The sequence below is a fragment of the Gallinula chloropus genome, assembly GCF_964237585.1.
Source record: "Gallinula chloropus genome assembly, chromosome: 5".
NCBI lineage: Eukaryota > Metazoa > Chordata > Aves > Gruiformes > Rallidae > Gallinula > Gallinula chloropus.
Genome location: NC_140090.1, coordinates 47573338 through 47717516, shown reverse-complemented (window position 1 = coordinate 47717516; position 144179 = coordinate 47573338). Strand labels below are relative to the sequence as shown.

The window sequence follows — 144179 nt, the reverse complement described above, 5'->3', positions numbered from 1 at the left end:
GCTTATATTATGGATTCTCCAGGAATCTTCTCCAAAGAAACTCAAAGAGTTAGTAACAAGGTCCCCATCTGTAAAATTGTTTTTCTTTTGAAAAAAAAAAAAAAATCCATGGGACTAAGTACCTGAAAAACATTTGAGTAGGAAAAAGCCAAACAAAACCAGAAGCAAAACCACCTGTTAACATCTAGGTACTAGAATCAACAAGCAGCAGACTCAAATAATTAATTCTATCAGATAACATTTTATTTAATAGCATTATAAAACTAAAGTCTGAGGGGGAAGAAGGACCTATCTCATTTAGTTACACTGGTAATCTCAAGAAGTCATGCTTGAAAATTCTAAGTTGATTGGAGTGAAACACAGGCATTATAGTCTAAAGGCTACATGGGAAACTACAAATAGTGTTACAGTACATGAAAAGTGCAGGAAAAGGGAAATGTTAAAGCTACTTGGGGTTTTTTTTGCTTTTCATATTCCTAATTAGTCACACAAAAGAGAAGAAAAGTAATGGAGTTTGAGGCACAGTTAGTAGGCACTGCAAGATTAGTCAAAGAAAGAAAAAGTGACCAAGCAGTCAGAATCATTGCTTGAAATAAAGTTATCATTAGAAAGATGCAGAAATACTGTTGCTCTGAAATCAACATGAATTTTGCCAGAATGAAGATTATGTCAGTAGAGTGTAGACAATTTGTTGTGACTTTGCAGCCCTTGCTTACTTCAGAGATGAAAATAAACTAATCAAATTCAGTCTGTGTCTGCACAGGCATCAAAGAACACTGAAACGAGATACAGACTGTCACACTTCCCCAGTACAGCCTAACCCAGCCTATCTTGTAATTCTCAGCGCTATTTCCAGGAGCACAACAGCAGCATACAAAGCATTACGACAGAAGCAATACAGCAGGGATTGTCACAGGAAGCATTTCAGAGGACTCACATTGGTTTGACACAGCTCTGCAAGGCAACGATCACACAGCCGAGACTGTAGCATCCACTAACGCTTCAAAGATTTTGTTGCTTCTTTGTGTACTAATAGCATTTTAGGGGCCATCAAATGAAGACAACACGGGAAACGTTTAGGACTCCAAGGAAAGCTTTGTGATTATATCATCTATCAGGCACTAGCAAAGTCTCACGAGAAAGAGTTCTTCAAGTCCCAACACTTACATTTTCTGTCCAAATAGTTTCAAACGCTACAAGAAAGGACAATACATTCTCATTTTTCTTAGAGGCTTATTGGCCTAACTATACTCCAGTGTCCTTCTACATCCTTAATTGGCACTATTCTTCAAGAAGAGGTGGAGTGAGACACAGGGACAAGACAGGGAGACACCACAGGAAGGGCGGGCATCAGGGAGCAAGAATAGCAAAGAATCCACTCTATTTCACGAGAAAAAAATAAAGAAAATTGAAAGACTTGTTTAAAGTCATATCCCCATCTATCCTACATCACTGCACTGCCATTCACAGCACAACTGAATTATGTGTCACTTGGCGCTTAAAATTTACAGTCCTTTTCTGCACGAACAACCATGTTTTTGAAGCATTTTTGAGAGTTGCCTTGAGAATTTATGAGGTTCTTGGCAGTTTGTCTGAATCCATGAGATGAAAGCTAGGGGACAGAAAGGGGACTTAACTAAACTCAATGTCACAAGGCACATCTGCTTTTCTGGGGGATAAATAGAGTTTCTAATTTATAGTGCCACGTTCAGACTTGCAGATAAGACCTTACAGAAGCAAACAAAGGAAATTTAGACTGCCATATTTTTCACAACTGCATTGATGCCAAGAGCAATTACTTTTCTTCCACGTCTCAAGCACCTCGCAATAAACAAGCGTGCATAGAAGCATACAGGCAACTTTCACAGGAATTTATAAAACCTGACAAATTTTCACAGAAAGATATGCTGCCTAAAAGCAGAAGGAAAACTAAGCATTTTTAATCACTGTACAACTGGAAACCAACCCAGCTCATACAGAAGAGTCTGCAGGACTGATCCATCTCACTTGGTGCACTGGAGAATGAGCTAAATGAATGAATGCACCCTATTGCCCATATATATTTCCCCCCAAAGCAAAGTTCTGAGCGCTTATCAAACTTAAAATAAACCTATTGGCTGAGACACCTATCCAGGTGAGCTTCTAAGTCTAATAAATATCTTCAAGTTATGCTGCTGAAAGGAAACAGCATAACCTCTCCATCTGGCAAGCTGCACACTAGATTTCACAGAATTAAATCCTGTTTGCATTAGAATTGTATTTTTTAGAAAGCCAGAGCAATTTGTTTCTAAAACAAGCAGTATCCAAAAATCCTTTACAATGAGGAGTTAGCTGTCCCTAACTTTAATTATTCACCCAATAGGAAAAGAGACAGCTCTTATCTACTGAACTGTCAAATATCTGTTCCCTTAGAGACAGACTATCATCAAGTCACCTTTCAAATTCTTCTTATTAAAGCTGTTCAAGCCTTTTAAGGCAATACATGTCAGCTCTCCAGGCAGCCCTCCTGACTCTGCTCAGAATGCTCTCTGGTTTCCAGCTTGCCCCTGAATCAACAGGGCACTGGGCAGGCTTACAAACACTATGCCGGGAGACGTGCAGGGCAGCAAAGCCTTCCCAGTTGCATTGCACATGGCACACGCTGCAACGGACCACATCAGCCAGTCCTTTTCTCATTTCACACATAGTCTCATTACAAAAGTATGTTATATCCAATTTACCAACCAATCCAGACTGCACTGAACCAATAATCTCACCTTCATATTATCTACCATTCAAACTAGCCTCAGATTGGAAGTTTACAGATAGTAATTATTCGTGCCACCTGAAAATTTCAATTGCTGCTGATCCTACCAGGATTTTTCTTTTCCCTCCTCAAAGCACTGATTAAACCACCACGCAGCATAGACACAAGGCACAAATTGCATGAAACCCTGCCATAAAAAAAAGAAAAAAAATAAGAAATCACTCCAAACCTACAGGTGGATGGTGATTGTATTTAATCACAAACTCTGCAGTCCCACCAGTTACTTTAAGAAATTAACCTTCCAATATGAATGCATTACAAGCTACTAACATGATAGCTGATCTTGTATCCCACAGAAAAGTATCCTGTATCAACATGTTTAGTTTTAACATTGAGTTTTATCATTTGTGAGACAGTCAGTTATAGAGTATGTACTTTCTACACCACTGTTTTGCATAAGATTAATTACTTTCTGACCTTGTATTTGTCATTCAAATAACCCTATCAGTATGTCACAGACATAACCCAGATCAGGGTAAAGTGGAATCTACAGTGACTTAAATAACCTTCTGTCTGTTCAGCTACATTCACAGCACTAGCATTCCACCTTTTGTATTTCCCCCGAATTTCAACATACACTAAACAAGTCATTTCAAACCAAAAATGTCTTCACCCACTCAAACACAACACAAGTCATCAGTTTATGAGCAACTACATGTTGCTTACTGTACTTCTGGCATCTGGCTATACGGTGAATGACACAGGTAAGCTACTGTGTGAAGTTGAAATCACCAGCTAACGTGCATTCAGTGTGCCAACAGCTCGATCTCTCCTGATATGAGGTTATTCACCCCAAAACAAAAGACCACCTAGATGCAGAAAACCTCCAAGCAGCTCACACCAGCCAGGTTCACCCCAGGTCAGCTCACAGTAACTCATCCATGGGCCCATCATCTTGGTACATCAACACTCAATTGACAGGACCACATGGCCTGGCTGTTTCCCAGATACAGTTCAGAATTATTAAGCACATGTTTCTGCATATAACTGCTATCTAATATCTAATCTAACAATATCTAATATCTAACTGCTATCTAATATCTAATCTAACAAGTAGTTTTGGTGGTGGCAGTTTTCTTTGACCTTAAAAAAATCTTGATCATATTCAGTGGTGACAAATACAGTTACATATTATATTGTACAAATACAGTTACATATTGTATCTTGTTTTGTTCTTGACCAGCTTCTGCTCCCACTATCAAAAAAAAGAAAAAAAAAAAAAAACAAACCCAAAAATATCTCTTATTATCTAGTTCCCTTGGCTGTTTTGGATATTTGGGAATTTTATTGTCACAGCATGCTTTATAGCAGATGCAGATGTAGCAATACATTTATTTTACATGTAGATCCTTCTCCTCTTGACTGTGGGCTTCAGGGTATATTATGCAATACTCCTGGCAGTTCCAAAATATCATTTGTTTTTCCATTTAGACTTCATCTTCCTACCTGCTTGGCTGATAATCTTTGTAGCTTTTAGAATGGGCCTTTTAAAGCACTCGACGTGTAATTGATTGGATTTTATTCTATGCACATCGCACATGCAATCACATTATGATCATTGTACCTAACGTGGCATCAGCTTTCGATTTCACGTTTCATTTTTAACCTTCCAGAGCCAGGTGTAATGTAGTTTTTGCCCTTGTAAGGCACACAAAAAAATTCTGCAGCTCAAAAACACAATACAAGGTGGTTTATTTGTAAGAAAGCTTCTGCCTTGCCCCAGTGAAACCACCACCAGGGACTTGGGGAAAAAAAGATGGGTACTGCAGCCCCTGCCCTCCAACCCAGCTCCCCAGAACAGCTCAGCCTTTCTCTCCAGCAACAATCTCCCAGCTTGTTCCAGGGTTCTGACTGCACAGTAGTTATTCAGGCTACTACTTTAATGCTTATCAAACCCTCAGAAGTGGCAATGCCTTTCCTGACAATGACACCCACGTTCCTCTCTCAAACTCTGAAAAACAGGTCAGAGCCAGAGGTTTCAATATCCTAACCATGCAAATTCTGACATCAGGTTTCAGCAATGCAGTGCAGCCACAGCTATGCTCAGAAACACGCTATTCTGGGCACTCCTGCCTCTTTTTCCAGGTTCCTAGCTGTCCTGGTTTTGGTCAGGATGGAGTGAACTTCTTTTGTAGCAGCGGATGGAATGCTGTGTTTGAGAATTAAAATGAAAGCAGTGCTGATAACACCCTGATGTTTCTAGTTGCTGTCAGACAGTCAAGGACTTTCTCAGCTCTTCATACTTCTCTATTCATGAGAAAGGAGGGGTGAAGCCAGGACAGGTGACCCAAACTGGCCAAAGAAAGTATTCCATGCCAATTATGTCATGCTCAGTATAAAGGGGGGGCTGATGGGAGGAGGAGCAGGGGCCGCTCCAGGACGCGCGGTTTTTGGGGGACAGTTGGGTTCTGGGACGGCTCTGGGTGGCACGGCCTGAGTTGTGGGTTCAGTGAGAAACTGCATTGTGTATCAACAATTTCATAGATTTTTTGCTCTAAAGTCCTGTTAGCATTGTTATATTTTATCTTTCTGCTATTTTAGTAAACTATCCTTATCCCAACCCATGGGCTTTTGGTTTCTTGCTTTTGGGGTTGTTATTTGCACCTTCCTTTTCCCTTCCCCTGCCTCACCCTCCCCCCCCCCTCCCCCTTTTCTTCCCCCCTTTCTTCCCCTGCTCTTTTCCTTTAAGGAGCAGGCAGCTGCGTGGATCTTGGCTCTCAGCCGGGGTAAAACCACGACACTAGCACTGACACCAAGGCAACTACTGATTTTCCTCCCTCTATAGTTGTGTCTCAACTGATTTCATTCACCACTTTCACTGTGCACTAACTGAACACTCATTTGTTCTATGTGTCCTCCTTCCTTTCTGCCAAAGTTTAATATTCTTCTGTCTATTTCCTTCTTTAGCTGCAAAAATTCCCTTTCCAAAATGAGCCAGATGTCAGGCAGGCAAACTCACCATCCTCTTCCCATGGCATGCAATTCTCTCTGAAGACTCATATGCTGCTTGTTGTAAGACTTCCAGGTTTGGTTTTTGGTTTTTTGTTTTTTTTTTTTTACTTAAATTGCTGATGATCTCAGACACAGAGATCTTCCACAGCACCCATCAGAGCAGCTCCTCAGTAGCTATCCACAAGAACAAAGAAATCAGAAGCTTCACAAATTCATGTAGGTTTTGAGCTGCATAAAGGACTTTGCACATATACCCACAACAGCCCAGATGCAATTTGTCCAGGATTAGACTCAACATTTTATTTTAATTCAAGGTTAATCAAGAAGAAACAGATCATTCACCAAAAGCCATGTTTTTAGATGGACACTTTCCAGACTTCACAAGAGTAACCCCTACACTGAGCACCCTGATTCATCAGCTATTTGAGACCAGATGATTTTCTATTGAAGTTATGATTGATCTTTTATTAAAGTAAAATTTGTGTGAAATGCCACTCCAAGCTTCGAAAGAGATCTGACCTTTTCCATATATAGAAAGTTTTTAGATCTAGGAAACTCAAAACTGTTCTGTATGTCATTTGTCACAAAGGAATCCAAAATAGTTGAGGAGTCTTGTATGAAGCTGCATTCTCATTAGCATTTATTTTGAGATCTTCACGACTAAGCCACAATACAGCTGGGGAAAGGTCACTGAAGTGTTTCTGCAAAGCCACCTTCAAAGTGGTCTTATGCAGATGAGTCTTATTCTTGACTTAGATCGCTTAGAGAAAGCAAAACTAAATCTGATAATGCATACTGAATTAGAAGACAAATCCAATAAGGACAGCAGCATTTCACCATGGGATCTGCCCCAAGACAAGCCATGGGGCAGCCTAGGGGCCTGGCACTGTTATTCGGGCACTAACTGCACTGAGGGCAAAAAATGAGCTTCACGATTATACCTGGGGACTCCCATTTCACACATCTCACCAGGTGGTTTAAGAACTGAATGAGAAAACACACATAATTGGATCTAAACAAGTGAGGGAAAAGTGTTTCAAGGTGCCCTGGGGTAACCTGGCAGCTTTCACCAATCCCAAAAGAAAAATAAGGACCCCCAGTCACCTCTGTTGCCTCATATCAGACAAGGGCTATAAATCCCCCGTAGTGCTAGAAGCTTTCCAGCTCTGCTTCGAGATTTATTGCCCACCAGGGCCCTGTGCGAACTGAAAAAATGGGAAATGCTGACCTCTTCCTTGAAGTTTGATTTAATTCACTTCCAGGAGATCTGTCCAAGGCATTCACATCTTAACACAGAAATAAAAGGTAGCCCCAGCATCACAGTGACAGCAAAAAAATAATAAATTAAAATACATCTTGCATCCTGGTTAAGTATATACTGTAAACACTGACACTGAGGCTTCAACATCCACACCTGTCTGCATTCACATCCTGCATTTAAATACAAACTAAGAGTTTACCAGCCTCTTCTAGTGACCTTGTTTCTCTTCAACACACATTTGGGAGCATAAAAATCTAATGAAGCCTAGAAAGAGAGAAAAACCATTAGCAGCAACAGTGTGGAAACACATCAGCAATCTTGTCTCAGACCTGAGCATATATAGACTGAAACCAAGTTAAAGGGCTCTGGCAAAAGCAACAATCTATAGCTGAAAAAGGAAAACAGGGGTTGGAATAAAGGGAAACAGGATTTATAGCATATGAAGAACTATACTGGTATACTGTTGGGTTTTTACTGCAATATACCAGGGGACCAAAAGGAGAAAAATGAACTACATATGAAGAGACACATGCACATTTCCGAGGTCACCAAGGCTACAAGAAAAGAGAAATAGTTTCAGCAAAGATGTCAACATTAGTACATGCACAGGGGTTGTGTAGGGTCTTTTTATTTTTAAAAGCTGACTTTAGGCACTGATAACAGATGTCACTGCAGAAAACTTTGTCATCTGCATAGCTCTTCAACCAACTACACAAATTTAGTTCCTCTCCTTCCATGCTTCAATCTGCTCCAAGCCACCAGAGACCTGCAGACTCCCCTGTCTTGGGGAATTAAAGGTAGATTTGATGAAAAGCCTGACAGCATTGTTAGTAACTACCACCAAGACTGACAGATTACTTCTTGGGTTGCTGAACCTAACACAGGAGCAGCTGGAAATGCTGGGGTTGCTGAGCTGCCTCTATCAAACTGCTGGTGTATGCAGAGCAAGAGGAGAAAGCCAGTCTTGCTCACTGAGGTATCCCACTATGAAAATTAGAAAGCACAATAAAAACTAAACTGCTTGTACATTATAGCAGTTGCGTCTGGGGAGGAAGAGGTCTTTCATTTAAGAGAAGGAAGAAGGAAGAGGGAAAGTTATTTTTTCTTTACCTTATTTTTGTTAAAACATTCTCCCAGTATGAATTAATAATGTATATGTAAATCAGGCTTCATGAGGTCTTATTGCATTAAGCTGTCAGTGTGTTGCTAGTAATAGATGATTCAGAGCATTCATTTATTTTGCTCTGAACTTCATTATTGGCATTGTAAGGGAATATCCATTTTTATCAGGAAGAAATCTAACATATTGTTCAGCAGAAGAATAACATTTATTTTAGTCTCCATGCATGAGTCATATTGGAATAGACTGAATGTTTCCTCAGAGCATATCAAAGCCCCATGTGTATTTCCCATCCTACTTACGGTGGTACAGGCTTAGAGCCCAATCCTTGCAAAACTTTCCTCCACATGTACCAGCCCTCTCCTAAATTTCAGCTGCACAACACTAACACCCAAAGACTTTTGACACAACAAAATACTTCTGAAAAGAGGGAAAAAAAGAGTGCCTTTAAAGTAATGTTTCATGAGACTGTAAACCCCTACTACTTAGACCGAAATTTTGCAAACTTTAAGCCTACAAGTCACCTAACGTTTTTTGGGGGAAGGCAATTGTGGTGTTACCACAATGATTCCTTATCTGCAGGAACTTCAAGCTTTAGGTGAAACTTGGCATCTACTACCTTTATTTTTCTCCTATATTGTTTACATACTTTCTTACATATGTGAGAAATAAAGAGGGACAAGGATCTCAAAATACTTCTCTACAGCTTGATGGTTTGCCCTCTGCTGTTGATGGTGCATGATTCATCAGGCTGAAGAGCAATTTAGATCACTGCATTAAGCTGGATATCCCTTCATAACTTGAATTAATTAGGATTTATGGAGATAAACCCTCAGTCTGAGTGCAGCTTTCACACACCTTACCCTGAAGATGACAAACTTCAAACCTTTCCCCAGTCTAAACTTGAAGGTTTACCTTCTTTTAAAAAAACAAAAAAATTTAAAACTCCATGAGGTAGAAAAAAACATATGGTAGACAAAACTTTTAAGACACTCTTGATCCCAGGGAATGACAAGCACGCAGAGGTCAAATACCAGAACGTGCCCAAACCCTGTGAAGGGACTACCTGGCCCAATTCCCTACTCACGGCACCTGAATGAAATGCAGCTCATGTTATCGTTTATACAGTTTCTGGACAGATTAGCAGTTCAAACAAGACCCTGAGTGCCACAAGGCTACAGACGTGCTCAACTGTATTGCCACAGGTATAATAGAAATTAATGGAACAACTTTCAGATATAAAAGTTCTCACTTCAAGATGAAGGGTCTTAACTGAAGTCAGCCCAATACTAGGGTATGGGTACCACCTTCTCCCAGCTGATGAGTGCCAATTTTCTTCAGCTTTCTTGATACACAAGTGGGCACACTACCCCCCTTTCCTTTGGCCTGCTTCAGACACTCCATTTGCTACCACTACACGCAGCACTAACTTCGCCACATTTCTTTAAGTGGCCCATTTCAGACATTTCAAGTAAAGGAAAAAAATGGTATTACACTAAATGAATAATTTCTGAAGTCCTTTTTGTTTTCATAAACTAGCTATTGGCTAGTCAGTCCTGCTGGGTACCAGCATCTTTCACAGCTGGTGGGGAAAACACTCCCACGCTCTTCTCCCCCCCACACATATCATTTGTCTGACTGTGCCCCTGCACACTAAGAAAGGGTATGGTCTGATACCAGCAGAACCATCTCTGAGGAACAGGAGACATCCATCACTATCTGCCTCACTTAGCAGAACAAGTCGATCAGATTAAGTATAAAAAGTTAACTGTGTGTTGGGAGAAGGCTAAGACTGTTCGTGTGCTTTGTTAGGAGAGTCTCTACATGCTGTGTTGCAAAGCTTCAAAAGACAAAGTAGCGACACAAAGCTGAGAAGCAGTCCCATTCAAAAGCACTATCAGAAGAGCTGCTGAGAGGCATGGGACAGATGAAGACAGTTTGTGGTACACACGCGCCAGAAACAACCAAGGCAACAAATGTGATCACCCAGCCTGGTTATTTCCAGAGAAAGACTAGAGTGTTTAAGGAAAATGAGGAAATTCTCTGAAGGTCCATAATCCATCTTGAAATCTACCACTTCAAAACAAAGCTGACAATTTGGCACTTCAGAGGAATACTCAAAGTCTATCACATGAAATATTTACCCATAAAGGCATCCACTGAACAAGCTCCATGCAAATATTTTGTTTCTCTTGCTTGGTAACACAGGTACATCTGAACAACAGAATGCAAAGCCATACATATTGATGCACCAGTTTCAAACCTGCACTGCCAAGATATCTTTCAACAGTAAGATAGATGTGTGGTGAATTTTGCATTAACACACGCAAACATTTTCTGAATGAAACAGAAGGACCTTGTCCCTATTATGCATCCTTTGTAAACATTAAGCCAGTCTTCTGATGACACAATAGAAAAATCAGGTTTTTCAAGTTTGCATGTGGGAAAGAAAACCTAACTCCTACACTCTTCAGATATCTCAAGGCACCTGCCAAGCAATTTGGATACAGGCAAGTTGCCTATCACTTCTCTCATCTCAAGCCATCAATTACAGGGTTTGCATTTTTTTTTAGACTAGCGAAGAGTTCTATCCCACAGTTCCACTCTCTAAGCATGCATATTTTGTTTGCTACAACAAATCTTTCTCATAGCAAGATCAATGACTAATAATATACAGGTGACAGTTCTGACATCACTTCAAATGCCAGCCAGAACCTGTGTTTTAGTGTTTGACACCATATACAATACTTGGAGAAAATTAATACTTCCAAGCAATGGTTAGCTACCATAAGGCAAAGCTGCAATGCAAAATACAGTCAGTCAAAATGCTACAATCATTTAAAAATGATACAATAAATACACTGTTCAAAGACAGCAAGTACTGTTTTTTTCAGAAGACTGCTTGCTATTTGGGAACTTTTTCTTAGGGTTTTGGTTGTAGTTTCTTTTTAAGAGGTGGTACATAGTTTCATGTGTCACAGGTCAAATTACTGCCTGCAACTTCATTGCAGCTTAGACACCATAATTAAAGCAGAATAAAAAGGGAAAATACTTCCATTTAATTTAATTTCACGTTAAAACTTCCAGCCAGTGCAGACATGAGGAGTCTGAGTCTCTGCCATGCAACACTTGGGCACATGTCCAGGCCACTTCACTTTGGACATACAGAGCTGGGAAGTGATCTCAATTACCTGCTGGGAAAGCTTCATAAACAGAATGATGCCAGATTTTCCCAAGGATAATACAGATTACAAGGATAGCCACACTGCTATAGACAGCGAGTATTTACATACCTGGATCTTCATTCAAAACATGCATGCCCTCAACAACCTGTCTCTTGGAACATCCTTCTGAGTAAGGAATACTGTTGTTATTTTTTCCCCAAGCAAGCAGCAATGAGCATATCCTACCATCAGGTGACGCTGCATTTGTCAGCACCAGCATTACATTTTTTTCTAGCATCAGACCACAATAGAGCTCTAAATCAAGGGGCTTAAAGAAAAAACAAACCCCAGCTCACTACTGCGCTTCATTTCTCTCCAACCCCACTTAATTTGTGAAGACAAGTGTTATTATGGCACAACTATTTGGTGTAATTATTTTCTAAACAGGACCATGGTAAGGCATTATTAGAAAGGATATTTGATTTATCCTCCGCAAGATATTTGAGGGCTTACAGAAAGGCTGAATTAATACAGAAAGTCACAGCAGCACTCACGTCGGACAAGAACTTGTAGGCTTATCAGGAAAAAATATTTTGAAGAGCGACTTTTATTGTCCTTTATAACTTTTTCCACTTTTCAGGAGCTGTACACAAGTGATTGGGGTTTTTGTGGGGGTTTCTTTTGCCAGCTTAGCAGCTTTTGTTTAAGCTTTCCTTTGCTATGCAATTAACCTGTTTTTGTTATAAATTAGCACTTAAAGGCCAGATAACATACAGAAATATTTCCCCTCCCAGTACGTACAGCCATAAGTATAAGAAATTCTGAGCTCTGAGAAACACTGAAGATGTAAAAGCATCTGCTGTAGCTCCTTAAAACCATGACCCCTGGATAAGGGTTAATCGCTAGCATGTAGCAAGCCACAGCCACAGGTAGAGAAGGCCAGAGAAATCCTGTTATTAATCTTTTTACCGTGTACAGAAACACACAGTAGAGTAAGGCTTCTTCCCCACAGTGTAACTGGAAAAAAAAAAACAAACCAAAACAAAACAAAAAAAAACCCAGAAGACTATTCTGGACCTATTTTTGTGCTACACTGTAAACACTTGTTGCTTGTCTGGTGATAAACTTGTCAAGGAAGAAATTCTGGGACCTTGCTCAAATAATTGACCTAAGCCAGGAAATCTGCCTGTATAATTTCAGTGGATTTAGAAGAAACTCCATTGCCTACTTGTATTTCTTTCATATATACACTCTGCTGCAGATGTTTTAAGACAGTAACACAGTGCAGATTTCTTTTACAGCAGATGTTAAAAGCCACTTGAATGTGGGAAATTTCATAGACGAGTAGCCAAAGATGCACTGCACCTCTTAATATTTGCAGAGGCAACCAAGTTTCTGGCTGACACCTTCCAGATAGTTTCCAATACAAGGTTTTCCTTCATTTGCCTTTGCTACAATAATTCGAGACACAAAGAAAGGACTAATATTCTGAAATTTCTTTCTAGTCTCCTATAGCCATCACAGAAACACTGTCAAAAATACAGAAGTAAAATCCTTGTCAAAACAGAGCTGGCATTTTAACAAGTAGCCAAAAAAACTAGCACAAACTGCAAGAACCTCTTCTGAATTCTATTTAAAAAAACACTACCAAGTCTAGTTTGACTTATCTTAGTATCTTTAACCTTGAATCACAAAGGCCCTCAAAACATTCTTTAGAATGTTTTATTGCAGCAGGAGACATTATTACTACGCAATATCCTGGTCACCATTATAAGTGAATAAAGTATCATTATTTTTGAACATTAACCTTTCTAAATACATTTATAAGCAACATTGGAGTAGACCGAAAATGAAGACATTGATAATAAAGGGTTTAAAAAATGAGGTCGGAGAACACCAACTTCTGTGCTTCCACTTATTGCAAGCCATTTGAATAAAGCCGTATCATGAAACTGCAAGAGCCAATTCCATTCAGGAAGGTGGAATGAAATATTTTATTAGCAAAAAATATCAAAACCAGCACATTCCTAATCATTAGTTACTTATGGAAGCAGCACTAGGAAAGAGCAGGCACAGAAGTCAGGAGAGTTGGAAGCCTCTCTGGACACAGCGATGGAGGACCAGAGGCAGTGGGGATTAAGAGCTGTAAGAAAGAGCATCTGAAATACTTTCCCTGCACGCGTTTGGGATGTTTCTCAGAACAATTCTAGTCATCGTCCCCCTCATGTCATGTCTTCCCCCAACCCCTTAATCCAAGCCACTCCAAACTTCATGGCAAATTCCCACTCCGGCAATGCAAGGCACAAAAATACTTTTGAGAAGATCGTTACCTCTGTAACACCGTGGTGGTTCAGCCCCAACTAGCGGCTGAGCACCACACGCCACTCACTCCTGAGGAGAAAGAGTCAGAGCCTCCCCGGGTTGGGATAAAGACAGTTGGCTGACAGAAAGTACCATTAAAGTAGAACAATAATGGACGACTACACCCACACCCGGTGATTACACAGAGTACCTTACTGCCTCCACTATTGCTGCGCACTGCCCGACACCCGGCTGCATTTGGACTGCCCTGGAGGCACCCAGGAGCGTCCTTCCCAACAAGCCCCTTTTATGGGGGAGTGATGGCAGGTGGTGTGGGAACAGCCTGGGCTAACTCAGCTCACCTGGGCTGGCTGCTTGGGGAAGTTAATTCCGGCCTGGCCAGAGCCAGGACAAATACTTAGGAGTTTGTGGGGTTGTTTTAATAAGCTAGCTTTTAAGAAAAGCTATTTGAAATGCAGGCTAAAGCAAGCACTGCACAAGTGACTGATGATTGTCCCTGTTCTTTGGGCTACCTGGTAGATAAGTGGACCTAATAACACCACCTGAGTTATAAGTTTCTATAATGGATTTTCAAAGTGTATCCTGCCCATGAAGTTTCAAATCACATTCAAATTTGATGCCAAATAAAAATACACACAAATACTGTAGATAAATCTTCACTGCAGGTGTAATTGACAAAATGCCACTATGCAGAGATAAGTTTATATAGGACATTTTAAATAAGCTATACATGAAATATTATTCAAATTATTTCAACTGAAGAGTACTTTTTCCCTTTGGAGGTGCTTAACAGATCACACAGGAGTAGAGATTGAATAATTTGGCATTGCCTAGCCCCAAGAAAAAAAGATGAAAGAAGAACAAAAGGACAGACTACAAAAAAGGCTGTTGCACAAAGACAAGGAATAATCTTTTCTGGGTCTTTTCGGATAGGGAGAGAGAGAATCACTTCAACTGGGGCAAAGAATATCTAAGTCAGGTAAGAAGTGAAACTTTTTGTATGGAAGGACAGGGCAGTACTGGCTTATGCTTCCTGAGCACGCCTTGAGATCATATTTATTATCACGGAAGCACATGGGTCCTGGAAAGGAGACAACAGCTGGCATCTGGTTTTGCTGGTCTGGATTTATATAGGGTCTTCATAGCTCATCATACCAGCACTATGAAGTAGCAGCTCCTCAGCATCTCCTATCACATCCTCTCCCCCCAGAAAATCGCCACATGCAATTCTAATGACACAATGGCTTGGAGGAAATCATCAGTTTACACCTCTCTTCACAGGCAGGTGACAAAGGTTTTTACACCTCGTCCAGCCTCCAAAAATATTGCAGAAGAGGTCTGACACAGCATCAGCAGATCTAGCCAGTTTCACATGAGATAGTAGTAGTGAAACATTAAGTTTCCACACATGCACAGGCTGAACACAGAAGCATTTCCCAAACTGACAGCAAAATCCCCAACTAACAGCATTTCCCAGGCTCGACAAGCAAGCATCAGCACAGAATCATGCTTTTCAGCAGCTGTAGCCACCCCCAAAACTTGTATGTGTGACAAGCCAGAAATTTCCCTGCGTATATGCATTGGGGGTGTCCAGGCATGTGATCTTACCCAAAAGGAGAGCAACACATCGGAACTGTTTTAGTGGGGTCTACAATATCAAGTCACAAGACTTTTTGTTATCACCCAAGTTATTATATTAACCACCATCAGGCTGTGTGGATCTCTCCTGACCACTTGGTAATCATGGCAACCAAGTTTTCCAATTTCCCTGTCATTTTTTTCACCAGAATAACAAAGCCTGTATCTACTGTCTACATGTTCTGGATCATAATTAAGCTATTTCCCCTTTGACTCTCCTACAAATAGAAGTATGAAGCTATATGCTAAAGATATTCTAAGGTGTAGATGCTTTCGTGCACTATTAAAACACAAGTACTTGCCTGCTATCTCCAAATACCTCTTGCTGCCAGAGGACATGGTGACTTGACACCTTCACAGCACAAGATGCTCCAGTTAGGACTGCCAGCTGCCATCACCCTATTCACAAACAACTTTAAAATGCTTGTGTTCAGTTTAGGAAATTAAATCCCTGCTCTGCACTGCATCTTAGTAGAGTAGCAAAAAGTAGCTCTTTTAGCAAGGACAGAAAAGTCTAGGCCAATTCACAGGAGGAATGGTGCTGTAATTTTTTTAGTTCCAATAAAGCTTTTACAGGTAAAACCAGATCTCCAGGAGCTAAATATAGTAGAGGTAGCTAGACCCCTTCCATTTTATTTTTTTTTCTCCCAAAGTACACAAGAAAATCAGTAACAGCAATCCCACATTTCAAAAATCTTACAGTACATTAAAAGTACCTATTAGAAATGTAAAAATCAAATCCAAATTGCACATCTCAGATACTCTTTTCTCCAAGAAGGTGATGAAAAAATGGAAGGAAAATAATGGAAGCAGGCAATACAGAAGAGCATCCAAATTGCCACTGACAAGGGATTTAAAGCTTGGCTAACAGTGGAAGTCCTTCCAACCAGAAGCTGCTAATCCAAGATGTACAGCACCACAGTACTGGAGACATGGCCGAGATTCTCAGCAGGAAGACTTGCACAGCTCAAAACCAGTTAAGCAAGAAAAACATCTGAAGCCTGACCCAGTACGTCTGTCCATCCCCTCAGTACACTGCCTGGAATTAGCAGTTACAAAGAAATGCAATGGACCACATATCAAAAAGGGGTGTTCAGGCAGAGCAAAGCATCCCCCATCCCCAGCGTGCACAATCACAGCATGGTGAGGCTTATCCATCAGAGCAAACTAAACACTAATTACCTTGAAGTTGGATGCAAGAGGCGGGGGTGCTGATGGGCACCATGCCTGGCATTAGAAGCCAAGGCACTAAGCAGTGGAATTTAAGTAGGCAACATTTCTGCTCACCACAGAAATGTGATTTGGTTATGTAGGTAGACACTCCCTTAATCTCATATGCTTTCTGGAGAAGGGAGAAACTATAGAGGAGCTGAGGGAGCACTTACAAACACCTTCCAGGGCACAAGAGATAAAACAGAAGAGATCCCAGCCTCTCCGAGACTCATACCCATGGAAAAGCTCTATTCTTCCTCTGGCAGCAGCCAGAAGAGGGGCTGGAAGAGGCTGATTGCAGTGGGAATCACAAAGTGGTAAGTGAAAAACAAGGCAGCAGACAGACCCACTGGTAAAAGCAGAAGAAGAATCATCCTCAACACAATGACTGCTAGATGAGGGGGCAAAGACACGTATTTCATTGCAAAGTATACTGCAAAAACCTGAGAGCATACCTGTATGCATTCAACTCCCCCTTTGGGATGGACTCAGTCCACCATCTGCCACTCACATTCAGCTACTACAGCACTTTTCCCTCAAACAAATAATTTATATTACCAGAAGGGGCAAATCTCCAGCAATTGCATCCTACACACAATGTGTCTGGAGACACATAACTAAAGGGACAGCCCAAATTCTGCACAGTGCAGTTGCCTTTCACTATGCACTTTTCCCATTTGGCAGGTGAATAAACTTTGGTGATACTCTACATTTCCCAGAGGAAACTTCAGATTTCATTTCTTCTTATCATATCTATCATGAGTCCCTTGTTAGTGATAAATTCATATTTGTATTCTAGACTTTAAAGGGAGAGGTGGGGCAGAGCCAACAAGAGCCAATCCAGTATTTTTTCAGTTTACAGACTTAGAGAAAATGTTTTGCCTGAACTGAAAGTCTACTTTTCACATTCATGCGTTAGGACTTCCTTTGAGAAAAGACTTCTAGAGTCAGATTAATCCTTAGACAAATTTAAAAGCTTGAAACTTTAAGTCACTACAATATAAGTTTAATGGTCTGAGAAGCAAAATTTCTACTTTTTCCCCTATCTTCTGTTTACACTGACTTCAATAACCCACAACACATAACTTAAATAGATGGACTTCTCACTGCAAGTAAAATGCTTCAACTGGATCATGACTTACAAGATTACACTACAAATATTCTTGATTTACAAAATTTGACCCAGGTGCTGTGCAGAAAATTCCAGTCTATTGAATATACCCAGCAACTTGCAATTTTTGTTCTTGAATGCAGGGCTTGTGCTCCTTCCAATGCCTCAAAAATATGGCAATGTTAAAATCACTGTAATAAAAGTGTAAAATGGGCTGTCTAAAATATACTGTCCCTGTAAGTTCATGTTACAACTTACATTTGTTATCCTTGTTAATGTAAAGTAATGGCAAAAAATAATAACATCTTGTCTTTCTAGTGCAGACTAGAGACTGATTCTGGCTACAACCTTGTTGCATTTCTGACGGAAAACTCACTCATGTATATTTGATTTAAAGGAGAAAGCTTAAGTCTAAAGAAATAAAGGACATTTTTCAAAGGAGGAGGCAAGACAGAAGAGAATGTCATCTTCCATCAATGTGTGCTATTAAACACATTTCTGACATTGAACTTGAAGACAGTCACAATGGATAAAAATCAGACATTTCTGTTGCATCTGTAATTTCAAGACTCATATTTAGCAGTACCAAGGCAGATGATGTAATTTAACTTGAATAACTTTGTTATACAACAACAGAATCTGACCGGCATAAGCAGGAGGTTGTGTCCCTGCTGTCGCCTCCCAACTCAGAAGCTCAGTAGCTCCATCTAAGACTGGCATGTAAGACAGGAAGGTTGAAGAACATCCCAAAGGAGACACTTGGCTAAAGTCAGCAGGGCTAAAACTAACCATAAAGCAGCTGCAGGCCCAAACTTGGCAACAGTGGGCAACAATTTCAACATAGCTATTAAAAGCACCTTTAGCTTCAACTCTCCACAGGAGGCTACAACCTGAGGGCCTCCCCAGGTTCACATCTACCTCCATATTCTGCTTTCCAAAAGCCAATATTCTTGCACCTAATTACACAGGGGGTAAATTTACCATTAGATGAAAGGCCAAAGTCCAGTGCCTCAGCCAAGACTATTCCAGGTGAGTTTACTGCCATTGCTTAGTAATGCATCAAAATTGCTTAGTCTATCATCATTATTTTAGTCAAAATCTATGCACCAAATGCCCAAGTTTGCACACATGCTCATTTCTGCCAGATCCATTCACAGTACAGGCCACCTAAGTAAGAACTCAAACCCATGCAACTCATCATCTTGTTACAACAACATTTTTTCTTCCACAACTCAGTGTCCTCTATTTTTCTGCAGAGCCCCCCTCTCCAACACCTCTCTGCAAATTTAGTTTCCAAGCTTTTTAATATTACCTTCATACTTAACAGCATGAAGTAATTCCACCTGAACTAAAACTACCAGCCCAACTAGAGTTATAAAATGATGCCAGAGTCACAGTGCACATACCGAGGAACAGCATTGTCCTCTGGTACCATGCCATCACTTTCTCTTTCAGTGAACTATAACAGGCCTTGGAAAACCTAATGCATTCAAATTGCTAGTGTTGCTGTTTCTGCACTAATGCCTCTTAATATATTTATCACCACCAGCTAATGATTCTCTAGTGCCATTTCCACGTTTATTTCTTTTTCAACAGGCTTTCATTGAAGCCATTGAGATTTCTCTTTTGTCTGGTAATAGTAATAATCATTTCCTTCCCTGTTACTCTCAAAAATTCATGGAATTTATTGCCAGTAATTCACTATCACTTGTAAACAAATATAGTTTTGTTGTTTTATTTCCTGACAGACATTTTTTGCCAGCTACAGATTACACATTAGTAGACTATTTATGCTGTGTTAAAATCAGCAGATTCCCATATCTTTTTCCTTTATTCACAAAAACATGGGTACATCTAAGTATGTGAAGCTTTGCTTATCTGAGGTCTATACTACCCCAGAGTCATTTCACTAATCAACTTCTTGCCTTCCTATTAGAAATAATTCCTTTTGAGAAACTTTTTTGCATCATCCCTTGAAGCTCAGTGGGCTCCAGAGATTAACCTGGACCTGCACTTACTCCTTACCTATCCATCTAGAAATGCCTTCCCCAGCCCAGGTGACCTTTCTGCCAAGGGATGCAGAAGAACAGGGGTGCTTCTGTGAAGTGTTTTGGCAGTGATTAAGAGATCCCTTATGGAGATCAGTCTTGACAAACATCATAGCACAAGCAGACCAAAACACCATACTCCCAGGAAACAATAAAACCCCAAACAGAGCAGGTGCTGCCAGCACCTCACAATTCAAGTGGCCTGTAGAGACAGCAAATTGGCTTAGTGCCATTAGGAGAAGCCCAAATACACACATACTTACTTTCCCCTTTTTATTTTTAAAAAGCATATATGAAAGAAGAGCAAGACAAAGACACTGCTTGCTGTCAACTTGCAAGGCACCATATGCTCTTCAGGAGACACACTATGCACACGAAAAATTGAAATCTTAGGTTTCCGACACCATTAAAAGCAAACAAGGCCAGCATGTGCCTCTTCAGAGCACCCCAGCACCAGCCTTCTTAACACTCAATTTCTGGCACCCAAAGAGAAGTTTCAAAGCTGTCATAATCTTATATCAAAAAAAGTTCCAAAAACACTCCCCCTAGCCTTCTATTTACTATACTTCCACAAGAAGATAACATCAACAAAATCATCCCCTGCAATACAATTCATCTTCCCCCTTCTGCTGAGTAATATGTTTGGGCACCAAGCCACCAAGGGCCTCAGCAGTCTGTTAAGATGCACTTTTAATATTGAGTCAACTGCAGCAATGTGGGGCACATGCTGGTCACACTTTGGGAGTGACAGATGACATTGGAACTACCTCTGTTGGGGAAGACCTACACGGAGACACAGCTGCCAGCTCCCTTTCCCCAGTTGCCTTTGGAAGGCATTACAGACAGCACTCAATACCAGCAATGATGAGATGACAGCCAATAACAGCCACTGCAGTAAGTCATAACCATCAAAGAAACCCACATTATGTGCAATTAACATCAGAAATGGCTGGTTGGTCTTACTTCCTGACAGTCATCTCATGGCTACATAGTTTTACATCATTAGCAATACAGAAGATGTTGCACAGACATACATAGATTTTTTTTTTTTGGCTTTTATTTAATGATTCAGAACTATATTAACTATACAAGGAGAACTTTTCAAGGTCTTAAATCCCTAATAAAGGTAGAACGCTCCATTCCTAGCCTGCCTCCTTCCCTTCTGCTATAGGGAAGAACTTCCCTGCCTAGCCTGACCCTGCTACCTTGGATGTAGGCTGAGAGGAACATTGATTCCTTGTTTCCAGATTTAGCAGCACATCGGGTGCAGAATGCCTTCTTGATGCTGAACTTGCTTGCAAGTCACCTTAATTGTTTTAGGGTTACACAAAAACAGAAAGCCTTTACTCACAGCATCTAAATCAGACTGTGCCACTGTAACTTTGCAGAAGATAAATCTGTTAAATAAAAGAAATAAGCCTAATTCACAGCTTAATCAGACACTTCTACATTTCCTGCAAGCTTCTCCTTAGGGCACATTCATATCTTAAGTCTCCTTTGATACTTTAGGATGCAAGTTCTAAATGCTTTTAATTTTGGCCATACACACTAAGTTTTGAAGCCAAACTCCCCCATATCTAGGGAGGCTGAACAGATTATATCCCTTCTACTGACATGCATTTGGTTCCCAGCTTTTCTTTAAGACATAAAGCCTCATCATTACACCAAGTATCCAGTGCTGGGCTGGCCAACAGACAGAAAGGGCAATACTCAGTCCCTATTTCAAGCCCAAGCCTCTTTGCAAAAACCTTATGTTGAATAGGATTGATGTGTTTGGGACATTGCTGGCTAGAAGGTTGGACAGTGGTATTTAACCACTCTGTGGTGGTAATACGGTGGTAAAGATCCTCTCTTTAAATGTAGGGTAATAAAATCCTGACCATAAGCCACTGAAATGCCTCAGTCTCAGTGTTTACTGTGTATATATCCTCATCCATCTCCTATCAAGAGCCAAGCTCAAACTTATTTCACTCCTATTTTGTTACTTTTAGTTTCACATTAGGATTTGAAAAGCAGGTCAAGTTTAGTAGATGCAATGAAGATCATATTAGACCAGATTTGATAGCACTGCCTAAAGACACTATTACTATCCTTAAAATACAAGGAGAGTAGATGATATTTTTATTCTACTTCAACACATCATGCAAGACAAAGAAGCAGCACCTGAAACATCGGCACAAGTTAGACACCTTTATCTTACAGATTGATATTGCTCTGTGCTATGATGCTGCGGTTTCATATGTAAGATATCAACATGCCTGGCACGAGAGGCAGAACTTACCCCAAATGCAGCCATCCTCCTGCTAACCATAATACCACTGGCTGGTGACACACTCAAAGTCATTTTATCAACTGCTCTCCCCATGCATACGGCACACAGAGGTTACATAGCTTATTGAACTGAAATTCCAGGGATAGTTTAGCTTATTCACCCATTAATGAGAAATTAAACACTTAGTCCACACATTTTTCCCCAATTACATGCAAGGCTCTGGAGACAGAAAGGATTAATATCAAGTCAGTCTCCTTCAGAACAGCTGCTGTAGTACTGTGCATGCCACACCATGTATCTCTCACCTAAAAATTTGGTGTTATGGATCTACACCATTAGGCTGAATGTTATAGATTAATAATACTAGCAGTAAGAAGCTTTAGAGTAAGTAGTTCCTATGCTTGCTCAGCAGTTTCTTTATAAAGTGTATCTGTACTACTTAATTTCAAGACCACAGCAAGCACCTAAAAAGGATGGGCATATCTATTGTAACATTCATCTAATTTAAACACTTTTTGCTTCTTGGATTCCCAGCAAGTGAACCACACTTCTATAATGCATAGAGCTGAGATGCAGCATCCAAAACCCAGAGTGAACTGCTTGCTGTGCAAAGTTTTACTGGACCTAAAAACCCCAACAAGAATCTGACATGCAAATACACAGTGACCATTTCACCAGAGGTTATAATCACAATTCAGATAACCTGAAGTGACAGTGTGTTTTTATAGGAAGGGAATTGTCATCTAATACCTGTTGATAACAATTTAAAATGTTAGTTTGAAGGTAAAAGCTAAAGGCCACAGCTTTGCATAACACAGTCTTAAGGGCTGTATTCAGTCAGCTGTTGGCTTTGGACTACACTTGGTAAAATAACTGTTTTCTAGTAAGTTTGTTCTAGCCATTAAAACATCATTACAGAAGTAGTTTAACACCATTAATTCTTCTCTTAAATGTAGAATTAATTGTACTACTCACCCATTGAAACAAGTATCCATGACACTGCTATTTGAGCTGTTAATAATTCATTACCATGCTCATTTCAGAAGTGATTTTCCAGTCATTTCTTCTGTAGGTTTTTTTTTTTCCTTAATGTGAAAAATAACAAAAATATGGTACCATCCAGAGGTGGTAGAAATCATCATCACTGATGCACTGATTAATTCACTCAAAATAGTCAGGAGCTCTCCTTCCCTGGGGGTGGGAGAAGCTGGGTTGCACAATATCAAGATGAAAAATACTTAAAGAGTTTAATCAATACCTGTACCATCCTAAGTCCATTTAGGCACAGTAAGGTATTTGACTTGATCTGATTCACTGAGACAGATGAGCAAAACATTTTGATCAAATCCTTACTGAAGGAATCAGGTCAAGTGAAAGGATTCACAGAATAACTGTATTCTTTTACATTTAATTGAATTGTTTGAAAATAGAAGTGCTCGCATGGCAGGGTTTTAAAACTTGAGAACTAAAGATAAAGTGTTCTTTCATCTCTAAAAATGTTCACTATCTATGTTTGCCTAAACAAAACATGTTTTCTATCCAAGCTGCACCTCACCTCATAATTTGAAGTGCCAACACTTTTAAAGTAGAAATCATTTTTATTCCCTTGCACTTAATTCTTACCTCAGCCCGTGATTGGTTCTCTCTCCTCTTTCGCCAAACTCAGTATCCCTGTTTGCTTGCAGCATCCTACTGACACATTGCCCTTGCAACCCTACCTGGAGGGATTTTCCCTCCTCGACCTACAGCCATTTCCACCCTTCCCACTTCCCTGATGGAGGCATGAGCCTCCATCAACAACCTTCAGAGGGCTTGATCTTATCCCAGCTCATTTCAACAACCAAAACATCCACTGCAGCTTTCTCCAAGACATTTGATATTCTGTCTACCCTCTCACAGTCCTGATTTTATCCATTACCCATGTCAGCAGTCCCCTGACCTTCTCCTTGGCATTTCCTAATTTTCCTCAACTACCAATAGACTTCTTGCTTTTGCCACAAGAGAGGCCTCACAGGCAGCTACCACATGAAACTGTACTGAAAGAAAGTCTGAAGTTTCAAACAGGAAACTAGTTACTCATTATGCATTAAATTAGAAATTTCCTATCTGCTCTGAAGATATCACATCAAAGTCTTCAATGAGAACGGTTTCTTATTAGCCTCTAAGTAAAATTTTTATCCTGTATTATCACAGCAAGTGGCTGAAACCAAAGAAATTTAATAAGCACCTCCGAACTGCAGGTCAGGTTCCTCACTGAGCCCTTAATTGGAATATAGTAGATCCTGCAGATGTACAGACTCTATCCCAAGGACGTGCATTTTGCCACTTCTGGCTTATTAGGGGTAAAGCATCAAACTGTTTTCACCAAGTTTCAAAATTTATTTGTTCCTGAATATCTGTAAGACTTTTTTAGAAAAAATCACTCTTTCATCTCCACCCCAACTCAATTAAGCCATCTCTCCACCTATAAGGTAAGTCTAGTGTATCCTACACAACCAATAGCAAATATACAGCTGTGTGGTAAACACAGCTTTATGAATTTCTACTCCAAGTTCTCACCTATAGCCATCTGCAATTTACTACATAATTTTCTTTCTGAAGTACAAACTTGAAACCAGACCATGTTCAAAACCAGCTGGCTGAGGATCAGCAATACACTGGGCAATACCCAGCTTAGTTCCATCAGTCTCTTCCCTTTCAGCATAGGAAAGAGCTTCGCTTGCTGATGCAACCCAGGAAAAGGCTCCAGGGACATCTTTTCCTGACACAGCACGGCAAAGAAATAAGTTCTGACACTGCAGAGGTTTCTGGGTTTTTTTACATGCCCAAGTCATCCCTTTGAGCATAAAGCTATTTTTTAGTAATTTCAGATACACTAAAAATGGAGCATTTCTGTTATCCCACATGAAACAAACACCATTGTTTATTAAAACAATCATAAGGGTAAAGAGTACAACTCAGTCGCAGCAACCCAAATGCAATTGTCACCTCTATCAACACAAAAAAATCCAAGTAAACCAGAAAATACTGCAGAGAGAAAAAGCTCACAAGGAAAATGCAAGCAATCCTACTTTCAGAATTAGATTCTCCTTCAGAGGATTTTTACAGGAACACCAGGAGGCAGGGCAGAGACAGAGAAGCTCAGAGGATGCACTGACACAGGACTTGTGTTTGGAACTTGACAGCACAGTTGTAGAAAAACAGGTTACATCTGCAGGGACAGGAGGAGCAAAATCACCCAGCTCCGACCTGGGGCAGCCTGTATCAGCGGCAGTTACACCCATAGGTCCATCTTCGGCCTCTCACATCCCACATGACACCTGAATACCCTGTAAGCAAGCACACAGTGGGTTCCCCCCTCCACTGTGTGGAAAATAAACTTGTGTACCAACAGCATACACAGCATATTTTGAGGACTAAAGTTAAAGCATCCTTTATCTGAAATACACCCCTAAGGAGACCATATGGCATCCTCTTCACTAGTGTTCCCTCAAGTACTTCTCTGGAAGAAGTGCTTATTGCTCAGGATTGAAAAGAAAATATTGCATAGAATTAATAGCTAGGGAAAAAAAACCAAACCAGATTCAAAGTGTTAACTTCTACAGGTTTTAAGCCTAGGTTTGGATAACAGCAAATCTTCTTCTATCAAGTCTGTGCATCATGAAGGAATAGACATGCCACTGCCCTCATGTCACACCCTACACAAACTCCAAATTGTACAACAGAGGTAGCTTTGGGCATGCTGCAGTAGGGGAGCCTGAAACCTCCCCCAATGCCATTACCAAAGCCCTGCTTCCAGCACAAGCCCACATTTGGGGATGCTTTTTTTCTACTCTGGCACCTCTCCACAGTAACCTGCATAAAACAGCCACCTTGGCTTTAAGCCATATCCATCTTTAATTTGTCCTTTCAAGATCCTTAGTACCAAGTTTACCAGTATAACACAGTCTCTCTAGGTCATCTTGCCAAGGAGGCACTAGATTCAGTACTTATTTCTATTGCCTCATTTCTGCATTATCTGGACTTACACAGCTGACATAATTTAGCTCAACAGGAACCCATGCAGACATTCATTATTCTGGGATCTGGCTTCCTGAATTACTTCTAGTGCACACAGCCTGAGTTTATTTACCCACCCAAGTCTGACAGCATCCCATGTTTGTTATTTGTTCACGTGATTGACTCTGCAGATGACAGTACACGAAAGACAATGTTTTACTCTTCATTTTTAAGGTCACCACAGGTAGGGACTAAGTAACACGGACGTTTGCATGAAGCCCACAGAAACACCAGTGTACAAACTAGCACTGCTATATGCTGAGCCAAACTCTTTCAGTGCTTAGCACCCCCTTCCTATTTATATCAGGCAGCAGCTTCAAGGCTTTACTTTTTGGACATGGATCAGCTATTCATTAACAAGGCAAAGTCCGAATCTTTCAGTACAAAGAAGTTCTTTTTATTTCATGTGTCAAACTGGGAAGAAATCACTCCCCACATTGCAGAGGTTCTTTTAAAACAGCAGCATTGAATAAGCGTTAAGTCACAACTAATAGAGGCTTTACAGGGAACACTTTTGTACATTAATACAACACTGAAGGGTAATGGACCTCCACTGAGCTAGAAAATCCTGCATAGGTAAGAGATGTTTTATCAAGACAGACAGGAGTTGCCAAGACATAATTTTGAAAGGGAAAACAACAAAAATGGCCTCAATAATATAGCCCAAAGACTATAGCATCGCAGGGATCCTTGATGCAGCAGAGAATGAAGAGGCAGTTCAGCTTCACAGTGCACCATCACACAACTCCATGTCACTGTGACACACCACAGGGAACACTGAAGGCCCTGATGTACTCCTGCTGCAGAGACACATTGCCAAATGCCAACCTGACCCCACTGATTGCCACCTCCTCATGAAAGACTAAAATCCACCCGAAGTGAGCACTCAACACAGCCAAAGCTAACTTCTTTTAATCAGTGAAGGAAAACAATCCCCTCAAACCCCCATACTTTTAGCAAAGCTAATCTCTGCTGGCCCTAATACTACAAGAAGGGACAACTCTTCCTAGTAAAGAGACAGGCAGAAGAAGAAACTCCCACACTCAAGCTGTTGTTCATGTCTGATGTTAAATATAGAGACAATTTTAATAACAGCGTTTAGCTGGAAGAAACAAAAGCCAATGCAAAATGGCTTCAAGTACTGAGGACTCCAAAAAATATTCCTTCTCTGTCTTTATCCTGAAAGAATGGCTTACTGAATTGTAAACTCTTGGTTTTGATTTTTACTCATCTGCATTTAATTATGTTAGGTAATAATCACAATCTAATCATTCGTATTTAGATAGGAAAGAAAGCAAGATGAAAGCTACACATCAACTGAAGTTCCACTTCGTGACCCAGTGTTCTGGACTGACCAATAGTAAGTTTTTCCCCTAAAACTCCATTGGTGACAACCTTGTTTTTCTTCTGCTGTGATTCCTCAGAAAAGTGACATTTTACTTCTGAGGATCATAATTCAGCATTTCCTCAAAAAAACACCCAAAGTTTAATGCAGTAAGTCTTCCTTCCTATGCCTGCCTTACCCTATTAAGTCATTTCCATTTTCTTTCAGTGAGGAGATGACTTACCTTGCCACTTTCCTCCAACTACTCTTACCATCTCCTGATGCTTTAACTTCCTACAGACCATACTTTCCATAAAACATAATTTAATTGCACTATTTTTGTACATTTGCAACTTGGCTACATTTTGCTTTTTATTATGCATTTGTCTCCTCAACACCTGTCTAAACTCCAAAAAAAGATCTGAAGCCAGAGGAAAAGTAGTATTTTGCAAAGGGCCAGAGTGACTGAGGCTGCCTCAGAGGAAATTAAATTAGTGTCTCTGTGGCAATCAAAAATACCACAGTAGTTATAGGTGCCCAGTGCAAAGCAATTGGATTTTCCCTGCTGAGCAGCTGCTATTGCATTTATTCCACCACAGCCTTTGGTGACTAGAACTGCCATGTGAGGTCACACAAGAATACATTACCGGCAGCATAAGGAGGGAGCACACGCTAAGGGAGAACTGCTAGCTTTTGTTTGGCCTCAGCAATACTGCACAGAGCATTAGCTACATCAGGCCTGTGCAATATGATTAAGATGAGTCCAGAAACTGGAACGTGGCAGCAAGTTGTCAAAATTCCCCGCAAAACACCAAGATGTTCACTATAGGAGTGCCAGTCAGCCCTGAAAGCAGTAAAGATTGGTCCCCAGGCATCAAAAACACAAGCAATTTTCTCCATTATAATAAGGTTGTTCTGTCAGTTTGCTTTCCCAAATCTCCCATGAAGACTGGGTCATGCTGTGCTAGCTGCTGTACAGAAACCTCAGCATAGAAACACAGTCCTTCCTCCAAGCAAGTCAAAAATCCTGACTGACTCTGTACCGTAAGCAAATGTTAGCAGTGGCAGCAGGAAGATTAACATGTAGTGAGACCCAGTGGTTACCCACAGTACCTGCTCATGGGGTTGTTCCTCAATATCATTTGGAAAGTGTTAACACTAATGCATATAAAGTATTGCCTTAGTTTTAAGAAAAAGGTCTTAAAAAGTCAGAAATTTTATCACAACCCTGACATTTTAGAGCTTTAAGTTTCTACTTAATGTCTGAGTTAAAGGATAAAAGTGTCCTGACTGCTATGTTCTGCTGTAAGTACAGACCCTGGAAAAAGCCTTTAAAGATGGGGGGAAAAACAGGAAGAATGAAATAGTTTTCCATGCAGACATTCTTTTTCCTTTAGCAGTAAGTGATGTTGTTTTGCAGATACCTTTTTTACAGGACAGATAGCAGATCCACTCAATCTTTCAAACAGTAAGAGACAGCAGCAGCTGTCTTGGGTTTTTTTCAAAGCAAAAATGGTAGTTGAGATGGAATTAATCCACTGTTGTGATAGTTCCATGTCTGCTTTTTGAAATACAAAAAAAAAAAATCAAAAAGGTAAAGGAGATAGACTTTCTGCTTGAGGCAAGCTACTTTCTAACATGCAGCCTCCTTTGCAGAGGACAGCAGGTACAGTGCTCAGGCTTAAACCCTCTCTGAAACCTGGACAAATTGTACCACAGTATTTGGGGCACCATCTTTACACAGTTTGTGTTCATGAGCTCATTGCAGCATTAAAAGACACTGCCTGAAGGTCTGCAAGAAGTTGAAAAAGAAATGAAGTGGGGAAAGATGAGGAAGTAGGCAGGAGTCAGAGGATGAAGGGCAGCAGGTCTCAAGCAAGTTCTCTGCTGATTAACCTTACATAAACACATAACCTTACACATAGCCTTCCCAGCTGCATGGAGGGAGAAAATAGGCAGATTACAAAAGGTTTAGAGGAACAGGATTAAGAAACAGCTTGTGTTCATCCCTCCTGTCATCCTTAAATACACAAGTGACCCATGCTTTGTCAACTTGATGACAAGAAATCAGTGATATCACCTGTGCTGGAGAGGAAGGAGGTTTGGGTGGTCAGCCTTATTTGTGTTAATCTAACAGAGAAATACCCAAGGAGAAGTGTCAGCAACAGAAATGGATGAACTAGAATAAGAAAGCAAGCAAGCAATGGAGAGAAGTACCAATAAGCCTTCTTCCCTGAAGGTCAGCTGAAGCCACACCATCTCCCTTGCACTTTCCTCACCCTCAAGAAACTGAACAACTACCCTTAGCAGCTCTGCCTGCAGTTCAAACCCATCACTTCTCTCAAAGCCAGTTCCCATAGAATCATAGGAGTTGGAAGGGACCTTGAAAGACCATCGGGTCCAACCCCCCTGCCAAGGCAGGCTCCTGAGCTCATATTCCACAGATAGGCATCCAGACAGGTCTTGAATATCTCTAGAGATGGAGACTCCACCACCTCCCTGGGCAGCCTATTCCAGTGCTCTGTCACCCTCACCGTGAAAAAGTTCTTCCACATGTTGGTGTGGAACTTCCTGTGCTCCAACTTGCAGCCATTGCCCCTTGTCCTGTCTCCACAGACCACTGAAAAGGGGCTGGCCATTTCCCCCTGCATCCCATACTGAAGATATTTATAAACATTAATAAGGTCCCCCCTTAGTCTTCTTTTCTCTAGGCTGAACAGTCCCAGCTCACTCGGTCTTTCCTCACAGGGGAGATGCTCCAGGCCCTTAATCATCTTCGTAGCCCTCCTCTGGACTCTCTCCAGGAGATCCCTCTCCTTTTTATACCAGGGAGCCCAGAACTGGACACAATACTCCAGGTGGGGTCTGACCAGGGAAGAGTAGAGGGGGAGGATCATCTCCTTTGACCTGCTGGCCACACTCCTCCTGACGCACCTCAGGATCCCATTGGCTCTCTTAGCCACCAGGGCACACTGCTGGCTCATGGCCAACCTGTCATCAACCAGGACCCCCAGGTCCTTCTCCACAGAGCTCTTCCCCAGCAGGTCATCCCCCAGCCTGTACTGATACAAGTGGTTATTCCTTCCCAGGTGCAAGACTCTACATTTGCTTTTGTTGAACCTCATCTGGTTTCTCCCTGCCCAGCTCTCCAGCCTGTCCAGGTCTCGCTGGATGGCAGCGCAGTGTTCCTGCGTGTCAGCCACTCCTCCCAGCTCTGTATCATCGGCGTACTTGCTGAGGGTGGATGCTATTCCCTCATCAAGGTTGTCAATGAAGATATTAAACAGGACTGGACCCAACACTGAGCCCTGGGGAACACCGCTAGTCACAGGTATCCAGCAAGACTCTGCTCTACTGATCACCACCCTCTGAGCTCGGTCCGACAGCCAATTCTCAACCCACCTCACTGTCCACTCATCTATCCCATGCTCTCTCAGCTTTGCTGTCAGGATGTCATGGGAGACAGTATCAAAAGCCTTGCTGAAGTCAAGGTAGATGACATCCACTGCTCTCTCTCCATCTACCCAGCCAGTGATGAGATCGTAGCAGGCTATGAGATTGGTCAAGCATGATCTCCCCTTGGTGAATCCATGCTGACTACTCATCATGACCTTCTTCTCTTCAAATTGCTTGGAGATGGCATCCAGAACAAGCTGTTCCATGCCTCACTCCCATGCTCCTGCCTTCTCACACTGAGGGGTGGGGCAGCCAGCTCTGCCAATGAGCACAGCACCCTGGCTATCTCGCAATGCCTCTGAGGCACACTACTGAGTAAAAATCCTGCATTCTAAATGCAGCTTTGCTAATTTAGGAAGTTTTGGTTCAGGGCTCTGTGAGGGTTTTACAGCTGCTACATACACAAGGCTGATGCAGTCCTCCAAACATCACAGCACCTCACAGCTTTCAACTCCCTTATCACTGTACAAATTTGTGTCCTAACCCCAACATTATATTAAGATAATTACTCAACAAGATTTTTTTATTTTAAGCTATGGCATATCCTCTCTAGTGATATGAAATCACAGTTAATCTCCAGATTTGCACTGAAACCATTCTCTTACAATAGTGATTTTGCATCGTAATAACTTCATTAGCATAGCCTCAAAAGAATCACTCAAATACTTCAGTGTAATTTCAAATTGTAACAGAATCATAATGATATTGGAATAGGCTGTCCATATATTTGAATTGAAATTTAACTCATATAATAATCACCATCCATCAAAGCCATTTACACTAAGTCTCTACAGACAGAAAATTTTGCCATTGAACTCCAGCATCATACAGATTTATAGTGCTATTGTCTATTTTGGATTCCTTCTTAAATCTGTGTCTACTCCCCCACCATAATCCAGACGGAAATTTGGCTAACTTCTGTTTCAAATTCCAGTGGTGAAGAAATATATATAATCATCATAAAGCCACAATGGTTCTCAGCTGCTTATTATAATTGCAGCTTTTATATGTCATTCAGCACCACTGAGTTCCTTTTCCACCCTAACATCTTGAAGACACCTTCTACATTTAGTTAAATTTTTATCAAGAAGCTAGAGAAAGACAGGATCTATGGAAATATTACAACACGGTTAGTTCAGAAACATGCACTAGTCACTTAAAAATAGTACACAAGCAAAGAAATGCTAAGCCACAGCAGCTGCAAATGCCTGACCACTGCATTGCAAATATCCCACCTATAGCATTTTGTAATGATGTACTAAGAGCAAGTGTATTAGCCTCTAAAATGTCACTAGCAGATGAAGAGTCTTAAGGTCAGCAATTTAAGCAAGCACAGCCAAGCAAACCTTTACTCCAAACCATCAAAGAACAGGAAAGTTACTCAGAACGAACATACTCATTTCCTTGAGGAAATTCCAGTTATGCAGCTACAACTAGGGCTTAGTGGGTCCCAGACCAAGTCACAGGACTTATAGGGCTATAAGGCAGCAGGCCTGGGCATAGCCACATTTCAGAGAGGCTGGTAAAAATAAACCAGCCTGAGACACTGCAGCAGAATGGCAGCAAGGTTTGCACCACCTTCTTTCACTTCCGTCAACTGCACTGACTTAGCCCCAAACCACAGGATGTTATTTGGTTAGCATCAGATTCAGATTTAAAATTCAAGTTCAAATTCTGTAGCTTATGCCAGATAGAGTCTAATTCAATTTTCACTTGGGGAATAATACACAAGTTATTTCCTGTTCCCAGTGCGATCACTGACAGATACCAAGAGCAAAGGTCCCATTGCCACCACAGAGGCAGATGCCACTGCACAGAAGCCTCCTTCCCACAGTTTGACTCGTGATAGTATTTGCTAATTCCTGCATTTTATCTCAAACAGCAAGCTATAAGTACCTGGGAAGATCAATGCCATCAAAACCAGCCACCCCCACAGATTCTAAACTACTTACCACTTTTCCAGTGGGATTAATTTGTTACCTACCACCAGCTGTTTCTTCAGAGATTCAGCATCCTTATTCTTCTGACAAATGAGATGTGGAAATGCTTTTGCAGCACAAGAACAAGCTCTGGTACCTTTTGAAACCACAGGTGGCACAGCAACCACACACACTGAGGGAGCCAAGGAACACCTAAAAATCCTCCATTACCTCTCACCTTTTACTCCAGTTAACACAAAATGAGTAGTAACCCCCAATATTTAACTTAGCTGCCTGGTAACACCATTATTTCCCAGTGACCATGTAGTCGCTGGGACAAGCGGACTCAATAGGGCTCTCTGGCAGACCACAATGGCTAAATTAAGGACTATCCAGTTATAGTCAAATAATGTCTTCTATACTAAGAAAAGTGTGACATTTGCATATTCACACCTAGATTAACACCTTTATTATTTATAATAAAACAATAATGTTCCTTAAATAAGTTCTTAGCTACTCAGTTCCAATTTTATTTATTAAAACCACAAATTAATCATTATTTAACAGACAGAAGAAGGAATTGCATGACAGTCCTGTCATTGCCTTACTACATGATTTCCAACAGTCAATAAATCTGTGTTTTAATTTAATAATCTATAAAGTGGATGCATTGCTCACGTAGCTTCACTGTCAGCTAGAGAAATCATTTAATATTCAAAAAAAGTACTTTAAGATTCGCAGACAATAGGATTTCCTTAGAGTGGTCTCATTTGAGTATTTAAACTCAAATTCCACCAATGATATTTTCCAGAGTAACCAACTGTCCTACCTGATCATGACTGAATCTGATAGACTAAAATGCTTTAAACACTGCCAGAGGAATTAGCCAGAGTGACAAAAGGACTCGGTGACACCCACATAGACACGGAGCACCATCTAGTGTCACACAGAATCCCTCTGTCTCCCATATCACACTATTACTGTTGTCTTTTATTTGCATGATGGTAAGTGAGCAAGCCAGTTAACAACCTGATAATTTTGGTTACTCAGACAACATTTATCACATGTCTTCCTTGAATCTATCTCAGGAAATGAAAATAATTTCCAAGCAAAGCTGCTACGTTACTCAGCTTGTTTTGAAGAACACTGCACTGGAATCTGGTTTTGATCAACTCAAATCAGAAAGTAGTTCCAGATATCAAAGTTTTCTGCGTCTTCCCTACACATACATGCACAAATACACCCACCACAAAGAAAGGGAACATGTTAAATGGCGGGGGGAGGGGGGATGAGGGGGGGTGGTAGGGGTGCGAGGAACCAACATTAGAGCCCTTCCAGTAGAACCTTCTCCTACAAGAACATTACCACGGTAGCACATTAGAAGCAAGGCACAAATGCACCTCCACAGCAGCTGCTGAACGGCTAACACGCAACATCCTGAAGCAGCAGCTCCACTCCAAAGGGACAGGGACAACTACAGCTTCTTCCCACCACAGGAAAGGGAAGTGCTCAGCCTGGCTGGACCAGGCACAAAGCTTGTCACACACTGCTTCTGTGACGATGTAACCCATCCTTCCCAGAGCAAGGACAGACGTCCATCTCAACCTGAACCTTGCAAGCTAACAGCAACCAGGGAAGGTTCCTCTAAGCCCCCAAAAGAGATAACCTAGCAACAACAAAAAAAGAGCAGGCAAGGAGGTGAAAGGCAGCTCAAAGAAGTGACTCAAAGAAGAGATCACTAAAGGGCTGAAAAGCTTCAGCTGTCAAAAAAAGGTTACAAGTTACCAAGAAATAAACAACATGGTTACACAACACACATACTTTAAGATATTAGTGATTAAATGAAACTAACTGGAGGTTAAGAACCAACATGTAGAAGTTGAAGCCAGACTCAAAGTAAGGTAAAAGACTTTAAACAACTTGACCAATTAGCCAGCAAGGGGTGGAAAAAACCTCTACTGTCCATGGAACTAAAGTGTGACTTTAACATGCTAGTTCTTTGTTATATGCTTTCATGAAACACCCATCCCTGAGGCTCAGTGCAGAAAGTACTGTTCATTACAGTGACTTTTGTCCATACAACAAAGAATGGGGTTAACTACGAGCTCCTCAGTGGAAACAGTGCTCAGTACCTGAAAACATTGCAATGAGGTGCCATTTTGCTCATCTCCTGGAGACATGCTTCACAACTCTGCAAACCAGAAACACTCTGAAAGCACCCTGGCCACTCAGCAGTCTCTTCCTTTGTGGGTTTCATCTGGGACACTTCAACTCATCTGACACTTCTGCTGAGCTAACCACTAAACTTTGAAGAAAACAAGCTGAAATAGACAAGCTTCATGTCTTGAGATTAAAAAAACCTTATATAACTCAGCTGGAGCACAGTGCTAGGCTCAGCAAGCTGAATTTTACAAGGATTTTCATTTGACATTCTGCATTGTTTTAATATTGAGTCTTTTTCCTACAGATCACAAAAATTTTTAGTGTTCAGCAGTAACCCATACTTCCATGGAGATCCTCCTGCCTCCCCCCTATTGTTTTAGTAAGCTTTCACAAAAGCTAGCCAACTAGAGACCAGGCATTACCAAGCGTCTGCCAACATGACATTGCTATGCAGTCTTCATGCACTAAGACAGATACACAGAGCCCATTTGATGTAAGTCACATCTTTTGGAAAACAGCCTCTTGATTCATCACATTTGCTATGTCAAAGCTGCTGTCCCTATCACTGCTACCCCTTTATGGGCTATTTAATTTTTGTGCCAGTCATCATCTTTGTTTGGAGAAATGGACGCTTGATCCTCAGTACACACACTCCCCAGTGTACTGAGCAGAGCCTACAAGAGACAAATCACAGCAAGCCAGAGCAACAACATGCCTCACTTGAACATGGGCAATAAAATTAAGTAGCCCAGGAAAACTAAGCACTGTTTTTCAGACATTTGGGTCCACGAGCATTTTTCCTTCAGCAGCGTCTCACAGGCCTGCACACATCCATATGTAACAGCATGAATGCTCCCCATGCTAAAGGCATCTAGACAAGGATGGATTTCTAGAGCTTGTCCACTAAAGGACTGTCACAGAAATAAGAAGTCTGCAAAAGGAGGGTCTCACTGAAGAGGCACCTTCATCTAATGAAACTAAGGTTACTTAGTCCCATCACAACAGCCATTTCACACTCTTAAATTGTTTGGTCAGTTAGGCCAGAACATGCAACTACCTGAATAATAAGCAACAGTGTGGATAGGAATATTAAATTGTCTACACATCTAAGTAGCATTTTGGATTGCCTGCACGCCTGTGAAGAGCAGTGCAAGTGGAAACATGGGGAATCAGGGAAAAGAGGCTGAGAATCCTTGTGCGTAGTATGTGTGGAACCAGAAAGCCCAGATGGCAGGAAACCCAACACATTTGGCACCCAGGATCCCTCCTCCTACACTTACCACAGGAAGGAGATGGAAGGGACTCCCTGCTGTGCCCACCTGCAAGCCACAGTCACACAGCTATCCTTTTAAATAACCTTTATGAAAATACAGTCACTGAAGATAAAAATCCAGCTAGATGTGCTGCATAACAGTACTCCCACTCCAAGGTTTTTTAGCACTCCAGCAAGAGAAGTAGTTCCTAAGACCAAGTCTGCTCTGAAAGCAGGGTCCTGAATTTGAGATGATCAGGTGTTAGCAAGTCCTACAAGACATTATCTACAAATGAAAGCTCTCAGTCTTAATACCTCAGCATCACATAAATATTTAGTCCTCAGTGTTAGATTATACATCAAGAAGCAAGAGAAAATCGTCAGTGATTCCCATTACAGCTTCCATAACACATTTTCTTTGAATCCCTTTGCTGTTCTTCAACCTATAAAACGACTTCTTGAATTTGAGGGCCAGGCAAAGCAAAAGCTAGTGATCAGTGATAAACAAGTGCAACTGGGTATAGGCATTGCACCGTAACAAAGGCAGCAAAAGGCAGCATTGCTCACAGCCTACACAAATTTGCTATGATAACACTGTCAAATGACATACACTCAGATTCATGAAGTGCAAGGAAGAAGGGTGAGATTTCTAGGATATAGACACAAAACCCACAATAGGTTCATCGGACAGTTTAGGGCCTTTTTAAAGGTCCCACTGTAGAACCATCGCTCCTTTAAAGATCTCTTCTCAGACACTTGATGCTGTTTTATTTTATCACAATAAACCTTGCCAAGTCTTGCCTGCTGTTTTAATATTCTTACAGTTTCACATTGTTTACCTACAGCACTGCAGGAATACAAAGTCTCAATCTGGCTATCCCAATACTGATTGGCATTTATATATTCACTTTTAATTTGAGATGTTCCTTCTTAACCTGCTCCATTTGGTAGGATGGATTGTTTTGTTTGCTTGCTTTGAGACAGAAAAGCAGCAGACAGTATTTCAAGCCATTCATAACTAGGCTGTGTATGCTTCAGGTAAGATATAATAAGGACATAGACGTGCACAGCACATACATCTGTGCCTACTGAGCAGCATGAAGCCAGCAAAAATCATGCAGCTCTATAATAGCCCTTCCAGAGCCATATATTCCAAACATACACACATCCAGCACCCCATTAGCTGTCAGCACCAAACCACTGCACTGGAGAAAGGGCACATGAGCAATCCTAGCAAAGACAACAGCTCACATCAGGGAGGAGGGCATCTCTCAAAATGCACTTCGAAGTGCCAGAGCCACAAACATCAGACTGCAGGTGTGCTGAAGTCCCACTGCAGTGAGCAGAAGTACCCAGCTCTCTTGTAACAGTTATACAATGCAATGTGACCCTTACACCTCCTTAAAACAGAATTTTCTAAGGTACACAGGAGCTTCACTCCCAGGGCCGTAACTGTCTGACAGCAAGCCTGGGTTACCTCACAGAACAGCCAACTCAGCACTCTCCCAGACAACTCCCCCAATTACATGAGCTCTAATAATCCTTCTAAACCAATTTCAGCTTTGGCCAATTTTTAAGCAGGTCTGTGTCTTCAGAGGCAAAGCAACTGTATAGGACTCAGGTCCTACTTTCAGAAGAGGAAGCAAGCCAACACAGCTACTCCAAGTGAACAACAAACCACAGACTTCACAAAGCAAGAAGCAGCCCACAGTTACTAGCCTCACAACCTTAGGAAATCAGATGCTTTTTGTTGGGGCCTGGGATAGATGAGAAGCATTGAAGGACTTTCAGTGGCTGGGTGTTAGTAGAACTGTAACACAACAAGGACATTCTGGCCCCCAAAGTGCCTGTAGCAATATGGCTAAGTTCTTAATGCATGCACAGAAGGTACCTACATCAATTTTCCACTTATACTTCCTATGTGGAGTACTCTCATCACATTAAAAACAGATTACAGAGCATAGCAGTACCACAGATGTAGTCTAACACCACCATGACAAAGGGTAAAATCAGGGTAAAAACCTCTCAGGACAAAATTCTTTCATAATTCAGACTTTGGTTCAAACATCAAGCACCAGCCACAATCCCACCAGAATATCTGAAAACGTGATTTTACCCAAAATGGCACACATCTGCACTTACAAGAGGCTCACACTGGGTCCCCCTCGCAGCATTCACATGCAGTTCACACTAATGCTTCAGAACACACTCCACCGTCACAATTTGTTGCTCTGTAACAACAGTCATTATTTGGATTATAAAGTTTCCCATGATTTTTTTTTTAGGGTAGACACTTAAAAGTATAAATTGCCAATCTTCTATCCTGAAAGCATCTGTAAGCAAAGAGCAAGCAAAAATCCCCACAAGTGTGCATGAGGACACCCCGGAATCCACATAGTCTGAGCAAGTGTAATACTGAGCCTCCTGCCAGGAAGTACTTTTCTGTCATTCCTGGCTCAGAGATGAGAGATCTTTCCTGAAATATGATGTGAAAAACATTTTCTTTGAGGTCTTTTCCATAGGCAGATGCTTCACAGAAGATTCTTGCCAACTTCAGGCTCTAAGCTGCTCCTTCAGGGCCACTACAGTGGCTAGCACAGCTGCAAAGCACAGCTGTGAATATAAGCCACCCCATCATAGCAAAGCTGCTGCAGTTCTCTTTTGGGATGTGGCAGGAGCACACTGGCTACCAATTCATTTGGCCTTAGTCCTCAGATGAAAGACACAAAGCTGGTAACATGGCTCTGAGCACCTACTGTGCTATAGCACTCTCCAAGGTGAGGTTAATTAAGATTATTTAATTTGCCTTGGGATTTCCACAGTCTCACAAGACAGTTATCTCTTGAAATGGTATCAGCATGAATACCAGCATCTCCAAGTAGCTAACTTAGACTTGCACCTTTCAAAGTGGTTTAGATTTGTCTGGTTGTTTCATTGGGTTGTTTGGGTTTTTTTGCTTGACTAACAAAGAAGTCAAAGCACAAAATTCTCTCTCCATTGTTCCAGCAGGATAATCTATGCTTGTTCATTATTACAGGGCAGGGAGAAAGGTAAATAAGCACATTGGTTTGTCTGCAAAGTCCTACCATTGACATTTAATTGATTTCTGAAAGATCTCAGTAGTCAGTCTGCAGGGATAGCCATTTACAATAGTGCATTTCAAGCACTGCATTACCCTGGCATGGCCTAGCTTCATAGCCACAAAATGACTTAAGATACTCATAGCAAAAAAATCTGCAACACTTTGGGGTTGTTGACTTTTTTTTAGCATCTAAACATACATTTTTATACCAATAGAGACACATTCTGTGTAGGGAATAAATATCTAGTCTATTGGCACGACAGGTTGGAAAAAAGCTTTCTGAAATAAGGTGGGAGCTTCTGATAAGTATATTCTAGGCTGTCACCATCTCATTAACATGTGAAGCTACCCATTGAACAGTTGCTGTAAACATGCCTTGAGGTCACTATTTGTGAGCAATGGAGCAATCCCAACTGAAATCTCATTACCCTTTCACAACACACAACGTTCAACATGAGCCAGTCTGGAATTTGGTTTTCTTTGCAGCAGAAAAGTTCTAGGAAGTCCTTCAAGACAGATGATTTTTCATCATTTTATTGATAACAAGTAAGCCTTAGAAAAAAATTATTCCCTGTTAGCAGTGTTGCAGTGAGTAGCTATGGAGCTACAGTGGACTTTGCAAGGCCATGCTGTCCTGTGCCAGCTAGGGACATCTTCAAGGACACTTGACTTGGGCTGCAACTTCTTAACCTTGCACAGGCTGTGAGTGACTACCTTTGCTTAGGAGCAGTTAGACATGAAAACAGCCTGCACTAAAAAGAACAAAATAGCCCAGCTCATCCTAAACACTTCTCCACAGACAGGAAGAGACCCAGAAGACCATCAGAACAGGCTCAAAAAGAAGCAGCCTTTTAGCAGCACAGCACCTCCTCCTGTCACTCGCACTGATCTGGAGCATCAGAAGACAAACAGCTCACCCACCAACTCAACAGGATCAGTGGGAGCTGCAGAGGTACACAGGAATACAGCAAGCAAGGAGCAGCATCCAGTGGCACAGCACACATTATAGCAGGGTGCAGGGCCAACAACTACTTTTCGGACCTAAGGATACAAGTGGCTGCTGTTGCTAACCCTATGCATTTACTCCTCTAAGATGCTCTTGATAAAAAAATTGTTTTGTGTTAAGATCACAGCATATTTAACTGAACATGCACATCCTGGAAAAATAATACATTGCACATAGTTGTGTGTGGCTTGATGTTCATCAAGTACCTCTTCAGAGAACTTCCTCCAACTTCCCACAAGTCTGAAGAACAATACCAGTAACTTCCATGCCCACACTAACAGCTTAAAAGCCAAGATGGCTTTCATTTTAGCACTGGGCATTTGACTCAGACATAAATGCTGGTAAGTTCAAGACAAATCTTAAAATAGTTTCATTGCTGCAGGTTATGGTTTTCTTACTGATTGCTGCCCACATTTCCACGTGGATTAGAAGAGGCAAAAGAACAACAGGAGAAGAGAAAAACAAGCCCATAAAAGGACACTGCACATGGCCTCTACTAACACTCTGCCACACAGACTGACTCAAAAATCAGTAAGTGAAGCCTGCAAGGGCACACAGAGCTGCACTTTTCTACTAATCAGCCCCAGGTGCCCTGACAGCTCCAATACACAGTCCTTTCACATCTGTCAGGCTACTCAGAGTTGGAAATGAGAAAAATTTGCACGAGAAGCAACTGCAAAAATCAGAAGGAAAAATAAGCTGGTCTTCTCCCTTGCTCAGAGCGCCAAATACCTTTTATTCCTTCTCCCCAGGCAGGGTTACCTTTCTACCCACTGATACCCCCTACACATCCTTCCTCAGTAGCTTCACAGTGGGAATTCCTTACTGCTACCCTCAGCAGCTTCAGTGCTGATGCTCAGTTCTCAGCTGTTCCTTGCTTCCCAGTCTGACCACCTCAGCTAGAAAACAGTAGGCAGCTCCACCACCTCATCACTACTGCTCTGCACTGTTTTGCCAGCTTCACCTTTTTAGAATTTTCTCAGGTTTTCCTCACTGACCTTTCTTGCCCTTCTCTTATTTAACACCACACATTTCCAGGCACAAAATCTGCCTAATGAACATAAGTAGAGTCAAGAGCCAAAATTAGTAGCTTTATTCTGGAAATAACACTGTTACAAGAAACTCCCAAAGTACTCAGAGCCTCAGGCTACATTTCGTAGTGGTATTTCTTACAGTAGCTGTCAAAGGCTGCTCTGTGCTTTATGGAGAGCCTGTTCTGCTGTACAGGAGACCCAAGCAGTGAAATGGCTTTTAAATCTCAGGCTCCCACAGCAGTAAGTGGCTAGTAACAACAGATGATATCTAGCTGCTGGGTGAGCATCATCTTTGTACAAGAACTTGCATTTGCTTCTCTGCACCCATTGTCTCACCTCCAAGCTGGAGGTGAAACAATACCACTTGGGTCTTCATATAAAATTGAATTTCACAGAGGCTGGGGGATTTGCCAACCTGCTCAAGTTGCACAGCCATTACTAAAACCACATCCTCTGCATGTGCTAGTCCCAGGTAAAGAAGCTCCATCTGACCCACCTCACCACCAGGACACAGATGTACATCTGCTTGTGGGAAATATGGACCAAGATGGTGTTTTCTCCCTTGTCCAGCTCCAAATAAAGCTTTTTTGCCCCCTCCCTCTCTCCCCCCCCCCCCCCCCCCCAAGTCTCAGAACAGCACAGAAGTTGCCTTGGTTCCTTACCCACATGTATTTTCTTCTTTACATTACAAGTCATTTTTTAAAACTCTTGAAAATAACTTTAAAACCATTTCTGAGGAGGTAGGTAGCTTACAAAAGTCTCCAGGTTTAGTTATGTCAGTACATCACTAAGGAGAGACAGGCCTCAACCTAACAAAGACTCCCATCACTTTCACTCATCTCCAGCAATTATTAGATCTACACCTGTTTAAAACAGCATTTTTCCCAAGTGAGCCCTCCTACACCTACTATAATCCACAGGATGCTGCAGAAGCTGCTCTCTGTAGCTCTCATGGCTCATACGTGGTTAGCCCTGGCTGCAGAAACACTTGCTTAGACTGGTTCACAAACTCTTTTGCTAGACACCACACCACAAAGCCTTGTCCAAATCTCTGCTGCTCTGCCCTTGGATCCCCTGCTGCACAGCAGGCTGCCTTTCAAAAAATAATTCTGTATATGCAGAAAGCTGCTGCCAGCTTATCAAAAATGGCACGAAAGAGTGTCACCTCCATTTTATCCCCTACAGCTTCCCTGTGTGTTTTAAAGATTATTATTCTTATGACAAAAGTGTCTGCAGTCCCTGGCCAAGGTCTTGAATGAACACACACTCTCCAGCAGGCTGGCCCCAATACAAAGAAACACAGTCTAAATACACAAGGCACAGGATGAAAGGAGAAACAGAGGTGGGAGGTCAACAGCAAAACCAGGGACAAAGCCATCTCTCTAGAGTCATGCACAAGTGCCCTTATCAGCATAGCATTCCTTTGCCTCATGAATCAAAGGCCTATCTGGACTGCATGTGTCCTGCTTAGGGAATTTATTTATTTGTTTCTATATTCCATTCTGCCACAATTTGTGTATCACTAACCTCTTCCTACCCTTCACTTCAAAACAAGCACAATTCTCACAGCACAAAAATCCCCCTCCTCCCCCTGCACCCGATGTTTTCCTATGAGCACAGTGACCTCTTGTCTCTGTCACTAGATCAGCCTCCTCCAGCAGAACTTGCTTTGCATTCCAGCTATTCTACTTGAACACTGCTGTTTACTTCATTCCCATAGCAAACATGGGAATACTTTATGAAAAAGGTAATAAAATTAATATTCACAATGAAATATGAAAATAATATTAGAAGGCTAATGAAACCTTTCAGATACTCTCAAATTTCTACAGGCTTGAGAACCAGCATTTACCAACAGTCCTACCCAAGACCAGCCACAAGAGAAGGTCCCTGAAACTCTCAGCCCCTTACCAACAAAACCCCTCCAGCTCTGAGAAGGAGCACACACCACAGCACACATTGAACCCATGCCTAATCTTCCTTCAGCATTGTTTAACCAGACAACTATTTACTGCTTTGTGTGAAGCTATCCCCAGCCTTTTGGAGAGGGCTGTGGATGCTGACAGGCTATTTCTGGGATACCATTGGAAACTCATCTCAAACTACATGCAGGAGGTCACTGGAAGATTTGCTACCTCTGGTGAAAGAGGCACTCCTCCAGGGACCCAGACACCACAGTCTCTTGTGCAAGCTGTAGTGACAATGAAGCTTTCCTGTGCCCCTTCTTGAAGACAATCCCAAGCAGAGTTTGGGGGAAATCCTATTACTTTAAGAGCTGCTCTTACTTCTGGTGTGGCTATACAAAAGCCCACCAAAAGAATCTACGAGGAGAAGACTATCTTATGTATAACAAAACAGCAGGAATGGGGTACACACAAGGGAGCTGTGCCCAGACATGCCAAGGGGCCCCAGGAATGACCTCAGAAATCACTGCCTGCAGTGCCAGAGCAAGCTCAGAAACAGTCAGGTAACATTCAAAAGCAAATAGGGCTGGTGATATTAAGTCATATAGAGTACTGGAGTTGACCTTCCTTGAGGTTCCAGCACCAACACCACAGTCTCCTCAACAAGCCTTCTCCTATGTAATGCTTGGTCACCATTGATCACCCCACTACCTCTCATTTCCCATAAGATAAAAAAGGGCCAGTTAGTAGTGGCATCTAATCCATCATGGCAAGAGGTGAGGTTGAGATCCTAACATCAGGGAGACCTTGATGGTACTCATGCTCCTACCTAGACCATGGCAGGCCCTGAGTGGGCAGACCTGCCCATCACCCAGTTAAGGTTTACCATCACAGACGGGAAGAGACTCACACATCTGCAGTTATTTTTCTGAAAGACAGAAGTTGAGGGAAAAAAAAAAAAAAAGAACTTGAACTAGCCACAATTCATTATGAGATTTCAAGTGAGATAATTCAATCCTTTAAGATTCATAATCCTACTTTGGAGGACAGGAAGAAGCTCAGCTTTTAGGGAACAATTTACAAAATCACAGACAATCTCTACCCACATTTCCTGTTTTAAAAATTCAGCTGTCTGGCTGCTTCAACACAAGTTTCCTCTTAAATATTTTTTTCTTCAATGTTTCTCCATACAAGTGAGAAGAATAAATAATTTCACTGAAGTCATTTTCAAGTACATTAAATCCTTACAGAGGTACATTTCTAGAACCTACTTAGTATTAAGCAACCAGATACTCATGCCAGCAACTCACACAGCTAAGAGTATCTTATTGTAAAAGATAATTTTGCATTACTCAATTACAAAGCTGTTTGTATAGATTAAATCAAGTACAATATCATATTTGCAATGCTTGTCTGTCTTCATAAGCTTTTAGCACCAGTGTCATCCACATCATCATTCCACAACACTTAATACTGTTATTAACTAGAAGTGCTACTATTTATTTTTGTGGAGGACAGACCCAATCACCATTTCCTTAGAAGGAAAGCAAAGCTGGGAAGCCTTAGCTTAACAGTAACACCTGACCCAATTCCCAGCACTGGAAATAGACTTTCTCTAAAACAAGTACAACTTGATTTTTCTGTGGGACTATGTACCTATACAGTACCTACAGAGTTTTGAAAGTTTTTTTAAATTATTTACCTGTCCTTCAGCTGTAAAAAAAAATAAAAAAATAAAAAATCAGGTCAACTGATGCCACAAAGCAGAGCCACAGATTACAGTCAGATTTTCATGCAGCTTAAATGGAGCAACTCCTGATTATATTAAAACCAGCAGGATCCCAAAATAGACACCCCCTTGCACAGGTCCACATTTGGACAGGATTTCCTAACCGTTTTGCTTAGTTTTACTTAGTCTTTGGCAGTAGTTTGCTGGGGCTGAACAGTGAAGTTCAATATACTCCGTGTCTTCTTTGGGAAAAAAAGGAATGAAAAAGGAAAAACTATGTTCCATCTTCCAAATTGCCTACCCACCTGGCAGGCACAAACAGGGACAGTCTGGGGAGACACCAACCACCACCTTACCCCCAAGGATCCCAGCCAAAAAGGAGGGGCATGCTGCACTCCCAAGCACACATCTTTCATCCCTCTGCTAAACAAAGCAGCCAGGAACACTTAAAAGGCTTTTCTCTTCCCCAGTAACTTCCTTTGGATTTTTCCTACCATATAACACAGCCTTAGCCAGGCTTCTCTAGCCTGCTTGGGGGTTCCACAGGAAAGAAAGGGGGCAGGAGTAGCTCCTTTGCTTGTCAACTTGACTTTCTAAACACACATCTGCATTCTTTATCCCTGCTCAACTTCTCTCAGATCAGCCTGCAAATCAGGAGGAAGCCCCACGCATCCAAAACATGCTGGAAAAATCCCATGTGACACCACCTCCTGCAAAGCTACCTGAGTTTCTGTAATATCACTCAATATAGCCTCACTCATGAACCAGTGGTCTAAAAATAAAGTAAGTAAAGCCTGTTGTAGACTAACAGAGGTGACTTGTTTGGGATTATTTGGAACAACTGAAAGAGTCAAATCTTGTCCCCAGAACCTCTCTCACTCCTTGATCAAGTACTAAAAAAACCTTTTAGGCACTAAAGTCGCTAAAACAGAAAGTTAAGCTGTTGCTAAGGGGCTTCTGCAGACATTTTGCATCATGTTCACATGAATTATTTCTGCTTTTAAGGAAATATTTCCTGAGGACAGCTTAAGTTTCTTGGTGAAGGCAAAACAGTCATCTCTATTAATTGCTTTTTAACTTGAGACTGCGTTTGAGAAGACTATGCTGTCCCACAAAACCACAAACACCCTAGTGATTTTCCACAATTCTTACTCAGTACAGACCACAACAGCTGCCAGTCCAGAATAAACACAAAGAAATGAGCTACACAGTTGGAGGAACAACACAAGCCCAGTACAGATACACCTTTTTAAAGAGCTATTTCAAACACAGTCTTAAAGAGAAAATTCAGAAACAGAGATAAGTGGATTAAAAGGTCATATTTTGATCACAGATATTCCAGTAGAAGAAAACTTACTCGAAGGTATAGCTGACCATAACACAGCTCTCAGAGGGGAGGCAAAGAGGTGCCACAAAAGCAAATATTACAGCCCTTGTCTTCTGTCTTAAAACTGAGAGCATAAGGAACACAGTAAAGATAAGCATACCTATACCACACAGGTAATAATACATGCTGCTAAGACTTTTCTAAAATGCAGTACTCCACTGCACAAAACTTATTTTCTTCTTGTCTTACAGCATTAAGGATTTACTAATACTATTGAAAATAAGTTCCTCATGCAGGACAGCTTCCCCAAGAGTCACGTCAGGTGCTGCCTTTTTTTTAATCTCCAGAAAAGATGGGCTTACTTGGTTTTCACAGATGATTATTCTCACAACTCATGTAACATTATACAAGGACAGAAATCAGGACTAGTGCTAAGGGTGAAGACCTGCTGCCTCACCTCACAGGCTTGATAGCCTTTAACTTATCAGGCCAACATCTGCTTATCCTTATACAGTCTTTGTACACTATACCCTGCTCCACAAGCCAGCAATACCTGGTGATACAGGGCTTTCTAACAAGATGCTTGCAAAGGGTTAAAGGGTGCTTGCTAACAAAATGCTTGCAAAGGGGGGCTTATGCTTGTTAAGGGGGGCTTACTAACAGGATGATTTGAAGTGCCATAGTGGTTATATCAGAAGATGACCTTGCAGAACTCTGACTTACTTGAACAACTCCTAGTTAGTTTTGAGTGATTAATATTCTTGAGAGAATTTAAAGCAGACCCATGACTAATAAGAAGAAAACATCCCAATTATAATGGTGCCATCTGGAACAATCACAACTATGCATGTGCCAGGGGAAGGAGGTGAAAAAGATCAACCTGACGAAGACTTCGAGCCTTCATCGCTAAGACCCCCGATGACCACCACCATGAGGCAGTGCGCAGGCGCAACTGGGAGGAGTTTATGGGAATGACTTCTTGGGAATAATTTTAATACGAAGTGGGACAGGTTATGCATAAGTATATATGTGTATCACAAAATGCCATGAATACGTAACATTCTACGGTACATAGTTACGGTGAATTGCCATGTTTGGTGTGCATATCTGTGGTGGAGCATCCCCCATGCACCCAGTGCTGAATAAACATACCTTCTTTATCACTCTTTGTGAGCTGTGAAGTCAGCTTCCACAAATCACTGGACTCCTTGCCCCTTATCTAGCTCTACCAACAGCACTCAGCTGAGTTGCCATCATTTTTTATACCCCTTCTCAGCACACAAACTTTTGCTGTCTGAGAATGCATTTCCCAGTTTCACTGTTCCCAGTAAAAAGACATACTTTGTTTGCCCAAACTTCATGTTATGTTTTCTGATCTTGTATTAAGGGAAACGAGGAATGTCCTTCCATCTCATTAAAGCCAGCACTCGCATGAGGAGTCTGGATTATCACAAAGATTACTGCTCCCATTACCCTGGGAAGACCAGCAGTTTTCAAACTTTCATTCTGAGATTGTGATTCCTCTGGCATATTTGAAGAGCTCAGTCAACTCACTCTACACACAGCTTCCTTTTTCCTAAGCTGGCATCTCTGCTCCCCACACTGTGTAAGCACTGCCTCCACCAGGTGCAGCTGAGTTCTGAACCCCATGCACTGCCCAGCATCTAACCACACAACAGACAGCACCAGCTCTAAGGAAGGGTAAACAGAAGACATGCTTACGTTTTTAACTCCATCCAGAAGCCAAACAGCCAAATTATGAGATACAAGTTGAATTTTAAAAGAATTTGTTGCAGGGATTTTGCATTAACATATTTAATATTTCTTAGGAATTAGAAGGAAGTGGCTGTACTATCTGGCTTCTGTCATAACAGTAGCTGTAGTGTTTTTTTTATTAGACATTTTGAACCAGGATATAGCCTGGGATCAGCATGAAAAATGTGTCTTCTGCTTCACAGCATTTTAAAAAGATAAATCAGAGCCTTTCAAGCAATTATGCTACTGCCTTCCTACATTCACTTTCCTGAAGTGTGATAAAGGACATTTCATTAAAGCATCTGGCTGATAGTCGTCTAGTTTAATAAAGGCATGCAGCTACACCAGAGCTTTTAGACCTAGAATATCTTTCTACAAATAAAGCCTTCCTTGGTAATGTTTGAACAGCTTTTGAAACTTTGACACCTGAATTTCAATGAGCAACTGCTACGAGAATGATATTTACCAAGTTACAAGCCCAGCTGCAACTTTTCTAGACTGACCACTGAAAACAACAAAGGAGCCCCATGCATGATCTACTGAACTATCAGGAAACAGAATCAGTTTCAAAAGTTGGTGACCTAAGATAGTTATTCAGCAAGGACAGCAAACTAAGAGAAAATGTATTTTTTGAAGGACAGCATATTTGTAAGCATTTATCGTGGAAAATATGGAATAAGGAGAATGCATCCATGTGACAAAAGACAGCAGCAAATAAAGCCTGTAAAGGCCAACCCAGAAATTGGTGAAGCACTAGTGACATCTAGTGCTACACCACTGTCTGGTATCTTTAAACTGATTACCATAGAAGTATCTACTTGATTTTCAATCAAAAAATTAACTCAAAACTAGATTTGAGACAATCCTAACTCTTAATTTTATTTCATGATTTTTTTAGGCTTAAGTCAGTCATGTGAGGGCTTTTGTTTTCCTACCTTGGTGCAGACCTCCAGCCCCATTTCTTAGTCACGCACTCCAGGGTTACAGTACACACTAATATTTTGAAACCTTTTCTTCTGCAAGGTACTGCCTCACCTGACAGTGTTTCAGTATTAAAGGTTACAAGGACAGCAAGCAGCAGCTTGATGACAGTCACAAAACCTAATTTTACCTGCGCTTAATCTTCCTCAGTCTTCAGCAACAGAAGGGAGCCTGGAAGATGATGACATAGTACAGGCAAAACCTGCCAGATCAACATCAGGAATTGAGCCCTCAGCTTGCCAAAGTCAACATCATCATTCCCACTGGTGCCAGTGGGGCAAGATTTCACTCTATGTCTTCAAAGTAGACCTGAACTTGGATGAAGACTTTGACAGCTGCACTTTCATAACAGCAAACAAATCAACAACCCCCTCCCACACACACACACGAGAAACCCCTGTATGTGAAAGAAAGTTACATGTCTTAAATTTATTTTTGCAGAGTAGTTGTACACCTTCAGCATCCTTGCTAACCTTGCAGTTGCCTTGTTCACTATACAGCACGGTAACAATAAGCAACTTACAAGCCCCAAATTAGAGTCCTTTTGCTTCTGCTGTCCCGCCAAAAACCCAGATAACACCTTGAAAAACTGATTGCTTTGGAATTAAGGTGGATGAGACTTTGTTCCCCTACACCCCAACAAGCCCTGTTCTATCAAATTTTTAGACAACTAAAAATTTCTTTAAAGAGGTCTATCATTTTGTGCACAGTGACTCCAAAGAGAATCCTACTATTCCTTCTACAGCTTTGACACTGCTACACATAATAAATAAGATCAGACCACTGTATGAGAATTTTTTTCCAATAATTGTGCATGGCACATGCCACCACTGGACATGTGCCAAACAGCACCGGCTATTTAGATTTGACCAAAAACATGAGGGGAAGCCACCTCTTCCCAAGCAAGGTAAGGCCACACCGGGGGCTGGCAGGGGAAGCTGGAGGTGGTACCCAGAGTGCAGGTACACAACCCTTCACTGCCCAAATACAGCAGAGCAACCCTTGAGCAGCAGCTGGCACTTACCTGGCACACCGGCCTCAGGATTTCTTGTGCACAGTTCCAGTACGATTCAGCACATCCTCAGTTTTTGCAAACCCAAAGGCATCAGATATCCCAAGTGTTACATATTTAATGATGCCTTTTCTCTTCCCCTTCATTTCCAGCCGAGAGGGGGAGCTTTCTGCTACACGGGGCAAGGAAACCCGGGTGCACAGCACACAATATACTATTTAATACAGCAAGTGATCCCAGCTGCTGCTCCCAGTGTGATCCCAGGGGTGGCTTGATCCCCAAACCCCTGCACCGGTGACCCTGCTGACCACCCAAGACAGCCATTCCCTGCCACCCAGCTCCCCTCAGCCAGGGGAAACACAGCCTCCCCTGGGAGCCAGCCTCAAAGGCTGTGAAGAAGACATATGCCCGAGAAATTGCAACCTCCAGATTGACCTCACGAGCCCGAGACACATACCCCGAGGAAAGCCTCATCAGCCACACAGCTGCTCGGAGCAGGTTTACCTCAGACACCGCCACCGACGGCGTCCCCTCAAAGTCGCTTTCCTCACACGCACGCAATTCGAAGGCAGAAAGCGGCTTTAAAACGTGGCTGACAGGCAGCACGAGCTTTGCCCACACAGGGAACGCTGCTCTCCCCGGCCGCCTGCTCCTTCCAAAACGGGACCCTACCCCTCTCTCCCAGAGCCGAGGGATCCCTCAGTGCAGTCCGCACACCGCTGCGGGGAGGGGGAGGCGGCCCCAGCCCGGGCACCTCTGCGAGGGCGGGCCGGGCCGCGGCAGTCTGGCATCTCCAGGCGCCACCGAGGGTAGATCGGGCCTTAACACGCCACCCTAAATCTGCATTTGTTTTAGTGGCAAGTACAGCACTAAAGGCCCCCGGGCGGGTGGTTAGTCAGGGGAGTTCCAGCGGCACAGCAAGGGGCCGGTAGTGACCGCCAATGGCCCCTTGGGAGGGGGAGAGGTGTGTGTGCAACGCTTTGCCCCTTCTCCGGGTGCAAAAAAGCCTTCCTCAGATGCCTGTTTTACTTCCAAAAGGCCAGTCACGGTTTTTACTGAAAAGGTCCTCGGTGAAAGTGAGCGCTACTTTATCAGAAGTGCTTCTCCTACCAGGAGGTATTTCTAGTCAGAACTGGGACTCCTAAACCCAGCCCGGCTCCTCACACATGCTCAAGCATGACGGGCAGCCTCAGTAATTCCCCTCACCCATTAAAAAAAGTCTTCCTGAACAGACAGGACACCCCGGAAGAAACAGCTGTCCCAAAACCCAACTAAAAATAGGAGCTGATGCTAGGGGCTTTCCTCACACTGTACCAAAAATACCCACAGAACACGATGGCTCCCTGTGCTAGGGAGAACTCCTACAGGCAAGGCAACCCACAGGAAGCCTCTGATATGCCTTTTTTTTTTAATACTTGAGGTTTTATAGCTTCTAAGCAGTTGTCCTAAAGAAAGGCCCAGAGGGTTATGAACATTGCACAGTAATGCCTTGTCAGTTTTGTTTTTCAAATACACATACATCTCAGGACATTGTGTCTACCTTCACCCATCCTCTTCTGTAATCGCTATCTCAAAACCCCTCAAAATCCTCTACCCACCCCCGGCACCCCTCATCTGTATTTTGTAGCTTCACCTACCCTTTTGTTTCTCTATGCCAGAGAAAGGTGACATCCAGCACAGAAAACAGAGCTGGCCTCATGATAAAAGCTCCTAGACCACCAAAAACACAAGTGACTGCTGCTTATAAAGACTTTAGTAACTACACTTGCAGTTAATAGAAGCAAGACTAAGTCAAATAGTTTCCTTTCGTATGAATCACAAAAACATCCACTTTCAAATGCCCACCACACCCCCTCTTTAAAGTTGAATTTTGGCTGAGGAGATAAAGTAGCCAAGCCACCCCGAAGCTGCGCTGAAACACTGGGCTTACAGCTCCCCCTCCCGGTTCCTGCTGCTGGAACCAACTTGGAAACTGCTGCAAACGCTCTAAGTAGCTCCCTCAACTTCTCACCGGGAAGCAGAGGCTTTTCCCAGCCTCATCGATCCCGTAACTCACTTCATTAACGTATTTATTCCTCAAGGCTGCCAGTGGCTCCTTTAGCTTCCTTTGAGCAAGAAGCAGAGGAAAAACATGCCTTTTTCGAGCTAGGACCCACATGAGCTTTTCACCTGGGCCCTAGCCAGTCCCCATAGGCTTCTTCTGGGGGGATTTTTAAAGAGCAATCCCCATGGTAAATGTATAGGTTTTGGTGGGTGGGTTGTTTTTTTTTTTAAATCCACCTTGCAAGTATTAATCACCCTGATGTTTCCAACTCCATCAGGAAAACCAATAGAAAATTCTATTTATCACAAGATTAAAAACAAATAACAACACAAAATAGAAAACAAGAGTGTTTGCTTTAGATAGTTTCTGTTGTGCTTTACTATTTCACAACAAAACCAATAAAAATTTTGATGAGGCAGCTGTACTGCAAAAGGGATTAGAGGGACAGAGGAAGATTTCACCTTTGCCAGATCACATCTCAGTGCCAGGGCATTTTCTTACTTGAGCATTGCACTTCATTCATCACAAAGCTGCTTTCTTGATGAACTTGGATGCTGTATCACAGCACACCTCCACCAAGCAGAGGATTTGATCAGCAGCCCAACAAGCTCAGGCCCCCTGTACACTGATATAAGGGACCAAAGCAAAGAGAGGCACTTAGGTTTTTCCATAGACCTCCATCAGCTTCTCCCCATAAAGCTAATAGACACAAAAGAGCCAAACTGAAATACATGGCTGTTTGAGGGCCTAGGGGCTTTTAAAAGAAGGGAGTGCTGCTGATTGCTGGATGGACCATTTGCAGCTGGATCTGAGGCAGCTGTAGCCAATATTTCTGCCAAAATCAGCTAAATCACCCTAATGCAGTTCAAGGAGCTGCTTCCCCATGCTGTCTGGGAGAGCAGCTGGCACTGCATGCTCAATGAAGGCAATTACTGCCTAACAGGTTGTTCACCTGCTTCCAGAATAATCCCAAGCATCAGTACGTGTGTGTGCAAAGAGCAGGAATAGGCTTTCCTGTCATCCAGAGCTGTGTGTGTCCAGGCACCGACAGAAGGGTGCTTGGGAGAGGTTTTGTCTCTCTTCTGTTTAATAATAGGTGCTGTGGCTATTTCAAGAGTAAGCAGGAAGGAATGGTGAGAGGGAAAACGAGAGGAAGGAAAGTCAGGATGACTTTCAACAGTCTCATTCTTTCTACAAATAGTTGTTTTATTTTGCATCTTCCTTAGTGATCGTAAGTACTACAGAACAGCCAGAAAGCCTACACTTAGATTACTATTTTTCTTCCTTTTATAACTTTTTGAATTTCCTTGAAATACAAGCATCTTTCCTTCCACAGTCAGATGTTGTAGTAGCCTTCTCCCTGCATGAGCAGACATGAGCTAGGGATGAGCAACCACAGAAACCTTCCAGACACCTGCTTGAGAGCAGGAAGTGTTTTACCCAAAGACAGGACCCATCTGGGAAGATTAAAAAAAACCTAAGCAGCTTCATCTTCAGCTCTATCTACCTGTAAGTGAACTCAATCAAAGCTCAGACTCCACCCAGCCCACAGGACACGAGGATGGCTCCACTGGCCACCTTACCTCTGTCTGTACAGCACTTTGTTGTTGTGATAAATCACTTCTAGGCACCTTAGGGAGAAAATTGCCTTCTCCCTGAGTTGTGGTAGCAGTGGGAAGCTCACTGCAAGCCCATCCATTGTCTTTCCAAGCTCTATAAGCTCAAGGGGTTTTTTTAACTCTTCAGATGGGTTCCTTTCTCAGGAACTCTCTTGTAGCTAAAACTTGATCTTTTCACACAAGCAAGGAGCCTTTAGGGGTGCAAACCTATGGCATGTCGCATCCCCTGTACAAGATGGTGAGGCAAGAGCTACCTGATAGTCCCTAACATGCATGCTGCTAACAGATATACACCAGTATTAGGGCAGTATCTGAGAACATCCAAAGAGCTACAAACCCAATTATTCTGTGAAATATGCTGTTCCTAACTCATTATGCAAATCATCTGCCAGAGGGTAAAACCCAGAGCAACTCCTTAAATGAGCTGTCCTAGAACAAGAAGGAAAATTATTCCAAAGCTGCTTCCAAAATTGGCTGCAACCCAGCCCAGGCTGCTGTAAAGAAAGAAAATAATCAATCCTGATGTTATTTCAACTTCCACTATTACACTACAAAATAAACAGTGTGATTTTGAAAAAAAACTGCATTTTCCTTCTTTTTTCTGTCAGTCAGCAGGTTACCATGATGCTCTTGGGCACTCCAGCAAGGTTTCTGGTTGAAGCTGCTCTGCATGGCCAGGCGGCTGTGCCTTGTGCTGGCAAAGATCATTGCCACAATCTTCTGGGGCAAAAGAAACACCATCACAGGGAGTAGCTGATGCTCTCTTTCTCAAACCCTCTTTCTCTGGGTCTTGGCAAGGCTGCTGGCTAGAAGCTCATCTCTAACCTATTTTGGAGGGACAATTTGATAAGGAAGCTGTGATTAAGGAGCTCTAACTGAAGAGGCGAGAGGATGAAGACTCAACTGGAGCCAAAATCTGGGCTCTCCCCCACATCCCAACTGCCAGCCATGTCCCTCTCCCTCACCACTGTCCCCTCATTGCCTGGCACCTCTCAGGAGTCAATGAAGCTGTACGGAGGAGTTTGGGGGTTTACTCCCCTTCTTTTCTCATTCAAAGCCAGCAGCTTTTCCTTCTTTGGGGAGGTGGGGGGGGGGGCCTGTTATTTCCCATATACATACCTTTGTCTTCCAGAAGGTCTCTTTTTTAGCTGTGCTATTTTGCAAGGTAGTGTAATCCTCACAGATTTTCATTTAAAAATACGTACTTGTTCCAACAGCATAGCTGAGGGAATCGTAGGCTGATGTCCTCAAAACCACTTCTTTTTTTACAAAAATGCATCATTATCTGTCAGTGACACAATGGCACTGAGCAACAGCTTCCCTTGGGAAAGTGCTCCTGCTTGTAATTACTACCTCATAATTAAGTCCTAAGACTATTTACCACAACTCCACTGATAGAAGAGCCCTATTAGTTCTTTGCATCTTGTGAAATAATCCCATTAATGTATAGAATGGTTTCTCTGATGTATGTTTTATAAAGCCGAGAAATATGCAGTAGTAAACCTGTCTTGGTCAGGTTTAATGCACTGCCTCCAGCATTTTATTGGGGCAAAGCAGCTCTCTCTACTGTTGGCAGTATCTCAGCTGCTACTGCCAAAGAAAACGGTAGTAGATCTCCAAGCATGGGAGAGAAATTCAGGGAAGTTTTCAGCAGTCGCTCCCCCAGCCCCCTCAACGTGACCTGCCTCTAGCAGAAGTCACAGAGTGTCTCCAGCTCTGGTCCTCCGCAACATACCCTCACAATTGACAGCCCAAAATTTTTATCCTTATTTAATCAAGGCTCCCCTTTAACCCAAATGACATGCACAGGACTGATACGTGCTGTCACTCCATTCCCAGGTAACTGAAATGTTAATTTTGGGATGTCTTACTTGGCAGCTGAAGATACCACACGGCTGAAACCCAAATACACATAATTTTCCAATGGCTCCTGAAATTTCCAGAGCCCAGATTGTGCTGTTTGCATCTGAGTTAAAAAAAAAAATAACAAAAACCAATCATCACCAATAGATGAGCCCAGGATGGAAAAAAGCTCCAGTCTGATTGCTCAGATGATGAGCAATGCCTTAAACCTATTTTTATTAAAATAATTGCAGGCCAAAAGCTAAAAGCCCCATGGGGAGCAGCCATCTCTGGCATGAGTTTTGCAGGTCTTCATCCAGAACCCGCCAAGGGTTTATCTGCTTGTGCTGGTGCAATAGTCACACCCTCAGTAAGAATGGGGCCACAGCGATGCCAGAAAGTCTAAGGGAACCTGGGAGGCTCCAGGGCCTCCCCACTGCCACAGGGGTTCTGTAGCTAGGGAAAAATGTGAAAGATGCTATCTGCCAAGAAATGCCCATCATCTCCATGTGTAGGGCACCTGAATTAATTATGTGTTTTGGGAAAAATGTGCCAATGCTGGAATTACACATCATCAGTAGTTCTATCTCTGCTAGGAAGGACAGTGTTTGTCTCCTGCTAAGGAAAGGCAGAGAAAGAGGAAAAAAACCTGAAGGAATGAAATGAAGCCAAATGCAGCTGTTCTATCAGCCTATGAAATTTGAGGAGACTTGGCAGCACTCTGTAGGCAGGGCTGTGGTGTGCAACTGGAAGTGGCACTGAATTCAATCTGAGAAGCAAAAGAGTCTTTTCTAAATGTGCTTCAAGAGGAAAGCTCCCACTGGCAGTCCCGAGAAAAGTGGACCCAAGGAATCTTTGTTTAGTAATACCAACCAAAATGCAACAGCTGAAGTTTTCTGTACCAAATGGTAGAGCCACTTAAAGGCAAAACCTGAATTCAGTGTTCCACTTGGAATTCACATAGAGTACATGCAGTGGCCCCCATGGCGAGAGCCAGCACTGGGATTTAAGGATAACACCGATGAGGTTAAGGGAACCCTTCTGCAATTCCCAGGCTCTGTTATAGTATGAATAAACCAGTGTTTTTGATTCCTAGCCCATTATACTGGTATGCTTCACAGGCATCAAACCCTTACTTTTGTTAAACTTCTTTTATTTCAATGCATTTTGTTTCAACGCGTTCCTCCTCTTCTGCTTGATTCTCTCCACCTCTCCTTAATTGATTGTCCATTCTGTCTTAATTTCTATACCCTGTGAGTTGCTTTCATTTGGACAAACCTGACATAATTGAGGACCAGAAGTGGCACCTTCCTTTCCTGCTAGTGAAAACGTTTTGCATTTTGAAGACCTTTCTGATTCATTTCTCAGACGTCCCACGCAGGCTGGCCTGCCAGCTGCTCTGACACACAGCGTGGTTGCTTTGCTATTGGCAAGCACCAGGTGAGATAGAAGCTTTGAAAATGAAAAAGGATCCAAAAAGAAGCATAAATCAAGAGCGTACTGAAGACTTCTGTCTCTTTGCTGTTTTCATAAAGGCTCACTGGCTTTTACAGATCAAGTGATTCATCATTATACTTCTCTGGACAGCGTTTTAATCGCACTAAAACACTACTGCTTCTAGTCATGCCACAAGTGGACATCAGAGATGAGCTGTGACAGAGCCTACCTGGTTATCATCCTCTCTAAAGCACCATCATGGCAGGAGAGAGACCTGGAGCCTCCTTGCTCCAGATATTGGGTTCCCAGTGTTGAAAATGGACCCAAAAAGCTGCCGGGCAGGGGAAGACGTCATCGATCCGAGTGTTGTTAGAGTCAGTGAGCTGAGGTCTGTGAAAGCCCTCCCTGAGGAGGGATGCAGGAGAAGCGTAGTGCTGGAGGTTTCCTGCCCTCTTCCACTCTTCTCCTTTTTTACACTCATATTTCCCACTGTACAACTGACTTTTAAAAGGCCACTGAACAAAAAAGTTGCCAGCCCTGGAAAGGAGCATGTTTCACATTCCCCAAGGATACCTCTGCTTCAGCAGCTGCGCAGAGGCCTAACACAACTCATGTCTTTGCAGTTATATTACTCCAGCGATGAGTAAGCAAACACTAAACTTAGGTCAAACTTTGGAACTGCCATTAGGACTAAAATTAGTTATGTCAGATGCAAGTGTTCAGAGAGAGCTCAGTCTAGGCTGCCGAAAGCCTTCAGATGGCTTCAGAAGCACCTCCCACAAACCTCTGTGAGCTGCTGGGCTTTAATTAGACCGAAAAATCAAGTTACATGCATGTTGATTAGCTTGGAGGAGAGCTGTAATTTAATGAAAAGGATGTGTATGGGCCGTGATTTTGGTTTAATTTGTTTAACACCAGAAAGGGAAGAGAAGCCCTTGTGCAAACTGCCCAGCTCTCGAGTCTCTTTGTACTGCAGTACTGTTTTTCTAATTTGCAGTGGTAATTACAAACTCATAAAAATACATCTGTTGACCCGGACAGATAAGTGTTGCTTTGATGCCTGGATTGTTCTGTCTTCCACTGTATTGCTTCCACGTTTCTCACACAGGCCACAGAAACTGTTTCAGTGATAAAAGCAATTATGGTATGTCTCTTGGTGCAATTTTAAACTACAGGTTTAATACTTGAGTTTAGTAAAAATCAGATGTAAGAGAGAAGACAGCAGGCATTCACAAGAACATTATTTTTCTTTATGATGAAGGTCACACGACATAGTAATTATTACTTAAGCCCCTGGTGACAGTTGTAGCTTAACAGAGGAGAAAGATGCTCCAACCACCAGAGCTGAAGAGGATAAATGAAGAGGTGACCTGAGCAGGGAAGCCAGGAGACACACTGTCCCCCGGCGAAGCGAGACCACAGTGACTTTAAGCAGGGTAAGACCTAACAGAAGGCCATCTGGTTCTGCACAAGGGTCCAGCCAGCTCTGCTTCCCAGTAGTATTTTGAAAACAGCACAGAGTAGTCAAGCTCCAGGAGAGCCAGTGCTTTTATGGACTTAGTAGCATAACAGTTTTGTGTTAGGATTGAGTAGACATCCAGTACAAATTCCCAATGGCTTTTGACTGCTACTGAATGCGATACTTTTCCAGAATCATGTCTCCTACCCACAAACTTAGATGGAACAGGTATTGGAGAAGCCTGGGGCCATAAGCATGGCTTTTTGTGTGCAAAACGAATGCCAGTACATCCTCCAGGAGATGCTACGCCAGTTGCAGCCTCACAGCATTTGAGAACAAAATGGTTTGCGTTGACCAAAGTCCAAGAAATCCGTATTTTCTTTGTAGCTGTTGCTGGTTTGTTTCCAGCTCTTCTCTTAAAAAGGTATTTTAGCAGAATTAGTACTTTGGCACAGCATCTCTTTGACAGCTTCCCATCTGCTGGCCCGATTTACATCCACTGAATCTGCTAACAAAGTCAAGGTTTTATTGCTAGCCACATTGCAAGGCTTCAACAGCTGAGGGAGAACAGGCTGCACTCTATTTCTCCTTACGCTTCATCAGCCAAAGTGTGTGCTGATGATGATTCTCTCCTGCCACCAATGGGGACATACCACGCAGGAGACTACAGGTTCCCCTTCAGGTGCACAGAACAATATATAAGCAGACTGATTTGCGCTGCTGAGGGTCAAAATAAGTGTAGAGATCACCAGATGAAAATGTTTATTGACTACAGATATTGTACAGTTCATATTCTAGATTACATTTATCCTCAAATTTTGTGGTGACCTCATCCACAAACCAAGTTATGTTCGGTGGAAGTCTCCATTTGGGGATGGCAAAATGGACAGAAAGTGCAAGCAAAGAAAGCAGAGCAGCAACAGGAGATGAAGAGAAATGTCTGATAGTAAAGATAAGCCTCTTTTAATAGCTCTCTAACAGTCCCAGTCCCCTAACACAGCCACAGTTTTCACTGCTTCCACTGTGCCCAGAAGCAGCACTTGTCTCCCCCAAAACGAACTAAATGAGGACTTTAGGGCAACAGAAACCTAGTAATTTGTGAAACCAGAAGGCCTCAGCTGAGCTGGAGAGGGCATGGGAACCGATGGCTCAGGGTAGGGTGAGAGCAGGACTGTAATGTTTAGCATCAGGACCTCCAAGTAGGTCCTTATGAGAAGAGAGTGGTAGGTTTGCTTTTCAACCCAGGCTGTATCCAACCAACTTAAACTCCATATCCATCATGGACAGGATTTCCTTTCAGAGGGGCTCTGTAAGCCCCCCAGCTCCCCTCTGCACTTCCCCACTTCCCCAAGTATCATTTTCTTTGTCCAGGTCAGTTTTCTGCCACGCCAGCTCCCGGATGCGTTTCAGTGCACAGCCATTCAAACCCACATGTCAGTGCAAAGGAGGAGGCAGCAGAGTCGAGATGACCCCCAGCTTGGTGAGACCCCACTGGTAAGTGGCTTGGAGCAGGCAACAGAGGAGCACAGGCCCTCCTTCACTCTCAACCAAGGGATCGGGGTTGGCTTCAATGCGTAGCCACTGTGCAGATTTTTAAAATTCAAACCCCAATAAAAACTAGATCCTCACAGAACTATTCTTCATTGACAACCTTGATGAGGGAATTGCATCCACCCTCAGCAAGGACACTGATGATACAAAGCTGGGAGGAGTGGCTGACATGCAGGAACACTGCGCTGCCATCCAGCGAGATCTGGACAGGCTGGAAAGCTGGGCAGGGAGAAACCAGATGAGGTTCAACAAAAGCAAGTGTAGAATCTTGCACCTGGGAAGGAGTAACTGCTTGTATCAGTACAGGCTGGGGGATGACCTGCTGGAGAAGAGCTCAGTGGAGAAGGACCTGGGGGTCCTGGTGGATGACAGGTTGGCCATGAGCCAGCAGTGTGCCCTGGTGGCTAAGAGAGCCAATGAGATCCTGGGGTGCATCAGGAGGAGTGTGGCCAGCAGGTCAAAGGAGGTGATCCTCCCCCTCTACTCTGCCCTGGTGAGGCCCCACCTGGAGTATTGTGTCCAGTTCTGGGCTCCTTGGTATAAAAAGGACAGGGATCTCCTGGAGAGAGTCCAGAGAAGGGCTACAAAGATGATTAAGGGCCTGGAGCCCTTACGAGGAAAGGCTGAGTAAGTTGGGACTGTTCAGCCTTGAGAAAAGAAGACTAAGGGGGGACCTAATTAAAGTCAATAATTATCTTGAGCAGGGGATGCAGGGGGAAATGGCCAGCCCCTTTTCAGTGGTCTGTGGAGACAGGACAAGGGGCAATGGCTGCAAGTTGGAGCACAGGAAGTTCTGCACCAACATGTAGAAGAACTTTTTCACAGTGAGGGTGACAGAGCCCTGGGACAGGCTGCCCAGGGAGGTGGTGGAGTCTCCATCTCTGGAGATATTCAAGACCCGTCTGGACGCCTGAGTGGTATGTCCTAGGGAGCTGCTTCGGCAGGGTCCCTTCCAACCCCTACAATTCTGTGATTCTATGATTCTGGCCAGTTGCAACCTCCTCCCAGTTTTTAATCAGTTCTGGAGCAGGGGAAGGAAGGCTGTGCAGACCGGCAGGACGATACCAACCCTACTGAATGCATTTAGAAAGCTTTCCATATGCAAGCGAGGAATCGCATCCGAAACAGACAGACAAAGCTCACAAAACACCAGAATCAAGCAGATGGACAGTGAAACCACAGGCTCCTCCTGCAGGTTTTCAGCATTAGGGACCCGAGCAGGGCTGTACAAAGGGCTTGTAACCAGAAACATCCTCAGCCTCTCACAGACCTGTGCAGTATTTTCCAGAATGAACTGGAAGTATTAGGGAAATTTTAGATACAGATGTCCTGAATAAACTATTTCATTCACTTACTTGAAAATATGGTGTAAAATATGACCACTATGCTCTGTATTCCAAAATAACTGCAGGCATTGGCCGCAAGCATCCTTTAGCTGGAAACTATTAACTAGCACCAACCATCCAAGCCTAATTACAGCCATGAGCCCATCAGTTGATCTAATTTAGTTCTCGAGGTGCAAAGCAGTAACTCCAACCTCAGCAAGGGCAGTAAACTCTTTAGTGCACAGATCACATTATATCCTCCTTGAGAGAGCTGACAGGATCCTGCTTTCCAACCCAGAGCTCAAAGGACAAGTGTAGCTTCTCCAAATTTTCAGCTCTGCTTTCCTTTTACTGCCCAAATACTCACCCTTGTCTGAAGGGGCGCAGAGAAAAATCAAATCAGCTTGACTGCCCTTTTTTACAGCTTCCAATCAACCATTCAAGGTAATCTTGAGGTTCCATTCTTCTGGAGTAAACCAGCCATTTCCTAGTTGCTCAGCAAAGCCTCAACTGTCCTAAATTTATAAAAATTATCCTTTTTTAATTTCCACACCCACCCACCCCCCTTCTGTCTCAGTTGAGGGGGTGGCTTTGTCTTTTCCCATCCTCTTCCCACACAGAGAAGCACTTTGCAGCAGGGCAGGTTTTAGGAAACAGACTGGAGGATCGCTATGGAGATCAAATACAATGCCAATGACAATTCTCTTGCAGTGCAGCAATCAACACACAGGCTTTTTTGTTCAGAACCCAAGTTCTGTTGGGAGGTTTTTCAGTGTGTGGAGTTGGATTTTTTTTTTTTTTTCCATTTTACAGAGGTGACTCTTGTGTACCGAGACAGGTATTCCCAACAAACCACAGCAATGGATGCCACAATAAAAACATGAGGGGTAAAGGAAGACAGGCAAATCCAAAATAAGACCTGTTAGCGAATACACAGAAAAGAGGAGAAAGGAAGAGGGATTAAGCAGTGCAGGTATATTCAAGAACACCTTTTTTAAACGAGCTTTCTGTATTAAAGAGAAACCCATTATACTTGGATGTCACTTGCAGAAAACTTTAATAATGTGCCAAATATACAGCTGTCAGAATGACCCTAAATAGCACTTGTAATCAAGTTACAAAAGTTGGTAGATAGCATAGTACAGTGGTCTATAAAACAAACACGGGCGATATTAACAATACCCCCTGCAGTCCAGAAGCAAACAAAATTACAAACATATACAGATCAGAGGTCAAGTGAGCGTCTTAGACACTTGACTCAGAGAAACTGAGACCAGACCAGACACATTCATCCACCAAGCATAATTAAATAGAATCTTAGATTTTAAAAACAATTACCACCACAGCATCAGGTACGATTTCACATGCTTTCATCTACCTTCCAGTACAGTTCCCAGATTAAAGTGCCTTTGTGCGCTCTACTTCCACGTACAGCCAGGTGTGGCACACACTTGGAAGTTACTTCCTAGGTCACTTTTTTTTAAAAAAAAAAGAAAAAGAAAAGACTGATTGATGATTTAAACCAAGGTGATTTTAAAAGTACTATTCCTCTATTTGCTCCTCAATGTCATCAAACAAATTAAAACTCCAAATCCATGGGGCCAATCGCCACTAAACAAGACTACACAGTAGAGGATATTTCCTGCAGTTCCTTAGTTTTCCCTCTCCTCCTCCTTTTAAACACTGCTCAAGCAGTTACCTTTCTCCTCAGTATGACAACCTTCTATGCAGCTTTCATTTACAGATGGAGTGACCATGGAGAACCAGCAGTATTTGGCCTGTGGCTATGGAGAGGAAGGTACTTCCCAGCTAACATCCTGCAAGGGTCTGTTTTAACTGGCTGAATACACAGCCATTTTGTCCCTGTAACATACACTAAGACTTGCAGCCCAGGGCTCTTATCTGTAGCAGTTACCTGCTCTGCAGAACTGACCCCACGTCCTCCTCAGGGGTCCTTACAAACATTCCCTGCCATACTACCTTCTTAAACCCAAACCTCAACACTAATAGCAGTAAGAAAAGAAGAACTTCATGTGGTTTGGGTGTCGCTCACCTTGGCCCCAGTACGTCCTCTTCAAAATACAGATCATGGAGTTCAGTAAACCCTGTGATTCCACCTCCTGTCAATGTCTGCTCTCTTCTAACCTGCCACCCCTATGCAGAGGGAAACTGTACTTCCCAAAGGATTTGAGGCATTTTGATGGTACATTTCCCTACCTGCACTTCAAGAGCATTTATGCATCACAGCTGGGGTTTTTAGGAGCTAAAAATGTCACTCGAAATCACTCCACAATGATGCTAGGGGAGGTAGTCTGTGGTACTAGGGCAAGGGCTGAGGAAGGCAGTTGGGACAAAAGCTTACTTGGGAGAAAAAAATAAAGAAATTAGGAGGGATGACAAACAACTGATCCTAACTTTAAACAGATGTGGATATGAGGCTCCTCCCTTCCTTCCTATATTTGACAGTACTTTATAGCATGAAGTGAGAACACTATTAGAAGGGTTTGTAAGTCCAGCCTGGCACAGCCAGCACAGGCGGTGCCTCTCTGCCTTTTCCCCAACTCCGTGTCCCAAAGCCCATTTTAAATTCAGACTTAGATCAGCAAGAGCTCTCTCTCTGAATGAGACCAAGTTTCACCAGGGCTCTAACTGTTGAATTCACTAACATTACTTAAAATACCGTGCGCACGGAAATATTTCAGGAACGCATGCGCACTATTAATCAAACCAGAGGGAGGGAATTAGTGATCTAACCCACTGAGTACTTACAAAGTTCTCCATGACCTGTAGGGTTACGGAAAAGACCGGTCTGACAATGCATTACAACAGAAAGGAGGCATAGAAAACAATACAAGTTTCATGTGAATCACAACTACAGGTCTCCAGTTCATAAAATTGTTTAAAATATTTTAAACATTCCATAATGTTATAATAATTTCCAGTGTAATTTATGCAACAAATTCCACCCATATCCAAAAATACCATTTATATTAATGCTTTTTTTTTTAAAATAAGACTTCATACAGTTCAAGCTCCCATGAGGCAAGCCTATACACAGTTCTCACCATCACCTAGGTAGAAAGTTGTCAGAAAACTATATTCTCAGGGAATACACGAGTGGCGATGCTTCCACGGGTCTTCCCTTTCAAGAAGCGATTCTACCAAATCAAACTCTTATTGCTTGAAATAACGACAGACGGGTTTCATCAAGGACAGACACACCACACCAGCCTGGAGAAGGGACCTGCTTTCAGTTTTGTGGGACAGAAATACCTGTAAAGCCTTGTTACCATTCCCAGACAAGTTTCCAGGGAATTGTCATGCTTCAGATAGAGAACAAAAGGGGTGTCACTGGGAGGGAGGGAGATCGCTGGCCATGTAAAGCTTTAGTGACCAGTGGCTCCCTCTTCATTTTCTAATTAATTCCATAATTGGTTCAACAATTTACGTAAATACACCTCCAACTATAACTGAAAAACAACCTGACAGGAGACACCAGAAACACTAAATCTAAAAATGTGCAAGAGCAAATGTGAACACATCACCTTTGCAGGCATAAACTCAGAGCTGGTACTACGCCAAAACACCTCTAACTGCAAGCTTTATTTACACAGCTTCCAATTAAAAATACTGTCGTCATCTCAAGTTGCATTTTAAATTAACAGAAATACATCCATAATAATTACTAGTAAAATAAAAACATGATAAATTTTATTTCTTTTTTTATTCAAAATATTATGACAGTTGAACAATAATTCCAAGCGCATTACAAACACTGCCATAGTCAACACAACGATCAATACTTAAAGAGCATTTGAACACTGAAGACGTATATCTTAAAGCAGAGACAGGAGAATGCGCTTATACTCAGAGCACACAGATCATTTTCCAATAACTGACTTCTTTGAGGCAGATGTCTGATTTCTCCGTCACAAAAAGGATTAAAATCCAGAAGAGATGAATTATAGAGGACAAAAATTCAGGCGTGTAAATGTCATCCCCCCCGCCTCTGTATTTCCTACAGAATATGGTGAATCTATCACACAAGGCCACTACCAGCCTGGACTACTCTAGTGTTGATTATTTATGGGACAGAACAACAAAATCCTGACTGAGAAACCAGCGTCAAAGCCAATAAAGCCACAAACTCTTCCTAGAATATGGCTTAAGTTAGCTCACAGAGAGTTGGGAATATATTAACTACACGATGCAGTGGGAATAAACCAGGTGGGGGGGGAAATCTCCCACCTTTATCTTCCTGATACCCTTCCCTGGGCCTCCACCGTAATTTGCATACAATTTTGCACCAAACAATGCCACCCCTCCTGCAAGTGCCTTTTCCCAGGCTGCAAAAGCATCATGTCACTAACATATTGGTTTCGTTCTCAAATGCATTGGCCAATATTAACTCTGAAGTTTCAGTGGTGTAGTTCTACATGTAATACCCTGTTTCTTCCAATTTACCCAAGGTTCTCCAAGAGCTAAAATTTCAGCTTTACTTAAAGCAGCGTATTTCCTTTGAAAAACTAGTTATCTCTTTCTGATATAGAAAAAACAACACGTCAACCTCGCAGAGACGCGCACACGAATGAGTACATAGTGCAGGACAGCACCCACGGAGAGCAGCAAGGCCACGTTGTCACATTAAGTCCACATGTACAAGATGTATGTTTCCAATGACCAAATCTGTTCTAAATGGGTTGACTTCTGGGGCTTAAAACATTCAAGTTGCCCTCTGCGTGGCCGGACTCCTCTGTCCCTGCTTTTCGTATAGCTGACTATAAAACCCAGGGGAGGACAGGCACGTACACAGCATACAGAAGAGACACACCAAAAGTGCTTTGCATACATCATCCCAATCTCGAATATTCCATATGACATTTTTTTCCTGTGAAAAAGGAGGAAGTGGGACAACTTTCAAGTTACACAGCTTGCCCACGTTTCATTAAAAAAAATAAAAGCAGAAAGACTGCTTCAGCCCAGGGTAGGAGAGCCACAGCTCCACCACCACGCACGGAGGTACATCTGGTTGCTCCAGGGCTGAGCAGGAATTGGCAGTCAGGGGTCCTTCACCTGTATGGCTCCCTTGCCTTTCCAGTCAGTGCTCCCTAGCAGTGGACACGCGAAACACTTGTTGCAAAAATACCAGTGGCCAATGGCTAGAGGTCATCTCTGTACGCTTACTGCTTTGTTTCCTCATTCAATCGGTCTGGTCTTGGAGAAGGGCCATCAGAACAAAGCAGGGAGGCAATTCCCTCAGCCACAACATCCCATACTCAGTGACAAGACTGAGTTAATCTCCTTAACCAAATTCATTCCTGAACACCTCCCGTTTGCATTCTTTTACTCTCCCAGGAAACAAGCAGTTTCTCTAGCAGTTGTGCAGTTTAAGCCTGTTAGGATATTTTACTCCAGCATTTTCTTAGCACCTCAACACAAATTTTGTTGTCGCTTGTCTGTGGTGAACACGGGCTAGGGACAACCACCAGGAGGGGCTGAGAGAACAGCGGTATTGCCCCTGTGACATTGAAAAGCACTTTCTGATACACTGGCTTCCAGGTCAGACCGCTGACTCGAAACGGGGTTTCTCTCAAAGTAGGGGTAACTCCAGTTATTGAAACACAGTAAACACAAGAGAGCAGTACTGAGGACAGCAATCCTGCGTGTTAAAAAGTTTTCAGTCCCATTCCTAAAAAACCTGTTAATGGAGATACGGCTCAGTGTCAAGGCAAAGTGGGCAAATGTTACCTATGCTAAAGTCGTTACAGGAACTAACATGATCCTTGCTTATTGTACAGCTGTACTCCTTGGATTTAATCCAACCAGCTGCATTTCATCCTACTAATTTACCTGCTTAATCTCAAGTATCTTCATCCTTTCACACTCCCTAATTAGCTATCAATTATTTTCCTGAGTGAGATTATAAAAAGTTAAACCCTTCTACCAAAAGTACAAAGACAAATAAAATATAGAACAATACAAACCCAGTTATACAGCATTACAAGTGCAGAAATTCTTCATGTTGTTGCTCTTCTTTATCATTGGCCCCCAGTAAAAACCATAGCAAAGAATTTAGTTATCCAAAATATTTTGAAGTACTGTGATTAAATTCTTCAGACCATAAATGTAGCCCTCATCCTTTGTGTTGCTAGGAAACACGTGAGCAAAATCTATCATTCGGACTTCCACGCTTGCATTTTCCTTGATCTCTGCTGGCATGTGACAGAAAACTTTTTCCAGTTGGGGTATAACGTTTCCGTTCAGGTGCTCCTGTGTGATGCACCCACTGCTTTTCCACACGCTGTCCTTCTCCAAGGTTTCAACTTTCAGCGAGAGCTGACTGTGGTGCCTCTTCGAGTACGCCTTTTTGTGAAGTGCATAAAACTTGGACAGGCCTTTACTCACCGAGGCTTCGATTTTTCCATTCTCCCTAGAATTTATTACATGAATATTATTATTATACTCCAGTATGTCTCCACCTGATAACAGTCCTTTGGGCACTCCTCTCTTCTCTGCCAAGGTGACATCACTCAGTCGCACGGTTGTTGCCTGACACGAGCCTTCATAAACGAACAGTAATGAACTTGCATAAAAGTTGAGTTGCTTCTGGCCCTCAAACCACTCCAGAATTTTTTCTATCTTCTGAATGCTGGCAGCGATCGCATCTTTCCTCAAGCAGTACCCATTGTGGAAAAACTTTGAGATGCCTGCAAGAAACACACACATATTGGGATTATTTTTGAGAAATCAAACATCTTTCACTTCTTTTGGGAGAAGAACAGCACTTGAAGGAACAGACAGCACTCACACAGTTTCCTTTCAGGCAGTTTTTAACAGGATCAGAAGCAAACCGAGGAACTCTGACAGGTTCAGTCACCTCCCCTGCGTAAGGTCTGCTGTGTAACACTACAATCGGGCTTGGGTTGTAACTAAAACTAACAAGTCAACACATCGAACAGCAGATAAACACATCCTGCTCCCCAAGTCCATTTTAGCAACTATGTGCAAAATTCTGGGCAAGGACCCATTACATTCTCCAGGGATAAACAAGCTCAAGCAGCGCCGTATCACGCATGACAGAGCTGAAAAGTTAGAGCCGTCTCTGGAGAAGGGTTCACTGGGGGCTGTGTGTCCTCCTGTCCCACAGTGGGACAGACTATAGAATGCTTTGGGGTAGAAGGGACCTCAAGGATCATCTAGTTCCAACCCCCCTGCCATGGGCAGGGACACTCTCACTAGACCAGTTTGCCCAAGATGTCAATGAATTGCTGGTTTGAAATGGTTATCAAACAGCCCTACAATGGCAGCACTTTGATTTACTGATAACGTAGAGCAGCACATGGATTGACCTCGACTGAGAAGGTCCCTTAAATCCCAAGATGCATTTATAGTAGCTTTCTAATATAACAGAGAGGATGTATTCGCTGAAGACAACTAAACATCAAAATACACATTTTATAAAAACATTTCATGTCTGCAAAAGATTTCTGCAAGCTGCAAAGAAACTGAATTCTACCGCTACCATCTCCTTATAAACAATAAAAAATATGTGATGAAGGAATTCCTATAGCCTACACTGCTGCTATAGCCAACTGCAAACTTCATTTACGATCAACAGGTCACTCAAACCCTCCAGGAAGCGGCTAAAGACTCATCTGGCAAGATGGGACTTTTAAAATGGGAACACCCAGACTGCTGTTGCCATACGGTTCTATAACTAATAAATGCAAAATGCCCAAGAGGACAAATTGGAACACAGAAATTCCCTTACCGTCCTTGACCGTTTCCTTTGTCAAGCTCCTGCCGTAGTGCTGGTTTTGCGTCTCATAGCTGTCAGAAGAGACATGGTAAACCTGAAAGAAACAAGGATATAACTGCGCTTACGTTCAATAACCAATACTGAAACAGCACCTGTGCACAGCTGCCAGAGGCTACAGGCAGGTGACACAAGCGTTGGCACCATTCAGCCCTCACACACGCGGTGGGTCAGCACTGCCCTCCAGTGCAAAATTACATCTCAGGGTCTAAGCTGCAGCTTCCATGCATCAGAAAGACATCATTATGTTGGCAAAAAGCACAACATGCCCATTACAGGGACACATATTATACAGCACCTGCGCTGTAAATCAATGCTAAGGCTTGAACTGGTGATACTCCCCATACACCCACCCATGTTACTGTGAGCATGCAACCCCGAAGATGTAACAAGCTACAGAACTCAATGCAACCATTCTGGCATTCTTAAAACCACAGAAATATTTAGTGGAACAGCTTCAGGTTTGAGGCTGTAGTATGAGGTTTGGTAAATAAATCACAGCTGCCAAGCAAAAGTCCGGTTCCAGCTCTGATGGCAGTACATCTGCTGGAAAGGGAGGCCACTCACACAGGGACAGCTTTGGCCATATCAGGAATTGTACGTGCTCAACAACTTAATTCAAAATGTGTTTTACAGAGACACGTTTTCTCTCTAACTGAAAATGTTTCCGTAGCAGGAACGTGCCAGCCAGCCAGGCCCAAGTCTAATTTGTTTATGAGAGCGTAGACAATTTGTATTTGCAGGACTAATGGTGCTACCAAGCAGGCGGTTGTCTCTGGCAGGAAATCTCTGCTTGGCACTTGTTCAGACCACCCAACCCTGCAGCACCCATCCCAGCTGCAGCACTCTGCCCTCCCTTCACCCGCTGCAAGGAGAGGATCCCACAGGAGACAACCTGGGGCACACCGGTGAGGCACCTGCCCCCCAGTCCCTCCCCTTCAGGGTCATCTTCTCACAGTAGCCCACAGAGAAAGTTCAGGGCAGCAGAACATCAGCTTATAAAACGGAGTGGTACATAAGCAATAATTCCTGTTATTTTTTTCATTGCAGCCCCACCCCCACTGAAACCCATCCAAACCACAAGCAGCCCAGTACAAAGACACAGGTCTGTAACTCCTGCTTCACAGAGCAGCTGGGAAGGAAAGTCTCAAACAGCTTTTCTTTTGACAAAACGAAATGTGATTAAATTCAGGATCCCCAAGGAATATGAATTGTAGCATGTGGAAAATGATTGAAGTCATCAAACACAAACTGAAGGGGCAGTAAGGCTGGTCGTTCCAAAGGCCCAACAGCTGTAAGCCTGAAGGTTTAAACTCATTCAGCACTTCACAGAATCGCAGACTACATTAGGTTGCCAGGGACCTCCAAAGACTACTTAGTCTCACTCTCCTGCAGTGAGCAGGGACATCTTCACTAGATCAGGTTTCAGAGTCCCACCAAGCCTGACCCTGAATGTCTCCAGGGATGGGGCCTCCACCCCCTCTCTGGGCAACTTGGGCCAGTGTCTCGCCACCCTTGTACTGAGGATCTTTTTCCGAATATCCAACCTAAACCTCCCCTTTTCCAGTTTAAAACCATCACCCTATCGCTACAAGCCCTTGTGAACCATCAGAACACTTCCAGCTGCTTGGATTCCTATTCCCACTTTAAAAGACTGATAGAATCTGAAGCCCCGATGGCTGGGAACTGCAGGAGAGCATAGCAGAAGTGAGTTATTCCAACACAGCATCTGACTGGTGGGACTTTTGTTTCCTGACAACATCCATTTTTCACCACTTCCCTCCCCCAAGCAAACAGAAGAGGTACAGAATAACGTGCATGTACCCCAAAGCACTTGGGTAAATGCTGCAGGTACCAAAGTTATTTTCAAAAACATATACAAAGTTTCAAAAACTTTTTCAATTTGAGGACACACAAATCAAAGGCAATTAAACAAAGCAAGAGTATATATATATGTTTACTCAGGAAGAGGATCAAGAGTCTGACAACCACACCTAAGTTTTCACTAGCTGTGTCTTCATTTTAATATATTAAACCTTCTTGTTTAGTTGTCCGTGGGCAGGTTCCCCCATACACCAGCAGTGCAGCACGCTCCTCCTGAAGGAATCATCTTGTTTACCAGAACCTTATCTCTTCCTCATAGGAGCAAACAGTTCCAGTGACACGGGCACTTGCTCAAAAATGCTGATTAAGATCTGCAAGCTCATTTTGTTTTCCAAACACTGGAGCAGCACATAAACTCCCGGTTCTCCTGGGATGGGTTTCCTGTGAAACCACCCAATCTCTTCTGATAACCCATGCAAAACCACCTCCCAAAAAACCCCCTTTCTAGATAGTTCAATAATCCCCAGGCAGATGTGCATGCTCTGTATTCCCAGTGCGCTGTTAACACCACAAAGTGACCAACAACCAAGTCCCCCACATGTGCCGACAGCACAACACATACACTGAGCTTCCTTTTGTGAAGCAGCAAAGACTCCCAACACTCCTGGCTGCCAACAGGCTTTGCAGCAGACAGCAGCAGTGAAGGGCTGCACATGTAAGCAGGCACAAAAGCAGTCGCCGTGTTTGCCCAAGAGCTGTCTCTTAATGCTGCTTCGAGCCTTTTCTCATCAGCGACTGCTCCAACACTCCTGGAAAACCTCAAACTGAAACGCATCAAGCCCCTACCCGGAGCAGAGGAGCAGAACCCCAAGTTCCAACAGAAACCATCTTTCATCAGTTCTTGCTGCACCCTCACTCAGTCGCCCAAAACTATGGGCTGTAGTAGGCAGAAGACCTATATCAACTTCCAAGCCTGCATATCTCTTGCTTCACCATGCTTTTGTTCACGCTGCCGTCGCTACTTCTCTGCTACTAACCCTTCCCAAAAAGGGTTTTTTTTCTTTGAACAAATCCTTTTTCTGTACCCCTGTTGTTGCAGCTGTCTGTATCCAGCCCATTTCTGTCAAAACAATGACAAGTCAAATGAGTCAAACCTGTAACCTTAACAACAGCCAAGGAACTATCAAACAGGAAAACCTCATTTCTTGTCCACATGCCACAGCTCCTTATGCATTTGCTCTGTGTTCACATTGAGTTTCGCTGGATAGTGCGAGACAGACAACTCCTCTGATGACTTGCAAAGCATCGCCTTCAAGAAAACAACTGCTTTGCCACTGCTCTTTTGATACATTCTCCCTACACCAGATCACACTTGTTTTGGCTAATGATGTGCCTACAAGCAGCTCCCATTTGGTGAGGTTTCCACATTATCAGAACTGGAATCCAGCATGGCAACTGGTTCAGGCTTATCATGAGGAGTAAGGAGTAGGAACTCGGTATGGGCAGCATGTCAGAAAATCCAGATGATTAACTGTCGAGGGAAACTATTGTTGGACTTTCTCAACCTGCACTTGGCTTTTGCTTCCCCTGAGGTGTTAAGTAATTGCTGCTCATGTCTGCACACAGATTTTCGTACCCTTTTCTTCACATAGGGTTAGTTCATCTGACGCTTCTGAACTGAGGGAAACCTTGAGCTAAAACAAACAGTTGCTCTAGTGTGGCCTTTTAAAAAAGCACAGCCCTTGCAAGATGTCAACAGGGAGCTGTGCAGTTTGGAAACCTTGCAACCACAGCTTTTGGCAATTCGGTATTGACTTCCATGGTGAGGTGGAGAAATATACACTCTGTTTAAATACTTATCTGCGGGAACACCCTAACTTCCAGAGAGAGTCATCTGAACACATATTTAAGACTAGTCTGTTCGGTGGAGATACTGCTATCACAAATAAAAAAAACTCTATTCAGTAACTTGCAGACCTCCTTCACATCTGCAAAAAACATTAACTAACCCACACCACCCAGCCTGGAAAAAACATACTTTGAGCAGGCTCATACAGCGCTACAGATGTACGGCAGCGTGGCGGCTGACTCGACTGCATGCATGATACGGATCCGTGCACCGCTGACATTCCCAGGCACTAGCTGGTGCCTGGGAAGCAGCTCCCTGCAGAGCTCTCGCTGGCTGTCCCTGCTCCTCCACATGCTCTGTGAGAGCAGCAGCCAGGGACTTGCGCTTGTAAGCAAGGACACGGAGATGGGAGATGGATGCTCCGACGTCAAGACATCCAGGCTTCAAAGGGTTGAGCTGTCTACCCACCATGGGTTTTGTTTTTTCCATAAATATACTTAAGTTACCCCTATTTTACCCGTATGTGGGTAAGAGTGAGCAAACTTGTGTTGTTGCTAGATCACAAGTGATGAAAGTACACGCATCCCTGCTTGCTGCTGGCTTGAAAACTCCACACAGGAAGGATGAGTCCCTGCTCCCCCATTTCTAAGACTATATTTACATGTTATTCCACCTGGTTTGCTTCTTTCTTTGTTCTTCTGGAACTTGACAGTCTTTTACACGATTAAGTATATACCACCAAATGCTCTGACAATCAATATCAAGTCTTAGTAAGGTCCTTACATAAATAAACTGTAGAATGAAATGATGCTGAAACTAATTCCGTGAAAAAGCAGAATAAACATCTCCTAAATAATAAATAAAAATCCCAATGCCACTGCAGTTAAGTCATGAACCATTTTAAAGATAGCTCAATACTTCATTTTGGACTCCCAGAACTTCCATGGAGCACCTCATGAGGATATATTTCTTTTATGCCTCCTTTTTATATAACAAGATAGGGGAAAGAGGCTACCTCATGTCACCCACCATCAGATTTTTCTTCACATCCAGGCAATCTTATCAGCCATAAGGACGCAAGCAGACCAGCTGTCATACACATGATGAGTCTTTCGTCTAAGGAAAAAATTGCTGGGAAAAAAAAAAAATGCCAGGGTTCCCATCTGCCAGAACTCGCCTGAGAGGATGATGGATGAATCTCCTGAACTCTACAAATGAAGCACCTCTGAAACAGCCCCCACAATGCACCAGCAGATACCGGACTTGGACGAAGCGCTGCATTCAGCTCTACAGCACAGGCTGAGAAATGGGAGCAGAATTCAACTGTAAGAGCCAGGGAGCGAAAGTGGACAGAGAGAAATGCAGCGGTGGTGCACAGAGGTAACAAAGCCAGCGCAAACAGACCAACCAGAGCCTTGGCTTACTGCTTGTGCCAACCACCACAGATTATCTGTCTCCAGACTTGGGGGGTGTGGGGTGTGCTTGCTTGTTTCCCGTTTTTTTGTGGGGTTTTTTTGGTCAGCTGTGGGCTTTTTTTTTTTAGTTTGCGTTTTGCATTCCTCTGCTTTCTTAAAAATCAAAGCTTGAATTAGACTTATAATAAAAAGCCGGCTCTTTTTTTATTTTACTATGGAAGAATACGAATGTTAGGTGGAGGATTTAAGAGTATTATTCCCCCCTTTGTAAACTTGGTATTAACACATCAGAGCTTAGGAAAACTACCACAGTACTAGAAAAGGTTCATGAAGAACTCATAAAACCAACTTGGCTACAGCCGGTTTTTACATGTCTTGCAGGAACATGTGCTGCAGGTTAGGAAATTCACTTGTAAGACAGCTCTGACGAGGCATCGGCATTACTGCGTGCAGTCATTCACGGGCACAAGCAACGTTAAGGGATGGATTATACTGGTGAAGTTACGCAACCGCCGGTTTGCGCTTTAAAAACACATTTCAAAAATATTTTGGACTGCGTGATGCTGAATCAAGGCCTTCTGGAAGAAAAAAAAAAACCCAGCTGTAGAAATAGGGAACTGTGGATTCTGAATGGATTGCAAATCTAAAATGAGGTCACAACCCACACGTTCTGCTTGCATTCAACAGCACACAAAATACTCCGCTTTTAATACCACATGCACTGCAGAGGTATTTCTTACATATTCATGTCTGCTGCCAAAACTGTATTCCAACTTGTATTTTTTGCTTCTGGAACCATATCTTTGTTTTCCAGCTTATCTTTAATCTCTCACTACTTTCATAACAAATCTGTGTCCTCATCTGTCAAAGAAAGGCACCTCCCCACTAAATATGAGATGGTGCTTTTAACCCATGCCACTGAAAAGACAGTGTTTTCTAAATGCGCTTCCACACGTTCATTCAGTGCACTGAGATGACTCAGGCTTCGCACATGCCAAATGCCAGAACTACAGACTTAAATCAAAGCTCTGCTGGATATGAGACTTGCTTCTTTTAAGGGCAAACCATATATATTTTATAAGTAACAGATGACTGCTTATTTACCAATCCATAAAAATAAGCTGTATCAATGGGTTTCAGAGTAGAAACCCACTATAAATACATATAGGGGAAAAAGAAACCCCACCTTTAATACATTTCTGCTTGTATCCCTCCATGACCGCCCATATGACGTGTACTTTAAAAACACAGATAACTACATTGGCAGCTTTTCCTGGCCCTCCTGCTCTTCTACAACAGAAACGTAATAGGCGAGGCCACCTCCCATGTTAAAAATGATATTGAGTGGAGAGATTAAGAACGGAACCCCCTTGCCTTCTGAATCACGTTACACCATGACTTTTGTCCAGCAAACACCGGCAGCCTTTATCCACCATTAAATGCCACCATGGGAGAGCGTTTTACATGATGGCCAGAATCTCGTACGAATGAAGCGAGCAGACAGGCAGAGCACAGCCCATAATCAAGAGGCGACAAGCTGAGCAGAGAAAAACGCCTCATGTATTTAGAGTTAGCTAACTGTTGTGTGAGGGGAGGGGAAAGGTTTTGAATTCTTTTTTGGAAAATAGCTTCCAACGTGCAATTTTGGTACCAGAAGCACAACACAAATCTTATCTAGTTAAAACACCCGATGGGGGAAACTATGAGGCTCAGAGGGACCGTGATTGTGTAGTTTGAATTGGGGAATCAAAAGAGTTTCTGTGACAGGATAATGGTGCCGATAAATCACAGAGTTGGAAACAATAGTGGCAAGTGAACACACTGTGGAAGCAAGCACCCGTTCCTTTTGCACTGTCATGAAACAAAGGACGTGAAGTACATTGTTTTACACACAAGATAAGAAAGGTTATGTAACAACATAAGCCAAATCCAAAGCTATAATCTCCAGCCTTCCTTCCCACTCTAAACTGTTTGACTGTTTTTTGACTGGACTCCCACGTCCTCTCTCCCAGGCTTACATAATTACCACTCATGACCACTCTAATTTATAGCTGTAAACGCTTATCTCAAGACAGAGTTAAGGCTGACAGAGCCTAGGAAATTAAGTGCAAAACATTACAGAGATACTAGAATTATTTCAAACAGTGGCATAGTCTGCGTGCTCTCGCTATCTAACAGCAAAGGGGAAGCTTATCCAACCCTTCAGTTGTTGACACTTCTTGATGGAGATCCTGGAAGCCCTGGCTTTGTGCACAAAGAGAAGGAAAACAAAAACCTCCTATCAAAAAGAAAATGATTCCTGTGCCAATCACAGCGGGAAAACACACCGCGTGTGCACTGCATCAGGAGCTCCTTACTGACACCCACAGGTTTACGTTACTGATCCCTAAGTGTTGTGTACAGCTTGCCTTGATGCTGGAGGTTTGAAGTAGCCAGTGCACAAGTGTGCAGTCTTCAGCATTCTCTCCTCACCAGGGATAAGGAAGCGTAACAGAGTTAGTACACACATCTGCAGGGCCTTATCCATCTCAAACTAACCTTCAACTGACAGCTGCTCCTCGAGCACGTAAGCAAAGATGTTTTCTTCTGGTGGAAACCTTTTTTAAATGCAGAATGTAAGCAGCTATTTATAAGTAGATGCATCGCCTCTAAGTGCTAACTTCATCTTCCCTAAATAAAAATCATTTTAATGTAACTTTTCTGTTTCAAGAGTAAAGAGCAAGGATGAAAAATCTGGAGTGGATATAGTTTGTTATATAATTATTATAAAGACTGGTTCAGTACATAAATCTCCAATATATGTCTAAAAGTAAAAAACAAAATACAACCCCCTTTGATAATTTGAAACATCTGGTCTGCAAGAATTAACCGCAGCTACATTCGGTTTTAAACAACTACGACATAAGCTGAATTTGCAAACAAAACAAGTTCTTACCCTCATGCCAAGTACCAAAAAGCCAATCTCTTCCATCAGTGGGTACTTGCTGATCTGCTGCTGTATCTTCTCAGCTGAAGCATACGGATCATAACTTTTCTGACCTATTTTTACATCCATTATGCAAGGCTTATTAAACTTACGGGTCACATCTTCCAGTTTTAGATATGTATCTGTTAAAAAGACAAAACTTTCATAAACAGTGGGTCAAAGCAAAATATAATTATAAAGTTTCTGCTGAGCTTCTGTGGAGGAAGGAGAATAGTTTAAGGCTTAACATCACATGAGTTCTTCAAGCGTCACATTTGTCTCTGAACATAGACTAAATCATAGTCATTGACACCCACAAGTTCTGTTAAATTCTAAATTGTTTAGAAATTAAATTCTAAAATTAAATTAAATACTAATTGTTTAGAAAATTGTATACAATTAAAGGGTGCTAACCCAGCACTCAAACTCAAATTATCGCCCAGATGAAATTCAGAAGTAGCTTTTATTGAGCCATTAACATACTTCAAATAGCATTAATAAGCTCACACAAACACAGGTTACTACACAACTGGGGTTGCAATGGAGACGGTGTTTTCTTTTCCCTGGGTGTAAGGGCTCAAATTAAACCAGCAACTTCCCTTTGCCTCATTTAAAAAATGAAATGAAGGTTTCCGAGTCCTACCCAACAGGGGCCTCAACGCATCTCATCTTGCTTTGGTTTATCCTGCTCCCACCTGTGCTCACTTCTCACGGCACCCCTCCTGAGGAAAACATCCCTCAAATCCCAGCCTGCCTTTCATCCATTTCCAAAAGTCCCTTTGGAATGGTACATGGACCAAAAACCCCTAAAAGCCTCAGAGCACCTGAAAATATAAAGGACTATCAAAAAACTACCCCCAAAACCTGGTCCAACCGGGTCATCTTTTTCTCCAGTGCAGGTAAGAGAGTGTTACCAACGGGAAAACTCGCTTCCCTAACTGTGTGTCTCACAGGCAGCTCTGTGAGCTTGTAGCACTTTCCAGTGTCCTCTGGGCTACAGAATCAATCTAGCTACAGCAAACAGAGTTTCTTTACCGGCTAGCTCATCCATAAACCAGCTCGATTAGCTACAACTGCAGCTGAAATAACTCATGCTCGACTTTGAGAAGCCACAGACAGCAAATACACTTGATATTTGCTCACTAGATATCCATCCTAGGAGAAGGGCACAAATACTCTCCCTCCCAGGAAGTACCTTCTGTATCACCTGAACTGCAGGTGTCATTTTCCTCCTCAGTTTTTATACACAGGTCTAATAAAGTCAGATATTAGCACTGCTTTTGCTGGGCGTTGGGGAACCACTCCTGAATCCAGGGGAATCTATATAACCTGCTAGCTAGCTGTTAGCAAAGCAAAAATGGTAAAAATCCAAGTATCACCCTTCACACCTATCCTTTTCCCACACATGGGGAATCACTGTAATCAACAGGTTCGTTGTCATCACTCTACAACACCCCAGAAAACAAAACCTAAGTGAAGTCCAAGGCTTTTGGTAGTTAGCTCCCAAAGGCCAGAGCTATACCATGGGAGGTGGGGACAGGCAGGGAATACTGAAACATCCCAGCAACGGCTGCAGGCCTTCACCACCAGCTCCAGAACACCCCGGGTTACGCTGTGAGCACCTCCAGGCTCCAACTGGCACACACAGGAAATTATGCAAACCACAAGTTGCCATCAATGACTCAAATAGTTTAGAAGCAGCGCTCGCTTCAGACAGCACGCAGGCAGGACAGTCATGCTCTTTCCATTAAAGGTACCTGCGGAGCACCCAGGGTTATCCACTCTCCTCTGCTCCACTGCCCCAAATCTCTCTTTTAAAGCATATGGCACACCAACATTCAGCACCTCCAAAATACTTAAAAGTTTGAAATATCTGTCACTTTTTAGTTCCCCATCCATTTCAGATCTGTTAAGCAAGAACACTTTCCTTACTGACCTCCTAAAAGTGTAACAATTACTATTTTTAAAATATTAAGCATGAAAATAACTTAGGAGCTAACACTAACCCTGGGAAATACTAATTACTTGGCAAAGCCGGTGAAGTACCTAGAAATTACTCCCCTCTCACACTCTTTGGTACTATTACCTAAGCCTCCATCATGAGCCAACTGCTAGCTCAGAACTAAGACTATGCTACATCTCTCCAACACGTGCCCCACTCCCAATAAGCTTTGTGTCCTTGTGGGGAGAGCAATTGCCACCACAAAGCATTTTACTGAGGCATTTTCACTCATTACACCTTCAGGGAAAAAAAGCAACACACTGAGCATTTACATTCCCTTTTTCCTGGTACTGTTTGGTTCTTACTTGCATTGTGCTCAACATCCATGGTCTACAGAAACAGACCCCAAACCCACAGCATCAGAACATATTGCGACTTCCAGTGGTTTCCCTCCAAGGATATCATGAAGCTTTCAGGCAAACAAAGCAGGCTGCAGATGCAGACATTGTCTGGTATCACTGCTCCACCTTTTCAAGTCAGGTGCTCTGGGTCTATGAGGATCCCACTCCAAACGTTCTTCTCAGTCATCAGCAAGTCTACAGCTGAGCATAGATAACTGCAGCACTCTCCTTCCACCCCTTGTTTGGCAAAACAAGGAGCTGCAGATTTTTTTCAAGCAGATCAGATTGTCTAAATTATTGTGCGGCACACTGCCAACCCAGTGTGCTTCTGAAAACCACATGTCCGCTGGGATAAATTAAAATCCCCTGCAGAGAATAGAATTCATAAGGATTTTTCTATCTTAACTTTGGTAGATAATCCTGACTCTGTGTTTCAGGGATTTAAACAGATCATTCCTCAGAGGCTTGCCCTCTCCCTTTCTGTTTTGCAGCAGCAGGGAAGGAGGCAGGAAGATGGGATTTGACTCCTAATTTACTTCTTTTATTAGAGTCCCAAAGGAATCAACCCAAAAGACCACCACAACTCAGCAAGCATGTATGGCATGAACCACTGCAGCGTTTGGCCCTTACGTACCAATGCATTCAGTCCTCAATGGAATCAGAAGGGACAAAATCACTTGAGGCATCTGATGACTTCTCATAACTTAGAAGACATCTCAAAACATATGGATATGCAGGGAAAAGCCTCGGTTGCTCCCAGCAACGAGCAAAGAAAAGAAAGATTTGAAGCTGGCTTGCATTTGTTTACCCTGGTCTCAGTTTAGGCAATAAAAATTAGAGCACAGTGTGAAATGAGCAGCAGTAAAATTACTTGTAAGAAAACATGCGGGGGCAACAAGTAGGCAGCAGAGCCCAGAACTCTGGAGATATAAAAACCTTAATGTAGCTCCTACATCTTTGTTACGACTCTTCCACCTCTTTATTAATAAACTCTAAATGCCCACAATTCCAGAGGACCTGAAGTTGAATTGTCTCCCTCTATGTTTAGACTGGCTGAGGGCCAGGGAGCGGGTGCCAGCTCCAAGGCCACCTCCCGTGCTGTAATGCCAGGTAGGCGATTTCAGCACAGCCAGACAGTTACAGTACCAGGAGTATCAGTCCATCTTTCCTGTCGCACTTCCTATCTTCTCATTCACACTTATATTTCACCCCTTTAGCCAGCAATTTCATCCACTCATCTATATTTTCAGCATAGAGGCCTGATGCTTCTCCCTAAATATTTCCCTAAGGAAAGAAACTCTTTGTGTTCCCACCTTACATACTGCACTTCCTGCTTACCTGTCACATGCACACTTGGAGACAGTCATAGACCAAGTCCAGAGTGGCCTCAATTACTCCGTTTTTTCTTCCTACCTACAATTCTCTTCATGCCTGTATGAACCTACTCAAGACCTCAACCCTCTAGCCAAGATAACCATGATGCCACATACGCAAGACTGCATTCCCCAAGAGAAGTAGTGGATGCCCCGTCCCTGGAAGTGTTCAAGGCTGGGTTGGATGTGGCCCTGGGCAACCTTGTGTAGATCCAGGCCTGAGGTTGGTGGCCCTGCCTGTGGCAGGGGGATTGGAGCTCTATGATCCTTGGGGTCCCTTCCAACCTGTGCCATTCTATGCTCACGCAGCTTCACATGAAACAAGGCCACCAACAGCCTTCCTGCCATGCTCTCTCTGCTCAGGCAGACCAGGCAAGCCGTTGTTCCTCCACACACACACACTCATGCTTAAAACAGTTCAGAGCAGGCAGCAAGCACAGGTTGCTAAGTTGTAAGATTGTTTCATTTCATTTGGGTTTTTTTTTTGTAGAAGTCACCGATTTAGCAACTGTTAGTAATTACTGGGCTCTGTTAAGCTCCATCACCTCCAACATATTTGATTGCCACTGAGACTCCACAAAACTCATTAATACTACAAAAAATGGAGATGACAACAGAGTGTTTTGTTTGAGAGGGGGCTCCTGATAGAGTACAGTCTTTTCAGCAAGCAAAACAGACAAAAAAACCCCAAGTTATTCTTCCTTTAAGCAGTTATTCCTACTGGCTATGTCTGGACTGCTGGCGAAGACCTGCCAAAATTCAACCCCATGGTGCACAGTGCTAGTGAATTCCCAAAGCAAAATCAGGATGTGCTGAACTACTCTATCTTGGCTATATCCCATATTTTTACATCTTAAGGTCCTACTGTGAATAGAAAAAAAAATTGATTTGCAATTTGGAGGGGACATTAAGCAAGCTCCATGGCACACACAAAATTACAAGGGAAGGAAATAAGACGGCTCCAGTAAAGCGATTTGAGTTAGTGCCAAATATGAAAGTGTGAAAGCAAGTCTGAGCCAAGATAGTGCTGGGTACTACCACAATCCTCCCTGTATTTCTTTTCACAGAGCTTAGACAGTGTCTTTGGACTATGTCTTATCACTCCTTTTGGAAAGTAAGTCTATCAAACAACAGCATAATCAAAATAAGACAGAGTTAAAAGAGCAGATAATCTAGTTTTGGTGCCCATGTGTTTAAATACACTCGACAGCATCCTTTGGTTTCTCTATGTTCCAGAAGCTCCAGAAGAGTCCCCCAAAGAAAAATTAATTTCTGTTTTAAATAATCAGTACCTATTTTCTCTTGAGGAAACAACATTCCATTTGTACTCCCCAAATCCCTTTTTCCTCTTGACTCCTACCCTGCTATGTAAAGTTAAGATACCAGAGGATAACAAGCAGAGCCCCTGGCAAGTAATCTGCTGAAACAAGTGCTCTGCACGATACAGCATGGCAGTGAGATCCAACCCCCGGAGACCCAGCAGCAGGCTCCAGTTTGAGCACCTCCTTTAAACCCCTACCTAGCCATTTTTTGATTCCTTACACCACACCTCCCTGCACCTGTCTCTTGTTCCAGCGGCCTGAGCAGACACAAACAAGCAACCAGCCCACTCCTCTGACATGACCCAGACCAGAGCTGTAGCTCCAGGGCAATACACATCAGGTCCAGCTACTGAGGACATGTTTGCTGTACCAACAGCCATGTCCCAGCTGCCCTGGGAGGAAGACCCCAGTAGACCTAATCCAGCTAGAGAACTGCAAACTGGCACCGGTTACAGGGATCATCAGTGGGTTACAAAATGCAACCAAAAAAGAAAATCCCTACAGAACTCGCAACTGCCACAAATCAGTCTCCAGAAGATTTCCCAGAGGAGCTGGATTAACAGATAAAATTAGAATAGTACCATTTGGTGCAGTAGGTGGTGACCAGACACCGAAGTATTTTGGCAGATATTCCCGCAGCTCCAGAAGAATGCTGTCGCAACAGTTGGAGTCATAAACCTGAAATAAATTAGGGAGGGGTGGAAAGTCCATCAGTTTAAAACATTCATTTTATACTTCCAGTTGTCCCATAATTACAGTTTCTTACAGCCTTTATTTTCATATGTTGCCAATTTCTACTTTACATTTAAACACACACAAGATGAAGATACCTATCCCAGTCAGACACAAACGAAGGGTACCCCTTCTTTCAAATTTTCAAGTGGAAAAAAGGAATTGACTCTAAGAATAATGTATGGGTTAACTTGAATAAAAGTGTAAACAATAATTGTTAGCATCAACGCCTGTTTAGCAAAAAGGGTGTTTTCCCATCCTGGATCCAGGACTGTATAGGATTACTAACACTGTTACCATCTATGCAAAGCTTTTTATGTTACACCAGGTACAGTACACAAGCTCAGACTGGATAGTATTTCCTCTAAATCAACTCCTCATACAACTATACCACGCAGACGATGCCTAATTTCAATATATTTCATTTGCTTTCACGCTTTTGACATTTTTTTCTACTTCTGCAAGAAAAACAAGAACCATTTGGGACAGCAGCTGTCTTATATTCCTGATGAAGCAATTCTTCGTGGCGTTAAAACAAAGCCTTGTATACTACCTGCTATGGAATCGCATGAGGGTCACCTGTTTGCAGTGCTATCGTTAAGAGTTTCAAAACCATCCCCTTGACCAGATTCCCCCCGTATCACCTTAAGATCTAGTTGCAGACGTAGGAGATAGCCTGCGGCACAGTCCAACACAGTTTGCAGGTTGAAAGATCTACAGCCACACAAATACAGGTTACAACAATTATTACTGCATTTAGGAACCACCCCATCCCTAATCCCTTTGGCAGCTATCCTGGTTCTGATGCTATCAGACTCATAGCAACCCTGCAGTGGCTGCACAGCAGTAACCACAGACAGTGCACATGAGTGACCAGGACAAGCTAACGATCCTGCTTTCATTTCAGTACGCAGCGCACAGGAGCTCAGTCAGAGCCTGCTGCAGTCAGGAGCAACACAGAAAGAATTATTTAAGGTGCCTACAGAGCTCTGCAGGATTGGCCCAGCTTGGTGCTGAGGGCAGGTGCTGCAAAATACATGCACTTAGCATTGTCATATTAATACACCTAGGGAGGAAAAAACCCTGCCCTGAAATCTGCCTGCTGTTCTAGCTCATCAAGGGAAGCCTCAGCTGGGACCAGAGATGCTGCCTAACTCTAGACAGAGCCTTGTGCAACAGCAGAATGTTAAAATTAGTCAGTGGGGGTTGTGCTAAATTTAGGTTTCATCGCAGAAACCCCAAACCAGGCAAACTCCCATCACCAGTGTGCTTCAAACGCTGGCGATGCTCCGCAGCCCAGCAGGCACACCTAATCCCAAACTCTCCTTGCCTTGTACCAGCCACAACTCTGACACCTCAATGCCAGCACTGTTCCTGGGCAGCCACCGAGAAGGCGATACAACCACACCGACTTCAGCCTTTAATTGGACCCATTCCTTTAGCTCACGGTTCAAGCCCCAGTCTAAAGATCCGAAGGAGGGGGTTGAACCGGCAGAGCTCAAACCACACAGATGTGTGCACAGCACGATGCAAAGCACCGACATACACCTACCGCCGCACCCTCTAGCACTGCCCTTGCTATCTTAAGCATACAAAAGTTGCTGGGTGTGGATCTTACAAGGCCCAGTGTCACACCACAGGGCACCGGTATCTTTTCATGCGTCCTGTTTGACAAGCTGGCATCACCTCTGGAGACTGCAGGTCCTACGCCTAGGCCTATTTTTCCTCCATGCTAAGACAAGCTGGTGCACTGAAATTCGGGTGCTCTAAGACAAAAACAACCTCTTGATTTTACCAGGGATCAGTGGCTGGTGTTTATTCTTATTTATACAGCATTTCTTTGCTGAGCCTCAGACACTAGCAGAAGACAGTACCATCCCCAGAAGGATGCAGCATAGCTTGATCTTACGAGCTCAAGGATGAAAAAAAAGAAAAAAAACCAACAAGGGTTTTGGAAAAGAGAGAAAGATTAGCACCATGCAGATGCTGAGACATGGACCCATCCACTGCTCTCTTACGAGTTCACTGCTCTCCACCATACTGATGGCTGTTTGTGGGCCAGGACTCCAAGCACTGACTGAAGGGAACCACCTTATGCCATGGGTATTTTCAGAGAAGTAGTACAAACCCAGTTTTTCTTTACGGTGGGAGTTCACTGTTAAAGCACCTCGGAGACAAGATGGGAGACTGTGTTATACCCAGCACAAATATTCTCTTCCTGGGTGAATTTAAGCAGATCTGAGCAGCATCAACCATCATGCAGCATCACAGCCCTTACGTGGAAGGACACAATGTATGTTAAGGACAGGACAGCAGAAAAGGAGGAAAAACACCATATGCAAATGGAAAAAAAAACACCCCACAAAAATGAGGCAATCATTTTTAGCACTCATTTGCCTAATTTATTGGCAAACATATTCTAAGAAAGTGACATATCAGGAGACCGCTTCCAGTTTTTACAGAGAGACAGTACTCTTGCTTTGACTTCCTTTTGAATCACCAACATTAGGTGATTCAACTCAGCAACTCTGAGCAGACTCCCATGTATTTCAAATGGTAGGATACAATAAAGATAGCAAGATAATTTATAACGGAGTGTAATAGCCCAAAGTCCAGGACAAAGAGGGAAAAGAGCTCCAGGAGTAGTATCTTCCAAGTAGTTTATCATTTAATACACTTATAAGACATTTTAAATGGAGACAAAAGCTCACAGCAATACATTGTTCACTAACATTACTTCGGCAGAACAGAACTAAGTGCATTATTGCTGTCTCTTAAGAAGTTATCTTGCTCCCAGAAAGAGTCATAAACTCCCCCCAGGATTGACTTAACATATACAAAGCACTTACTTGAACTTAATATAGACCTCAATCTCAGCCCATAATGTATTTGCATGTCAAACAAGAATAAGCATTCAGTTAGTAAAGATCAGAGGAAGTCACTTGGTGTGGGCAAAGCAACAACACCAGACACTGCAGGAACTATACTCATTTCTAGGCAGGAGAGAACAATTTCTGCTCATTTTAGAGTGGCCTCAAACTATAACCCTGTCACAGGTAGTCCTCCTCATTTCATATAACATGGTAGCACACATTTAGGTGTACCTCAGAATGCCAAATGTCAGTGGACTTGTGACAAACTCACCCCATTACAAAGGAACTAAACCATGCACCTCATGTCCCAGAACTTATTGCTACTGACAGTGCTGGAAAACTCACGGAAGGCTCAGTTATCACTTGTCATCCAACAGCCTTTAGAATCAACACATGTATTTTTACCTCTATCAGCAATTATTCCCATTTCATTTCAAGCAGCCGCACTTTGTTTTTAAAGTAGCACCAGGTCCATTTCCCCATCATACACTGACAAGCACCAGTTATTTTTGCTTTACTGGTAACTGTATGTAACATCTTCATCCAACAATCAAGCACTCCAAGACAGTTCAGTGTCAGCTCAGCCTGGGGAGGGGTCCATTCTACAGGCTGCATTCTTCCAACAGCACAAACTGGAGACGTAAAAATGTATTAACTGTTGGGCTTAAAAGCAAGTAAACAGGATGCTGACATTTGGAGGGCTCACAATATGACCGTCACAAGTCACAGAAACTAGCTCATAGGAAGAATATGCCCCAGATATGTCCCATGGCAGCTCAGAGAGTCTGAGAGACACCATGAAGTCATCATTTCCAGTTGCTTGGGACTTGTTTAATTCTGAAGCGAATTTACCATCCCTTAGTTTTTATTCCAAAGTACACTCTGTTTTGGTAAGTCTGATCCAAACAGATTCATCTGGTTTTTAATGCTAACAGGGGCTGCTTGGCTGAACAGGAATGCCCTTTTCCGTATTTATAAGCAGCACAACACTGCAGGGGCAGGCAGGGGAGTTTTTTTTCTGAAGACTAGCTAATCACATAAATGACAGAGGGACAGCAAAACAAAGGTTTCAATTTCAACAGAAGACTTATTTCTGGCAGTACAGACCTGTCTTCAACTGTCCTGATGAAAAAGCACCACTTTGACAGAAATGTACTCTAAAGAACATCTTCTAAACTACACAGGAGAGCTGAGTTTAACTCAAGACATATTTTATGCTTGCATTTGTTTAAAAGCTATTTGAGTAGGAAAATTTCAATGTCAGAGTAGACATGTCAGTCTGAAGCATCGCCTTGTCTTGTTGCTGGTCATCATAAATTGTCCCTGAAGGCAGCAAGCAGCACTGCTTGCAGAGTCTCAGGAGACACAACCAGCTGCCAACATCAGGCAGAGTTCAGTTTCCAATGTGGTTTTGGGGGGGGGTTCTTGACTGGTGGGGAGCAGTTAAATTAATGTGCTCAATTTAGCAAACACAAAATTTACAGATGATAGTGCAACCTTAATTCTCTCTCCCACTGCGTAGGCATTACATTACAGACTTTAATTACCTGAGCACATACTGCATTTCCCTCCAGACTCCTACATCACCCAGTTACACCACACAAGTACCAGGGCCAAAAAAATTGAGGCTGAAACAGCAGCTGTGATGTTGGCAATTCCCACCAGCTTGGCTTTACAGCGTAGATCGCCTTCCCTTCTTTTTCAAAGGAGTACCATCATGTTTTGACTTGCAAGTGTCCGCAGCAGTTATTTCCCAAAAAATGACTGAAATTGAGCCAGCTCTGCTTATATTCAAAATATCTGACACCAGTCGTTCCAAAAGTCCAATATTTGTGAATGCTGTTCACTAAATGCTGTTACACTGAACTGCTTATTTTATTATCTGATATATAGCTCTACCACACCAGAGACACATGTGATAGAGATGTCTAGAGAGAGCTGCAGAAAAACAAAAAGAGCTGAAAAAAAAAAAGAAAGAAATCAGACTACATCCCCAGAATCTCATCATGTAAATGTGTTTTCAAATTAACCGGGCGCACACTTGTGGCAATCATATCCTTCCTCCAGTAGTCAGTGAAAAAGAAACGATAGCTAAAGGAATTATAGCTATAGAAATTCTAGCAAGGGATTAGGTATTTTACCTTCCAAAAAATGAAGGTTGTGAAAATAAGCTTCTATAATCTCCCAAAGAGATACTCAGTCATGTTGATCAACTAGTCATTTTCTAGCAACACCAAAACACCAGTGGGTCTTATTTTATCTACTGCCACACATTTTATATAGTGAAATTTAGGCTGACCTGAGCAAGATTTGCAGCCCCAGGCACAGAATCCTATTTACACGAGGCCAAGCAAACCCTGACCCATTTCAGAGTATGCAGTAGAGCTTCAAAGCTTGTACAGCAGAAGAAGAAACCAAGAGACAGCAGTCAAGCACAGCCACCAGCACCAGTGCAGAACAAATACCATGGTGGAGACGTCAGGGAAGAGCTGCAGAATGCATACGCAGCAAGTTGCTCTGAAACAGGCAGAGGTAAGTTGGGTACAAACAGATCACCCAGTCCCTCTTTCTTTCCAATAACCACTTCCAACAGAGACGAGGCAGCCAAGTGAAAGACAAGCAGGCACTCGCCCAGCCCTATCCCATCACAAACAGAAAGCGGTTTATTTCCTCTTCACGAGACAGCAAACTCCCACCTCATCTTTCATCCCACAAGACTCCTAAGTAACCAGAGAGTAACAACAAAGCGAGTTTAAATGATTTATTTGACCCCCACACCCCTACAATTGCTGCAAGCCACCCAGCTGAGTGCCCAGCAGGACAGTGGGCATCAGGGCCAGCCTTCTTGGTCAACATTGCAAAATTAGAGATAGTGTTTCATCAGAAGTCTCTTAGCACAGAGCTGCGCTTCCTCTTGCTCTTCAGCCTCTCCTAGGTTCACAGCTCGCTAGCATGATCAAACATGATGTCCAGCCTCAACTAAGTAGGAGCTGGAACCCTCACTGAACTTGAGTGTTCTTTCAGGATGCATGTGCTGGTTTTGGCTGGGAAGAGTAATCTTCTTCACAGTAGCTAGTATGGGGCTATGCTTTGGATTTGTGCTGAAAGCAGTGTTGAGAATACAGAGATGGTTTTGTTATTGCTGAAGAGTGCTTACATGAAGTCACCACCTTCTTGCTTCTTACCCCAGCAGTGAGCAGGCTGGGGGTGCACAAGGACTTGGGAGGGAACACAGCTGGGAGAGTTGAACCCCACTGACCAAAAGGATGTTCCCTACCATATAGCATCACGCTCAGCATATAAAGCTGGGGGAAGAAGGAAGAGTGAAACTTTCAGAGTGATGGTGTTTGTCTTCCCAAGTAACCAGCTCACACAGTGAAGCCCTGGGACCTGGGAAGTGAGGAATGAATTCTTTGGTTTGCTTGGCTTATGTGCATGGCTTTTGCTTTCTCTATTACACTGTCTTTATCTTCACCACAAGATTTCTCACTGTTACTCTTCCAATTCTCGCTCTCCCCCAGCGGGATGGGGAAGATCGGCTGTGCAGTGCTTCGCTGCCAGCAGGGGCAAAGCCACAACAGTGAGTGTGCAATAAAGCCCCAGGCACCACAACCTGATTCAGCTTTTTCTTTAAAACAAAAAGTTCTTGAAGAAGATACCTACGTGTCGCTGGGTAACTTAACACCTGCTAAGCAGGCTCCTAAGTAGGTTGAGACTCCCAGGCGAATATAGTTCAAAAGTACACAGCAAATTGCACATCCAAGTCCCTACTCCAGAATCCATGTTTCTTTTGTTCAGTTATGTCAACGTGCATTTACACCACACTGGAGCAGGGTTCACGTTAGGTACTCTACCATAGAGGCCAAAATAAACGGAACATCGCCTTAAAAAATGGGTAGGACATAATACCGCTAGTCACCTGATAAGGAAGTTTTGGTTTTAACACACTAAATAAGACTTCTCTCATTCTTACTTACTCTTCCTTCTTAGTTTGACAACACTCACCATTCACCCAATAATGCTGTAGTGATGCTGTCCTGAAGTTACCTGCTGCAAAACCTCAAGCTACAAGAAGCCAGAGAGATCCATCAAATTTTAAGGCTAGAGAGTCAAGTCATACCACTTCATACCTCCCTTGAAGTAGTATGGTACAACCACTTCTCACATCTACCTTTACAACTACAGTGCCAAAAGACAGCTGCTACTGCAGTGCACGAAGTGGTTAACATTTTAACATTTAACATACTGCCTAACATTTTAAGGGAAGACAGGGACCTTGTCAGAAACCAGCACCCTGACACATCCAAATCCTCACAGGTGCACAAGCTGAGCACCTCAAGTTGGCTCATCTGACATGTGCCAGGACAAATCTCTTAAGTACATCCACCTCTGAAATATTTAAAATTATTTTTTTACCTTCTTTTGAAATTACCTATTGATATTCCACTTCAGTTTGACAATTTTATTAATCTAAACTACTTGAATTTTACAATCTCCTAGCAGACCCTGCCCCTTACTGCAGAATACTCAGCTCCCACCTGCAGCTGGGACTCCCAACTGATCATTTCAAGGGCACCCCCACCCCCAAAAGTAATTTTAGTCAGATTTATAGTCCCAAATTTCTACAAATAAAGCTCCTTTGCCAGCAACAGGCTCTACTACATGATGAAAGCACTTGCCAAGACAGAGGTAGCTAGCAATACTTCTCATTTATTTTTCTTTAAAATGGGCAGAGAAGAATGGCACCTACTAACAGGAATTTTAGTTGATGGCTTATGATTCTGGGAAAGCATGCAACAGCTTCTTCTATAAGCACTAAAACAACAGCCAAAAAGCTGGCTGATGTTTTCTACCCAAGTTGAGGGTGTTTCAGTTGTTAGTTAAGGTACACTAACATCCAGATAGCTTGTTTGCAATAACCTGTTGACTGTTCTTTCCCAAACCTGTAAGCAGTGTTAATTTGTGCTGGAACACAGGGACTGGGGGGAAAGAAAAAGAGAACAACAGTAATAATGTTAAGAAACCTTGGGAAAACTTTGATCAATGACTGTTTCAGTAAGGCAGGGAAAAAATAACCTGGGCAAGTGGATTCTGTTACCCTCAGTGTGGCCAGCCAAGTCATTTGTTTTGCTTTGTTTTTGAGGTTCTTATATATACAAACACACATATATAAAATAGACACACACACTCTGAAAAATAAATACTCAAAGACTGAAAAGTAATTGCTGTCAAATTGCTCCATAAGTACTGGGCATTACAGGAATTTTAATGAGCATGTTATATACACAGTGGGGCATTCAACATCATACTTAGTGGCCTTTTAAAACTTTTTATGGTTAATCTGGTACCTGGATGATCAAGAACACAGCAAAACATTAATCTTCCACCATATACGCTGGTAATTCACATCTCTTTCCACACATACATAGTCCTGGCTTTATCCAATGTTCTCACATTACAAGCTTTTTGCTTTTTTTCATCTGAAAACTGGAATTCTTATTTTGAGAGACAGACTGAATTTATTTTCCTTTCAAGGAGGCACTTTCCTCAATGCCATACTGGCAGCCCACTAACCAGATCTTACTTTTAAATAAACTTGCAATACACGAAGCGCTCTATTTTCTGCCTAACACCAACACACCGTTCGTAAGTTTACCCATATTCTGAAACATTCATAACTGAAGTGAAGCTAAACCAGCATTTGATCCAGTCTGAAAAGTGAGTGCTCGCATGACCCTCCAGTGCAGCAAGAGCACTGTACTGTAACGTAATCCAATTTAACATACCCTGGATGTGCACATTATAACTACGCATTTTTCCTTTATTTTCAGCCAGATACACTCTCTGGAAGGAATTTCCCTCAAAATCCGGTTGGTCAGAGAACTGGATTTCTTTTCCTGCTTACTTACATAGCATGGACTATAGACTACCCCATCTGTTACCAACCCCTCCCAGCAGTTCCCCCGATAGCATCAAACTGCAATAATGGCCTTTTATTGTCTCCTTTTATGGCTTGTTCTTTATGATTTATTAAAGCAGGCTGCCATTTATCCTGTGACACACAACAAACAAGGAGCATGAGGAACAGACACTCACCAGACTCTTCCAGGTTAACCTCCTACTGCGTAGCATGTCCCTTCCAAACTTTTTTTTGCCACAGAGTGCAAGGACCACAAAAACCTGCCATACTTTCTAAGTCTTAGAGTCCTGCTACAGTAAGCTTTCAGTCATTTAACAGAGAAAAAAAATTAAGTGTTTATAGGGCAGCAGTAGGAGCTCCGCAGATTCTTAGACCCACACTTCATCCTTCACCTCTATCCAACAACTCCTGAAGAATCAAAGACTCAAATACATGCTGCAGTTTTTCACAAATTTGGTCAAAAAGCCATTATTGTCTCATCAGCTGAGGAGCACTGCATGTCCTTCCTTTCATTACAATGCTCCTGTCCAGGCTTGTGCTTTTGAAGCGTAGAGCGTGAGGCAATTCCACACACTGGTTTGGGAACATAAATTTCCTTATTTCCCCAGCAAAACAGAAACCCTCCCAGACGGTTTCTCAGGAGGAAGAATAATGCCAAGGGCAGAAGTGGACTGTATCACAGCACGCTCACTATGTTTGCAAACAGTTAACTGCTATACTTCGGTACCGCTACTTTCTTCTGGAGGTGCAGCAGATCTAGAAGTACCAGACGCAGACACGACCAAAAATAACATTTCAGGATATACAGCTCTGAATGGGGGAGCAACGAAAGACTTGGGGTAATGCATCGCATCCCCAAAGTCAGATGTTAAGGGGAACCATGCATCCTATTTCTCCAAGCTTTCTTCATAGAAGACTGAAAATCAGAACCTTAGCTGGAGACTTGATCATGAGATAAGGATATTTTAGTACACAATAGCGGCAGGATGGCCATCACCCATTCCTTTTTCAGTGGATGATAATCATCTAAATCAAGGCTATAAAAACAGTTAACTGAGTTTACAAAATGGTGTAAATTCATCCTGAGGCAAGGCATGCTTTGCCTCCCCAAACCCTTTCCTTTTCCGTCACTAGCAGAGAACAGTTTACAGAACACGGGCTGCCTTATCGTACCTTGTGCTATATAGGCTGGAAGGGGGCTGAGCTTTATGAGTCAGTTCTTGCAACTCTATGGAAAAGCTTCCATGCCAAAAACACATCTTTCAGGCTGCTGGCTTGGTTATATGCCATGGAGGGGGAGGGAAGCCACCAGAAGTCTTCTGCACTGCCTGAAGCTGCTTGAATACTAATCATACAAGAGGAGAAAAGAAAATAAATCGGGTAGCAACAATAAGCCACAGCATAGGAGTAGCAACAGGTTATTGAGAATGAAGTCAACAAAACAGTGCGGAGATGATTATTGGTAGCAGTCTGACTAGGCATGCTTCTGGTGTGTTTCTTCTCTGTAACCACATAAGCACAAGGAACAATGGCTTCAGGAACAGTAACATAACTGGGCCTTCACCAGCACATATTTCTCTGCTCACAAACTCAAAGACTAACTGTTACAAGAGAGCCAGCAGAAGTTGCACAAGCTGTATTATTTCTGCAGTATGCGAGGTCATAAAGTGACTTAGTAGGTTCTTTAGGGGAAACAAACCAGAAAGACAGGTCACTGCCCTATTGAAAGCTGTGTTATAATGCATCCAGCACCAGCTGAGAACAATTGCGCAGGCCACTGTGAAACCATCACTTCCGAGCTCTCCAGTGCCTGACTCTCACCTAGCTAGCCTAAATCTCTTTTACACACTGGAACTGTTTGTGTCTCTTACATCCTGGCTTTGTTCTCAGGACATGTTACAAGAGTCAGAAACAATTTCTATTATCTACAGTGGTAACAGCTTCCTTGCATTCATATTCTAAGTCGGCCGGGCTTGAACCCTGAAATTTCAGACTACTGCTACAGTTAACAGAGCCATCACTAATTGGCAATGGGTGGTATATGTGTTATCCAGAAGGGCCAGATGACTAATCCTGGGTATCTTCCCCTGATGGTGCATGGGATGAATCAGCTTTCTCTTTTTAAGCAGAGGTAGAAGGTGGCCATAGCTTAGCTGTGACTGGAAGAACCCCGACGCCTTTTCATTCTAGCCCCACAAAATCACCCCTGCCCTCAGGGACAAGGCTACGTAAGGAATAGGGTAAGGTTTGCCCACAACAGCCTTGGAAGCCTTATGATATTGCGGGTATATTATCTGGAGCCATAGCTCGGCTATGAGGGTTCTAATGTGCAGCCACTAAACAAACAGGTGAAAGAAGAAAAAAAAAGAGAAGAAAAAAAAAAGAAGAAAAAGAAAAAAAAATGAAAAATGAAAAAAAAGAAGAAAAAAAGAGAAGAAAATAAAAGAAGAAAAAAGAAGAAAGAAAAAAAAAAGAAGAAAAAAGAAGAAGGAAAAAAAGAAAAAAAAAAGAAGAAAAAAAAGAAGAAAAAAAAAAGAAAAAAGTTAAGCCCTGGGAGTTGTCCATGCTGCAAGACCTTTCTCAGGGCAGCTTTCGGCAGGCAGGACTGAGAGGGGAAGTTGTACTAGTCATATCCCAAGCATCATACTGTCACCATAGTGGGAGAGCAGAAGGGCAACTCAAATAAAAGTTTACAGGAACATTTATGGATCTGTTAAGCCATTACCCAGTTTATTAGCTACTGCCTAGGCAACCTTCAGGACTTCAGCATGCTGTGCTCAGAGCAGGTACACACAGTAGCAGAGGCTTACAGCCCCACCGAGCGAATGTCAGAGAACAGAAGTGAAAGAGCTGGCATCTCAAACTTGTCAAGCAACCTTCTCTCCTGTTGAACGTAAGAAACATGCTGTCTCTTACTGCTAGAAATGCAGCTTGTAGGAAACCGCAGTCACGAAGGTAACTTCAGCAACTGTAAACCCTGTCTTCCTCAGTTTTAAATATTTGCAGCACAAGATCTATCTTTTTGTGCCCACAAAAGCAGATGCCCTACTTGAAGCCTGACATTCCAGCTTCCTCCCCCTCTCTGGGGCGCCAGCAGGACAGCAGTTTCTGCAACGCTACATTCTTAACGTGACAAATTAAGAAAAACCCTATGCTGAAGAGGATAGGTCTTAAACAGGAAGAGAGAGTTATGGTAGCCCACAGCTCTCTTGGGTACAGCCCGAAATGTTTGAGGCAGGGGCTCCATACCAGCTAAGCGGGGAGGTTTTACCTCATACAGTGACCGCACTAACCTTTTCAAAGGATGCTTTTCCCTCAGTTCCCAAATCATCTGCCAGAAGAGATCACTGTAGGAGGCCTGACAGTTTCATCATGTGTAAGCGCATCCTGGCATAAAGCAGGCTGAGGCCAAATACCAAAATGCTCCCCATAAGCAGTCGCCTACTCTTGTGGGTTTCTCAGGGCACAAGTGCAGGCAGTGTACCATAAACATATACTGCCTTTTACCAATTTGTTTTCTTTAATGGAAATGGGGCACATTATATATTATACTGCATTTTCAAACAAGACGATTTTCCTCTTTCCACATCTCTACATACCCCTGCTCCTGGAACTCCTTGAAAAGCTGTACTTCAGAGTGCCTCCGCCTGCCCGCTCTCACTGGGTATTTCTATTTGATGGAAATGATGGATCACCAGTGTAGGTAGTCCTTAAAAACCACAATCCTTTCACTTAATTTTTTTCCCTTCTCTTGCTGTTCCTATCTGTTGAAAACAAAGTATTTGTAACTATTCATGGTTAAAAACAAAAAAAACCTAATCATTTAACCAGATAAGGGTATCAGAAAACCTGGTAAAACACTCCGTAGTTACACAGCCTGTTTGCAAGAAGTGCATGACCTCAGGTACAGGAAGGGAGTTTGCAGGAACAAAACTGAATTATCGTTTTGATTTGATAATTACTCATATTTACAAAGCTCAACAGAAGTGGATATTACTACTGGAAAGTCACACTCCAGTGGTAAGTTAAGCAATACACAGTGAGTTATTAACCATTACTACAAACAGCTCATTCTTCTACTCTGTTTTATCATACAAAGTACTCATGATAATCTTGTCTTACTCTAGTCTTCCCCTCCCTCATAACACAAAACCATGGCAAGCCATTTCCCCATCTGTAGAGAATGACACATATTACCAGAGGTAAAATCTGGTTTACTTGGTGAAGTAATGTCTCAACTAAAGACTACCGATATTTAGAAGGGGTTTTGTTTTTTAACCACTGTACTGAAAATAAGCTATCAGAAAAACAGAAAGGTCAAGTAGCAGCAGCCCGAATAGGGATTACTGGAGAGGTTTTCCAGTTTGCCACTTCGAGACCAGTGAAATTCTTCAAAATCTCCAGCTGCCACCTGCTTCTGAGCAGGCTGACCTACAGATCCCAAATCAGTGTCTTGCCCGAGTTTCATTCCAAAACGGAAGCTCTCCTGGTCAGCAGTCAGCTTTGTGCTCCATAGAACATAACCATTGTTTGCCCAGGGGAAAAACATCTGATGATTCGCTGATGCAGACTATGGCCCTCCGTCACGTTCACACTCAGCAGAAGGCAAATCCAGCCCTTTCAACAGATGGTCTTCTCCAGATATGGTATCTGCCCAGTATCACCCTGGTATCACATTAAATATACCTGGGTTATATTTGAAGTTGTCCATTAATACCTTGTTATCTTCTTTCATGACACCCTGCAACCTCCAGCTCACGAGCAGCCAGACCACACGATGAAATACCGCTTCCCTGTCACTGCTGATTATTGGAAGACACTTTTGCCTCCAATCTGTGACAGCCACTCTCCAGCTGACTTGTGCAGCCTCAACTGACACACATTTATCTTCTTGCCACCATAAACTACAGGGGTTCTCAGCTACTTCAGCTACAGCGGTTTGCTTTACCCATAAGTAAAAAACCCCACTTGCTTCTGGCCCAGGTACTGGGGCACTCATGTTAATTCAGGCCAGGGTAGGGTAGGATGTAAAGGAAGCAGTAACTTACGTATCAATAGACAAAACAGTTGCAAGCACATGGGAAGAAAACAGGTACAGAAATTATAACAAAACCCAAGATTCATCCACATACACTAAAGGGTAACCTTCTGGTTTGATCTTATCAGTGGACTTGCTGTCTAGTCCTGACCAAGCAACAGCCTGAGTTTCATAAGTATTGTTTCGTTTCTGCTTACCTTCTGTACCTGCCTTGTAAATAATCCCTTGTCTCAAAGAGTGGTCAAATTCTCCTTTCCCCCTTCTCTGAAGGCTCATTAGCTTACTCAGAGGTGGTAACATCTCTTTGGTTATAGACCACAAGATGTCTGGAGCTTAGTCACCAGAACAGCTGTTGTTCCCACTTCTTAACAGCTTAATAACCAAAACCCAACAGATTACCAACACAAGGAAGCTTTCCTGTCTTCTCAAGTCAGCCAGATCAGTTCATCGCTGCCCAAAACCCACCAGCACAGCACAAGGTAAACGGCCAGAATGGGAGGAAAAGCCTTCCCCTCTTGTCAGCAACGAGCTATTCCATCAGCTCAAGCTCTAAGTGAAACTGCACCTCACACTGAACAACACAATCCGCAGTAATCCTCATCTTCTAAACACCATATGTAGTGCTTAGATGTCTATATCCCACACATGGTTCCTACCCGAGAGCAAACATGACAGTAGTTAATCATTGAGAAGCAACAAATCCTCAAGACCTTTCTCCTGTACTTTCACCTATATAAGGTACACGTATTTGTCCTCTTTCCCTCCTCCCACAAAAAGGGATTCTAGTCCACACAAAGCTAATCACTTACACACCTTTCCCTTTCTCCATTATCCTTCTAGAACTGCCCAACTCCTTTCCCAAAAGGCTTTTAACCAAAAGAAAAAAAAAAAAAATCAGTGTTGGAAGTGACCCAGCAAGGCCCTAGGAGACATGATTGCAGCCAACTTTGCCAACTAGCACCTAGACCCCAGTTCTTCCACTGTGACAGGGCATGGTACCAACAGCACAGATAGAAACCTCTTTTTTGCAAAGATTGTGCCCAGGGTCTCACTTGGGGCTTGTCACATGAATCTAAATAACAGACAGAGGGATAAAACCTGCGCTGGGAAGGGTTAATGTCAAAGCCTACCCCTCTTACCCACTGGCTTTTGACAATGATAGCATGTCCTCACCAGAGGATTTCACAGAGGACGTAGTAGCCTGGCACTCGAAGGAGTCTGTTCAAGCTTTCTCCTTCTACCGAAGAGTCACTGCTCAGGCTGGATTGCGTCTTCCCTAACCTCATCCAAATGACAGTCACTGAGAAGCCTCGGAAAAATATTTACATTTAGATTTAACTGGCTCCTGTTGAGCTCCTACTAACTCAAGAGCTGCTGTTTTGTCTAGCAGTCCCATCATGAGAATTATGGAGTAAAGCTCGCATGCAAGCACGTTGTTCCCTTCGAGCACACTGCTTAGTCTGTTTTAATGTGAGACATTCCCACAAAATACCTAACTTTTCGGTGATATAGTATCCTTTGAAAGTGGGGAGGGAAGGAAAACAAACCAAACACCACAACAAAAAGAAAGGGTCCCAAGGCTCCTCTCATCCTGCATGAGGCTTTCTAGAGTTCTCTGTACGTAATAAGCCACAGAAAGAGATGACATATCAATCGGATACAGAAAAAACACAATTGACTATCACAGGCAGGTAGGTTGGTAAGATGAAGAGGCTCTACAAACAGTTCATCCTTCTAAGACACCAAGCAACAGCTCTTCTGATTTGTGTTCGTGAAGTTACTGATAAAGTAGACTAAAGATGAGCAATAGAAAAAACACAGTGAACCGAAGTCAAAACAACACCAGTTTCACTTTTTATTGACCTCTTAAAGGAGCTGAGGTTTAATGCAGTGAACAGCTTGAGTACAATGAACCCAGCGATACTTCTAGCAACAAATCAGACTAAACAGAAGTGTAAGACATGCTAAATTTAGATGCAACCAAATCTGAGGCCTTCAGCAACGTGAGAAAGAACGCATCAAGCACACCACCCTTTAATCATAGATGGAGACAGCACAAGGCTTCTCAATGACATCTTAGATGCTGTGAAAACCCCGTTGTTCCCACAAGCAAGTAAGCAAGCTGAAATCCTGTGAGGTCTGACATCGGGAAAGAAAGTTCTAGACAGCACACAGATACCATCACAGGATTGTCAGTGACTTACCACTCAGATATTTTGGTTGCACCTTTTCACCTGCAACAGTAAGGATGTACTTCCACATGAATCACACACATCATTCCACAGCTCCTGACACCACCCAACCCTCACCTTGTTGTAGAACTCCTGCTCCCTGGGACCGCGAGGTGGTGGCTGCAACTGCTTCAAGACAGTCCCATCTGGATGCTGCAGTATACCTAGAAGACAGCATTTCTTTCAGGGCTTATTTTTAAGAAACAGAGCTTTTATTTTATTCTTTTTTTTTCAGAAACAGCTAACACACATCAGGGACAGCCTGTTTGCTCAGGTGTACTGCTTCCAGTATGTGCACAGTAGAGTCGAAATCAGCAGCTCCTACATGAAACCCTTAGCAGAGGTTTGCTCCCATTCCTCCTTTTCTAAACATCACGTGATTTCCTGGGTCAAATTCTGCTCAAGGTCAACATAATACTTGGATTTGACATTAAAAGTTCCACCCAAAAAACCCCAATCATTCAACTAGGGAAGATTACATTGACACTCCCTTTTTAAATAACTGATAAGTTGTTTTTCCAGCAATGCCAAGAAGTCAAAGGAGCTGGAGACAAGTTTAATGCATATTTCTATTTTAGTTAGTGAGAAACACGTCCCATGAATTTATTTCTATACTAGTGGCATAGAAAGAACACTCTTCTATGGCTAGAAGTAGCACCCCCATAGCACTGCACGCCAATCCCGCCACTAATTGTGCCACCGGTATTTGTAACGCAACACAGAATTTCACCTCGGCCAGGCAACCATCTTCAGCATGCCTGCACCAAATAACCCCAAAATGCCCTCCCAAAACAGCCTTAGTGACTCTCTAACCAGCAAGATTGCTGAACAGCTGCGTAAGAAATACCACTGAGTATCTGAGGTTTCTCAAGAGACGGATACGGGCAAGAATGGAGAAAAATTAACTGCCTCCCTGTGAAACATGCTCTAAACTTCCAGATCATGAGCTGCAAGGGGAAAAAGAAAAAGGCACTTCTGGAAAAGAAATTTTCTCCTAGGATTTATTCATACTTTTTCAGATCGCAATTTATTTTGTTTAGAAGGAAAGCAAAAATGCCAGCTGCATCCAAAACACATTCCATCTCCAGCTCACCACTTGAGGAAACATGGTAAAAGGAGCCAGGAGCTTTGCGTCCCAAGAAGAGTTTGCAGTTGTATCAGCAACTGTGTTTTCACCTTTTAGAAAGCATTATCTCTGAACGGGTTCTGTTGCAGAGTCTTAGAAACTGAACAAAATCTTCAGAGACCAATACACTTACTTTAGAACAGCCACCAGACTTTGGAAAGTTGTCTCATTAGCTGGCTGTACCAATGAACAAAGAGTGGTTTTAAAAAATGCACATAGAACAGCTCTCAAGCCAAGCTGCCTGCTAAAAACTACATTTTTGTACTCTTACCCAAAACTAGAAAAATATTGCCACACAACAGTGTGCAGACTACCATAGCATCTGCGAGACACACCAGCTTCTCTCTTCCCGCACCCTGAGCTTTGAATGTCAATTGCTAACAAACACAACATTAAAACCAGGGTTTGTAACTCATCCCAATCTCTGTGTTGGCTTTGATGACAAAACAATCTACAAGGTAGAAAAACAACCAAATATTGCTGGAAGTAGAACACAAACACTACTGAACTGCTACACATGACTTGAGAGTTCAACATAGCCTGACTCTGTCTGCAATTCCCCCATCCTCTGGGTTTCTTGGGACTACAGCACCTACTCTGTGACTTGGGGTGACTGAGGCAGGACTGGAAACCAAAGACTCTGGTCTCACCAAGACAAAAACTCCAGAGCCTTCCCTCCAATCCACAAAAAGCCACCAGTGATACCATACCTGCACATGGACATTTGTCATGATTTTGTTCTGCGGTTCCTGAGGTTTTTCAGCACAGACAGGGAAAGGTATTGCTTTAATATATGTCTACAAAACTTAATATTTCTAGAGAAGCAGCAGAACTATAACAAAATTAGAATTCTGAAACTGCTCACAAACATTTTGCTATGGCTCTGCAGGCAAAGCATGCTAGCATTCTGAAACTCAAGCCTACTGCAGAAGTAAGTAATCCATATGTACGCACTCTTACAAATAAACAAACCCACATCCAATCCACATGTTTCATGAAAGCTATAGGCAAAACCTGTTCTGCACAAACACACCCAACTTTTACTTTAGAAAAGCTCCCCTAAGGGGATCTAATAAGGACTGATTGGTATGTATGTGCCACCTTAACCTCTGCATCAGGAAAAGAGCAGCCAGAGTCAGAAGTAGTTGTGATTTGCACGACCTAGCAAGTCACACCCAACGAGAACAGCTCCTTCAGCTCCCGAATGCCACTCACTAATGGCTTGGGAACCTCCAGCACATTGCAGGTACGAGTACCAAACCACAGCCAGGTGTGGGAGGCTCTACAGGGCAGCATATACCATCACCTCCTGTCTCTCTCCACCTGCCTATGGAATGAAGCCACAATTCAAGGTGGTTACCTTACCTACTACACATGCTTTACTCTGTTCCAGGCCAAGCACTACTGCACACAGCATTCGACAAAAAGTCAGTTGTGACGTCCAGAAGCTGAGGGTCTACATGTACATGTGGGGACACTGCTAGAGCCCTTTCTTTGCACAGCAGAGGGGAAATAGAAACGTTATTCAGAAGGGAGTGAACCCCGTGGCAAAAAGGTTAAGGCAAACATCAACAGCAAGAACAACAAAGTTAAAAAAATACTCTTGATTCCTTCAAGGCCCCTGCATGTTTGTACATGGGGACAGAAGGGAGGCTGAGCACAAAGGACAGCAGTGACACACAGGAGGAAGCTGGGCAGAGCAAGGCAGACTCTGAGCTTGAATTGGTAAACACCTCAGATACCAAAACCAGCCAGGTACACCAGTACAGGTGTGTTGGCCATGTCATATGCACAGCAACAGAGGTATCCTTACAGAAAGGCGCACTGTAAGGATATAGCTTTGGGCTTTTGAAATGCAAAAGGTTCAATGGGGTAGGAAAGCAAATAGAAAACAGCAGGAAGGGTGACTACAGTAGGAAAAGGCAAAAAAGGCAACAGAGAAGGTAGAAAACACACTGGTCTTTCCACATGTACTGAAAGTTCTCATAGATTCTGGCATACAGATTGTCTGTGATGTTCCTTACCAGCGCTATTAGCAACTACATACATCCTAACATTTGGCCACTAGCTTCACAACAATGGGGAGCAGCAGTGCAGCATTATACATGACCCTCTACCGTTAGCATCTTGACAACCTGCACCACTACATACAACATCTGCAAGGAAACAAACCGAGAAGATTCGGTTACCCCCCCCCCCAAAAAAAAAAAAAACAAAAGAAAAGAAAAAGAGAGAGAAAGAGAGAGACAGACAGGGAGAGAGCATGAGCTGTGAGTGCCAGAGCAGCTTTGGTCTTCACTTGAATACAAAACTCAGTTTCTGAAATCATCAGTCATGGCAGTACTGCTGCAGGAAAATCTTGGTCTTGCTCATTACATGCAGTGGAGTTCGCTTCCCCTAATCCATTTGAGCTGCACCCACAATATATGCCAATCACCCCTGTTACCTTAGTCCATCCGCAATAATATCGACATGCCAAAGGTGAGTCTCTCCCTGAAGTCAGTCTTTTCTGTTGAATCCCAGCCCACGTTATGATACACAAACAACAAGGAGGTACAGCTCCAAGGACCCAACACACCTCCCTCAACATTTTATTGCACCTGTTGCAGCAGGGGCAAGGGACAAGGATTACTTTGCTGTGGAGATTATCAGCAGCAAGACAGGCCATGGACGCAGGCTGTAGATAAGACAAACTCACTGCCATTAGTGCTGCAGTTCCACTCGCTGACAGTTGAAGGAGTTATAAACTTCTGCAGAGGCAGGTCCTACCCACAGGGTTCAAAGGCAATAGTCAGACAGTGGTTTATGGCTACTCTTGAAGGGTACACTGAGATGAATGGGTGTATACCTTAGATTTGTCTCGGAGGCTGGAGTTACACCAAATTTGCGTCCCAAAAGGGTGAGAAATGCCATTTGGCAATGTTAACTTGGCCACTCACTCTGGCTCTGAGCACTGTCTGCATTAAAAGGCACCTTCATCAGAAGGGCCAACACCCCCCTCCTCAACCTGGAATTAAAACAGCAATGTAAAGCTAGCAGAGACACGCTTCCAAACCACTGTATCCTCACCATGTCTGTATCACCAGACCACTTACTAGCCCTTGCTTCAGGCTTACTCTCTCCCATTCTTCCCTTTAGATGAAGCATAGGTTTGACACACACCTTGAGATCCACACGCTGTTATCCAAACTCCTGCTTTTGAGGTGACTGCTAAACCGGAGCCAAGTTAAAGAAGCCCTGTAGCCTAAAGGTGCCTGTTCCCTCTCCTGCCCCGACGAGCCATTACCGGTTATGAAAGCCACCGGTGACACCGCGACCCATCGCAGCGCACCGGGGCAGCTCTGCCAGCCCCTCCGGCCCTCGGCACGGACCCCGGCCACGCGGCCCGACCCTCAGCGCCGAGACGACCACTGACCCCCCCCCCCGCCCCGCCCCGCTGAGGCCGGCGCCCGGGGGCGAGCGGGTGCTGTCACCTCGGGCTTGGAGGCGGACAGAGCCCGAGGCGACCACCGCGGCAGGGAGCCCTGCCCGGCGCTCCCGAGGTACTGTGTGTGCGTGTCCCGCCGCCCGCGAGTGGCTCACGCCTGTCACTAGCAGCACCACCACCCTCCCCCGCCAGCAGCAGAGCTGCCGGCCGCCGCCAGCGGGACGTGAGGAGAATTGAAGACAGACCCGCCCCACCACAGCCAGGTTTGAAAGAATTAAGACGAACGGGAGGGCGGGGAAACCCCCTCACGGGCGGCCCAGCCCGCTGCTTCCCCCCACCACGGCCCGCCGCCCCTCTCCCCGCGCCCCCGCCGCCGCTCACCGCCTTTATCCTTGCCGTACATGTGCCCGGCCACCTGGTGCGACAGCGGCACGCAGCCGTTCAAACCCCGCCGCCGGTCCCCCGCCGCCGCGGGGTCCGGGGAAGCGCCGAGCGCCGGCTGGGCCGCGGCCTCCTCGGCTTCGCCGTGCCTGCCGCCCGTGCACCGCCCGCGCCCGCCCTCGGGGCGCCCCGCCGCGGGCGGCGCCGGCCGCGGGGGCTCCGTGGCCATTTCCCGAGGGTGGAGAGGTGGCGGCGGGAGGCGAGGGGCGGCCGCGCTGCGGCGGCGGCGGGCGGGCGGGCCTCAACGGGCGCTGCGTATAGGGGTGCGGGCGGCGAGGGCCCGCGGCTCCATCACCCCGCGCCGCTCCGCACGGCGCCGCGCCGCCCACCCCTCCGCTGAGGCAGCGACTGGCCGTGGCGCCGCCCCGCCCCGGACGCGGCTCCACCTCCCTATCCCGGCCCGCTGCTAGGCGGGTGTCGCCGCCGACGCGGCTGTGGTGGTGGCGGCGGTGCTGCCGAGCGACGCGCGGCCCCGAGAATAGGCCGCGCCCGGGCCCCGGCGCCCCGCTGAGGCCGGGGCGGGCAGCGCCTGGGCGCCGCGGCCACTTGCCGACGCAGCAGGGCCTAGCGCGCCCCGCCCCGCCCCACCCTCGTGGGCATCCCCGCGCCGCTCCCGGGCCGGGGTTCGCTACCTCCGCTCTCCCGGGAGAGCTGTGTGGTGGCAGGCAGAGGCTCCGCCGGGTCCCCGTAGCTAAAAATACGCCCCAAACCCGCTTCACTTTTATCAGTTTCCCGGCATCCAAGTACATCAGAGGGGTTGGAAGCGAGAGCAAACTAAAGCACGTAAATAGGATCAGACCTTTAAAGTGGGTAAGGACCTTTGGAGCATCCCTGCCAAACTCTGTAAGTGCTGCTCTTGATTTGAGATGGGTGTACCAGATCAAAACTGGATAAGAGATTGGTTTCTAATCCAAATTTTAGCCCCCCATGGGTAAGAGGAAGTTTAATCTAGCTGATCTGTGGTTTTGCTATGGTATCCACCAGTATCAAGTCATGTTCAGCATTAACAGGATGAAGGAACCAGAAAACAAAAGTAACAAGATACAAAAATTAATTTTAGCAGTTGCATGATGGGCCTACAGGCTTTATACAAAAGGGGCAAGATGTCAGGAATTGGCGTTGACATCAGAGGAACAGCAATGCAGCAAGCTCAGTTGTTAATGCTCTTTCCTCATCCCAGAGTTGGGAGACATGGCAGATGGTTTGGAGAACTGGATAGTCGTTTGGGGTGTTTACTGGGAAAACTGAAGTACCAAAGGGACAGGAGGGTTGCAGGAAAAATCTGAGTATTGAAGAGTGAGAGGAAGGAGCATAGCATATAAATTATCAAAACTGTTTCGTTATTTTGTGGCTCACGGAACAATTTGTTTCACTCTCTTCTCAATAGGGTAAGATGAGGAAAACAGCAGTAACAACTCAGCAGGATCCTTCCTGAAGTAACGAGGCTGGTCAGAAATGTTATTCTTCCTTCTCGAGTATCCTCCTCTGACCGTTCATAAATGCCCAGCCCTAAAGATTAGGAGTCACTTGGTTGCAAGCATAAGCTCCTATCTTCAGTGCCTCAATGCTGTATTTTCCCAGAGGGCACTGATGCAGGAGGAGAAATACCACAGACTGGTCAACCAACCCTTACATAGAAAAAAGTTACTGAGGAACACGATGGAAAAAAAAAATAAACCCCACAAGTGGTACAGGTCTGGCAGAGAAGGATCCTAGTTTCGGCAGCAGCTGCTACAAAGTCCGGATGCCAATCTGAGCCTTGTGGAAAAATATTTCCCCCTGCAGAGATGTGAGATGCTTCATCTGATCCGGGTCTAAATGCAGACAGAAGAAAATAGATGCCATTTCAGACTTGCATGACTGCCCTTCTGACACGGTGATCTACCCGAGCTTGGAATAAAAGGCAAAAAATTGGAATTTAAAGGCTATTCAAGTACCTAGTCCTGAACTAATAGCTTCTAGATATGCTTAGCACTGACAGGGGTGGACCTGGAGAGGATTAAAAGAAATACAAAAGCATGAGTAATTGGAACAATTAAACACTATTGCCATTTCCATGATAATTTGCTTTAGTCAGATTTATGTATATAGAAATTAAGCGATGCAAGACTCACTCATTCCACCCTCATGCTTCAGCACACAAAGTTCACTAATTTATCTGGGAACGTCTCCTAAAACAAAACAAGTGAAACCAAAAGAATACCAGAAATGAGAAATAAGTAATTTCTCCACAGACTGGTGATACTGTAAGAGTTTGTGCCACGAGCTGAACCCACTGCAAGATTTCCAAGGAAACTTCCCGTCTCCAGCGCAATTGCGCTCAAAAAGAAAGCGAGGACTGTGAACAGCTCCTAGAAAAGGGACAGGTAGTTGGGATTGCCGCCCCCCCCCCCCCCCAACAAAATGCATGTGGCAAAATTATGCTTAATTCTGGATTTCTCTGACTCTCCGTTGCTGGAAATCATCCTTACCTCTGAATCTAATAAAAATGTAAAGACTAATGATGCCTAGAAAATGCTACGACTGCACTTATTTTGCACAAACTGCTCTGTGCTGTGAGAGCGTGTCTGAGCAGCAAACCACACAGCTCCCCAGAACTGAAGGAGGATGACAAAAGAATCGCTTTCTGCTGAAATGCAGCAGCCCTTTTTCAAGCACAGTGGCTAGTTAATAACTAACCGCAAGACACACGGTAGTTTAATACAGGAAATAAGCTCATACTTCAGTGGAAGTGCAGGGGGACATTAGGTAAACAGACTAGCGGGGCTGGGACTTGGCCAAAATATTGGTACTCTAGAGGTATGCTGACAACAGGCGTCGCTGGAATTCTGACTGTCCCTTTGGATGGTTCACTGCCACTTCTTCCCCATCTTGCCAAAAATACCGCTACACCGACGGAGCCGTGTCTTCTGCGTGAGAGACGTGGATCCTGCTGCCCACGGAGCCACTTCCTGCAGCAGGCAGCCGCGCTTGCGTAGCTTCTGCCGGACAAACAGATTGCAACAGAGCTGACCTGGACCGTATGGCTGCATGTTCCTGATAAGAAACATTGGTCGGTGAAAACAGCAATCTGCTGGACAGGTGAGAGAATGTGCAGTGGCCCTTCTGTGGGCAGGAGGGCCTGTCCTGCTCATTTGGCGTACATCGTCACAGCAGCCTGTAAGTCGTGGCCGTATTGCAGTTCTTTTTTTCTCACTGTTTCACAGCAGAAGGGTTGCTGCGTTGCACACTCTTAAAATAGCTCAGGGCTTTTAATCCTTTGTTACATTCACAGAAGTTCTGTGCTTTTTCTTGTGAAGGAAAATCTAAACTACCTTTGTCTCCTGTATTGTAAAGCTCAATGGTACTGCTATTCCACTTTCTTTCCTGGCTACTGTCTTGTCACTGAGGCATCACATCCCACAGTGATTAATGTTTTACTTGGCTCTGACTGATGCCAACTCTTTGACACTACTGTCCTCCCTGGCAAGCAAGGTATATGAGGGGTTTTCCAGGATGAAAACAAAGGGACAGAATCAAAAGCCAACCTAGGTACTCCAAAGACTCCCTCTCCACCACATTTCATAGAATCATAGAATCACAGACTGGTTTGGCTTGGAAGGGACCTTAAAGATCACCTAGTTTCAACACCCCTGCCATGGTCAGGGCCACCCTCCCACATGGGAGAACCTAAGCAAAGAATTTGGAGGAAAGGTTCATTTTTGGACTGAGAGGAGGTTAAGGGGCGGGAAGCAAATGGAAGGGCTTTCACGGTGGAGAGGAGGCAGAAATGGGTGGGTGTTAAGGCTGGGTTTATCCAACATCTTCATTCATGACCTGCAGAAAGGAGTGTGCATGAAGTCTCCAGGTCTGTGGGTGCTTATGACCTCCTTAGGGCAGTAAAATGCCATGCTGACAGCAAAGAAGTCCTGCAGAATCTCACGAAGCTGAGAGGCACAACGTTGGCACAGGAGCTTCTGGGTGGATAACTGTAAATTAGTGAATGTAGAAGAAAATAATCTAAACCAAAGCTCCTTGATACTGATCCCGGAACCAACTGTCACAGCCCACAAAGAGATCCTGAAGTCATTGTTGACAGTTGTCTGAGATCATCGGCCTAGAGTACACCTGCAGCCAAAAAGAGCCAACAAAACATTGGGCAACACTACGAAGAGTGTTGAGAACAAGACAAAAGGCATCACTCTGCTGCCATGTGTAGCCTCAGTGTGCCACCTATTGAGCTTGGCTTACACACCTGGTCTCTTGCAGAGAATAGGAACATACCATTAACTAACTGGTGCAGAAGATGGAATTAAACCACCATCTGTGAGGAGTGTAAATTGGTGGAACATGTTTTAGCTGCCTCCAGCCCTAGAAAATGGCAACAAGATGTGTGTGCTTTGGCATCCTTGGGCAAGAAGTTGTGCTTCTTTCTGAAACAGCGGCATTACAGCAAACCCTTTAGCAGCATCTCCTGTTCTCATGGCTTACAGGTAGACAAAGATTACTCCCTTCACATTTCTAAGCAAAGATTTTCAAACTACAGCTTTGTATGGCTATCAGGGGGTTGCTCAGGACTTACAAATGCACGGTAGCATTTTACCGGCTGCATCCTAATGCTTTAGGATAACCCTGGTACTCGATTTAAAATGATTAACATGCCAAGAGGTTAATTTAAAATGCCTCTTTGTCTTTCCCTAGAGGCTACTTAGATTGCCTTCCTCTGCAGTAAAATAAAACACCTTTTTATTGACTAAACCTGCTGCCAACTGGCAATTTTATAAAGTCTCTTGTATTAAACAACGTTCTACACCCAGACTTTGTCTGCAAAGCAACAGAATGTCAACCCTTAAAAAGTAATTTAACCCACGCAGATGTTGCAGCCAAGAATGAGATTGAAAGAGCAAGATCATACTGTTTTAAAAGAGCAACAAATTTAATAATTACCGAAGGGAAAGTCTGCACTGGCTGTTGTTTTGCAAGTCTCGAGCAAGAGTGCTGGCAGTGAACAGGCAGCACGTCTTGACCACATCTTAACCATGTATGGTGATATTTGCCAGCTGCAGAGAAGTATTTAAGAAAAGTTACGCAGTCCATGACCTTATCATTCGTTTTGCTGCCTTTCTCTTGCTGGCTGACTTGACTGAGCGGCACAAACATTCCAGCTACTGAGCAGAATCTCACAAAATACTGAATTTCGAATGCTTCGCAGATTAAAGCTGTAATTTCTGGCACGCTCAGGAAGCTCCCTTTGTGCACAGGCTTCTCCCAGAGAGCAGAAGGTGGTTTTTCTGTTGTTGTATAAGCATGTCACACATTCAAAAATGCCAAAAGAAAACTGCAACATGACAAAAAGGATGCAGAGTAGATTGAGGGCAGTGCAATGTCATATTGGAGAGGAGGGATGGTTCTGGTCCTCAACTAGGAAAAAAAATAGCAGGAGAAACAGTCCCTCTGTGCTTATTCAAGACCTATGCAGCTTCTATGTATCCAGGAAAACACAGGTTGCTTGAGAACTGCACATGAAAAAGGTGGGCTGAATTTCTACTTTGCTCAGTTACATAACCTTACTGGGATTTTACTGACTCCAGGGTGCATACCAGTAAATAGTCCTATTTATTGTAATTGCACATCTAAATAACCCATTTACAAAGGTGGGCATGGAGGAACATTAGGTTGCTCACAAGTGACCCACAGCCCAAGTGTACACTGCTTTTTGTCCAGTACTGCAGGGCTTCACAAAGGAGAAACGCAGTAACAGATGTCTGCTCAAGGCACGCAATCCCTTTGGCTCTAAGGAGGGAGGTTTTCGCTAATAGAACACCTTCATCTCAGATGCTAATGAATAAGTCTCTTTGTGCATCTTATGCTTTGCCCTAATGAAAGGTATAATGAAATGCAACACATCATTTTCTGTAATTTGATTGATCCCTTTTTGGTACCACCTAGCAACGTTACATGGTATTAAATCTTCAAGATTATGCTCTTCTCCCATCTGCCACTTTATTTCTGCCTTTTCCCCTTCCTGTCTCTCTCCACACTTTTGATTTATTTATTTTTATAGCAGTTTGTTTTTATTCAGCTCCTCTCTGCATTAGCCTCAGCATTTTGGCAGCCTGGAACTCATTTTGCCCGAGAAAATGCGCTATGCACCACAGGCAACACAGCTACAGCACTGCTACAGTAGAAAACGAGCAGCAGAGAGCTAGAAGCTGCAGCTCCTGGTACCTATCCTAAATGAACGATGGCTCTAGGAAAATGAGCCTTCTCGTTCCTCATCAATGCAAGAGAACAAGCCCAGGTGCAGGACCCAACCCAGGGAAGGGAAGCCCAACACTGCTGGGCTTAACACATCCCAGTGTCAATGGGAAAGGCATGTGGTCTGATCAGCTGGGCATGTGAAATCTGGCTGGGCTGAAACAGAGATGTTGAGCAGAGATAACTCAGCCTGCTGGCAGCTGTGTCGGGGTATCCCCTCTCTGCCCACGTGCTGTGGGGAGATCATGCTCTTCTGCCTAATCCATCCGAGGCCTGAGGTGGGTTTTGTCAGCTGTGAAGCTTCGTGAGTTGAAACAAAAGCCAAATTTAGTAAGAGATTTCCATGTTCAGGATGGCTAAAGCCAGCTGACGCAGTTTCTTTGCAGCAGCGATGTTTAGTTTCACGCCTACGTTCTTATCCTTCCTGCTATTATTAAATGTTCTTCCGTTATTGGAGTGAGCGACTGTGATACAGCAGTGACGCACATTTCCACATCTTTATCTCACTGTAGTACACTGGAAGGAAAATCCCAGTGCAACTGCTGTGCAACCACACAAAATCAGTTGTGCAGACCCCAACAGACCAGAAGGTCTAAACTGGACTAAAATTTTAGTAGCCTGGCCTGCAGTCAGTTCTGTAGCTGGCTGTCAGGCAATGGGTGATACAAGTCCCAGATACAAACCGCACAAGCCTCTGTGTGTCCCAAACACATTTGTGGGCCACCTGCAGATGCCTGGGCTCAGCCAGCCAGGAATGCTGCAAGTTAAAAAACCAACTGAGCAACCCACACCCCATAAATACATGGGTGTCTACAACCAGCGCTGCAGCCCCCACCCTCATCGCACAGCGTTTTGTTTCCTCCTAGTGGGCCCGCCTGTGAGTGCAACGCCGGCCTCACCCAAATCCTCCTAAAGGATAACGGCACTTGAATTAACCGTGCAGGAAATACCTGTACCTCATGGCCACCTACTCTGCAACAATGCCGATTCTAGCAGCGCTTAGAATATCTGACATTCAGACTACTTTGGTAAGCCACATTCAATTACTGCAGAATCAATACTTTAATTTGTTCACTTTCCTAATGAACAATGTAGAACAGAGATACAGTTTTAATCTGGGGCAGGGACACCTCACTGCTTTAATACAAACGATTTGTACCACATTTTCACGTAGAAGCTTTGATGTGTGGTCAAAGTTACACATAAGAATTTCTTTATGGTCAAAACTTGGTAAACACCTAACCAATTCACTTCATATCCTAGAGACTACTGGACATAAAGAGCTTTCAGAATAACTAAACATTTCGGAAAACACTGCTGAGAGCATGCAAGCACTCAGACCATCAGAATACATAACACATCTTAGTACTAAGGAAAAAAGAAGTGCTCTGCGTGATGCTCATCAAGACTAGCACTGGTAAGTTTGTTTACTGAAATTCCAGCATCTCTTCACTATCATGTTCCAACAGCTCACACAAGTAACAGGAACTTTCAGGTACGGTACAGAAAACTGTACATACAAATTAACATTTAACCACTTTGTGTCAATTTTCAGAAACGTGACACTTGTGCAAAACTAACTCACCAAGATGTAAAGAAAGACTCTGTGCTTCTGCATCTTTGCTTCCCAGGAACAAATGCTTCTCATTGAGCCCACTGCCCTCATGCCCAAACTCCAGGAAAGGTTTATGCCTCTCAAGAGGCTCATTTGAGACTTCAGGACTTTGTCTCTCAGAACATTAACACAGCTTTTGGTACATTTTTATTCCTTCTACGAGCAGCCAGGCTCTGCTGCTAACAGGAAAAGTCTCAGAAGGAAAACCCAACCCAGACATGGGTTTACAATTACAGCATCACTGGGTGAAGCACAGGGTAGCTCTCCCGTGAAACAAACAGCACACCCATGAGATAACACAGACATTGCAACCTCAAGATGAAGATGAGCTCAAATGTGTATTTGGCAAAAATACAGAAATACCCAGTGTCATATTGTAGTGATACAGAAATAACTTTTTTTTTTTTGATAAAAGCAACATATTTGATAATTTAAGGTTAAAACAGCTTTCTGTATGCATCAGTACTCAGCCAAGTAAAAAATATCAAGTACCTTTACAGTCAATACAGGAAGATCCTGAATGCATTTGACTGCAACTTCTTATAAGCAGAGGCCTCACGGCAGTAGCTGTCTCCACCTGCAAACCACTTTCTCTACCTCTGTGTCACATTCTCTACCTTTTGTGCCTTCTGCCAAATTTCAGCCCAGCCCGCTACGACCTCAGGCCCTGAAAGTCTCACATCAAGAATATGCTAAACATTTTCTTCAATCTTATCCAGTTATACCAATCACAAACTAAAAAAAACCCCAAACAAACAAAAAACCAAAAACCCTCTGCTGCCCAAATCATCTGGAAGAATTCTTAAAGGTCCAGACTAAAACACCAGCTTGTTGAAAAAGCCTTGCCCCTAGCTCTGAGGTAGTCTCTTTGTCCCAGGACAGTGAGAGCTTAGTCTTACATACTGCGGTTATGCTACCAGACCAGGTTTAACACAGAACTGCCCTCTGCCACCCCACTCTTTGGGTTTTGCTTTGTAGTCATTTGCATGTTGATAAATCAAAGGTATTTAAGGAAACCAACATAATAGCCATTAATGCAGCTGTGACAGACGAGGCAGACAAGTGCCACACAAGAGGAGGATAAGAGGTCTCCTTGTCTCACCCTTGCTTTCCCCCTTGGTTCTAGCTGTTGCCAAAGCTGTTCCTTGTCCTTGACAGTTATTTTGGTATGATTAGCTGAACCACATTAACAAGTTAGCCTAGAGAGGCAGTAGTTATTTAAGACACATAAAGCCTAAGGCCACTTCGTAAGAAAGGCGTGCCTCCTCCCTCCACAGAGGTAAGAGTCCTCCGGAACCAGCCAGAGCAACGATGAAGCAGACAGCAGTGATTCCTGGGGTTTTAGTTTTTATTTTAGATTCCGGGGTACATCAGCATAGCCTCCTCTGCAGAAGTGTCCTGTGGTCTGGGGAAGTTCACTGCTAGAGACTGCAAGCAAAACTAAGGCTTTCTAGCAGCTAAGGCAACCCTGCCACCTTCTGCCCACCACTCTGTGCGCTTCATAGCATTCCACCTGTCAATTAAGAAAGCTTTTATAGAGACCATCTTCCTAACCCTATGCTAAATACAGGTCTGCAGTTCCAATAGTATGTCCTGATGAAACCTGACCCTACTACAATATTGTATCAGTACTGTAAAGTCAAAGGTAAAGTTGCCTTTTAGCCCCATCTGGCTATAAGCCTTTTACCTGTCTTTTTTAACAGAGTAGTCTATCGGGCCAAACACGACACCCGCAGGAAAGGCAGCATAATCAGAGGTTAAGCTGCATTTTGGCACAATTTCTTTTTCCTGCCGTTGCCTTTTACATAGAAACCTATCCTGACCCGTGACTTAGAACCTCACCAGAATTTTGAGATCTATGTTTTGAACACACTTTATACTGAACAGCCTCAAGATAGTACACATGTATTTGAAAATAATTTAATACCTACTTTCTGCTGAAATACATTCTGTGCGTCATTTCAGTTTCGTACTCAATGAGAGGGCACACACACCTTACAGGACAAACAATTTAAACCATGACTGTTTAGTAAATTATGCACTGTAGTGATTAAAACAAGACAAGCATCAGATAAATACACATGCTACACTGGAAAGTCTTCAGTGACATGACAAAGGATTTGTGGTTTTCCCCCAATTACAAGTGAGCAGAGGATTTCCCAGACATTCATTCTGTAGCTTCTACTGTCCACTCTATGCCTCCTTCCTCTTGATGATCAGAGGCCCAACATTGTCGCCAGTTTCCTCGTTGTGCTTTGTGTGCGAGCCATCACAAAGCGGGAACTAAAAAGAGAAGGAATAAACGCACAGTTAACATTAGAATGTCTTCTTGTTAAATCCACCCTGACCACAGACCATCATTTCTGTGCTGGAGTCCCAGGTCCCCCTGAATTTTGGCTGAGCACTAGTTTTGTCCATATGAGCGCAGAGTGATAAGAAGTTCATTAAGAGAAGAGCAGCAACTCAGCTCTACTCTATCTGGTGTCCCTGCCTCAGACCAGCATGAGGAGAATGGCGTCTGTGCTGACCCTCAGCCATAACCTACCTGGAGTATCTTGCTCTCAAACCTTGCCCCACGCTCCATTTTCCCGGGCAACAGCCAGAGTTGAGTGCAGTTACAGAAGATAAGTGGGGTGAGTAAGAGAAACAGAAAGAAATCCTTTGCTGAACTTTTTTTTCCTTGTTTTTCATAGAATGTGAGGAGACAAAAAGACAGTTTCCCTAGTTCATCTCTTATTTAAGAGAGAAACCTACATAGTAGTTCTGCCTCCAGACAGCTAGAGTGGCACGCTGCCTTTGCTTCATCCTGACACAGCTGGCTTATCTCATCCACACAAAGGTCCCTTTGCGCAAGCTGGCTTTGACAGACGGATTGTGACCTGCTAATGGAAATAAACTGCACTTCCAAGTGACAGAGATTCATCAGGGGGTTTTTAAGGGAGGACCAAGGAAACAACTTGAAGAAATGTTTGTTCCATAAAAACAAGCCAAACACCTCCTGGAACAACCTGTTCAGAGCAAGAACCCCAGCATCTCCTTCAGCCAGCTATGCCTGCTCAGGTCCCAGAGCAAGCACAACCACTCTGCTCCAGGCCAGCTCTTTTCACATGAACAAGTCCATGGGTGTTCTCTGAAGCGAGAGTGAGGTTAGATTCCATCCCTTCTCATGGATGTGTTTACAGAGCCATGCCTCCTCTGCAGAGGAAACCATCGCAGAAACCCACATCAGTATTTTGCACTGAGTTACTATTTTGTTTGCTTAGAAGCAGTGGGAATCAAAACTGGGCATCACTCCGCTGTTGCCTTTGCAACAGCAATATTCCCTGGCAGTACAGTCACAAACAGTCATCGACACTCCGCTAATCCCAGTGTTCATGCCTGTCATAGCCCTTGGAAAAAAACAAACACCCTGTCTCCCACACTTAGTTAGAATAAAAGACTTCAAAGTACTGCAGGAAAACAACATAATTAAGACAATATACTTGCAAAAATAATTCCCAGAAGTCTAAAAATAAAGCCACATGCCCTGTAGGGTACTGAGGGGGCGGAGGGGAGAGACGCGAGACGCATATTTTTTGTTTTTCACAGTTACAAAATGTCTAAACCCACACTATAAATGGCAGGTGATGTTTCCAAATAAAGAAACCCCAAATTCAGAAAATAATCACATAAGCCGATTCACGCAGGAACTTTATCATCACATCAGTCATTTGTGATTCAGTGAGTAGGTACTGACAGATACTTGGGAAAAATCCAAGTAAACAAGAACATATATTCATGGGACACTGACCACCTTCTAACCCAGATGTTCCTGGGCCAGCGGTTTTTCCATGCAACACCACAGTCGGCTGGTCTTCACAGAAGCATTGACCCAGCTTCCATCAGACATTAATCTCAGATGCCCAAGGAGGCATGCCCAAGGTCCAGCTACAGCAACATCATCACTCAAGTTTGCAGGTAACTAAACTGGTGGCATTCATAGGATTCAGATGGCATTGAGACATCTTTAACAGCTACCAACTCTGCTCTGAACTCGTCCTCTGGGTCAAGCTGGTGGTCTCAGAACCACTGGCTCCCAGAGGATGGGACACTAGACTTGAGTTTCTCAGAAAAAAAAAAAAAAAACAACCAACACACACCACCACCAATTTTCAGAGCAACTGGCCACCCTGAAAACCAGATACTGAACAGATGGATGCTGGACCTGATACGACATGTTCAACCTCAGTTAAAATAAAACAGGCTAGCAACAGCAGTCAAAGCTCAAACCCTGAGGGAATCATGCAATGATAGGGAGTGGTCGGCTTATTTCCCCTGACAATGACCAGGTTGAGATTTTCAACCACTATTTCTTCTGATGTTCTGCAGCAGTATTCCCTGACCCACAGTTTGGGAACTAATACTTTTCTGGGAGACACAGAAGTTTGCAGGTCACTGCAAAAAAAAGCAATATTCTCTCTTCCTGCCTCGCCCTGCCCCAGCTCACACACTTTAAAATGCAGAAAGGTAAGAAAATGAAAGTTCTAACTTTAGACTAGTTACAGTTTCGTTTTAAGACAACACTCTTGCTTAATACATGAACACTGGGTTTTTCCACAACCCTTGACAAGCAGTGCTATGATGTGCCTGAAGAGCACAACACTAAACAGGAAAGAACTACCTGCCACCAACTTGAACAGATAATTATGTCCCAAGACAGACTTATTTGAAGATACCATGTCTAGGTTTTTTTAAAAATACATACACTCCACAAAGACTTTGGCCAGCAAAAACAAACAAAAAAGAGGCTTTTCTAGCATACTATTTCAGAAAAAAAAAACCCTCCATACAAAAAAAGAAAGTTCAGGAGGAACGCCATGCAAAACCAGCAGTGGCACACGCCAACCATCAATACACACAGAAATATTCCATGGCTCATAACATCACTGGTTCTGCTAAGAGCCTCGTGCCTCAGATGAGGCTAAACCGGATGAGAAGTGCTGACCCAACCCTGCAAAAGGACATTTCTTCTAACCTGTGTATGGAAGAGAGATACATCTCTTAATTAAGGTAAAACACAGCAGGGACTTTCTGCTTTTGAACTAATTTTAGTTCCCTGCATTGGAAGCACAACATTCTGTTTGCTATCACAGAAACATTCTCATACAAATTTTAACAGCCTCTTATTTTGAGAGCTGTAAGAAACAGATCATGCTAGCTAACTACTTCCAAAGATGACAAGTGCATGAGAATGAAGAACGTCTCTGTATTTTATTACCGCTTGGCAGTAACTGAACACAGGAAGAGGCATGCACACCATCTTAAAGAACACCCTACCCGCTATACAAGGTCAAATGATCAGGGCAGAAGGCAGGCAGCAAATCTGGAAACTTCTGTCTTTGAAGCACACCACCTTGATTAAAATATGCATTATTAAGCATCAGTAGAAGAAAACTAATGTCTTAGTAAATTTTACACTGACCTCCTTCATGTTTTTACATGCCCTTTCAGATCAGAGTTCTAACAACAGACTCATCATAAGGTAGCTCCATCTACTTCCTTTTCGGGTCTAAATAGAGCCCTAACTCAGTAGGATAGCACATTCCTAAACTGACAACACCCCTTAACACATGCCAAAATGTACTTAAGATTTTTATTTCACACACACAAAAGATGTATCAAACTACGGTAGCTAGAATATTGGCAGGAGCTGCAACACAACCACTAAAACCGGACCCTGTCTTACATCTGTGTCCAGAAAACCCAGTAGGAAGCAGAAAGTACAAACACAGAAGTTCATGTCAGGATTTATTCTTTTTTTTTTTCTAGAAGCACTGAAGGAGGTGCCTACACTATGGCAAATTCAAATTCCAATCTTAGAACCAAGTGCAGATACTTAGAGGAGCAGCCCTTCTCTCCCTTTTCTCAAGTTGTACTCTTGCAGCAGTTTCCACCACTCAGCTGAGACTTACCATAAATACTGAGCAACAATGCTGCTATACATACGTGTGGTACCTGCACACGGTACAGCCATCAACACCACATGTAAATGTACACACTTCCCTGTGGTACAATCATACAACACGTAACTTCATCCACAAAGCAGAGTGCAGGAATAGCAAAGGTGGATGTGAAATTTAGGGCTTCTGTTCAGACTCTGGACAAAGACGAGCCCATCTCCACAGGAGTATTTCAGAATTGAGTCGTGATGCTGTTCAAGCCTCAGTAGTGTTTTAGTGTTAAACCAAATACAGCTACAAATGTGCAACTTCCAGAGTTATTTTCGCCTGCAGGGTTAAATGACATCAGATCTGGCAACAGTGAGAACCACAAGATACAGTACTTGGAAAATTTGTAGAGCATGGCCTGAATAGATCCGTCTCAAAGGCCTGAGAAGTCTAATATGTAGTTCACAGATAGAGACCAAGGTAGATTTCAAGGCATCTAGCCTTAGTTTTCTGGCTTTGAAGGTTTGTATTATTTTTAGTCTCTATTAGCACCTTAATTTCTAGGAAAGCCTTTAAATGCATGCCAATGGTAAATGGAAAGGGCTACTCATGCAAACTGCCTTCTCTCATTACAGATCCCAGCACTACCACTACAGATAAATTATACAGATGTCAGCAACGTCAAACTTAGTACTTCTCTACCTCAGATTTTAATCTGATTTTAGTGTTCCTGAAAGGCTAGATGATATGCTTACCATTATTTTTAGGCAGCTGAGGCAACCCAACTTCATATGCAAGTGAGTTGGACCAGTGTCTAGGTAAGATTCTTAATTGCTCAAAAAACAGAGACTTGAAATATGCCATCCTGATTTCACTGGCTTTACTGCAGGATTACCCATATAATGCATTTGTGTCTCAATAGTTTTAAAGTCCATCTGTCTAGATTCTTCAAAAGCTTTGAACCACAATCACTTTAGATTACCTCATCACCACTGGAAACAATTCATTGCTGTACTCATACAGGTAGAAAAGGTAGCTATCTACAGTACACAGTGCTACTACAACAATTAATTCAGGACGAAACAATAGTACCACTATAACATCACGTGCACATGAAAGGTTTTTTTTCAAAACCATTCTGCATTCATCCTCTCTACAAGATTTAATGATGGGCTCAGACAATGCACGTGACAATCCGACACCAGCTATGGTATACCAAGAGATTTTTTAAATGGATCTGTGTTATTAACACCATGAACTAGCAATAGGGGTATTCTTCTGAGTAGAGTTCCAGCTTCCTCTGGTAGGACGCATTTAAGGTCCTCTCAGACTGTGGTCCCTGAACTCCTGCTGCTAAGAGGCCAGTAGTTTTGCGAAGTCTCAGGATTAGCAAAGGCAGCACACAAAACAGTATCTATCATTTATGCCTGTGATCACTCCATGCAGATACTCTCCTTTCAAGGGATCTGGTTCCTCAGAGCTACAGAAAGATTCTGTTCAGTATTAGTGCTGATCTGCAGGCTTTACTCTGAGTGACAACATCATTTAGGTGAAAAGTTAGCTTCCTCTAATTAAGGCAGTTTGAAAATGTTTTAGTTGAAAGATGCATGCACGTGAATAAAAAGGACCATTTATTCTTCCCTTACCTTCTTAGATCTCCAACAACGACAGTACACAGCCTTGTCTCCCAGGTCTTCCATATCAAATGCATGGACTACCTTGGGGTTATCCTTCTGGATATGAGGATTCACCATTGCTTTGCAGCATTTGTCTTTAGAGAGAAATTTCTTGTAAGCTAGGTATGCAACAGCAGCTGCTCCGGCAGCTAAGGAGACTGCGGCAATCCATTCAACTAGAATAAGAGAGAAGAAAAAAAGAGACACACAGATTTAGACCACAACATTCTATTAAAACTACTCAGAAATAAATGTCTTCAAGGGTGTGGCAACATCTCTACTTTCCAACAGACTGTTTTGCTCTGTAGTAGTACTGCAGTATTTGACAATACTATATTTTTGACACTCACCTTATCTACTCTTTTCTCCTGATCAGACCTGTCCTTCACCCCAACCCTTCTACACAAGGGTCAGGATTAACCTGGCAAGGTCGGGGTTTTTTTAACCTTTCACTTGGGAACCTGTGATACCAACATAAGTGTTTCCATCTTCACCACCTGACACCGGCTATAAGTGCAGCCCATAGCAGCAAAACTCCCAGTTGTTTTATTCAGTTGCAGGAAAGTCACCGAAGAACGCTCAGCATCAGCAACTCAAGTAGGATCCCCCCGCAAGGGATGCCTTTAATGTAATGCATCATGCAGCTCAAAACGTTAACGGGTGTTTGGGAATGTGGAAATTATTTCATACACTACCAGTTCAGAACAGTAACAAAAGGCATCTTAGACAAAATTCCCAATGTGCTGTACATAGAGTAAGGATCCAAAAAGATTATATTAAAGAATAATACCACAAGTTTATTTTAACAGGATTAGGGCCCAACTCTCTGAAAGGCAGCTTTCATAAAAATCCTATTTTCATCACCTCCATCCTCCTTACCTCCCTGCTCCCTGTCCTGGTATCTCTCAAATCTTTGCCGTCTCACACACTTGGTATAATTTCCTTTACTGCAAGGACTTTTCCTGCTTTTTGGAGGCTCTATTGTTTCCTCTGTGCTTCATGATAGTGTGCTGGACTTTGGCCCAAAGGTTCTGGCTGTGCCAACAGGCCTGGGCATTTCTCTGGGAGCTGCAGGCAGCTGCTCCTTTTTGGCTTATTTATCCACCACTTCTACGCACACATGCACTCCTAAAGTGCATACAGACATTCACACAACTTAAGAAAATTAAAACCATCTCCAGTTGGGAATTTCTATCTTGCCTTTCAATCTTGGCATTGGATTTGAAAGACACCAAGGCACATGGCATTTTTGGGGCAAGAGACATCACTACGTTAGCACTAAAGGACAATAAGAAACAAAAAGCCTTTGTTAGTTCTTGCTACTTCCCACAACTAACTGGCTCGCTGTACTGCCACTGTGAACTTGATCAAGAGGGGTTTCTCCCCTCTCCCACAGCCTTTTCTAAAAGCTGTGCAAAGGCCTTGGTATGGGTAAGTCATTGTCTTAGCTGATCTACACCATGCTGATCCACAAGGGTCTGAATGTAGCAGTACCTAGATCTAGACAAGTATTTGTATGATGTCTGCAGCCCTGCAAGATCAGGGAAGGCACGCACTTCTTTAGAGTCTCACTGAAGGAGTGAAAAAAAAGGGAAAATCCTTCAGAATTCATTTTCTTAGCAAACAAAGCAGAAGAGATCAACATACACCGAGACCTCTGTTGCAAATGAGTGGCAAACCCTCGCTAACAGAGTGGTATTAAGATACAGAAAACCACCTTGGACTAAGAATTTAGAGTATGTTTCCCTGCTCCCAAACTCCTTAAAACAACAAAAGCCTCAGGTATCATAAGGTGAATTCAGTTGTTTATACCCATCCAGCAGGTTCTCCCCTCTTCACTTCCCCACTACAAATCAGCCAGAGTAATGAATTAATTTCAACAGGGCAGCATAAAGAAGTGAAATTAAAGAAGGTATTACATAAAAAACTGCTTTTATTTAGCAAAACAGCCCAAACTAATCTGAAGAACCACCACAGTTTACATCAGAGGCAGCAGGTTCTCCCAAGGAAAGCCACCGCAGAGAGACTGCAGCACCCCTTCCCCTTCTCCCTTGAGCGAAGCAGGGCTGCAGCAGGGAGGAGGTACCCAGCCCATTCAGGGTCGAGCTGGGTCTGACAATTTTAAAGCCATTTCTAATGAAACGTCGAGTGCAGCTACAGCAGTAGCCAGCAAAACAGGGCTTGCCCATACCAGGGATTTCCAAGAAGCAGCAGTTGCAAGGATTGCCCACGGTGCCAAGTGATGTGTCACCATCAAGTGATGATCAAGTCTTAACCAACATTTTAAAATAACTGATGAGAGGACAGACAATGACAGACCATATCCATTCCCTTAGGGAAATGGAAGGGAAAGAGTGACTTGACCTAAGGGATGACTCCTTTAACTGAAGCACCCTTTAAGATGCTACACCTTAAGGAAGCTGATCATCTGTTGCACCTATCCAAAAGTCCGGGTCAGCTTAACCAGCAGCGGAAAAGATTCTCATGATAAAAATACTTAGACAACTCACAGCACGAGCAAGGAAAGTCTGAATTAAAATGCAGTGGCTTTGCAGCACATTCCAAAGAGCTGTTCTGCACTTCTGCAGCTAACACAGATGCCTCTGAACATCCCTTTGGCACCTACAATATAACCACACACAGCACACCCAAGAACACATACAAACAGCTTCATGTATTTCCCCCCCCCCCCCCCCCCCCCCCGTTAGAATAAATCATGGTGTCTTTTGTACTGAATTAGCTTTTTCATCTATTAATCACTTTGCTAGAGTTGTATCTGGGTGAAAAATTCTATCACCTAATACATGAAATCCAAACATTTAAAGCGGTCTATTCTTAAAATATCAGTGTCGCCTTAATCAACATACTGTAAATTTATGAAAGACGTTTGAATTTAACAAATGGACTCTCTTACGATGATATCAACCTGCAAGGTTTCAGAGGTAATTAAGATCTGTTGGGGCTGGAAGAGCTGGAATGCCCATTTCAGCTTTCAGTTAGCCCTAGAACTACACCTGGAAAGAAAACACTTTTCAGAAGTTTTTAAATACTTTTAACTCTGTTTCAAGAGGCCTCTGGTGCCAATTCAACAGTTTGCTGCCAAACTCCTACAGTCATGTGTGTATTTCTTGAAGTGGCATCTGTTAACAGAGTGACATTGACATAGAACGTCAAGGGGGTTTATTTCTTTTTGAAATGAAAACACTAAAAGCAACTTTTGAGGGGTTATGAACTAATCCCAAATCTGGTATAATACCAAAACACAATGGTTACAAGTCACTGCAGGACAAGACACAACAGGCTTGTGTAATGTAGCAGAGACATTGCTTCCACGTCATAGGCGCTATACAGTGGAAAAGGTTTAGCTAAACCACTAGAAAAACTCAACACATGAAGGAGAGAAGGGAAGCATGATGAAGTCCAAAGAACACAATCCCAGGAGAGCAGGCAGTGCAGAGAGCTAAATAAAAAGAAAAAAAAAAAAAAGAAAAAAAAAAGATGAGAAAAAGAAAAAGAAAAAGAAGATGAGAACAGCAACCAGCTGAAGGTGGGAATATATCTCCTTCTGCATTTTTTGGATGCAACCTAATGACAAGAGATTTGGATCATGCAGTTTCGCTTCCCTTCTCTCCCTTAACAGCTAGAAAATAGCTCTGGACCTTTCCAGATCTAGGCTACTAGAAGTAGCTTTAGGATCTACCAGAGTGCTCAGATTTTATCTGCAGGAAGAACACAGTTAACCAACTGTACTGATAAGCACATGAAGAAACTGAGACGGACTTGGCTCCACCAAGAGTACACAATCCTTCTTGTGAAATGTTATCGATTTACTTTCCAAGAACTGGCAACACCACCATGGGCAATAGCTGCACCCCTACAAAGTTATTCCACGGCAGTCCTAAGAAGTGATTTTCAAGATATCTCTGCTGCTTAAACATAAACGTTATTTGAAAGTCAGCTACACATTCCCAACTCCAGACATGAAAGATTCATATTTTTTGGTCTTCAGAAGTTATTTTAATTTTCAAGCACTCTTCTCATCCTGTTGTTGCCAATGAAGAGGCTATTATTGTTCAAGAGTCGTTTATGACAGTCTGGCCAACTCTTGGCAAACCACGCTTGGAGAAACACCTGGCACTTGCTTACTGAGAAGGTGTCCAGGATAGCCAGCTGCAAGGAAAGCCTGAGAGCAAAAGTCAATCAGTCAAGCAGATAATGTCACTTGTAACACTTCAGAGCATCCACAAGAAATGGGATTACTACTGACAGGCTTAATTTAACTAAAACCATGAGGTAAAGAGGCTACCTGAGGTAGAAAGATCTTTTGATCTGGCCAATAAGCAGCAACAGGTAAGAGTGATCAGGTCTGCAGTCAGCATGGGGTGGGGTCACACCTGCAAACAGTGGCACTACTCTCAAGAAAAAGCACTAGCTGCTCTATCCACTAACTTTCAAAGGGACATACGCACACTGATGCAATGAACTATCCTGTTACTGCCAGGAATTAAATCCCACAAAAAACACAGGGAGTTTCTGATTGCTAGTTTTCTCTAGGGAAGCAAGCATTAGTATAACTTCCACAATTCATCAGTCTGAAACACACACACAGGCTGAGAACAGAGCTGTGACCTGCCAGTCACCAGGCACTGTTCCAAGCCTAATCTTGACAGAAATCACATTAACTGCATGCGCCATCACCTCCTAAACAAAGTACCCTCCCGACTGCCTTGGTCGGTTGTTCCCCTGCTTTCCTGGGATAAGAAGGTATGTTCAGTTTGTTTAGAAGCACACCCTTCTCCTTCCCCCAGAAATTAAGTTTCCTTCTCAATCCCTAGTATATAGGAACTGTTCTGATTTTTGCAAAACAAGCTGCCACTGGGAATGCAGCCTGGCTGCAAGCTATTATCGAGTCATCCTTAGGGCCTTGGTTTGATTATTTTACTAAACACAGCCTTCCATCATTATAACCTATTTTAGACTATAGCAATACCATCACCAACATATTCTCTACCAGCAGCATACCCAAAAAAACCCCAAAAAATCCACTGGCATGGAGTTCCCCAATTTAGGGGCATAAAACACGAGCAGCTTTGCAACTAGCAGCCACAGTCATGCAGGCAATTGTAATTTTTTTGGAGGAAATCAGGTGATTCAGCTCTCCAGTCCATCCTCCATCCACCCCAACCCTTTAATCCTGCCTAGTTGCCCAAGAGCATTTAAAACACACTAAAATGCTACTATAGGCGTGGCTTCGGTCAATCATTACACAGCTCACAACCGATACCCTTATTGTACATCATCAGGCCTTGAGGATAATTTAACCCCCCCTCAAATTCTCAGATTTTCGTGAAATATACGCTCAGGCGCCGTCACACAAATGACGGCGCCTGAAAAAAGGCTGCGTCTGAGGGCGAAGCAGCAGGGAGGAAGGCTGAACAAACCGGCGGTACCAGAAACGGCCAAGCCCCCCCGAGTAAAACCTAATGGTTGGCCAGGGCCGGCTCCGAGAGGCGAAGCACACACGAGGCCTGGCGCAGAGCCCGCCGCTCGCACAGGGGACGGGACCGGCCTGGGAAGAGGCAGACCCGCCACGACCCACGGCCTCCGGGTGCGCGCAGTGGGGTACCTGCGACCCTGCCGCCATTTTGCCCCCAGAGACCCAGCGGATCGCGAAAAGATTCTCAAGGCGGGGTAAGGCCAGGCTACCAAGGCCACACACCCCCGCCGGTACGCGGAGGCGCGCGGAGCGAACAAGGCCGGCGGGCCAGACACCCACCCACCCTCCCTCCTCCCCACCTCTCCCGGGTGCGGCCCTACCCCTCACAGCGGAGTTCTGCCCTAGCCCCATCGCTCCCGCTCCAACGCCGTAGAGGACACACACAGCTCACCACCCCCCACCGCGCAGACACCACGAAACACCCTCCCACAAAATGGCGGCAGGTCCCGCCTCTTAAAGGCCGCCGCGACCCTATCTATACGCGTCAGAGGAACCGCTCGTCCCTTCCGTCTGTACCCCCTGGAAGGGCATCTTCCTGTCGCTGGTCTGTGGCTGCAGCTGTTGTAACTCTGAAATCTCACGGGGCGAGTTTCTCCCTCCCCACACCTCAAAAGACGCGACCTTCAAACGCCGTCTGGTCTGTGAATACGGACAGCTGAATAGTTACCCAGTTTCCCCCCCCCCCCACCTGCGGGGTTCCCGGGGGAAAAAGGAAGAGCAGGAAGCGCTTCCCACTCCCAAAGCACACCAAACGGGAAAGTCCCTGAGCAAAGAAAAACCGTCACAGACGTGGCCTCCCGCCGCCGGGGGCAACAACACCACAGCTGCCCTCCCCGCGGACTCCACTTCCCGGCGCACCCCGCGAGCGGACCGGGGGGTGCGCATGCGCAGGCGGACACAAAGGGCCCGGTGAGCGCGCGCGCATGCCCTGCCCCGCCGTTTCTCTTTTCGCCAACTGTCCCGCCTTCTCTCTTCTCACCCTCCCCCCCCCCCAGCCCCCCCGCGGTGCGCGTGGATGCCGTTACCCGTCCGCTCCACGCCCCCCGCCGCGCTCCCGGCTGCTGCCCGCCCTGCGCTCCCATGGCGCTGAAGCGGATACAGAAAGTGAGTGGGGCCGAGCCGCGGGGCCCGGGGGCGGGAAGGGAAAGGAAACGGGTCCCTCTGCCCCGGCGGTGGCGCCGGGCCGCGCCTCAGCAGGAGCCGGTCCCTCCTCGTTGTTGCTGCCTGGGCCCCGTCCTCCCACCGCCGGTCGCTCGGGTCGCCGCTTTCCCCAGGCTACTGAAGCCAGCCCTGCAGCCCCCTGAGGCCGCCTGAGGAGGGGGTGGAGGGGCCCGGCCCGGTGCGGGGCGCGGCTGCCCTGCTCGGAGCGGGCGTGAGGTGAAGAAAGGCGGGCTCCGGTCTGTCTCCTTGTCCTTTCGGGACTCCTCACCGCCTCGAAATGTGTCCTCCCCTTTTACCCCCCCGGTCCGGTCACTGTCCCGAAGCCGGGGGATGGTGAGGTACTGGGTGAAATGCGGAGCGGCGTGGCCGGGTTATCTCTGGGAGAGGTGTGAGGTAGCTGTTGCCAAAACGTTGCCCTCCCGTTGTGCTTCGCTCTCTGCACAAGGGGTTTTTCCACTTTAGGAAGTGCCGTCAGCCTGGTACTTCGTATGACCTTTGAATGTATCCTGGTTGAAGAGGTTTTGATAATGCTTGTAAACGTTATTGAGGATTGAAGTGAGATCAAGTGATTTCTAGGTTTCTGTTGCTTGGCAAGACTGAAGCGTTTCTAGTACAATACAGACAAAAAAAAAGCTATGACTGGTAAACATGGGCATTGAGTTAATGTTGGTGCGTTGGCTGTGTTATAGAATACGTGGTATTTCGTTGCTGTGGACGTGCCAGGCTCAGGCGGTGTTTGTGCTGGCCTGGTTCTGTGATGGTGTGGTAGTTCCTTGTTCTGAATTCCCTTTTGTTATTGGAAAATGTTGCTGTTGCAAACACAAATTCTATAACGGCCCATGAACCCTGCAGCGAGCAGGTTTGGGATATCCACGGTAGGTATGAAGTTACTAGTACCAGATGTTGGTAGTCAATCTTAATATGAAGTAGGGAAGATATTTTTAACTTCCTATTACCTATTTATGAATGTTGCGTTTGAACCTTATGTCAAATGTTAATAAATGGCTTCCATGATTTTTCTCTAGCAGTGAGTTCTGTCATGCTTCTACATGTTCTGGAAATGCTTTGTGTTTTCTTGGATTTCTCATGTTCCACGTTTTCTTTTAAGTATCTCCTTGCCCTTGGAAGCATCTCCTCGATATAAGTATTTCCTTGTCCTTTTCTGGGAAAAGGATTGTTCTGAATGCTTCAGGCTCATGCCTTTAAGGTGAAAAAAGAGAAGATGGAAAGTCTGGTAGTTTTCTGCTATTTTTGTAACCAAATGGTAGTTTGTGGTCTTGCAAGTGAGGCCCTGCTACAATAGGGTTGTTCTCCGTGTTTTTCCCTTAGCATATTCACTGTGTAATGTTTTTTCCCTGCTTTAGAGACTTTTATATATGTTGGAAAGCCACAATTTTATTTTGTGAGGTGTTTAAAAGCTCTGTGTTCAATAGATGTGAGATTTATGGGCAGACGTGTTATGAAAGAGTATCTTTCATCCCAATAGCTTTGTTTCTGCTCTTGGGAAGTGAAGAATTGCTTACCAGGCTGCTGACTTCAAGGTAGTGTAAAATTTCTTGATTACACAATAACTTCCATCAGAAATGTGAAGAGATGTCTGGGAACGAGCTAGGAGAAGAATTGAGAGTAGGCTCAGAATGAGCTACTTCTTGCCTCTAGTTAGCAGCAGAAATGACTATTGCTGTTTTTAATTTAACTCCCCTCATCACCCTCTGCTGCTTTTTCAGGGTAAGGAAAAAAAAAGGCTAATAGAGGGATTTGGCCAGCAGCCTGCCTCCGGAGCAGTGGAAGAGGAAAATGGCAAGGAAATAGGACTGTTTCAAATGGAAAGTTAAAAATGAAGAGGAGGAGTTAAAAAAACTATCTTGAAGTCACTGTAATACCTAGAGCTTTCCTGAAAATCACAAAAATGGAATTTCAATGTTGGATGAAATGTATCTGTACAATGGTGTGTTTATCCCATCAAACTTCCTGATGGTTTAGTCTGGCTGTAAAGGTCTATAGCTGCATTGTATCTCTGGGGTAGGCAGGGATAAGATCTGGAGTAGAGGAGATGTTGTAAAGACTTTGTAGTTTCATGAAGTGCCTAGAGGAACTCTTTGGAGAACAAAGATCTGTCAGAAAACACAATGGTATCACTTGAGAGGTTGTCAGTCTAGACATGCTGTCTGTAGTTAAGCGTGGGTGGTTGGGGGGTGATTCAAATTGTACTTCGACATGGCTAAGGATTTTGGTGGCAAGCTTGAGTGTTTGTTCACAATATTTTGGATAATAAGTACATTTAGGATGATGGTGCCTTCAGAGGTAGAGATGCTGTAATACATAGGAATGCCAGTAGGCATATTTTTGTCTCACACCAGTTGGGACTCCAGCTTCCAAATAGTACTGCCATTGTGATCTGCATCGTTTCATCCCATCTGTTGTCGATTGGCCTTGAGGGACTCTTCAGGGCAGGACAGCGTGTGGACTTCAGGGCGGTGTGCGAGTAATGGTGAGATGTGTCGCGCGTGGGAGCTTGCTTAAAAAAGCAGGCAACTGAGTAGCCAATGAACAAGCTGATGGCTGCACACGAAGCTACGTCTGGCTTAGTGCTGGGAGTGGAAGAGCAGTGAGGATGCGAAGCCTTGCTGTGCGAACACAGCTGTCAGTGCTGCCTCCGTGACAAATTCATCACTAGGCGCCTCGCAGAATCTCAGGATGGTGGGGGGTTGGGGGGGTGATCCTTGTTTGTCTTAAGCTGAGGAGCATGTGTTAGTTTGCTTTGTTAGTGCTGTGCTCTGCGCTCCATGTGTGATGTAGAATAGGTGTTCCTCAGGGCAGGAACTGTCTGATGTGCCAGTGAAAGAATAACCCATGTTTTTATGGGCGTTGTAAATTCCAGATGTTTCAAATTATGAAACTAAATAGCTCAGGCTTGTGTTGGGAAGGGATGTTGTGCACAGCAGCCTTTATTGTTTCTGCGAGGTAGGAAGTAATTCAGCCTGTCAGGTTTTGCAGGCTAGTGCATAGGTGAGTTCTGCCCATCCTACCGTGTAGAAGCATTTTTCTGAGATCTATTCTCAGAGTTCTCTGTGTACGTACCTAATTGTGAGCTTGCTGTCCCCTTGCTTCAGTATTGCTGTCAAAGAGATTGTTTTCATCATAAACCCTGTATTTCTGGGGGCTCCTCAAGTGTCACTGGGGGCTTGATGTTATGCTTATTAATGTCTCAAGCTGTTATGAAATGCGTACAAAACCAGTGCTTAATTTTGTTATAGGCATAAAAGAGTTTGAACTTAGAACAGATTTTAGAAGATATTTTGAAACCAGTTAGAAGAAACACATTTGAAGACTAGTTTGCAAGTAGGTATTGATTTTTATCTGGTTAATGCATAGTCCTTGATTTTCTCCTACAAATCAGAAAGAACAGAAGCATTCAGGCATTTAGATAGGTCTGTTTCATATATGTGTAGACTAACATGATGCACAAACTTAAATATTTATGTTAAAAATAACTTTTGTTATTGTAAATTGACTCCAGTAGGTGAAATTTGATCAGTGTTTGTGGCTTAGGTTTTGTCTTCAAAGGGTTGAGTCGCTTGCTGTCTTTGGGTGGTAATAAACATACTGAGGAAACTTCTATTTTGGCTCCATAATATAAAATGTTTTAATTAGCTTTCAAAACATCAGCTGTGAATACACAGTGATACTTTTTTTACTTAACCAATGTATAAAATAGAATATATACTTTATTACTAAGACCTTTTATGTCAAGAAATGTAAATGTAAGGCAAATATTTATTGATGAAGAACAGAGGATTCTTTAACTAGTCTAAGTATAATCACTGGGTGTTTTTTGACAGATGGTTCCAAACAGCGTTAATATAATAGCAGTAGTGTGCACGTGGAGTTGGTAGGAGGTGAGTCTGTGGTCCACAGCACATTTTGTGCAAGAACTTAAGAATGTAGCTGGCAAATATAAACCCCTGTGTTTTAAATAAGTGTGGAAAAGGGCTCTGATTGTGGTTTTATGTTGCTTAGAGAATAAAAATAGCTTTTAGTGATGATGCCTGCAGTTTATTTTGGTCTTCTGATAGTCTGCAGGGTTTTTTTTAATTGAAGAAAAGACTACATTTTTAGAGCTTTTTTTGGTTAGTACTCATGCTCATGGCCATTGAGTGTCTGGGAGTACTATGCTGAGAAAATTTATCACCTTGTTATCGAAGTATGCTTTACAATCTTGTTCTAGTGGCTTTTTAGGAGAGAAGCCTGACTTCTAATGAAGCATATAAGTGTTAAACTGGCCTTCCAGCCTTCTCCACCTTTATGCTTTTATGAAATCCATCCTGTATTATCTTTTGAGAGAGTACAACTCTGAACTTTCAGAAGTATTTCCAGCATTTGTAGCTTACCCTAGCATGTGTTCTATTAAGTTGACTTTTAAATTTTTGCCTCACACACCCAGAGAGCTATTTTCCATTGGGGTGGAGGGGGCAACGAGAGGTGGTAATTTGGAAGCTTTGCTGTGTCCATCTCTGCTGATGGTTATTTAGCGTTTGTAGCAGTGTGTTAATACTCCTTTACACGAGGTCACAGATCCTGCTTACTTTTGTTGCTCTGCTGCTGTTGTGTAGTTACAAACAGGAGACCTGTTCATTGCAACCAGTTAGAGGTGTGGGATTGACAGTATTCTATCCTATTCTGTAATATTTTCTGTGACTGAGAGGAAAAGAGGTCTTATTCCTACCTCTGTCCTAAGCTTAGCTGTTTTCTCTGCATTGGGACAGTGTGGCACGTGTTGGAGCTTCTACGTTGTGACATTCACTGGTGGTTGAAATAATTGATTTGGTCTCTTGCAAACAGAATTTTGGTTTTGTGTGTTCTCATAAAAGCCATCACATAGGTCAGTACACACTGTAATTTGCAGTGGTGACTTTCTCTTTTGAAACTGAATCTGTGCTGATTTGAGTGACAGATCTTGTTTGTCAGAGGAGGTACAAGACTGGTCTTGCCCCAGTATTTCTATAAAGCTGAGAAAAAAATCCCAGTGGAGGCAAGGCCATGAAAAGCAACCAGACCTGTGTTATGCAGCAGCATGGTGATGGTCCGTAAAACATGGACCAAGCTTCTGGAACCAATTAGCTTAAAATTACAGGGTGATTGTTGGTGTTGGCAGTGTCATGCCTTACATTCTCTTCCACTTCTTGGTGATGCTTGAGCACCTTCTGCTTTTGAACTCTTGAGCCTTTTCTCTTGACACAGCAAGTTTGGGGCTTCTGGGTGAAGAGCATTTTTACTGTTTTGTATAGAGATTTCTTGTACTATACTCCTTGTTCTGTTGTGATTTTGTGAAGTCATGAAGCAGTTTTTCTACCTCTACTTTGGACAATCATAGCTGTTTTGCAGTGTTGGGCTCTGGATGCTGATGTGTCAGTCTGACTCAGGAGGACATGCCAACTACCTCATCACACCATTTCAAGGGATGTAGGAAAACTTGAAGCCTAAATCTCACATCTCCAGATAAATTTACTTTTAATATTAAGATTTACCAGCATAATTAAAAGTATGAAGCTGAATAGTTCTTTCTGTTTATCACAGCTTGATCTGAGCTTCTGTATGTAAACACTGACAAACTTAATTTGCAAAGTTTGATTGTTTTTAAACCACATTAGCTTCAGTACATTACTACTTGTGATTGGAAAATATGGTTTTTTTATTTGCACTGTTAGGGTTTTGAGGCTTTTGAGTTCTCTGGATGCATCTGGGAACATTGTTCTCTTTTAGCGAAATCAGTTAAAGAGAACTTTTTCTTCAACATTATTAGGGAAATATTAATAGCAGGTGTTGATAGTTCTGGGTCTCATCAGGGTATGATTTAAAGCATGTTTTTTATAATGGATGAATTTCAGTGTCTTTAGCCTGAACAAATTGAAAGCATCTACCAGAGGAGCCTCCCCCAGTTCCTACAGTTCTTGTGTGGTTTGGGGGTATGTAAAGATCTTGAGGAAGGCATCTAGCAAATGAGTGCTGTTACAGACTTGTGACTCCAAAATCAAGTGCTTGTTCTGCAGTTCACATACACATAAGGGAGTACTTGCTTGTATTTTAGAGACATTCTGAGTTTAAGCTAGATTATTTTTCCTACCATTGCCTTAAATAGTCAGCCATGACTGCTATAAAACGTGTTTTTTAGGCTCAGAGTTCTCTCTTTCAGCTATGAGGCTCTTGTAGTTGGCATTTTTTTTTCAGTATGTGTACAAGAATTGGGGTTAGATCTTGAGTTGCATATTAGAGTGGACAGTGGCTGTTCTGCTGCTGGTAATGCTTGTCACAACTCTCTGGACTCCTGGAAACTTGAGACTTGTTGACTCCCTTCGTGCACCACCAAAGGCTTAGCTTTGCTTAGGTTACTGGTTCTATGCATTGCTCCCTTGGTGAAATTTGAATCCTCTGACTCAAAAGGGACTCATGCTTCTAAAGGGGTTTGCTGTTCCCTTTACTAGTCAAGGTCTGGCCCAGCATGTCGTATCTGGGCCAGAAAACGATTTTCCCTAACAGAATAAAAGTGGGGGGCAAATGAATAAGAGTGGTTGGCAGCCTGAGCTATTTCAGTGTATTGAAGAACTTTCTCTTTTGTTTTCAATCACAAAGATTGTGAGGAGTGACTTCAAAGCAAGTGGCAACACTACCATTGTATTAAGTGGCAGAAGGTATGTTGCAGTGCCTTGCTTTGAATTCAGGGCCATGAGTGGGCCTGTAAGAAGTGTGCCTGAATGTAGGTGCCAGGTCCATGGTATGTGGGCTCCCTTAGAGAGTGGTGTGTAGCTGAAATGCTTAATGGATGTCATGGATGGATAAATATATCACAGCAGTTGAAGCATGGAGTTTTAACCCTTAAAATTGTACGTAAGGTCAGGTCACCCAGACCATTCTATGATTCTGTGATCACGCTACGTATGCAAACTCTATGCTTGAATGAGAAACTTACTTCCAATTTACACCTTGGTTTTGGAATTAGTTGTCTTGACTAATGATTTTGGGGCAGAAATGTTTCCACTGTTACTCCTGAAGCTGAAATCAAGTTCTTTGCAGACCTGCTTACGCTATTGTTGACTTAGAGATGTATGGTTTGAGTAATTAATCGAGTAATTAACACACATTTTAGCTTATTTAAATGGAAATATTTACATTAAATTGTTAAACAGTTCAGCTCAGAATTGGACAAAGCTTGTTTGTTCTTAGTACAGTAAAAATCCAGGCGTTGCAAGTTATATATTGGATTAAACAAAGAAAATCAACCAATATTCATGCCTGGCTTCTTTTGTATTTGATTTAGTGATCATAAATAAGATGAAAAGCAAACCTGGTTTTGTGTAATTAAGTAAATTTTTAATATTACCTGGGAATATATGAATTTCTGTGAAAGAAATAAATCGACCTTCTCTGAACACTACTGTTAAATTTCAAGTTTCTTAGGGTGTTTAGTAACAATTTTGGGAAAAAACCCAAACAAATTATAAACACCACCACCACCCCCCCATAAAAAACCCCAAACCACTATGAACCCAAAGATAGGTAGGGAATTACACCAAGGTGTGTTAAATAAAGCACAGAGCTATTATTTTTCCTTTGTGTTTGGGTTCACTTAGAAACCTTTGTCATGTTCATACATCACCTCTAGGCAGACTGCAAGCATTTTATGAGCTTGTTTAACTCAGCTAGTGTATGTAGATTAAGCCAATATAAGAAGCTTTTGTAAAATCAAAAGCTTAAAAGAACAATCAGATTACCACATAACTGTCTAAATTAAGTAGTGAGTCTTCAGGGAAATCGATAAACTGTTAGTTTTCTTCTTTTTCTGTCTCTACTTCAGTATATCCATCTTATAAACTTGGGTGTAATGCTTTAATGCTCTCAGATAAATTATTATAAATTGTTATAACACAATGTGATCTTTAGATGCAACCTGTTGGCAAAATAATTCAAATCTTTCTGTATCAGTGGGCAATTTCAGGTGTTGGTTTCCTTAAAATTACCACAGGTCTATGCAATAAAATCAGTTTGTGTTCTTAGTTTTGAAGTGATTCTGTTACCTGGTCTTTGTTTTCATGTAGATGTCTTTCAAATATTTGTGTTTCTTACAGGAACTAAGTGATCTGCAGCGAGACCCACCGGCCCACTGTTCCGCCGGACCTGTTGGAGATGACTGTAAGCTCTTCATAAATACGTTGTCACAGTTGACCTTTTTTGTTAAGAAAAACCCTAGGAACTCTCTAATCATTGTGTCTTTGCCTTCCAGTGTTTCATTGGCAAGCAACAATTATGGGACCTGTAAGTATCTTATTGTTCGTTCCCCGTAGAAAGACCTTGTTTCCCTTCTTGCTACGGAAGGATTCATTTGGGTTTCTGTAAACATGGCAGTCAAATTCAGCTGTGTTGTGTACAGATTAAACATTTAGGGTGGTATTGTTGTGTTGAGTAGTCTGGTACTCATTTTTTTTTTCTGTAACTGTTCAAAAATCCACCCTCTTTGTGAAATTAGGGATGCTCGAATAGTCAACTGCCATGTTTGAGTCAGTGATGTGGGCTGGAGAGAGAAAAGCTCGCTGTTCAAGGATGATAATTTCAATTCTGAAAGATTCATCTGTTTGAAAGGAGGACGAGTGGGTGTAAGCCGATGTTAAAGTTGGTAACTAAACAAGAGTGGTGTTGCACAGTGATTTCTGGAGCTTTTTGCTAGGGCTTGTTTGACGGTTCTGATGGAGCTCTGGCAAAAGCACATGGCTTTTGTGAACTGTACACAAGCAACTGTGGGAATTTTTGGTTTCTGTGGGAAAGGCCTCTTCTACTTGGCTTGAGGGAGATCTCTAAAGACCCCATTAATAATTGTAGGGGAAATGACATAAGAAAGGGCAGTAAAGCCTAAGAAGAGAAAGCTTTCAAGGAAAACTGAAAAGAGTTTCAGCATTAAAAAATAGTGTGATGTGAGGGAAAGGTTGTTCCTTAATATCATGGAAAGGAGTTTGCATTCCTAGTGTTTTCTTTTTGGGCTTACTAATTTGGAAAGAAGAGTTTCTGGTTCAGATGGTGAACCAAACCACTGTTGAAATTTGAGGTAATGCTTTATCCATTCGGATGCAGCAGTCGTGTTCTTTGGGACTGTTTCTGTGTGTTTGGCACAGCTGCTCTGGAGCCATCAGAGATGGGTTACGAATTTGCCACTGTTGTGCTGGAGTCCATCCAGCTGCTGGTGGCACAGCAGCAATGGGAATGCTGGTGTGAAGTTTTTCTGTAGGATACTAGTACTTATGCCATTTTTCTTTAGCAACTGTATTAGTTCATGTGCAGAGTGATTCTGATACTTCTCATGTACATAGTCATTCTGATACTGCTTCAAGGTGAACGTGAAACAGCAAAGAAGTGAAGAGTTGATAAAACTGAAGTGCTGATTGCCACCTCTGATGTCACTGTCCTGAATGACTCTAATGTACTGAGTACTTGCATATCTATATATCCCAACTTCAATTCCATCTTTCTTTCATATTGCAGTTCACCTTTCATATTCTATAGTGGAAAACATGAATTTCTTTGCTTCGGGTTCCTTAGATTTCCTTAGTTAAGGAAAACAATGCGCATCTCTTGCCAACCTTTCTCAGCCATATCTGCTGAGATACAAGAAAAGAAACCCCTCTCAACATATCAATCCTTTATCTCAGTTACATAACGAAGTAGGGATGTGCATCCTATACATTTCTTGATAGCAGCATAGATCAAAAGCTTGCTCTCAATTTCCTTCCTACATGTGGGAGGAGGGTAACCTCTTTCCTGGCTATAGACATCATTGTTTTATTTCATATACCTTACTCATAAAAATGTAGTGTGACTGCATTTTGCCATCTGTCTGAGGCTGAACTTGTTTTCAGCTTGTTTGAACTTTGGCAAACTCATTTAGCATGCGTGCAAGCAGTCCTTTCAAACCTAATTGGAAGTACAGCGGCGATCTATTCTGATGTTACCTAATGCTGACTTCTTAGCAGTACTATATATAAACTGCCTTACGCTGCAACACTGTCTGCATTTTGAGTGTGTAAGGTGACATGTCTTAATGGGCCATTGCTGACTTTCTCTTACGCTCATCTCTCAAACTGTAATTTTTTGCTCATTTCCAAGATGAACATTATTTTAAAAAGCCTGCCCTTGTTTCCATAAGAAAAGCCAAAAATTTGATGATCTGCAGCGTTGCTGATATTGAGTTCCTGTATTTCTGTTTTCAACTTAGCAAGTAATGAGAGAAGCTTTCTTCTCCTTCCCTGAATCAGAAATGACAGTGCCGCTCTCTGACATCTAGTATTGGGACTTTTCCCCAGTTTTCTAATTGATGAGAGACTTCCTCAACAGATGACTACAATGAAGTTATTCCTAGCTATTAACTATGTGCAACCTGGCTGTAAACCTGTGCACATGTTCTCTAACAAAATGCATGTTCACAGATTTGTACAGGTCACAAAGATGTGTGTTTTAAAACTCCCTGATGTCATCATGATCACCTGAATTATGTTGGAAAATCCTACTCTTTGCATCTGCAAAGAGAAACCACTTTTGAAGGTAAGCATATTTGCAGCTAAAGGCTGGAGGAGGACCAGAGCAGCTGTGGTGGTGTTGCACAGACAGGACTTGGAGGGCTTGCTCTGGGTTTTATGTTCCCCTTGGTGTGGGGGAGCTGTCAGTTCAGAAATTTAGTAGTTCCGCTGGTCAGACACTGCTCCCTCTCCCCAAAAAGGCAGCACTCTGTAGCCCTGTTGCACTGCTGCAATAGTGGCCACAGTTGGCTCTACTGCAGCAGGCTAAATTCTCTCTGTGCCTTCCCAGTACACAGTTCATGCTATGGGCTACAGCCCACTATGGGCTGTGTACTGGGAAGGGAAATGGATTTTCTAGGATGCTCACAGCTTTGGGAGGTTATCTGTGTTCAGGGAAGTTCCAGAGTAACTGAAATACATTCATGTGTTTTGTTTGGTTTGTTTTCTTTCCCCAGCCTGATAGCGCATATCAAGGAGGAGTATTTTTTCTCACAGTTCACTTTCCAACAGACTATCCTTTCAAACCACCAAAGGTAAGTTCTTTCTCTTAAAACTTAAGTGATATTTTGGTCAACTCTTTGTTTCTGTGTCATAGTTGTTTGTGAGTCATAGTTGTTTATGACATAATTTTGGAAGTTAAAAGCCAGCAATAGCATACGTGTTTGTAGTGGATGAAAAGAGGAGACTGTATGATAACTTGTGTTGGCAGATCTAGGGTGACTGGAACTGAAGGGACAATGTCAAAGAGTCCAAATGTAATGAACAGAATGTGATGTTCACTTTGGGTTTATTTTTTTTTTATTCCAGATTGCTTTTACAACAAAAATATACCACCCAAACATAAACAGTAATGGGAATATCTGTCTTGATATCCTGAGATCACAGTGGTCACCAGCTCTGACTGTTTCTAAAGGTAAACTCACATATTTGCTAGCAGCTTTGTGAAACTTTATACGCTGCAGTGGTGCTTTTTTGTGTGTTGCTGCATTACCTATTGGGTGACAGCAGGAGTTTATTTATCCTGCATGTTACAGAAGTAACAAAGTCCATTAGAGTTGCTGTTACAATACACGGTTTGTTTGGAGTGTCACAATACATAAAACACTACCTGCATGGCAAAGAAATATTCTAAAGCAAATTGACTATAATAATAAATCTCCAATTAGCCTGAAATGCAACTCCTTTATTATAGCTGACTCAGCATGCAGAACTGAGGAGAAACTGGTGAGCAAAGCTTCAAAATGGAAGTAGTTTGGATGTAAATGGAAGCTCTGATAGTGACGTTTGGGGCTTGCCTAAGTGCTTATTGATGGCTCTTGGGGTTGCCTGACCATCCTTGTGTGGGCTACGGTCTTCGTTATACTTTGTTTTAAAATGAGACGAAGACAGAGTGCAAACCAGAAGCAAAATGAGTGTTTTAAAATGTAGCTGCTTTGTAAGTCATCATTCAAGTCTTTCTTAAAAGAATCTAGTTCTCTAGTTCAACTTCGTCAAACAGAACACTAGATTTTTTTTTTTTTTTGGAACACTGAGGTTACAGCTGAGCAGTTCTTTTGTCAGGCATTTTGTGTCACTTCAAAAGCTGCTTAAAACGTGGGTGCTATAATTGTTCTTTTCGCACCCATCTTCCAAATGCTTAGCCACGCTCTTCCTCAGGGTACAGAAAGTCCTGGTGTGACTGAAAAACTAAAACAGTATCACCATTTTCCTTGCTGCTCCAGAGCTTTCTAAGGCAGGTGTCTCTCTTTAGCAAGGAAAGGAGTTGTTAGCTTGTGTCCAATGGAAATTGCTCTGTGCAATTGCAACTATTACACTATTGGAAAAGCAACTTCTGCTTCTGCCCAACAACCCGCTGCAGTAATTTGCCAAGATAAATAAAATGTAAGATGGGAACTGTTTCCCCATGTAGTTGCTGAAGACAGAATTGCTCCTGTGTGTGGTTGGTGTCTGCTTTATGTTGAAATTGGTTGGCTGTTTTACTGTTGAGTGCAAATTGTCTTGTTTATAATTATTTAGAAGGGATTTAACAAATGAGAGTTGGCACTTGGGGACATTTAACACTTGGCATTTACAACTGAACACTCTTTAAGTTTTCAGCTTTTCAGCACTGTTCGGTAAGTCTTTATGTTTTCAGCCTTACTTCAGTCACAAAGAGTAGCCTGCTCATCTTACATGTTCTGATTTTTGATGTGCTTTTAACGAGCTTGCACATTATATATTTCATAGGCTGGGGGTTAGCTCAGTAGCTCATGGAAGTTTCTCCTTTGTAGTTCTTGTTTTACTGATGCAAAGGATTGCAACATACCAATAGCACCTCTTGATAGGCATGACCAAGTATTCTAACCTGGCTTTCCTAACTGGATTTGGCACTTGATAAAATTCAGTATTTCAGTCTGAACTTGCTACAGCTGAAACTAGGTGTTAATCCAGGCTCTTCTATAATAAGACAAAGCAAGGGAAAAATCCTGTTCTCCAGCAGATTCTCAGTGGAGCATCAAATTCCCCTTCACTATGTATAGAATTGCTGCGTGCCCTTGTATTTGTATTAGCTGTGGGTATAAAAACAGATTTCCTGAAAAGTATGGGCTGAAAGTGTTAGGAAAATTGGATATCCTTGGTTTAATATCGGGAAATGAATATGGAATTATAAATTAATACTCAGGAAGTATTTTCCCAAAATGGAAGTCACACTTCTGCAAAATGAAGTGAGATGTTTATATAAAGGAGAGATTTACTGTGAGCACAGAAGCAGAGAAGGATAAGCACAATCGAGTATCGCATGGCCGTGATGTATTAGCAATATTAGTTATCTTAACTAACTGTAGGTGAAAGGGCTTAGATCAAATGTTTACGTGTGACTCTAGTTTGTGTGATGGGAGAGAGGTGATTACAGAAGGTAGGAGTCCATGGGTAGTGAGTTTTCTAGGCTTGTGTTAGGTGTTGTTTATGTAGGGGCTAGAAAAATTATGCTAGATAAACATTTCTGAGCAGAACTGCAGTGTAAAAGCTTAAGAGTAACATGAATTCTGTTTCAGTCTCTATTCCATTGCCCTCCTGTAGTATACTGGGACATATTAAAGGATTATAGAAATAAAGCAAAGTAACTTGTTTAATCCAGTGTCTCTTTTATTTAGTTTTATTGTCCATATGCTCCTTACTTTGTGATCCTAATCCAGATGATCCTTTAGTACCGGATATTGCACAGATCTACAAGTCAGACAAGGAAAGGTGAGTATAACACATGCGTATGTGTGTGTGTGGTACTTTTAGGTGGCTGTCTGCTGTGCAACCTTCTGTCTTAGCTTTTGAAGATGCTCTTTTCATAGGGGTATGCAGGAATAGTTTTTTAAACCTTGAAAATACCCATCAGTTGAAGGGCCAGCAGGAAGCTGGAGACATACACGGCTCTTGAATACTTAATGAATTTTTTCTGCTTGAAGGTACATAATGCCTTCACATTTTTCTGTTGTGTGCTCATTGCCTGAAACATCATTCCCAAATACAAACTATTTGTTGCTACTGTGGTTGGTTCTCTGGCTGTGAAACCCATGCCTTTAGTAAGATGCTAGGTAGTTATGAACAATGAATGTGGTTTTGATGCAATTGTGTAAATGTAGGGTAGCTACATTTACACATTCATGTCAAATATTAATCAAAAAGAGCTAATATTCAGCTCTGCATAGTGCCAAGAGCCATTGTCTCACTGACTGCAATTTGCAACATGTTGCACAGGGAAAAGAACCTCTCTTACTTTCTGGAACCGCTGTAGAACTTGCAGCAAGTGTCTCATCTTGGGTGTAGGTAGTACAGACATCATGTAACCAAAGTGTTACATACTTCTGGACCTAACCTGTTCTTGATTTGAGGAGCTTTAACTCAGAGTGCTGTAGTGACTGACAGGTCTATTCTGGGGTCTTTGACTTGTAGTGCCAAACTACCTTGATTTCCCAAAGCTTGGTTTTAAGGCTTCTTGACCTCATCCTAAAGGAGGGTTTTGAAATGTTCTCTCATAACTGTATCCTCATAAAACCAGATACTAGGATTTAGAGGTCATGAGCAAGCATAAAGGGGTTTTTCTCCAGAGCACTGCCTCTAGAACCATTCCTTTGAGCACTCAAACCTTCAATAGAGGCATCCGTGGATATCTAAGTTTCCAGTGGGCACGTTGCAGGAAGCTCAGGCCCTTTATTCCAGTGATTAGATGGTGTGACTTCCAAAGGTTTCCATGGAGGCAGTACTGCTTGTATGAGGTTTCTTCCTCTTTGCTTCCTCTCTACTGATACATCAGCTACCTGCATCTCCTGGGCATAGAGACTTTAAAAACTTGGTGCATGGAAAAGGTTACAGACTCAGTGATGTAGGAAGGAATACATTTAGTTAACCTGTGGGAGGTTTTGGCTTAGCTCTGCTGCCCTAGGTATTGTGAATGCAGTCTGTCAGCATGGCCTGAGCTGTCTTCTGGGACAGGGTTTTTATTCCTGGGGATTGTCTGGGTGGATGGGGGATTAAGGAGGACTGAAACACAAGATCCAATACAGGAGAGTAACAAGGAGTAGGAATGTAGTTCTAATTGGCTGAGAATGGAATAACCTTCCCTGAAATGGAGCTGTCACACATTTTCTGGTGGCCTTGACAACAGTGAGCCATAGCCATGCTGCATGTTCGTAGACAGCCTAACCACTGCTTCTTACCTGACTCTTCAAGCTGGGGAAAAGGTTATGGGTTTAGTTTGGGGCAGGCTTCTTATCCATGGTACTTAACAGCAAGGTTACCAAAAATCAGCCTATTTTATTTGTTAGACTCTGCTTCAGGTTCTGTGGCACGTTTGTGGTACCCAGAAGAAGATTCCAGTTCCCAGTGAACTGGCTGAGAAGTTGTTTACCTATTTTTCTAGGCCTGAGCCACTGAAGGCTGCTTGCCATGTGTGCTAGTGGATGGGTCCACGAAGGCTTGAGTATTGCTTTTCACTTGAGGACCGGGTAGAGGAGCAGTGGTGTACAAGTTCCATGGGGGCCTACGGTCTAGTATTTCTCTCCTCGGAGTGAGAACTACCGAAGTGGCCTTTCTTTAACAGTTAGTCCAAAGCAATCAGATCCTCATAACACACTTTGGAAGTGCTTGAACCTTGTGGCTCGTACTACAAAGCACACAGTGGGGATGATGTGCCTCAGCTTCTGCCCGTTGGCGTTTGGGCTTTTGTCCATGCACTTACTTCACAGTGATTTCTGCTGTTGTGCTTCCTGCTTGTGAAGGAAGTGAGCAGGGGAGATTTCTCTGTCCCCCAAACTCAAAATGTAATCATTGCTGGAGAAAGAGAGAGAACGTGTGGTCTTGACTGTAGCTTTATCTTATGCTCATCACTTTTTATTTTTTTTAACCCTCAGCTTAGGTTTAGGACATGCAAGATATGGTTGGCTACTCCGTAGCGTTTTTCTGTACGTTACTATAAGGAAAAGCCCAAAAGCTTGTCTGGTAGAATATTGTGAAGAACAAAACCAGATAGTACAGGAGCTACACTGATCTTACAGAATGGATTTAAAAACTTGTCACCACTTCCCCTGAAGCAAGGGAATCTAGTCGGAAGGGTGGACATATGTGAGGACTGGAGGGAGAGTGACTGACCCTCTAAGGACATTTACCTTTGGGAGCTCTAGTCAGCTCCTGAACAGAGGAAAAGACCCAAGTGTACAAAACGCTTTTCAGGAGGTTTTCCTTTCAGGTCCTGAAATGCAGAAGGGAGAATGAAAGAAGAAAAAAAAAAAAGCCCTAGTGTGCCTTCTATCCCCACCCTTTCCAAACTGTTAATTACTCTGAATTTTATGGAACTAAAATGTGTGAACTTGCTCAGACTGTTAATAGTGTGTGCATACAGGAATAACTGACAACATATTCCAGTTAAGGTATAAATAAAGGAACTGGTTATGAAATGCAAATTAGGCATGCACAGAGATATGCGTTTTAATACCAACCTTTGAGATTGACTGTGAGTCTGAACAGCTTTGGTGGGTAACCTTAGGGACTGAACGTACGGCTTTGAGGCTATTTTTATGTTGTTTGCGATGCTAAGAGGTGGGAAGCTCGGGAATGTCTGTGTTAATTAAATGTGTGGCCATTGCCAGTGTATCACTAACATCTCTTCACTGTGATGCCTTCTTTCTGCACGTACAGATACAACAGACATGCAAGAGAATGGACTCAGAAATATGCAATGTAAACTTGTGAAGACTTTTTCATATGCCACAGAGTACTGTAAATGGTAGGGCTTTTTCAAAATTAGGAGAAGGAGCAGTTTCCTGTTTCAGTTTATCATGATGCCCCTTGATTTTTTTTTTCACCTATATAAGTGTGTTTCTAGAGCAAAGGAGAACAAACTTCCAAAAATAACCCTATGACTGTGATAAGAATATTTATCCTCTTCGTATGCTTTGCAGAAGACATTTATGATGGTTTTTAAGAGTGGAACATCAGCATCTTCAGACTACGTGATCCATAATGCAGTTTTAAAGCAACCAAATTATTTTTGCTGGAAAAAGTAGCTGGTTTTGTGTGATGAATACTGTTCTGTGTGTGTCCTTGAGTATGTTGTCTGTTTCATAAGTGTGTTCAAGTTACATTTTGTTGGTTCACTTAATTTGTTGTTTTTTTTTTACTGTATAGACTAAATATTTTACCATGCAAGTCATTTCATTTTAGACTTACTTGCTTGTGCACAGTATTGATGAGATACAACTGCTAGTAATGAAAAGAATTGGAGCAACCCACCCATTAGGATATTGGAAAGACTGACTGCGGATTTCCTAAAACCTAAACTGATCTTTGCACTGTAATTCTTTGTATGCCGATTACAAAGAAACACTTGGGTTTGATTCTGTTGCATACTTGACTTAATTTTATTGCAATGTGAACTAATTGCACTGCTATGTAGGAAGATATGTAACCGTTTTGTTGCTATTGGCGAATGAGTTTTGACATGTGGGCAACATAACACTACCACAGACCTTTTACGAACCTAAATGTAGCCTTTTCCATATAAATAAAACGCATTTTCTACTACTTGCCTTGGCTCAGAGAGTCGAAACACTAGTGTGTGTGTGTATGTGTGTCTTGTAGACAAGAGGGAAAATGAAGCCGCATGTCACATACTTAGAACTGCATTGCAAGTAATTTTTATGCTGGCTTTGATTTATGTCAGCAGGCTGTGCCTGTTGCTTTAGATAGGTTTTTAATGTGGTTAATGCCACATTGCATCTATATGCAGTTATGGAGGAGATGCCACAAGTGTTAAGGTGGTGCCTATGACAGGAATGTTACAGTAGACTTCTCACACTTGCAGTTAATTTCTCCATTAACTGGCACTTGTGTTGTGTTACACTGTGCATGTGGAAAAATGGCAGTGCTGGAGAGGGGTGGTCTTGTCTTGGGAAGTAAATGACCCATGGAATAACTTAGATTTCCTGCTGTACATCCTTGGGTATCTGAAAATAAAAATGTGACTAGTGTGTTTTATCTGTCTCTCTGCATGAGAGAAGTGACTTATCGTAAAATACACTCTGAAGAAAATATTTGGGGGTTTTGCTGCAGTGAAGGCTGAGCTGGAATGGGGGGGGGGGGGGGGTGGAAGGTACT

The 144179-nt window shown here is 43.1% G+C and overlaps 3 protein-coding genes across 3 annotated transcripts; 1 reads left to right on the top strand and 2 right to left on the bottom strand.

Annotated features, from left to right (window-relative positions):
• Positions 1 to 64891: 64891 nt before the first annotated feature.
• Positions 64892 to 104050, bottom strand: IPMK (inositol polyphosphate multikinase; the record flags this gene model as incomplete). The annotated part of the gene is made up of 6 exons (XM_084265575.1): positions 64892 to 67893; positions 68958 to 69039; positions 77026 to 77198; positions 82675 to 82771; positions 98966 to 99051; positions 103822 to 104050. The coding sequence occupies 6 exons, from the start codon at positions 104048 to 104050 to the stop codon at positions 67259 to 67261; spliced, it is 1302 nt and encodes a 433-aa protein (XP_084121701.1). The 3' UTR covers positions 64892 to 67258.
• An 8002-nt stretch (positions 104051 to 112052) lies between these two features.
• CISD1 (CDGSH iron sulfur domain 1) lies at positions 112053 to 125232 on the bottom strand. Its single transcript, XM_084264862.1, has 3 exons — positions 125154 to 125232; positions 119307 to 119512; positions 112053 to 114016 (listed from the first exon to the last, which is right to left on the bottom strand). The coding sequence occupies exons 1-3, from the start codon at positions 125182 to 125184 to the stop codon at positions 113927 to 113929; spliced, it is 327 nt and encodes a 108-aa protein (XP_084120988.1). The 5' UTR covers positions 125185 to 125232; the 3' UTR covers positions 112053 to 113926.
• Positions 125233 to 125825: 593 nt separating this feature from the next.
• Positions 125826 to 143862, top strand: UBE2D1 (ubiquitin conjugating enzyme E2 D1). The gene is made up of 7 exons (XM_084265166.1): positions 125826 to 125937; positions 134118 to 134181; positions 134273 to 134304; positions 137009 to 137086; positions 137361 to 137466; positions 139688 to 139781; positions 142722 to 143862. The coding sequence occupies exons 1-7, from the start codon at positions 125914 to 125916 to the stop codon at positions 142765 to 142767; spliced, it is 444 nt and encodes a 147-aa protein (XP_084121292.1). The 5' UTR covers positions 125826 to 125913; the 3' UTR covers positions 142768 to 143862.
• Positions 143863 to 144179: the final 317 nt, after the last annotated feature.

Coding starts and splice junctions, on each gene's coding strand:
- UBE2D1 (XM_084265166.1), top strand. CDS start 125,914: ATGGCGCTGAAGCGGATACAGAAA. Junction 137,467..139,687: donor AGCTCTGACTGTTTCTAAAG/GTAAACTCACAT, acceptor TCTTTTATTTAG/TTTTATTGTCCATATGCTCC. Junction 139,782..142,721: donor TACAAGTCAGACAAGGAAAG/GTGAGTATAACA, acceptor CTGCACGTACAG/ATACAACAGACATGCAAGAG.
- CISD1 (XM_084264862.1), bottom strand. CDS start 125,184: ATGGGGCTAGGGCAGAACTCCGCTGTGAGGG. Junction 119,513..125,153: donor GCAGAACTCCGCTGTGAGGG/GTAGGGCCGCAC, acceptor CTCTTATTCTAG/TTGAATGGATTGCCGCAGTC. Junction 114,017..119,306: donor GTTGTTGGAGATCTAAGAAG/GTAAGGGAAGAA, acceptor TTCTCTTTTTAG/TTCCCGCTTTGTGATGGCTC.